Source organism: Bombina bombina, chromosome 4 (assembly GCF_027579735.1).
Source record: "Bombina bombina isolate aBomBom1 chromosome 4, aBomBom1.pri, whole genome shotgun sequence".
Classification (NCBI taxonomy): domain Eukaryota; kingdom Metazoa; phylum Chordata; class Amphibia; order Anura; family Bombinatoridae; genus Bombina; species Bombina bombina.
The window spans coordinates 979623001-979767179 of record NC_069502.1 but is presented as its reverse complement, the minus strand read 5'-3'; positions in this window follow the sequence as shown (position 1 = coordinate 979767179).

The following is a 144179-nucleotide window of genomic DNA, read 5'->3' as shown; positions in this document are numbered from 1 at the left end:
GTGTTGTATTAATTTGTTTTGTAATTTTCCCTATGGTTCTTGCACCCAGACCTGTCTGGAGTTAACTGCTTGTGGCTCTGGGGACAGCACAGCTTCCTGTGAGTGCCAGTTGCACCCAGGGCTGAGCATGTTGCAGGGTCATGGGATGTGTACCCGGTCCGGTATGAGAGTGTAGTTCCCTTCCGTGTTTTGTATATGTCTAGGGTGGTTACATATTCCTGTGCACCCTTCCCTTGTTTTCAGTTTGTTTGGATTTGAAAGCTTGCATTGTGTGGCTGTTTTAGGTTCTCAGGTATTGGAAAGGACCTTGACGTGGTACCTGAGCTTGTCCCATTTGGCCAGATGCGGTGACTAACCTTTCCATTTTTGCTTTTAAATCTTAGCTGAGAGCTTGTAAGTGAGTGCTGGGTTTTCTCTGTGTGTTGTATTAATTTTTTTTGTAATTTTCCCTATGGTTCTTGCACCCAGACCTGTCTGGGGTTAACTGCTTGTGGCTCTGGGGACAGCACAGCTTCCTGTGAGTGCCAGTGACACCCAGGGCTGAGCATGTTGCAGGGTCATGGGATGTGTACCCGGTCCGGTATGAGAGTGCAGTTCCCTTCCGTGTTTTGTATATGTCTAGGGTGGTTACATATTCCTGTGCACCCTTTCCTTGTTTTCAGTTTGTTTGGATTTGAAAGCTTGCATTGTGTGGCTGTTTTAGGGTCTCAGGTATTGGAAAGGACCTTGACGTGGTACCTGAGCTTGTCCCATTTGGCCAGATGCGGTGACTAACCTTTCCATTTTTGCTTTTAAATCTTAGCTAAGAGCTTGTGAGTGCTGGGTTTTCTCTCTGTGTTGTATTAATTTGTTTTGTAATTTTCCCTATGGTTCTTGCACCCAGACCTGTCTGGGGTTAACTGCTTGTGGCTCTGGGGACAGCACAGCTTCCTGTGAGTGCCAGTGGCACCCAGGGCTGAGCATGTTGCAGGGTCATGGGATGTGTACCCAGTCCGGTATGAGAGTGCAGTTCCCTTCCGTGTTTTGTATATGTCTAGGGTGGTTACATATTCCTGTGCACCCTTCCCTTGTTTTCAGTTTGTTTGGATTTGAAAGCTTGCATTGTGTGGCTGTTTTAGGGTCTCAGGTATTGGAAAGGACCTTGACATGGTACCTGAGCTTGTCCCATTTGGCCAGATGCGGTGACTAACCTTTCCATTTTTGCTTTTAAATCTTAGCTAAGAGCTTGTAAGTGAGTGCTGGGTTTTCTCTGTGTGTTGTATTAATTTGTTTTGTAATTTTCCCTATGGTTCTTGCACCCAGACCTGTCTGGGGTTAACTGCTTGTGGCTCTGGGGACAGCACAGCTTCCTGTGAGTGCCAGTGGCACCCAGGGCTGAGCATGTTGCAGGGTCATGGGATGTGTACCCGGTCCGGTATGAGAGTGCAGTTCCCTTCCGTGTTTTGTATATGTCTAGGGTGGTTACATATTCCTATGCACCCTTCCCTTGTTTTCAGTTTGTTTGGATTTGAAAGCTTGCATTGTGTGGCTGTTTTAGGTTCTCAGGTATTGGAAAGGACCTTGACGTGGTACCTGAGCTTGTCCCATGTGGCCAGATGCGGTGACTAACCTTTCCATTTTTGCTTTTAAATCTTAGCTGAGAGCTTGTAAGTGAGTGCTGGGTTTTCTCTGTGTGTTGTATTAATTTTTTTTGTAATTTTCCCTATGGTTCTTGCACCCAGACCTGTCTGGGGTTAACTGCTTGTGGCTCTGGGGACAGCACAGCTTCCTGTGAGTGCCAGTGGCACCCAGGGCTGAGCATGTTGCAGGGTCATGGGATGTGTACCCGGTCCGGTATGAGAGTGCAGTTCCCTTGCGTGTTTTGTATATGTCTAGGGTGGCTAGATATTCCTGTGCACCCTTCCCTTGTTTTCAGTTTGTTTGGATTTGAAAGCTTGCATTGTGTGGCTGTTTTAGGGTCTCAGGTATTGGAAAGGACCTTGACGTGGTACCTGAGCTTGTCCCATTTGGCCAGATGCGGTGACTAACCTTTCCATGTTTGCTTTTAAATCTTAGCTGAGAGCTTGTAAGTGAGTGCTGGGTTTTCTCTGTGTGTTGTATTAATTTGTTTTGTAATTTTCCCTATGGTTCTTGCACCCAGACCTGTCTGGGGTTAACTGCTTGTGGCTCTGGGGACAGCACAGCTTCCTGTGAGTGCCAGTGGCACCCAGGGCTGAGCATGTTGCAGGGTCATGGGATGTGTACCCAGGCCGGTATGAGAGTGCAGTTCCCTTCCGTGTTTTGTATATGTCTAGGGTGGTTACATATTCCTGTGCACCCTTCCCTTGTTTTCAGTTTGTTTGGATTTGAAAGCTTGCATTGTGTGGCTGTTTTAGGGTCTCAGGTATTGGAAAGGACCTTGACATGGTACCTGAGCTTGTCCCATTTGGCCAGATGCGGTGACTAACCTTTCCATTTTTGCTTTTAAATCTTATCTAAGAGCTTGTAAGTGAGTGCTGGGTTTTCTTTGTGTGTTGTATTAATTTGTTTTGTAATTTTCCCTATGGTTCTTGCACCTAGACCTGTCTGGGGTTAACTGCTTGTGGCTCTGGGGACAGCACAGCTTCCTGTGAGTGCCAGTGGCACCCAGGGCTGAGCATGTTGCAGGGTCATGGGATGTGTACCCAGCCCGGTATGAGAGTGCAGTTCCCTTCCGTGTTTTGTATATGTCTAGGGTGGTTACATATTCCTGTGCACCCTTCCCTTGTTTTCAGTTTGTTTGGATTTGAAAGCTTGCATTGTGTGGCTGTTTTAGGGTCTCAGGTATTGGAAAGGACCTTGACATGGTACCTGAGCTTGTCCCATTTGGCCAGATGCGGTGACTAACCTTTCCATTTTTGCTTTTAAATCTTATCTAAGAGCTTGTAAGTGAGTGCTGGGTTTTCTTTGTGTGTTGTATTAATTTGTTTTGTAATTTTCCCTATGGTTCTTGCACCTAGACCTGTCTGGGGTTAATTGCTTGTGGCTCTGGGGACAGCACAGCTTCCTGTGAGTGCCAGTGGCACCCAGGGCTGAGCATGTTGCAGGGTCATAGGATGTGTACCCGGTCCGGTATGAGAGTGCAGTTCCCTTCCGTGTTTTGTATATGTCTAGGGTGGTTACATATTCCTATGCACCCTTCCCTTGTTTTCAGTTTGTTTGGATTTGAAAGCTTGCATTGTGTGGCTGTTTTAGGTTCTCAGGTATTGGAAAGGACCTTGACGTGGTACCTGAGCTTGTCCCATGTGGCCAGATGCGGTGACTAACCTTTCCATTTTTGCTTTTAAATCTTAGCTGAGAGCTTGTAAGTGAGTGCTGGGTTTTCTCTGTGTGTTGTATTAATTTTTTTGTAATTTTCCCTATGGTTCTTGCACCCAGACCTGTCTGGGGTTAACTGCTTGTGGCTCTGGGGACAGCACAGCTTCCTGTGAGTGCCAGTGGCACCCAGGGCTGAGCATGTTGCAGGGTCATGGGATGTGTACCCGGTCCGGTATGAGAGTGCAGTTCCCTTCCGTGTTTTGTATATGTCTAGGGTGGTTACATATTCCTGTGCACCCTTCCCTTGTTTTCAGTTTGTTTGGATTTGAAAGCTTGCATTGTGTGGCTGTTTTAGGGTCTCAGGTATTGGAAAGGACCTTGACGTGGTACCTGAGCTTGTCCCATTTGGCCAGATGCAGTGACTAACCTTTCCATTTTTGCTTTTAAATCTTAGCTGAGAGCTTGTAAGTGAGTGCTGGGTTTTCTCTGTGTGTTGTATTAATTTGTTTTGTAATTTTCCCTATGGTTCTTGCACCCAGACCTGTCTGGGGTTAACTGCTTGTGGCTCTGGGGACAGCACAGCTTCCTGTGAGTGCCAGTGGCACCCAGGGCTAAGCATGTTGCAGGGTCATGGGATGTGTACCCGGTCCGGTATGAGAGTGCAGTTCCCTTCCGTGTTTTGTATATGTCTAGGGTGGTTACATATTCCTGTGCACCCTTTCCTTGTTTTCAGTTTGTTTGGATTTGAAAGCTTGCATTGTGTGGCTGTTTTAGGGTCTCAGGTATTGGAAAGGACCTTGACGTGGTACCTGAGCTTGTCCCATTTGGCCAGATGCAGTGACTAACCTTTCCATTTTTGTTTTTAAATCTTAGCTGAGAGCTTGTAAGTGAGTGCTGGGTTTTCTCTGTGTGTTGTATTAATTTTTTTTGTAATTTTCCCTATGGTTCTTGCACCCAGACCTGTCTGGGGTTAACTGCTTGTGGCTCTGGGGACAGCACAGCTTCCTGTGAGTGCCAGTGGCACCCAGGGCTGAGCATGTTGCAGGGTCATGGGATGTGTACCCGGTCCGGTATGAGAGTGCAGTTCCCTTCCGTGTTTTGTATATGTCTAGGGTGGTTACATATTCCTGTGCACCCTTCCCTTGTTTTCAGTTTGTTTGGATTTGAAAGCTTGCATTGTGTGGCTGTTTTAGGGTCTCAGGTATTGGAAAGGACCTTGACGTGGTACCTGAGCTTGTCCCATTTGGCCAGATGCGGTGACTAACCTTTCCAATTTTGCTTTTAAATCTTAGCTGAGAGCTTGTAAGTGAGTGCTGGGTTTTCTCTGTGTGTTGTATTAATTTGTTTTGTAATTTTCCCTATGGTTCTTGCACCTAGACCTGTCTGGGGTTAATTGCTTGTGGCTCTGGGGACAGCACAGCTTCCTGTGAGTGCCAGTGGCACCCAGGGCTGAGCATGTTGCAGGGTCATGGGATGTGTACCCGGTCCGGTATGAGAGTGCAGTTCCCTTCCGTGTTTTGTATATGTCTAGGGTGGTTACATATTCCTATGCACCCTTCCCTTGTTTTCAGTTTGTTTGGATTTGAAAGCTTGCATTGTGTGGCTGTTTTAGGTTCTCAGGTATTGGAAAGGACCTTGACGTGGTACCTGAGCTTGTCCCATGTGGCCAGATGCGGTGACTAACCTTTCCATTTTTGCTTTTAAATCTTAGCTGAGAGCTTGTAAGTGAGTGCTGGGTTTTCTCTGTGTGTTGTATTAATTTTTTTGTAATTTTCCCTATGGTTCTTGCACCCAGACCTGTCTGGGGTTAACTGCTTGTGGCTCTGGGGACAGCACAGCTTCCTGTGAGTGCCAGTGGCACCCAGGGCTGAGCATGTTGCAGGGTCATGGGATGTGTACCCGGTCCGGTATGAGAGTGCAGTTCCCTTCCGTGTTTTGTATATGTCTAGGGTGGTTACATATTCCTGTGCACCCTTCCCTTGTTTTCAGTTTGTTTGGATTTGAAAGCTTGCATTGTGTGGCTGTTTTAGGGTCTCAGGTATTGGAAAGGACCTTGACGTGGTACCTGAGCTTGTCCCATTTGGCCAGATGCAGTGACTAACCTTTCCATTTTTGCTTTTAAATCTTAGCTGAGAGCTTGTAAGTGAGTGCTGGGTTTTCTCTGTGTGTTGTATTAATTTGTTTTGTAATTTTCCCTATGGTTCTTGCACCCAGACCTGTCTGGGGTTAACTGCTTGTGGCTCTGGGGACAGCACAGCTTCCTGTGAGTGCCAGTGGCACCCAGGGCTGAGCATGTTGCAGGGTCATGGGATGTGTACCCGGTCCGGTATGAGAGTGCAGTTCCCTTCCGTGTTTTGTATATGTCTAGGGTGGTTACATATTCCTGTGCACCCTTTCCTTGTTTTCAGTTTGTTTGGATTTGAAAGCTTGCATTGTGTGGCTGTTTTAGGGTCTCAGGTATTGGAAAGGACCTTGACGTGGTACCTGAGCTTGTCCCATTTGGCCAGATGCAGTGACTAACCTTTCCATTTTTGTTTTTAAATCTTAGCTGAGAGCTTGTAAGTGAGTGCTGGGTTTTCTCTGTGTGTTGTATTAATTTTTTTTGTAATTTTCCCTATGGTTCTTGCACCCAGACCTGTCTGGGGTTAACTGCTTGTGGCTCTGGGGACAGCACAGCTTCCTGTGAGTGCCAGTGGCACCCAGGGCTGAGCATGTTGCAGGGTCATGGGATGTGTACCCGGTCCGGTATGAGAGTGCAGTTCCCTTCCGTGTTTTGTATATGTCTAGGGTGGTTACATATTCCTGTGCACCCTTCCCTTGTTTTCAGTTTGTTTGGATTTGAAAGCTTGCATTGTGTGGCTGTTTTAGGGTCTCAGGTATTGGAAAGGACCTTGACGTGGTACCTGAGCTTGTCCCATTTGGCCAGATGCGGTGACTAACCTTTCCAATTTTGCTTTTAAATCTTAGCTGAGAGCTTGTAAGTGAGTGCTGGGTTTTCTCTGTGTGTTGTATTAATTTGTTTTGTAATTTTCCCTATGGTTCTTGCACCCAGACCTGTCTGGGGTTAACTGCTTGTGGCTCTGGGGACAGCACAGCTTCCTGTGAGTGCCAGTGGCACCCAGGGCTGAGCATGTTGCAGGGTCATGGGATGTGTACCCGGTCCGGTATGAGAGTGCAGTTCCCTTCCGTTTTTTGTATATATATATATATATATATATATACAGTATCTCACAAAAGTGAGTACACCCCTCACATTTTTGTAAATATTTTATTATATCTTTTCATGTGGCAACACTGAAGAAATGACACTTTGCTACAATGTAAAGTAGTGAGTGTATAGCCTGTATAACAGTGTAAATTTGCTGTCCCCTCAAAATAACTCAACACACAGCCATTAATGTCTAAACCGTTGGCAACAAAAGTGAGTACACCCCTAAGTAGAAATGTCCAAATTGGGCCATTTTCCCACCCCAGTGTCATGTGACTCGTTAGTGTTACAAGGTCTCAGGTGTGAATGGGGAGCAGGTGTGTTAAATTTGGTGTTTTCTCTCTCACACTCTCTTATACTGGTCACTGGAAGTTCAACATTGTACCTCATGGCAAAGAACTCTCTGAGGATCTGAAAAAAAGGATTGCTGCTCTACATAAAGATGGCCTAGGCTATAAGAAAGATTGCCAAGACCCTGAAACTGAGCTGCAGCATGGTGGGCAAGACCATACAGCGGTTTCAAAGGACATGTTCCACTCAGAACAGGCTTCGCCATGGTCGAAGTTGAGTGCATGTGCTCAGCATCATATCCAGAGGTTGTCTTTGGAAAATAGACGTATGAGTGCTGCCCGCATTGCTGCAGAGGTTGAAGGGGTGGGGGGGGTTAAGCCTGTCAGTGCTCAGACCATACGCCGCACACTGCATCAAATTGGTCTGCATGGCTGTCATACCAGAAGGAAGCCTCTTCTAAAGATGATGCACAAGAAAGCCTGCAAACATTTTGCTGAAGACAAGCAGACTAAGGACATGGATTACTGGAACCATGTCCTGTGGTCTGATGAGACCAAGATAAACGTATTTGTTTCAGATGGTGTCAAGCGTGTGTGGCGGCAACCAGGTGAGGAGTACAAAGACAAGTGTGTCTTGCCTGCAGTCAAGCATGGTGGTGGGAGTGTCATGCTCTGGGCCTGTATGAGTGCTGCCGACACTGGGGAGCTACAGTTCATAGAGGGATCCATGAATGCCAACATGTACTGTGACATACTGAAGCAGAGCATTTTTTCCTCCCTTCGGAGACTGGGCCGCAGGGCAGTATTCCAACATGATAATCAGCCCAAACACACCTCCAAGACGACCACTGCCTTTCTAAAGAAGCTGAGGGTAAAGGTGATGGACTGGCCAAGCATGTCTCCAGACCTAAACCCTATTGAGTAGACATGTGCGCGGTCGAAAAATTTGTTTTGTTTCGTTTCGAGTAGTTTTTTTTTTTCGTCTCGGTTCGGTCAAATTAATTCGGTATGCGTACTTATTCTTTTCGGTAACATTCGTAATTTAGTTAATTTGTTTTTTCGGATTCATTCGAAACTGCCATTCAAATTTCGGACCGTATCGTAATTTCGGACCGATACGTAATTTCGGTCCAAATTTAATTTCGGTCCGAATAGTAATTTATGAAGTTTTTTTAATTTCGTATACGGTTCGGTTATTTCGGATACATTCGATTTGTTTTTCTAATCAATTAGATATTATTTAATCATATCAAATATTATTCATAAATGAAATGTATTGTATTCCACTTTTAAATGACTGTAATATATTAATAATAAATAAATGTAATATGTCATTTAAACATTATCTTTATAATTATTTAGACTGTGCAGTGTGCAGTGTGTGTGCACTGTGCAGCCAATCAGGCAGCCTGGTTGACAATTATGCTTGCATCACTCCTGCACACTATAGCCACACCCATGTAACTAATATCTGATTCTTATAATTTTTGTGAGTTGAAGAGAGCAGTTTGTTGGAGAGAGAATGTCTTGTAGAGAAATTGGTATTGTTCATGGAGGTGATAGGGACAGTAGAGATAGGGACAGTGTAGCTAGGGAGAGTAATAGAGGTAGTGATAGTGGACGTAGGGATATGGACCGTGGAGCTATGGAGAGTACTAGTAATAATAATAGGGATAGTGATAGAGGTAGGGATAGGCATAGGAGGATTCATCATAGGCTTAGGGACCTTGGTAGTACTAGGGAGAGGGTAGGTAGGGACAAGGAGAGGCATGGTAAGCACACCAGTGCCAAAAAACATTGTAAGAGGAGGAGGCCACTTACAAGTTCCTCTGAGGAGTCTGACTCTAGTGCTGCTGAAGAGCGTGTCACATCACCAAGGCATAGAGGGCCAATGTTTACAGCAGATGAAAATTTGTGTCTAGTGTCTGCTGCTGTGTTTTCGTCAAGTGTTTCCTCCTCGGCCAAGCAAGCGGCATGAAACACTGTTCGTGATGCTCTCTTCGCAGTTGGAGCAGTGGAGCGGACAGCCACCTGTGTCAAGCACCGGTAAGTTTTCAAAACAAAAATTCTTTTATAGTAAAAAACTAACTCTAGTGTGTGTTAGCCTGTGTGTACATACTACACAGGCCAAAATGTGTAAACTAAAGAAATACATTCAATTAATATTATTTTTCATTGTCATGGCATCTTTATTTGAAAAAGCAGGAATGTAAGTCAAGCTTAAAGGGATAGTAAACTCTGAAAATTGATTTCATGATTCTGCTAGGGCATTTATTTTTTAATCAACTTTCTAAATTACTCCTATTTTATTATGAATTTGTCTTTTTTCTCTTGTTATCTTTATTTGAAATTGTAGTTTGATAAGTTAAGGACAGGACAGAGCCTGGCCATTTTTTGTTTTAGTACCCTGGCGAGCTTTTGAGATTGGTGGCAACATTTAACAAACCAATAAGCAAGTGCAACCCAGGTTCTGCACCTAAAAAATGCTCATTCCTGCTTTCAAATAAAGATTCCATGTGAATGAAGAAATAATGACTTACTATTAAATTATATAATAGTTTAAATTTTTATCTCTATCTTTAAATAAAATGTTTGTGTTTACTATTTATTATCCATTTAAGGCCTTTTTTATAATATTTACAGAATTAAAGATGGAAACTTTGCCCAACGAATACCAAATATATTCATTTTTTGGATTGTATATATTTGTCTTCTCATGATTTATAAATAAAGGCAAGGGATAAACTTTAATCAACTTTATGGGGCACAAAGTCAGATTCAAACGTAAAGGGACACTTAACCCAAATTATTTCTTTCATGATTCCGATAGAGCATCAATGTTTTTTTTTTATCAACTTTCTAACGGCTAGATTTAGAGTTGGGCGGTAGCCGTCAAAACCAGCGTTAGAGGCTCCTAACGCTGGTTTTGGGCTACCGCCGGTATTTAGAGTCAGTCATTAAAGGGTCTAACGCTCACTTTCCAGCCGCGACTTTTCCATACCGCAGATCCCCTTACGTCAATTGCATATCCTATCTTTTTAATGGGATCTTTCTAACGCCGGTATTTAGAGTCGTGGCTGGAGTGAGAGTTAGAAATCTAACGACAAAACTCCAGCCGCAGAAAAAAGTCAGTAGTTAAGAGCTTTCTGGGCTAACGCCGGTTCATAAAGCTCTTAACTACTGTGCTCTAAAGTACACTGACACCCATAAACTACCTATGTACCGCTAAACCGAGGTCCCCCCACATCGCCACCACTCTATTAAATTTTTTTAACCCCTAATCTGCCGACCGCACACTGCTGCCACCTACGTTATCCCTATGAACCCCTAATCTGCTGCCCCTAACACCGCCGACCCCTATATTATATTTATTAACCCCTAATATGCTGCCCACAACGTCGCCGCTACCTACCTATACTTATTAACCCCTAATCTGCCGACCGGACCGCGCCGCTATTATAATAAAGTTATTAACCCCTAATCCGCCTCACTCCCGCCTCAATAACCCTATAATAAATAGTATTAACCCCTAATCTGCCCTCCCTAACATTGCCGACACCTAACTTCAAGTATTAACCCCTAATCTGCCGATCGGAGCTCACCGCTACTCTAATAAATTTTTAACCCCTAAAGCTAATTCTAACCCTAACCCAAACACCCCCCTAAGTTAAATATAATTTTATTCTAACAAAATAAATTAACTCTTATTAAATAACTTATTCCTATTTAAAGCTAAATACTTACCTGTAAAATAAACCCTAATATAGCTACAATATAAATTATAATTATATTGTAGCTATTTTAGGATTAATATTTATTTTACAGGCAACTTTGTAATTATTTTAACCAGGTACAATAGCTATTAAATAGTTAATAACTATTTAATAGTTACCTAGTTAAAATAATAACAAAATTACCTGTAAAATAAATCCTAACCTAAGTTACAATTAAACCTAACACTACACTATCAATAAATTAATTAAATAAAATACCTACAATTATCTACAATTAAACCTAACACTACACTATCAATAAATAAATTAAATACAATTCCTACAAATAAATACAATTAAATAAACTAACTAAAGTACAAAAAATAAAAAAGAACTAAGTTACAAAAAATAAAAAAATATTTACAAACATTAGAAAAAAATTACAACAATTTTAAACTAATTACACCTACTCTAAGCCCCCTAATAAAATAACAAAGACCCCCAAAATAAAAAAATGCCCTACCCTATTCTAAATTACAAAAGTTCAAAGCTCTTTTACCTTACCAGCCCTTAAAAGGGCCCTTTGCGGGGCATGCCCCAAAGAATTCAGCTCTTTTGCCTGTAAAAAAAAAACATACAATACCCCCCCCAACATTACAACCCACCACCCACATACACCTAATCTAACCCAAACCCCCCTTAAATAAACCTAACACTAAGCCCCTGAAGATCTTCCTACCTTGTCTTCACCTCGCCGGGTTCACCGATCGGTCCAGAAGAGGGTCCGAAGTCTTGATCCAAGCCCAAGCGGGGGGGGCTGAAAAGTGACGTCCATCCTCGGGCTGAAGTCTGGATCCAAGCGGCGGCTGAAGAAATCCATCATCGGGATGAAGTCGGAAGTCCATCATCGGGATGAAGTCTTCTATCAAGCCGCATCTTCAATCTTCTTTCTTCCGGAGCGGAGCGGAGCCATCTTCTTCTCTTCTTTCCAACCTCTTCAAGCGACGCCTACTAGCCGAATGACGGTTCCTTTAAATGACGTCATCCAAGATGGCGTCCCTCGAATTCCAATTGGCTGATAGGATTCTATCAGCCAATCGGAATTAAGGTAGGAAAATTCTGATTGGCTGATGGAATCAGCCACTCAGAATCAAGTTCAATCCGATTGGCTGATCCAATCAGATTGAGCTCGCATTCTATTGGCTGATCGGAACAGCTCAGGGGCTTAGTGTTAGGTTTATTTAAGGGGGGTTTGGGTTAGATTAGGGGTATGTGGGTGGTGGGTTGTAATGTTGGGGGGGGGGTATTGTATGTTTATTTTTTACAGGCAAAAGAGCTGAATTCTTTGGGGCATGCCCCGCAAAGGGCCCTTTTAAGGGCTGGTAAGGTAAAAGAGCTTTGAACTTTTGTAATTTAGAATAGGGTAGGGCATTTTTTTATTTTGGGGGTCTTTGTTATTTTATTAGGGGGCTTAGAGTAGGTGTAATTAGTTTAAAATTGTTGTAATTTTTTTCTAATGTTTGTAAATATTTTTTTATTTTTTGTAACAGTTCTTTTTTATTTTTTGTACTTTAGTTAGTTTATTTAATTGTATTTATTTGTAGGAATTGTATTTAATTTATTTATTGATAGTGTAGTGTTAGGTTTAATTGTAGATAATTGTAGGTATTTTATTTTATTTTATTTTATTAATGTGCGAGGGGAAATGATACGATGTAGCGTATTATGTCCGCCGCACATCGATAAATGACAGCTGCTTCATAGGCGAGCCTCAGGGGCATGAAGCCCCGTATTGAGCTTGATAAATTAACCCCTTGGTAACTATCTTTATTGGAAAAAGAATGAATGTAAGCCTATGAGCCAGCCCATCCTTGGGTCAGTACCTGGGTAGTGCTTGATGATTGTTGGCTAAATGTTGCCACCAATAAGCAATCGCTATCCAAGATGCTGAACCAAAAATTGTTCCATTTCTTAAGCTTTACAATTACATTCCTTCTTTTTCAAATCAAGCTCCAAGGAGACTGACTAAAGGAAAAAAAATAATAGTATTAAATTTTAAATTTTATTAAAATTCCATGCTCTACCTGAATCGTGAAAGAAAAAAATTGTTTTCAATGTGCCTTTAAATATTCATTTATAAAAAATGTTTTACTTATCAATTTATTATCAAATTCACTTTGAGCAGCGCCGTCCTCATGCTTTTCTTGCGCAGTTTCCTCTACTCTCCACTGCACATTCAGCGTTGGTTGTAATATTTTTTAAGTCCAGGTATGTTTTTCTCATGCTGCAGTCTCACTCTTTCTAGTATGTGCATGACAGCATCAGCCAAACATACCTGTCCTTATAATATAAATATCTTATTGTTAGAGGACCGCTCATGCTGCAGTCTCACTCTCTAGTATGTGCATGACAGCATCAGCCAAACATACCTGTCCTTATAATATAAATATCTTATTGTTAAAGGACCGCTCATGCTGCAGTCTCACTCTCTAGTATGTGCATGACTGCATCAGCCAAACATACCTGTCCTTATAATATAAATATCTTATTGTTAAAGGACCGCTCATGCTGCAGTCTCACTCTCTAGTATGTGCATGACAGCATCAGCTAAACATACCTGTCCTTATAATATAAATATCTTATTGTTAAAGGACCGCTCATGCTGTTTAATAAATAACATAATTAAGAAGTAGCTATAGCTAATAAAAATACAATGCAATTCTAACACTTCATTAAAATGTATATAATTATTTTTATACCAATTATTTGTTTATGGTCACCTGTATATGTGACAGATATCATCCAATCACAGACTATGGGGCATATGTTGTATCAAGCTCCGAATAGAGCTTGATGCCCCGTGTTTCTGGCGAGCCTGCAGGCTCACCAGAAACAGTAGTTATGAAGCAGTGGTCACAAAGACCACTGTTCCATAACCTGTCCGCCTGCTCTGAGCAGGCGGACAAAACTTGCAACAAGTACGATCGGGTTGATTGACACCCTCCTGCTGGCGTCCTATTGTCCGCGAGTATGCAGGGGCTGCGTTGCACCAGCGGCTCTTGTGAGCTGCTTGTGCAATGCTGAATAGGTCGAGCGTATTGCTCGCCGTATTCAGCGAGGTCTGTCGGACCTGATCCGCACTGTCGGATCAGATCCGCCAGACCTTGATAAATATGCCCTATATGTATACCCTGTGAGCTTCTGCACATGCTCAGGAAGTTATTACATAAAAAGACTGTAAATTTATATAAATGAAGTAAATTATTAAATGTATATACTTAAAAGGACATGAATCAATGTTTCTTCCACGATTCATATAGATAATTCAATTTTAATAACTTTCAAAATAACGTATATTATTTGATTATCTTCCTTCTCTTGTTATCATTTGTTGAAATGTTTTTCTAGGCAAGCTTTGGAGCAGCAGAGAAGCTATTTTCTCGCTGTTGATTGGTGGCTGCACAGTGCATATACATATATTTCAATTTTGATTGGCTCATCCAGGTGTTTTGTTAGAAATTATTCATGCATTGCTGCTCCTTCAATAAATGATACCAAGAGAATGAAATAAATTAGAAAATCAAAGTAAATGCAAATTTTTTTTTTAAATGATATCCTCTATCTGAATCAGGCAAAATATTTGGTTTTCTTTTCATGTCCCCTTAACTTTCCAATTATCTGATCTAGCTGATTCAGAATCATAAAACTTTATTTTGACTTTATAGTCCATTTCAATGTATACCAGATAAGCAAACACTGTACTAACTTTAAAAAAAAAATTAAAAATTATTTGTTACATAACTAAATTTTACATGCATATAAAACAACAATAACCTGTGAATTTATATATATATTTATTTATTTATATATATATATATATATATATATATATATATATATATATATATATATATATGTATTTCTATTAATCTATCCATCTCTATAATCTAACTTTTTAAAACTATAAAAATCTGTGGTAAAGGTCAGGCACTGTCAGTCATTTCCAATAGCTCCGCTGGTATTCTTTGGATGTATCAGATGCAAAATCTAAGAAATCCTTATTTTCAAATAAAGTCAGTATAGTTTTTCAATTTTTTTTTTTTTTTTTATTATTTTCTAACCAAAAATATGTTTTTATTTGATTTATAGGTATTATGATTGCAGGGCAATTGTCAAAAAGAAGATGTCATTGATGCACTCCACAAAGAGAGTGCGTTTCAACAGTTGGGAGATGGAGGTGCGGGACAAGCTTCTTGAAGAGTCTGTTGTCACTGGTGACGGAAGCTCAAGTAGGAGAGACAAATCTGTCAGGCAAAAGAGAGCTGGTGAGTAAAATTAAATATATGATTACTTTGATTACTTTGCATGGGTGTGGAAATATAAAAAAAAAAAAAAAGGGAATAAAGTGGAAGACAAGACAATCGATTTATCCTTTAGCTATTACAATTTACTTTTTTTTTTTTGTTGTTTTAAACAAATAAAGAAAGACCCATATTTGTAAGGCAAAAATCATGTATGACGGGAGTTGCATTCTAGGCAGCATACATAGTTACATACACATATGTCATAACTCAATTTCCATCATCCACATACATTTCTTGTGTATGTGAATTGTGTATGTGAAAGATGCAATATGAATGCATCTGGCATAGTTGTATATGACAGAATCAAAATCACACTTTATATAAGGCCGGTGAGGTAGCTCGATTGTCAAAATGCCCTGACTACAAAAGCCTGTTCAAAGATATAAAGGTTCAAATCCCAGCAGGGCCAACTCAGCCCTTAATCCTTCTGATGTCGCTCAAATAACTACCATTAAATTTCTTAATAATAACAACTATAACTATTCACCTGCCGATTTTTTTTAATTTTGAGAGCGAGCGCTGAAAATGCACTTCAAGAGTGAGTCCCACTGTGAGAAAGGCGCTATATAAATACTAGTTATTATATATATATATATATATATATATATATATATCATCCTTCTCCTTCACCATGGCCCTTCTGTTGTGTTCCCCTCACTCCCCTATGCCCCTTCATTTGTTGTTCCTCTATATCCTTTTTCCTCATGTCACCTTTCTTCTCTTTCCCTCCCAAGGCCCTTTTTTTTGTCTTTCCCTTCCTCACCAATACCTGAATTTTATACGCTGTGGCCTTTGCATCCTTTTTTCTGTAATGTGACTTCAAATATTTAAAATATAAAAAATCGACCATCACATTTAAATGCCTATTATGGGCTGCTGACAAGATTTTCTATATATATTTCACTACCTGGCCTGTATAGGTTTTTTTTTAAAATTATGATTCATTCATCACTAATAACTTTTGTTCACTAATACACGTGTTAGACTTACCTGTCTCTTATCCTTGATGTTTTCCAGATCACCGAAAATACTCTGCAGGGCGATCAGCCCCAAGCACGTCTCAGCCTAGTTCTGGCAAGTACCTAAATAAGGAATACAAACATAGGTTTTAGAAAAAAAAATGGATTGAAGATTAGATTTCTACTCCCAGAGTATTACATTCAAATAGTACCCTGTCCCAGTTCCCTAGCCCATCACTAATAACTATTGTTCACTAATACACGTGTTAGACTTACCTGTCTCTTATCCTTGATATTTTCCAGATCACCGAAAATACTCTGCAGGGCGATCAGCCCCAAGCACGCCTCAGCCTAGTTCTGGTGGTAAGTACCTAAATAAAAAACCTAGTACAAACATCGGTTTTAGAAAAAAAAATGGATTGAAGATTAGATATCTACTCCCAGAGTATTACATTCAAAATGTATCCTGTCCCAGTTAACTAGCCCTGTTACCTTTTTCTTGGCAAGTTACTTTCCATGATCAAGTGTTGTGCTTAAAGATATAATGAACCAAACATTTTTCTTTCATGATTTCATACTAGAATCTGCTAGAACAGCAAATTAATCTACTCAATTATTTGATACTCAATTTTTCTTTGTTCTATTATTATCTTTATTTTACAAACCAATAATGTAAGCCTGGTCCTCGTTTATTTTTTTTCTTTCCAAACCATGCATAGCGGCATAGTGCTTGCTTACATTCTTGATTTATAAAATAACAATAATAAGAAGACAACAAAACAAATGTTATGATAGGACTATAAATTTATAATGCTGCTTTATATTTCCTGCTCTTTCAAAATATTGAAAGTCAAATATTTGTTTTATTATCCATTGTATCGCGATTTTCATATAATGACTTTCATCAGCCTGATAATGATTCTGCCGTCCATCGACTTGTTGCGACTATCAGCTGACCATTCTCAGCCAAATGTATGGCACACTATTCACCTTTTCATTAAATAATTTTTTTTTGCTATGCTTTACCATTTAAAAAAAAATTTAATATTCAAAATAAATATTGATGTCTTCACACAAACTTATTATCTATAATTTAGTATACCTTGGCTTGTGCTGATTTTATTCTATATTTAACAGTGTTAGTAACTCGGATTCAGATCCCACCAGTAGCAGCCTCTGGAAGTGGAGAGATGCCCACTACTCCTCCACGTAAGTTATAACAAACTGAAAATATAAACAAACAAGACAGGCAATAATTATCTGGACATTTTATGTAATTAAGCTTTTACTATAGCAAAAATAATCAGCTACAAATGATTAATTACGCAATTTTTCTACAAATAAATTTGTTAATTGAATATAACTTTTATTTAGATTAGACAGAGAGATAAAATCTGTCAATCCTGGATATTAAAATATATTTGAGCGAATAATGTATAATAAAAGTTTGTGGATAGTCTGTTGCTGTCTTTTTCTTAGATATTATGGAAGAAATCTTTTAGCGAGAGTCTTTCTATGTCTGTACAACATGTCCACAAATACATTGGTTTTCATACAACAAAATAACATTTGATTACTGTTTCATCTATTTCAGAACTACGAGGCATGTCTGCAGGTGGAAGCCATAGCAGTCAACTGCATTCACCTGTTATTAGTGTAGAGGAAAGTCCTGTAGTAAATATTGAACAAACATGCTTCTCACCATCGTCATCTGTCAGCGTTGTCCAACCATCAACAGAACATCATGCCCCCATTGTGGATGAGCAGACAGCCCAGAATCAACCACCTCAACTGGAACAAGACAAGCCAACAGAACCGGAAACACAACATCGGTATAGCCGGACAGAAGAATTACTTCTTGAAAATTTACTTGCAACAAAAAAATTGACAAAAGCGGTCAACAATATGAGAAAGGATTTACATAGACACATAGAGAGGGCATTAGCCCGTGTCAACAAAGAACAGAGGCAAGCAATAGATCACATGCACGAATCCATTTTGGATGCAATTTATCTAAATCAACACAATGTTTCATCACATGAAACATAGATAGAAGTTTATTATATTACTTAATTTTATGTCTCAAAATTACTAGCTGTGATACTTATTATTTTACAGAGGTTTCAATTGAAAATTAAATTAAAACCTTCTTTATGAGCACTCCATGCCGGTTTAATAAAAATTATTTAGAAGTACACATGTATTGATAATACTTACCCGTGAACTCCATGTAGCATCCTCTTTTTTAAGGTCTGTCTCCTCCCTCAAAGTCAAGTCTACAGTTTTTCTTTAGTATTCTCTTAAAAATATTAGAAAGAAACAGAATATTTTATTAATAAATGGAAATAAATGATGGAATGTGGATTAAGTGGTAAATTTAAAAGTCACTCACTTGTTTGTGCCTCTGTGCAAAGCATTAAAATTATTATTTTATTAACTTCTTATAAGGAGCAGACTTCCAGATTGACAACACTGTCCTAGAGATTAACCGTATTTTTTTGCGTATGGTAGCAGCTGGCTGATTGTTAAATCTATATTTGTTTGTAGCACTAATATTTTTTCTTAGTGCTCAAAAATATTATTCATAGTTAGAATTCAAAGTTTTTTTTATTAAAAATTAAGACAATAATTTTGGATAACAGTCTCCAAAACTCCCACTAACTAATAAAAAAAAATGTGGCTTAACTCGAACTGTAACTAATGTGTGACAATGCTTACAACAGAAACTTTTCGTGTAACGTGTAAATATGTGTTAACAATTGTAAAATTATGATTAAGGTGCACTTATTAATTATAAACAATTTAAAAAAAATGGATACACTAATACAAATGCTTGAGCAAGCTTGTTTAGGCTAAATCAAGATATAAAAAAAAAAATAATAACAAAAAATATAAAGAAAGTTAATACAAAGTTGAAATTGTAATAAAATCAACCATCACACCCTTGGGAAGTAAAATCGCTGTGACATAGAAAGTAATTTTTTGGTCGCCATTCAATGACAAATCATCACATAACATTTCAATGTTTATTATGAAATATTTAAGGTTGAAGGTCACATGACGTTACCTTCAAATTACTAATATAAATCAAAATAATTGTATTTTTTGGCCTTAGCTTTTAAGTTTAAATTATTTGGAATTTGTTTTACATTTTTGGATGAATACTCTGCTGTAGTGGGAATAAAATATATCTAGCTAACTACAAAATATCATCAAAATAAGAGATCTTTTGCTTTAGGAGCCATGATGATTTGTCATGTAATGACAACCAGCAAAGCCGGATTAGCCTAACGGGATACCAGTAAATGTATTGGTGGGCGGCAGCAGCTATGGCTAGAAAAGCTACAATTTAAAGTGCTGATTAATGGATGTAATTGGGCTTTACAGTGCATATAGCAAGAATATGGGGAAAAAATTAATTAAAAAATAATATACTATAATTCTGAAACTAAATATTGGGGGGAAGGAGTATCCCAGTAATATCACCTTTGAGAAAAATTGAATGTGTGCATTATACTGAGTGAACGGAAAATAGGGCTGTTCGCCCAATTTTCCAGGGATGATTTTAATTCGCAGTCCAGTACTGACTGGCACACTGCACAAGTGGGTCAGCAGGAGATTATATCCACTTTTTAATCAGAATCAAAGCTGAGAGCTGGGTAACCCAGCTTTGGTAGATTTATTTTTAAAAATGTGATCTGCTCCAGGAGCTGGGGGGACAACTGTGAACAATGAGGTGAAAGTGTATTTCCTGTGATTGAAAATACACGTTCACTGTGGACGCTGGTTGGGGGACAGGAAACTAGCTCTTGGGCTACCACAGACAGGACAGGCCACAAATACCTCTTTTCATCCCAAAATGTCAATGGATCTGTACTGGGGGGCAGGGGAGGTTGAGATAGGTAAAGCTTAACCATGTCGGCAGCATTGCTCTCTTTCATCGGGGGATCTCTAATGTCTCCAACCAATGTGCCCAGTGTATCAGCTCAAAAAGTAGCTGCTGTGGTGGGACGAGGACAAGCAGCAGTGCTAGAGCTTTTGGTTTTAGGTGAAAGAGTATCACTATCAGACTCTGTCATCTCTTCATCTTCCTCTACAGGTGACATTTTTTTTTGTCTATCACTCACCCTCTGTATCAATTTGTCCCTCCATGAGGTCAAGCTATTTGTACGGAGTGCTATCTTTCCCTTTACTCTAGGATCACAAAGTGTGGCTAGCATGTAGTCAGGGCTAATGTCGATGCACTCTTTTACGCGCCGAGTCAGTTGCTCCTTCAACCTCCTTACAAGGGCAGCAACATCATCATGAAGATTACCACCAGGCAATACTTCCCTATTAGTAAGGAAATTATCTAATAGGTTCGAGAGGTGAGTAAAGAGGGGAATGACTTGTGCCAGGCTAGCGTTCTCTTGACTTAAATTTTCTGTCACCGCCCGAAAAGGTGTGAGGACTGCCACTACCTGTTCAATCATGGCCCAGTCATCCCTGCCCAGTGGTCTGTCAATGCCAATGGAATGTTTGTATGCCATTGCATGGATTGCCTTTTGCTGTTCTAATATATGCTCCAGCATATCTAATGGGGAGTTCCATCAAGTACTCACATCTTGTTTGAGCCGGTGCTCTGCAAGTCCAAAATTTTTCTGTTCCTGCCTAAGGAGATGGCTATCTTTGACACTATGATGGAAGTGGCCAGCTATTTTTCGGCAACACTCCAAAAGTATTGCCAACCTTCCGGTGTCGTGATCGAGGGCAGCCTTAACAACAAGATGCAGTACATGTTCCGAACAGCATATACCCACAAACCCGCCATCCCGTAGTGCCTTTAGCATATTGGCTGCCGCATCGGTGACAACAAAACCAATTTGTGCCTTTGTCCCTGCCTGCTCTCCTAGCCACTGAGCCACCATATTATTCAGTGCATGTAGGATGTTCTGTGAGGTGTGCTGATGATCCATCACCTCAGCATGCCGGAGAAAGGAGCGGTACCCCTTGGCTACTGCACCAGTCACTAAGTCTGAGGTTTTTGAGCCTGAACTTTTGGCTGATATAACTGGTGGTGAGGTGACACATTTGGCAGCCACCAATGTGCCGTCAAAGACAGGAAGGCATGTTGGCCACTAGGAGCACTCCATAGGTCAGTGGTGAAGTGCACTGACTGTCCAGCAGCCTTTACCAGCTCCTCCTTCAAAACAACAATGCATGATCGGTAAAGTGAGGGAATTACAGATCTACTGAATGTGGTACAAGCAGGAACTTTATAATGGTGTGCAACTGACTCCATAAGTTGTTTAAAGGGGTCGCCTTCCACCATATTAAAAGGAGCCCCTCCAACCGCTATGAGCTGGCCAATGAGGCGTGTAATTTTTCGCAACTGCTGTCTTGACATCCGACTGGAATGAAATACACCAAATTGCTCCATTGTGGGCTGGGTGGATTTCATGGGATGTTGGCTGACACAGATAGCAGCTGCACCAGAAGAGGCATGGCCACCATGCCCCTTGTGATTCCTACTGGTGGTGACTGGGACACTGCTAGTAGTAGTTCCCCTAGTAGTGCAATCTGGAGCAGAGACACCATGTTCTTCCCTTTTTTTTTTTTTTTTTTAAAGTTTTATTATACATAAAATAACAAATACAAACATGTCAGGGCATTCCCGACATCCTGAAAACAAAATAAACAATTCGCCATACAAGGCAATCATCACATTCTTGTTGCAAATATAATTTTCATGCTTCAATTTTGCATACATAGTTACCGTTATATACAATCAACAAAGAAAAAGAGGGCGAGAGAAGGAGAGAGAGAGAGAAAAAAAAAAAAAAAAAAAAAAAAAACACCCCACAACTGGAAAAGAGAGGGGAGGGACCCCCCAGAGTTAATTCAAATTGGGAAATTCCTCTCTAGCAATCGCATTGAGCAATGTTACTGACTCCCGAAAAGGGTATATTAACCGTTTCTGTTCCGTTTCCGGGAAAGCCTGTATAAATCTCTTCCACTTATCAAGGAAGCGTTTTATCTGCGTTTCCGAATTAACTGTCGTATCAAATTGCTCCACTATTAATTGTCCCTTAATTTTGTTAATACATTCTGTTAAACTGGGGGCTTTCATGGACTTCCAATATTTCAGGATTAATGACCTTCCTATTAATATTACTGTATTCACAAATTTAAAATTAATCTGTTGTCTGGGAGTTTGGTACATAAAGATTATATCCTCTTTTTCTAATTTAATCTTTTTCTCGTTAATTCTATTCAACCAGAAATTCAACCTACTCCAAAAATTTTTAATCTTTGGGCAGGACCACAGACAATGGGTCAAATCCGCTAAAGGGAAGCTACATCTAGTACATTTATTTTCGCTATTTTTATCCCATTTGGCTTTTACGGCAGGTGTAATATATACCTTATTTATCACTTTCATATGCGACTCTCTCCAACCTATTGCTAGTGTTGCTTTGTCTACTAAATTGAAACTTTTTTGTAGTCTCATGACTGGCTGTCGCCAGCTTGCTGCTAAAGCCCCTATTCTTGTTGTTTCTTGAGACTTTTTGATTATCTTATACCAAAAGGAAATGGAGTAGTTTCCTTGACTATACATATTCACTACCATATTCATCTTTTCGCCTAAACCCTCTCGTATAGATTCTTTGTTAAAAGTTTCTAGAAAATGCCGTATTTGCAGGTACACGTAAAATTCATTATTTGGGATTCCAAACTCACTTCTTAGATCCTGAAACGTTCTACAAGTTTTAGTGTCCCTGTCTTGCAATTGTTGTATGAAAGTTAGACCCTTCCTCTTCCATCTATGAAAGACTTTTGACTCAATTGCTGGTATAAAATTGGGGTTCCCCACTATAGTCAAATATTTTGAATATTCCGGGCTAGCTCGTAACAATTTCAGCAACTTATGCCATGCGATAATTATATTCTTAACAGTGGATAATTTTTTAACTTTGTCTGGCAACTTCCCTTTGTAATGTAGTAAAGCTTTTAAGCCATATGGGGCCACTAAGAATTCTTCTATGTCATTTGTGGCAACGTAATTTGCCTCTGTTAGCCATTCTAATGCGAATTTGCCTATACATAATAGATTATATAGCTCTATGTCTGGAAAAGATAAACCACCCCCTGTTTTAAATAGTGACAAATTATGTAATGCAATCGCTTTACGTTTGTTGCCCCATAAAAATTTTAAAACATCCCGCTTGAATGATGTTATATCTTTACGATTAATAAATATGGGTAAATTTTGTAGTAGGTACAGGATTTTAGGAAATAGGACCATTTTAATTAAGTTTATTTTACCCGACAAAGTCAGTGGGAAATTGGCCCATCTGGCCATATCCTTAGACAATTTTGCCCAAATTTGAGGGTAATTTAATGCATACCAGTTTTCAGGGTCTCTAGATAATACAATGCCTAGATATTTTAATTTACCATTTGCATTTTTAAATGGCGCATTCTTATAGCCATCTGCTTTTTCTTTTAACCAGAAAATCTCTGATTTATTGATATTTACTTTATAACCTGCAAACTTACCGAATTCATCTAGAATTTGAATTAACAGAGGAATATTTTTTTGAGTATCTCTTAAGAAGACCAGTAAATCATCAGCGTATAATAAAAGCGTAGTTCTTCTCTTCCCTAGCCAAATCCCATCTATTTCCTTTCTCAGTAGTATCGCTAGAGGTTCAATCGCTAAGTTGAATAAATAAGGGGATAACGGACACCCTTGTCTGGTTCCTTTCTGTAAAGTAAAGTTTTGTGTTATATTTCCATTTATCAAGATATTTGCCTGAGGCTCTTTATATATCAATTGTATCAATCTGAGGAAAGAGCCTGTGATTCCAAAATGTCTGTCCAGCAGCCTTTACCAGCTCCTCCTTCAAAACAACAATGCATAATCGGTAAAGTGAGGGAATTACAGATCTACTGAATGTGGTACAAGCAGGAACTTTATAATGGGGTGCAACTGACTCCATAAGTTGTTTAAAGGGGTCGCCTTCCACCATATTAAAAGGAGCCCCTCCAACCGCTATGAGCTGGCCAATGAGGCGTGTAATTTTTCGCAACTGCTGTCTTGACATCCGACTGGAATGAAATACACCAAATTGCTCCATTGTGGGCTGGGTGGATTTCATGGGATGTTGGCTGACACAGATAGCAGCTGCACCAGAAGAGGCATGGCCACCATGCCCCTTGTGATTCCTACTGGTGGTGACTGGGACACTGCTAGTAGTAGTTCCCCTAGTAGTGCTGGCTGGAGCAGAGACACCACTTTCTTCCCTTAACACCACTGGCTTGTGATGGGTGCGAAGGTGTTGGTTCATTCTTGAATTGGTCAGATGCCCCAACACTCTACCCCGGCTGACTTCCCTACCACACAATTTGCATTTGGCTTGGCTACCATCACCAATAGCCTCAAAATGCTCCTACACTTGTGCACGACGGGTACCTTTGCCACTGTGCAGTGAAGAATCTTTTGTGACAGTTTCTTTGGCCGTACATGCTGTAGCAACTTCTTTTGTTTTTGTTATTCGCATGGACTTCTCTCTGTGATGTAACAGGAGGAGGCCTAAACATTGAAGGAATGGTGGGAATGGAGGAGGTTAGTGGCCTACCAGTAGTGGCGGGTGCACTAACTACAATCTGGCTGGGAGACTCAACACAAGCTATTGGAGAGCTCGGTAACACTCGTGGTGACGATGTTGGAGACGGAGAGGAATACAAATCTATAGAATACTGTGAATGCTGGGTAAGTGAATAGTGAATTTGATCATCTGGTTCAAAATTATAAGATGATGCTGATTCGTCCATGTCAGTAAACATGGATTTATCACTAGCGAGATATGTTGGGGAGCCCTCTTCTCCATGGTGACTACTGGTGCCCTCTTCACATATATCAATAGCAGATGGGCTATCAGTAATGTTGGCACTGGCAGTAGCAGTGGTGGTGGCGGCAGTATCAGCATGAGAAATTTTTTCTTCCTCATACTCAAATACTTCACGTTTGGGCTGCTTAAATGAATGTTCACTGGAAAAAGCCTGCATTGGTACTGTTTGGCTTCTACTGTAAAACATTTTAGTTGGCAACACGGTACTAGAACTGGACATAGCAGAGGTGGTGACACAACTGGCACTAGTGATTGTACTAGTTGTTTTGGGGGGAAGCTCTGGAAAATTAAGACGCCGCCGACATGCGGACTGCTTCCTGGTCTCAGAGGAGGACCTATCAACCCTGCTAGAGGATTGTGAACATGAATTTTTACTTACAGCCCTTTGAAATTTAGAGGGTGGACTCAGATGACTACTAGTACTACCGCTAGTGAGTCTACGAGTGCTTTGACTACTGCTGCTGCTAGCTCTGCTTGAACCAATAAAATTTACCTGAGGCTGCTTCATTTGCCTCTCCTTTGTAGTTTCAGGTCTATTGTGATACCTAAATGAGGTTTCACGTGTGGAGGGTGGATGACAAATGTCTGTTTCTGGCAATGAGGATGTGGATTCTGTGGAAGGATTTGACACAGACAATAACAGCACACATGTGTTGTCACTGGTGGTTACTGTGTCACTGCTACTGGTTGTTTGAGGAACATGAGGTGGGGGAGGACTATCCATTATAAATAGTTAGGTAGTTGTCTACTAATTATATATATTTAAAAAATAAAAATTGAAAAATTAAATAATACTAATTATTACTATAGATTTAGCCAATAATAGAGATTGGATAACGTGTCTTCTGATGATGCTGATGTGTTCCAAAAAAAAAAACCTATGCTAAAGGACAAGTGTGCCTGTAATGTAATATAGGAAGACAGCAAAGCAAATAAAGAACTCCGATAAACAAACAAAAAATGTAATTAAATTGTGTGTGGATATCTATCAAAAATGATGAATAGTATACATACACACACACCAAAGAAAATCCTATGCAAAAAGAACAAATGTGCCTGTAATGTAATATAGTTTTACATTTACAGCACAGAAAATAAAGAACTCTGATAAACAAACAAAAAAAAATGTAATTAAATTGTGTGTTGATATCTATCTACAATGATGAATAGTATACATACACAAAAAAAATCCTATGCAAAAAGAACAAATGTGCCTGTAATGTAATATAGGTTACAGCGCAGAAAATAAATTAAACTACAGTTAAACAAACAAAAAAAAATGTAATTAAATGCTGTGTGGGGATATCTATCTACAATGATGAATAGTATACATACACACACACACACAACAAATAATAATTAGATTTATCCACAAAGAAAGAGTAAATAAGGGTGATGTCTGTGTCTTTTGCTGATGTGTTCAAAAATCAAAAAAATCCTATCATCATTCACCAACCTGTGTGCCTGTTATCTAAGTTTAAGACAGCACACACACAGCAATAACTAAATCTCTGTCTTAAACAAAAAAAATGCAGTGAGCTCAGCTCAGCTCATACAGATAGAACTCCAAAAAAGTCACACAAGACAATCAATACAATAGTACACAATTATAACATTTATTTTTAACTAACTACTAACTAACTAGTACTCTAGTTAGAAGTTCAAAATAATAACAATTATTAATGCAAGAACTATATGATAAAGAAATATATATTTGACTGTTGTAAAACTTTCTCCTCTCCCTTGAGTCACAATTTCAGCCAAAAATAATAATATAATAAGCAAAAATATGCAGACCAGTAAATCTCTAGGACACTGTGCCTTCTTCTCTTCTTCTGTAACTGTTCAACTTCACAAGTTCAGGGATTGTCTTCTGCTACAATGCTGACAGAATGCAAGTCTGATAATGTCTGCCTTCTGCTTAACACAACAGCACAGATAAAGCACAGCCCTTGAGGAAAAGCTATAGCACATTGCACTGCGTGTGACAGTAATCCAACCCACAACATTTAAAAAATATAATTATTGGACCAGAAAACTATCACTGTGACAGTAATCCAACCCCCAAAACAAAAGGAATGATCTGATTGGACAAGAAGATATATGACACTCATTTTAATAAACTAATGAATTTGAATTGATTCGTTGTCACTCGTTAGTAGTATACCATGCTAGTCCAAAAACCTAAATAAATATTTTATCTTTTCATTTGTTCAATAAATAATTACATAATCATTCAGATCTCACTTTCTTCTAACTATTTTGTGGTTCTTTGGATTTAATAATGAGATTTATTTTAAGAAATCATTTTAAAACTGCGCCACGCGCACGTCCGAATGAAAATGAATTTATTGGAACGATTCAAATTTTTCAGAACACATGCATTCGGATTAGTAGTCACGTCACGTGTAACTAAAATAAAATCGAACTGCGACATACACATCCGAATGAAAAAGAATACGTCCGAACGATTCGAAGATTTCGGAACAAATGCATTCGGATTAGTAGTCACGTGACGTCACATGTAACTAAAATAAAATAAAAAAATGCGCCACACACATCCGAATGACAACGAATACGTCCGAACAATTCGAAGATTTTGGAGCAAATACATTCGGGTTAGTTTCTTTCGGAAACCATTTCATTCGGATATTTGAATCGGTCCGAAGCTCCGAATTCTACCAAATTCAGACGAATTCTAATTCGGAACGAAACGAATCACACATATCTACTATTGAGCATCTGTGGGGCATCCTCAAACAGAAGATAAGGGAGCGCAAGGTCTCTAACATCCACCAGCTCTGTGATGTCATCATGGAGGAGTGGAAGAGGACTCCAGTGGCAACCTGTGAAACTCTGGTGAACTCCATGCCCAAGAGGGTTTAAGCAGTGCTGGAAAATAATGGTGGCCACACAAAATATTGACACTTTGGGCCCAATTTGGACACTTCCACTTAGGGGTGTACTCACTTTTGTTACCAACGGTTTAGACATTAATGGCTGTGTGTTGAGTTATTTTGAGGGGGCAGCAAATTTACACTGTTATACAGGCTGTACACTCACTACTTTACATTGTAGAAAAGTGTCATTTCTTTAGTTGTGTCACATGAAAAGATATAATAAAATATTTACAAAAATGTGAGGGGTGTATTCACTTTCGTGAGATACTGTATATATATATATATATAAAGCATCAGGATTTGGGACAGCACTCTCTGGATTTTTGCATAAAACATAACCTTTATTGGTTCAACCGTTAAAATCCCAAGACATTTCAGTGCCTAACTGGCACCTTTATCAAATGGCTTGAATGTAAAAGTTAAAAGGAATCCTCCACAGACACCCAAAATGGTGCATCAGCATTTAGCGATGTCGGGCGGACATGGTTCGCTAGATGTTTGCATAAGAGCTCTTCATTATCTAGAGAAATAGTATCCTTTTGGCAATCCAATATATAGGGCTTTAAATGTTTTGAGTCTTGAAAATCAAAAGAAATCTCCATGCTTGGAAGAAATAAAAAAAAAAATTGGCTGACCTTGGAAAAAAGAGCTTCCTCCTGATTCACTATTTGATGAAGTGAATGCTCTGTTTGAAGTATTCAATTCTCTGCAGGGTACAACATCCCTTGTTTTAGCATTTCTTCAAGAATCTGCCCCAAGTTTATTAAAGTTATTTCAGTACTGTGCATCAATTCTTGTCTTAAATTCTAGAATGGAAAGTATTTTTAGTGGCAGGGCTGGACTGGGACCAAAAAAAAAGGCCTGGGCATTTTTGGGGAAAATAGAGCATGCAGTCTCACTGAGGTATCTCATAGACTGCACGCTGTCTGACTGAGGTGTCTCATATACAGCACATGGTCAAACTGAGGTGTCTCATAGACTGTACACTGTCTGGCTGAGGTGTCTCATAGACAGCACATGCTGAGGTGTCTCATAGACAGCACACAGTCTCACTGAGGTGTCTCATAGACAGCATGCAGTCTCACTGAGGTGTCTCATAGACAGCATGCAGTCTCACTGAGGTTTCTAAAAGAGGACACATGGTCACACTGAGGTGTCGCATAGACAGCATGCAGTCTCACTGAGGTGTCTTATAGACAGCACATGGTCACACTGAAAAGTCTCATAGAGAGCACACGGTCTCACTGAGGTGTCTCATAGACAGCACATGGTCACACAGAGGTGTCTCATAGACAGCACACAGTCTCACTGAGGTGTCTCAGGCAGCATTCAGTCTCAGTGAGGTGTCTCAGACCATGTGGTCTCACTGTGGTATCTCAATGACCACACTGTCTCACTGTGGTGTCTCATAGACTATAGTGTATTTTACATAGAATGCACGCTGTCTGACTGAGGTGTCTCATAGACTGCACACTGCCTCATTAAGGTGTCTCATAGACTGCACACTATCTGACTGAGGTGTCTCTAACATAGACTGCATGCTGTCTGGCTGAGGTGTCTCATAGACTGCACACTGCCTGATTAAAGTGTCTCATAGATTGCATACTGTGACTGAGGTGTCTCTTACTCTTACATAGACTGCACACTGTCTGATTGAGGTGTCTCTTACTCTAACATAAACTGCACACTCTCTGAGGTGTCTCTCCCTAGAGCTTGCTGTGACTTTATTTTAAATTTAGCGAAGCGTGATATCAGAAATATTGTGTGCATTACCTGCAGGCTCTTTGATCAACTGGGTCAGGTCGCTGCCTTCAGCTCAACCTCACAGCATCTCTGCATGCAAGGCCCCGGGCGGCCCCCCAAAGCAAGTGCGGGATAGGAATAGTGCCCCGCTTGCGGCCATCATTCATGCAGAATTGACTGCGAGTGTGTGAGGGGAAAAAAGAGCCATGCCCACAGCAGCCAGCTGGCCACTACACTAGTGCGGCCGGGCCACGGGCCATGGGCCGTGTGTCAGTGCCACAGTGATTCAGCCACCTGACCTCACCACCACACAGTGTGTGGCCGCTGGCTGTTATTATATGTTGCAGCCTGAGCCTAACATAATATATTGTCTATATTTGAATACATAATAATTAATAAATAAAATAATGTGGTCTCTGTGGACGGGGCTAAACTACCGTGTGGCCTACCGGCATTTGCCTGGTATGCCCGACGTTCAGTCCGGGCCTGTTTAGTAGCATGAACAATGTGGTCAGATAAACTAAACAGAATGCACGTGGAATCAGTGAGAAGTGTATTAACACAGCCTGCCTTCAAGAATTATGATCTTTGACACCAAGTTGTCAATATAACACTATGACAGTGTGCCACTTATCTGTTGAACAATTTGTTGTTTGCTGTTGTAACCTGTTAATGACATTAATATGTGTTAATATATATATATACTTATATATATATATATATATATATATATATATATATATATATACTGTGTGTATATATATATATATATATATATATATATATATATATATATATATAAAATTCCAATTGGTTTGGTCAAACCAGCTCTAAGAGTACCTGAAATAATCTAAATTCCAAGATAGGATTACCTGTGACTACTAATGTATGAGTCCAGGGTGCACGGTGGAATCAAAAAAATTAAATAATTACTCTAAAGAACAGTAAGAAATACCAGGTAAGAAAGAAAGTCAGAAAATTACTAGGATTCCAAAGCCAGCACTATCCTATTCTAATATAATCTATACTGGGAAAGCATAGCACCAAGGGGATACATAGAACCAAATACACAGCAAAGATTCACAAATGCACATGTCCATTTATAATACAAATATATTTATTGATCACCTACACATAGGAGAAAAGACATACAGATAATACCCTAAATATACATAGAATGTATACATAGAATATTAATTAAAACAGACCTATGGCCATAGGAAAAGACTAAAAGTCTGTATAACTATACCATTTTAGATTCAATATCACTATCGTGAAAATGTCATAATTGAGTATGACATTCCTAAATGGTATAAGGACTACAGACAAATAAGATGAGAGACAGATACAATAGTGTACCTGTACGTCATGTACATTAATAAGCAAATAATGCAATAAGCAGCAAGGTATAAACGACAAAATTAAATGCAATCATAGATGATTACAAACAGTACATGCATGTGAGTTGGTATCAATGCGTAGTTGTTAACCAGTCAGTGTAATCCAAGCATTCTTGCATTAAAGCAGTCTATCATATTGCTCAATGTTAGTTAAGTTGAAAGCAAGCAATATACACATATGCTAGTTGATATGTCATGCGAGCATAGTGAATGCAAAAGAACCAATTGATTAGTATAAGCAGTTCATGCACATGGCGTTAGACTCAGGACACAGTTCAGCAGTCACATATAGCTGTAGGTTGTAAGAAAGCAGTCTTTGCAAATACGGTCATATATATAGCAATGATATACAGGTTCACAGTTATCGGTACTAGGGATAATCCTACTGAAAGATATACTTCCACTAAGGGTCCCTTATACACTCTCACCACCTCCTGGGTTATGTGAAACCAATTCTCTGCGTGACCTCCGTTGCAATAATCGCCACTTCCAATCCGCTTTTTGTGCTGCAGCTGTCTCAATTTCCCTTGAGCCACCCCGAGTGATGTTTGAAAATAAGTTACACGTGTTCCGGTGCGGCTTCTTCATCACATAACAGTCATATATATATATATTAAAAAGAAATCTAAAATTATTTGTGTGCCTTTTTTGTCGGACCACTTACCACGCTTCAACCCCCTTCCCCACTTTCTGAGTTATCTGTTGCCTGTCCAGTATTTTTTTGAAGGACATCTTGCAACCCCATATATACCCCCTAGTGAGACACCCCAATTTTGGAGTAAAAAGTGGCTTTAGATAATTCCACCAGGGAAAAAGGCGAGCATTCATAAATAATCTTGCCAACCCAGAGACCTTTAAATCATCAGGCCCATAGTACTTCAGACACATGCACACTCCTGCACTCACATCCCTGTTTTTCAACAAAAGATACTGAGAGAATGAATAAAATTTGGTAATAGAAATAATTAGAAAGTTATTTAAAATTTAATGCACTGTGAATCACGAAAGGAAAAATGTGGGTTTCATTTCCCTTTAAATATTTTCCATTTATTTTCTGAAACCTTATTTGATACCAAGTTCAAATCTTTGGAAACTATTCCTATCAGAACTCTATCTTGGAACTTGTTGTAATCTATTTGATTCTAGGAGGAGACCCAATTCTCTCAGCATTATAATGAAAACAATATTTTGCTGATCTTTTTTCTTTTGATCTTTAGAATATAAATGATTTGTTTTCACACCTGCGCACAATTAAAATGGAAATCAAACACACACATCAATAAGATCTTCCAACAATGCATAATTTATGAACAGCATAAAACTCTAGCTGATTATGAGTATTATGAATCTTTTTTTGCTGCCAGCTGCACAACCGTTAAATGTGCGCTAGGCAGGTGTCCCTTCAGCCGATAATTGCAGAAAGTCACCGTCGAGCAGAGATGATGCTGTGTATTAGAAATGTAAGGGCGTAAAATTATTTTCTAGTGTTAACAGTGGACTTAGTCCCCAGTGAACGGAATAGGAAAAATATGTCATCAGTGCAACAGCTGTTCCATATTTTTATGTTAGCTTTACAGCAAAAAACATTCATAACTATTGAAAAGTAAACTCTGTTAGTTGTTAAAGAAAACAAAAACTTTACATGTTAAACTATTCCTTAGTGACACATTAAACATTGTAGCTTATCAAACCTGGAACATGTTCTATGCCACAATTATGTTTACTTCTGTAAAATCCTTTGTGAGAGAAAACAGAATACATAAATATGCTCAGAAGACACAGGGTCTCCCATGAAAATTATCTCCATGGCAGATTGACACCATTTTATGGAATTTATAACATCAGTAAATGGTTTCATCTGGTTTAATGTTGTAGGAGGTTTCTCCCAAAAGATCAGATTAAAAATGTTTGAATCATAACATGTCACTTGCGGATGAGATTAGCTAATCATATCATTGTTACGCAATACAAGATTTCCACATTTTAAAATAAATATACTTGACAAAGTTTTAGTAAATAAAATGTGGTTACTCACACATCTAGTTTTTTGTTTTTTGTTTTATTAACATATTTTTCCACTTTCGCATGAGGAGAGAATGCAATAGATCTACATGGGTGTTTTAGACATTTGTAAGACTACATGAGAAAAAAGATGCTATAATATAAGTTGTACCATTGTTGACTAAAAATAATGGAACAGAATTCTTAAAGAGTTTAAAGAAGGACTAAGGGGTTGATCACAATCGTTTAGAAAAATGTATCAAATGCTTTATCTACAAAAAATCCCCGTAGACATTAATGGTGATTTTCTGTTGAAAAATATTAGGATTGTGATTAAACCATCATTTTTTTAACTTATATTTACTATTTAATACAAATCAAGAATAATATTTATTTATTGTTATTTGATAACTAACTGTATATTAAACAATATTGTACTTATGTTCGAAGCACATAGTCAAAAAACCCTAAAGTGATAAATGCCTGTTTATTAATTTAGTTTATTAATTTACCATTTTATTCAGTGGCATATGTATATAATGATACTTCCATTTGTAGGATTCTAACCATTCATTCTACACACATTGGGCTCCATGTAATAAGCAGTGAAAAATGCTTTGGAGCTCATGCAAGCCTGGTTACCCCAATGTAAGAAGCAGCAGTCATGTGACTACAGGCCCTGCTCTCACTTGATTATGGTCAATGCTGTACAAGCAAATGTAATAGAACACGTGGGCAGTGGACAGGCCCCCAAGTCAAGACCCTTGCCCACCCGCAGATTAGTATATGGGGCCATATTATCCTCAACATTTTCTCTTTTGAATGGAAAACCTTGTCATCCAGTCATTGTGCATATCCTACCTCTTCTATTAGGGCCTGTATCCAGGGGCGTATTTCGGTTTTGTGCTGCCCTAGGCACTCAAAATCCTTGCCGCTAACTGTATTAATCAGCTCTGGCTTATGTGCATGAATTTCGCACCTGGCAAACGCCACTCTGTCGAGAGGGGGCGCAGCTTTCTCTAGGAACTTACAAGGATTATAGTTCATCTAATAACAAATGGACAGATACATGCTGAATACTAACACACTCATCTGCTTCCCTGCATAGCATGCATTAATGCTATTTGCTTAAATGTGCTTATTAATACCTTGTCTGCAAAACATGTTATCTATATATGAAGATTGAAATGTCTGGTTTATCTACTTATGTACATATCCTGAGGGCGTGTCTCCATTTGATCACTTAGATCCCATTTCTCTACCTGCCCGACCGCTATACCTCCTGAGTGAGGTGTCGGATGCAGCAGGGTGTAGTTGATCTCTGGTATACACTTCCCCTCTGAATATAATTTCTTCAATGTACAGATTGCAAGGTATGTCTGACTAGCATATCCCGCTTGTAATAAGGCTGTCATCACTTTCTTAGATCCCTTACTACGCTTTACCTGCCCAGCAACTACCTCTTCACAGAGGTGCTGTGTGCAGCCGGGTGTAGGAAGTGTGACAGGCTTTACTGAAGTCAGCTTTGTTTTGTGCTGTATTTATATATTTGGCAACTTGCTCCGCACATCCCCTGACCGGTCAGGTTCTGTCTATTGGACTCGGAAGGTCCCATAGTATTTGTTTCTTTTGGTAAATATTACTGTTGCAAACTGATTTTGTATCTTTACACACGGTGTATTTTGCCTATCCTTGCGGTGCAAGGGTGGAGGCAGGACTCCCAAATGCCATCTCCTTTACTACTAATGTATATAAATTGTGCTAGTAAAATATTGACTATTTTCAAAAGAGTGCTGTTTCCCTGTCTTTTTTCAACCTGGCTATTTTCCAGGATGAGTTCTCTTGTTATATTACACATTACAATATATATATATATATATATATATATATATATATATATATATATATATATATATATATATATATATATATATAATTAAGACATTATTTTGCAAGTCAGGTGATTAAAGTGTTTATATCAGAAAAAATTATCCTTCACTGTTTAATAGTTTGTCAGTAGGTAGTTGTTTAACCTTAAATATCTTCTTTGGTGATTGACAGTTATTTAAGCAAAATATCTGCTTGGATAAATATGTAATGAATATCCAAACTGGCCTTTAAAAGTACTTAAAAAATACAACAGTAGTTATGATAGGTTTAGGAATTGTATCCTAGGGGATAAAGTCACATGATACAATCATAATAAAGTATATACTTGTATTGTTTCTGAATGTATTAAATGCATACAACATATTTTAAGTTGTGTTTTAAGTCACATAGTTGTATAGATTCAGCAATAAATACTTATTCTTTGCATGTATGACAGATAGACAAACAGTAAATGTACAAGTATTTAGTGACTAATCCGTTTAAGTATTTTAATGCCTAATGAAGATGTATTGAAGGGAGAGAAAGGCATATGCTGTGTCACAGTGGTCACGGTGTAGTGCACACTGCACTGTGTAGTCTGTGTGAGTCTCAATCACGCAGTGGAGCCAGGAAGAATACCGCATTCGCTCTCAGTCCAGGCCAGGCAGCGCAAGTGAGCTCCGCCTCCACTGTCACCACGTCATGCACACCCACATACAATCCCATAGGATAGCAATAGCCGGGCCCTGGTTGATTTAGCCACCCAGCCCTGAGTTCAGTAGAGTGGCCCTAGAGACTCAAAATTCTGCTGCCCCTTAAAAATCTGCTGCCCTAGGCACCGGCCTTGTTGGCCTATGCCTTAATACGCCCCTGCCTGTATCTTAGGCACATGTAACACTACTGATGAAAAAAAAATGATATTTGTGTACTATTTGTCTTTTAGTTACATATTCTACATGCAAGATTTAAGAAGTGTGTAGTAAATCCAGTAACAAGACAAGTACTCATCATACATATTTACAGTATCTAGACCTGAAGGTTATTCATATGTTACTGCTGAGCATTATTCATTTGTCTGACTGATACTTTGATAGCCCCGCTCACTTTTTTTCAAACCTGTCCTCAGGCCTCCCCAACAAGCCAGGTTTTCAGGATTACCTTGGATGAGAGCAGGTAAAATAACCATGTTTACTTATCAGCTTATTATATCACCTGTGCTACAGTTCAGATATCAAAATGTGGCCTGTTAGGGAGACCTGGGGACAGGTTTGAAAACCAGCGTTCTAGATTCATGGAGGCATATGGCAAGTACCAAAAATCACACAACCTGTATACTTTTATGAAGTTGTCTAAAAAAGAAAAAGAACGGGCGCTATTGGTAGCTAGGATATAGACTACAATTGTGATATTACTAAATCTTAGAATTTATATAAAAACAAGTTGATAAATATATCTGTTACACAATTGATGTGCATAAAATATATTTCATAATAAGGCCTGTGGCCAAAAATAAATTAAATGACAAGAGTTAAAAAGTCATTTGGTAACTATTAATAGTGCTGAAAGGGACGTCTCCCTTGAATGTATTATATTAGTCCAAACTGTTTGACATATATTAACAGATATCTAGAATCTATAAGGTACCTTACTTTCCTGAATGGTTAGGTTTGTGGCTCTCAAGATGGTCCCAACCGTCTTATAAAGAGGGCAATGTACACAGTCTGAGTACATCAACAAGTTTTTACAAAAATATGTTAGAGTTTTGCCTTCTCTTTTTTAAAGACACCACATATGTGTTACAAATTTTAGAAAATATTGAATGGAAGAAGGAGTATATCTTAGTAAGAAGTGATGTTTTGTCCTGGTACACAAGTATAAAGCATGAATGGGGTTTAAATGCAGTCGAAAAGTATGTGAACAATGACAAACATTTACACAAGGAACAATCAAAATTTATTATGGATAGAATTTCTTTTATATTGAATCAAAAGTATTTTTCATTTAATGGGAATTTTTTTCTGCAAAAAACAGGTACGGCTATGGGCACAAGGTTTGTGCCAAGTTATGCAAAATTATTCATAGGTGCTTGGGAACAGAATTTTATCCAAGACCATGAATTTGGTGTAAACCTCATGCTCTACAAACGCTATATCGATGACATCATAATGGTGTGGAATGGTGACTTAGTGAATCTAGAGCGGTTCTTAATGGACATGAATTAGAACATAGTGGGTCTAAAATTCACCAATGTGATAAGTAAAGAAAAAATCATTTTTCTAGATTTAGAAATTGAAGTAAGTAATGACCTATTGAAAACAAACACCCACTTCAAAACAGTCGATGCAAATAGTCTAATACACTCAGATAGTTGCCATCTGAAAAGATGGAAAAAAAATCTCCCAAAAGGACAATGCCTGAGATTACGTAGGAAATGTTTGAAATCCTGTTAGGTAATATCAGGCAGACTTGCTGGGCTTATGGCTCTTATCTGCCATCAATATCTATGTTTCTATGTTAAAATAGAGGATTATATGGAACAAGCTGATGTTTTAGAAAGGAAATTTTTAGAGAAGGGGTATAAAAAAGATCTAATAATAAAAGCAAAATATTAAGTAGAAACTATAGATAGAAAGGAACTCCTTCAATATAAAGACAAAAAAAATGGGAATCAGATGGGAGTTGACATGATTAATGTATCAATAATAACTAATTATAATGATGACTTCAGGGTACTAATGAAAATAATGCATAAACACTGGCACCTTGTGCAAAATGATCCTGTTATTGGAAATATGATCACACCATATCCAAATATAATCTATAGGGAGCAAAAAAATCTAAAAACAATATTAGCACCTAGTGAGCTAAAGACTGACACAAGAAATAGTAGACAAATAGATTTATCTGGTAATGAGTTAAAATAATTCATTCCATGTTTTGGATGCAAATCATGTCAATATAGCTCCAAGATTAAAGAATACAAATCACAACAAACAGGGAGAACATATAGTATTAATGGAACCATCAGGTGTCAAGGCAAAGGGGTGATTTACATGATACAATGTACATGTAATAAACAGTACATTTGCGAAACCACTAGAACCCTTAGGGAGAGGATCAGGGAAAATTTGTGGACTATTGAGAAAGGCAAAAAAGATACCTACCTATATCAACATTTTTAAGAAAAGCATGCCAATAAACTCACTGATTTTAAGTTCTGGGAAATTAAGAAAATAGAAGTAAGTTCGAGGGGTGGGAATCTAGAGGCAGAACTGTTATAAACAGAAGCTGAAACTATATATACACTACAAACATTACAACCTCAAGGGCTAAATTCAGAACTCAGCCTTCCTATAATTCACAAATATAGACTACGACAATAGTATCAATGTGGGAATCATTATATTTCCCCATAACAGCAACTATTGAACAAGAATATATTTCTATATATAAGTACATGGTTTTAACCAATTGACACACTGTATATATTTATTTTATTATACTTATTATATATTTATGATATTTATCTAATTATCTACGGTATTCATCCAATTGTTTGATATACTAATTCTGATTGTGAGTTGTATATATTGTTGTATTCAAAGTTTTTAGTCTTTGCTATACCCAATATAAAAATCATCTATTTAAAAATCATCTATTTCTTTGTTTTTAGCTACTACCGAATGAATGATGTTGTATTATTATCAATTATACAATATCTCCTTAAATGCATTGAACAAATAACTAAGTGATCCACCTTAAAATAAATGGAGGCGTATGGAAATGCCCAATCACAAACAAGAAAATTCAACAATAGGTGACCTATACACCCTTTAAAAAGGCAAACTGCAATCCATGGAGTAGCTTGATAAAGCCCTTAACAGGTGAAACCTGTAGACATACGCCACAATTAAAGCAGGATATACCCTGAGATGCAAAGCAATACAATTAGCTATACTCCAGCCCCTGTCTTTGACTCTATTGTTTTTTCAGCTTTGGAGGATATGATATCAGGACCAAGGAGTTTTCAGCAACCAAAGTACTTACCAGGGACACGAAAAGACCCGTGATACACGGAATTGGGACACGAAAAGACCCGTGATAAACAGAAATCTCAAATACCACCTTCTACAAAGTTTTTCAGATTACCAACACTACAATAAACATCTCATTAACATTTGGGATTTTCAGCAAAGAGCCTTTCTTCTATCGGCAATAAAGGGAAGCCGCTAACAGCAAACAAGGAGCTTCACATCCAACAGGCCAATCTGTGAGCCAAAGAGAAGTGTGTAACCCAAAGCCAATCGGAAGAGAGGTGTGTCAATCATAAGGATAAACACGCTGCATCTACAGAGCGTGAGGCTGCACTGGAGTGTGTACATTGCCCTCTTTATAAGACAGTTGGGATCATCTTGAGAGCCACAAACCTAATCATTTAGGAAAAATAAGGTACCTTACAGATTCTAGATATCTGTTAATATATGCCAAACAGTTTGAACTAATTGTACAATACATTCATGGGAGACGTCCCTTTCAGCACTATTAATAGTTACCAAAGGACTTTTTTAACTCTTGTCATTTTATTTATTTTTGGTCACAGGCCTTATTACTAAATATATTTTATGCATATCAATTGTGTAACAGCTATATTTATCAACTTGTTTTTATATACATTCTAAGATTTAGTAATATCACATTTATAGTCTATATCCTAGCAACCAATAGTGCCCGTTCTTTTTCTTTTTTAGACAACTTCTTGACATTTGGAACTACTAGGGAGGAGTAGTTATTCTAGAACTTGGCTATAGGATATAGTGTCAGCACTACTTTTAATTAACCTGTATCAGGGGCGTATTTAGGTTTTGTGCTGCCCTAGGCACTCAAAATTCTGCTGCCCCCCTACCACCCCCCACCCCACCCCAGGTTTAAGGCCTTTTTTTAGACATATTTTTGGGGCAGGGTGTAAAAAATTTAAAAAATAATGTCTTTTTAAGTAGATGTTCACCAGGGCTTGCATTCACTCTGGTCTCACACACGCACACACACACATATATATACATATACATATATATATATATATATATATATATATATATATATATATATATATATATATATATATTATTAAGACATTATTTTGCAAGTCAGATGATTAAAGTGTTTATATCAGAAAAAATTATCCTTCACTGTTTAATAGTTTGTCAGTAGGTAGTTGTTTAACCTTAAATATCTTCTTTGGTGATTGACAGTTATTTAAGCAAAATATCTGCTTGGATAAATATGTAATGAATATCCAAACTGGCCTTTAAAAGTACTTAAAAAATACAACAGTAGTTATGATAGGTTTAGGAATTGTATCCTAGGGGATAAAGTCACATGATACAATCATAATAAAGTATATACTTGTATTGTTTCTGAATGTATTAAATGCATACAACATATTTTAAGTTGTGTTTTAAGTCACATAGTTGTATAGATTCAGCAATAAATACTTATTCTTTGCATGTATGACAGATAGACAAACAGTAAATGTACAAGTATTTAGTGACTAATCCGTTTAAGTATTTTAATGCCTAATGAAGATGTATTGAAGGGAGAGAAAGGCATATGCTGTGTCACAGTGGTCACGGTGTAGTGCACACTGCACTGTGTAGTCTGTGTGAGTCTCAATCACGCAGTGGAGCCAGGAAGAATACCGCATTTCCTCTCAGTCCAGGCCAGGCAGCGCAAGTGAGCTCCGCCTCCACTGTCACCACGTCATGCACACCCACATACAATCCCATAGGATAGCAATAGCCGGGCCCTGGTTGATTTAGCCACCCGGCCCTGAGTTCAGTAGAGTGGCCCTAGAGACTCAAAATTCTGCTGCCCCTTAAAAATCTGCTGCCCTAGGCACCGGCCTTGTTGGCCTATGCCTTAATACGCCCCTGACCTGTATACTTTTATGAATTTTCTTTTTGTTTCTAGAGCTTCATGAATTCATAAAACCATCATTTGTATTCTCTTATTTTTTAGTCCCTCCTGACCAATGTAAATAAATTAAAAGCAGTATTCTCCAAAAGAACACAAGAGACAAAAACAGACTCCATGAGGGATATTTATCAAGCTGTTAACCGCAAATATGCAAGAATTCCGCAGCGTAATTGTGGCGAGCCTGATTCGACCCATTTATAAAAAGCCTACAGACTGGCAAAAGTTGAAATTTGTGACGTAACATACGATCCGCCGGTCTCAATACGACACAAATCGATGCTTTCGTCATTACAGATGTTCCGAATACAAATTCGGCACTATCTGACAACTTTTACAAGTTATCAAATTTCTAACAGGTACGCTCGCCACTATTCCGGCCCAGCGTACCTGGTTTTCAATCCACCACCCTGGAGGCCGCGGATGCCATAGGAATCAATGGGAGTCTGAAAGCAGCGAAAGCTCATGTTCGACGCTGCCAGATATCCCATTGATTTCTATGCTAGAATAAAAGTTATGTTTACACCTAACACCCTAACATAAACCCCGAGTCTAAACACCCCTAATCTGCCGCCCCGACATCGCCGCCACCTACATAATGTTATTAACCCCTATCCCGCCGCTCCCGGAGCCCACCACAACTAATTAAATATATTAACCCCTATTATGCCGCTCCCAGAGCCCACCGCAACTAAAAAAATATATTAACCCCTATCCCGCTGCTCCCGGACCCCGCCACAACTAAATAAATATATTAACCCCTATCCCGCCGCTCCCGGACCCCGCCGCAACTGTAATAAAATTATTAACCCCTAAAACCCTGGCCTCCCACATCACTAGCACTAACTAAACCAATTAACCCCTAAACCGCCAGCCCCACACATTGCCATAAACTAAATTAAGCTATTAACCCCTAAACCTAACAACCCGCTAACTTTACATTAAAATTACCTCATCCCTATCTTATAATAAATTTAAACTTACGATTAGAATTAAATTAAACTATATTAAACTATTAATTAACCTACCCTAACTATTAGACTAAAATTACATTAAACTATATTAAACTATTAATTAACCTACCCTAACTATTATACTAAAATTACATTAAACTATATTAAACTATTAATAAAACTACCCTAACTATTATTCTACAATTACATTAAACTATATTAAACTATTAATTAACCTACCCTAACTATTATACTAAAATTACATTAAACTAAAAATTAAATTAACTATATTACATTTCTAAAAACCTAACCCTACTCAAGTTATTTAAATCTACTATTAGAAATTACTAAGTTACAAAAAAATAACAACTAAGTTACACAAAATAAAAAATAATTATCAAATAATTAAACTAATTATACCTAATCTAATAGCCCTATTTAAATATAAAAGCCCCCCCAACATAAAAAAAACCCTAGCCTTCACTAAACTACCAATGGCCCTTAAAAGGGCCTTTTGCGGGGCATTGCCCCAAAGAAATCAGCTCTTTTACCTGTTAAAAAAATACAAATACCCCTCCAACAGTAAAACCCACCACCCACACAACCAACCCCCCAAATAAAAACCTATCTAAAAAAAACCTAAGCTCCCCATTGCCCTGAAAAGGGCATTTCTATGGGCACTGCCCTTAAAAGGGCATTCAGCTCTTTTACTGCTTGCTATTCCAATCAGCCAATAGAATGCGAGCTCAATCCTATTGGCTGATTGGATCAGCCAATAGGATGAAAGTTCAATCCTATTGGCTGATTGCAACAGCCAATAGGATTTTTTCCCCTTTAATTCCGATTGGCTGATAGAATTCTATCAGCCAATCGGAATGTAAGAGACGCCATCTTGGATGACGTCATTTAAAGGAAACTTCATTCTTCAAGAGACGTTGTAAGAAGAGGATGCTCCGCGCCCGATGTCTTGAAGATGGAGCCGTTACGCGCCGGATGGATGAAGATAGAAGATGCCATCTGGATGAAGACTTCTTGGAGTGACGTTGTGTTAGGAGCGCCCCTAGAGGCTGACTGTGAAAGTGACTTAACTTGTAATAAACTAGAATTATATCTTTAGTAAGAATATATTGAAACTTTTAATAGACTAGAATTATATCTTTAATAAGAAAATATATCAAGTGCAATTTTCACTGGTGAAGAGAATTTTTTATATTATAACTTTATGTTGGTGTTCTTAATATTGTATGACGTTACTATAGAGAATACACTTACGGACCCAATGTTCACTCAATGAGAAATAATGTAATACGAGGGTCTATATAAATAAAATTTAATGTTTAACAAATAAAAAGAATGACACAAATTGACATTTCAATATAAATTATAAAATTTAGACACCGGTGTCACTATCAATAAAATATACTATATAAGTAACTTTCCATAAAAACATTGATACAATTTGTCTGATGATAGAGGTATTTCATTAATGTTGCTAATGGCAGCCACGTTTACATGTATAAAGATACAATAAGATACTGGGGATTAGTTTTCAATCTCAATCAGTACATTCTGATATACGGTGTAATCATGAGCAATATATCAGTCCATTATTTTCCTTTAGCGTGTGTATAATGGATATAGAAAAGTTCAGGGTTTGGGTAAAATGATATTTCTGGTATGGTTTGTTTGTATTCCAAATAGTTGTTATATTGTGATTTTAATATGTACTCACTGTTGGTTCTTCGGCTTCAGTGCGCGCACTGATCATACTCTACATGGATTGGATAAAACTGGACACAGCCAAACAGACTGTAAATAGACCAGTCGGTAGAAGCATCAAGTGAAACAAAGTAGCTTCTAAGAACTGTGAGTAAGCATACACTATTACCAGCTCTGAAGCCGAAGAACCAACAGTGAGTACATATTAAAATCACAATATAGCAACTATTTGGAATACAAACAAACCATACCAGAAATATCATTTTACCCAAACCCTGAACTTTTCTATATCCATTATACACACGCTAAAGGAAAATAATGGACTGATATATTGCTCATGATTACACCGTATATCAAAATGTACTGATTGAGATTGAAAACTAATCCCCAGTATCTTATTGTATCTTTATACATGTAAACGTGGCTGCCATTAGCAACATTAATGAAATACCTCTATCATCAGACAAATTGTATCAATGTTTTTATGGAAAGTTACTTATATAGTATATTTTATTGATAGTGACACCGGTGTCTAAATTTTATAATTTATATTGAAATGTCAATTTGTGTCATTCTTTTTATTTGTTAAACATTAAATTTTATTTATATAGACCCTCGCATTACATTATTTCTCATTGAGTGAACATTGGGTCCTTAAGTGTATTCTCTATAGTAACGTCATACAATATTAAGAACACCAACATAAAGTTATAATATAAAAAATTCTCTTCACCAGTGAAAATTGCACTTGATATATTTTCTTATTAAAGATATAATTCTAGTCTATTAAAAGTTTTAATATATTCTTACTAAAGATATAATTCTAGTTTATTACAAGTTAAGCCACTTTCACAGTCAGCCTCTAGGGGCGCTCCTAACACAACGTCACTCCAATACACCTCTTCATTCTAATTTGTGAGGAATTAGAAACGTTAGGAAGCCAGCACTGCCATTCCAAGTATTAGTGTACAACCACTCACACATGGATGAAGACTTCTGCCCGCTTGGATGAAGACTTTGGCCCGCTTGGATGAAGACTTCTGCCGGCTTCGATGAGGACTTCTGCCGCTTGGATGAGGATGAATGTCCGGTCTTCAAAAACTGTAAGTGGATCTTCGGGGGTTAGTGTTAGGTTTTTCAAGGGTTTATTGGGTGGGATTTAATTTTAGGTTAGGGACTTTGGGCAGTAAAAGAGCTGAATGCCCTTTTAAGGGCAATGCCCATACAAATGCTCTTTTCAGGGCAATGGGGAGCTTAGGTTTTTTAGATAGGTTTTTATTTGGGGGGTTGGTTGTGTGCGTGGTGGGTTTTACTGTTTGGGGGGGTATTTGTATTTTTTTTTAACAGGTAAAAGAGCTGATTTCTTTGGGGCAATGCCCCGCAAAAGGCCCTTTTAAGGGCCATTGGTAGTTTAGTGTAGGCTAGGGGTTTTTTTTTATTTTGGGGGGGCTTTTTAATTTTGATAGGGCTATTTGATTAGGTGTAATTAGTTTAAATATTTGATCATTTATTTTTTATTTTGTGTAACTTAGTTATTTTTTTGTAACTTAGTAATTTTTAATAGTAGATTTAAATAACTTGAGTAGGGTTAGGTTTTTATAAATGTAATATAGTTAATTTAATTTTTAGTTTAATGTAATTTTAGTATAATAGGGTAGATTAATTATTAGTTTAATATAGTTTAATGTAATTTTAGTCTAATAGTTAGGGTAGGTTAATTAATAGTTTAATATAGTTTATTTTAATTCTAAAGGTAATTTGAAATTTATTATAAGATAGGGATGAGGTAATTATAATGTAAAGTTAGCGGGTTGTTAGGTTTAGGGGTTAATAGCTTAATTTAGTTTATGGCGATGTGGGGGGCTGGCGGTTTAGGGGTTAATCGGTTTAGTTAGTGGTAGTGATGTGGGAGGCCAGGGGTTTAGGGATTAATACATTTATTTAGTTGCGGAGGGGTCCGGGAGCGGCGGGATAGGGGTTAATAACTTTTTTAGAGTTGCTGTGGGCTCCCGGAGTGGAGGGATAGGGGTTAATAACTTTATTAGAGTTGCAGTGGGCTCCGGGAGCAGAGGGATAGGAGTTAATAACTTTATTAGAGTTGCGGTGGGCTCCAGTAGCAGCGGGATAGGGGTTAATAATTTTATTTTGTTACGGCGGGGACAGGGAGCGGCGGGATAGGGGTTAAACATTTTAGTAGTATAGTGGCGGTGTTTAGTGACAGGGTATATATAAACTTGGGAAAAAGCCGAATAGCAGCGAGATCGATGACTGTTAGTTAACAACAGTCCGCTGCTCATCGCCCCATTGGTGCGCGGCTTTTTGACAGCTTTTTTATAAATAAGGAGAGCGTATTCAGGTCCGCGGCCGCAATGTTAGGCGATGTTAGGTGAGCATATAGGTGCCGTCAAATGCAGCTTAGTTGACGGCTTGATAATTCGGCCTCCATGACTAAGCCGCACCAACCATTTCTTGCCAAGGGGAATAAATCAATTAACTTCTATTATTTCTCTCCTCAAGATAGAGACACAGCTTGAATGAAAATATAGCTAAAAAAGGCTTTTTTCCCTCACAGGATTTGAACTCCATTACATCCTTACTGTCATTTTTTTTTGTGTAAATAATTTTTATTAACAATTTTTCATATACAATATCAGCATGAGTAAACACACAATGGACACACGGGCCTCTATTTATGAAAGGTCTTGCGGACCTGATCCGACAGTGCGGATCAGGTCCACAAGACCTCGCTGAATGCAGAGAGCAATAAGCTCTTCGTATTCAGCATTGCAACGCCGTCCCCTGCTGACTCGGGGCCAATTGGCCGCCAGCAGGGAGGTGTCAATCAACCCGATCATACTCGATCAGGTTGATTTCCAGCAATGTCTGTCCGCCTGCTCAGAGCAGACGGACAGGTTATGGAGCAGCGGTCTTTGTGAACGCTGCTTCATAACTGCTGTTCCTGGCGAGTCTGAAGACTCGTCAGAAACACAGGCCGTCAAGCTCCTTTCGGAGCTTGATAGATAAGCCCCATTGAGTACAAGAAAATAAAGGTAGTCAGAAATTGCAGTACACCGTATGTTCACAGTGATTAACATTGTTTAGGTATAGAGGGAGAAATCAAAATCAAATAAATAAAGTAAATGTTGACCCATAATGCCTTGGTATATAAGAAAGAAAAGAGAATAAAGGGGGGTAGAATAGAAAAGGGTAAGGTGTAAGAGCCTCTTTGCACATGGCTTATTTATTACTGTGGACATCCATACTGTTAAGGGTATACATCAATATAATCTTCAACGCTAATAGTTGAGAGATCTGCGAAACCAAATTGAAGAAGAATATTTCTCCATATTAACCTGTTCTTTGTTCCCAAATAAAAAAGACATCTAGTATAAAGTCTTTTTTACCCACAAAACAATAGTGTCTTTTTTCTAAGGACAAGATATGGTTTAGCTCGGCTTCCCATTGTTGGAAAGTGGGGGGATGCTGCTGTTTCCAGAGTCTAGGTATAAGGAGTTTAGCACATGTGAGCATTAATTGTAGTCATTTTTTGCGGTATATACACCTCACACTGGGCACTTGGTTTAGTAGAATCATAGGGGCTGAGAGGGTAAGCTGTGTATTCAATGTGAGATTAACACAACGCTCTAACTGAGACCAAAATGCCGCCAACTTGGGGCAAGACCACCATATATGAGAGAGTGTACCAATCTCACCACTACGTCTCCAACAGCTAGAGTTAGCTCCTGGAAATATTTCATGTAATCTCTGGGGGGTAAGATACCAGCGTGAGAGGATTTTATAATTTAGTTCAGCTAGGGCCAGGGAGATAGAAGAAGAGTGTGTCAGGCGAAAACTTTGTTTCCAGATATCGTTCGGGATCTGAGTCCGTAACTCCAGTTCCCACCTGGTGATGTAAGTAGGTGTTATATAAGGGGAAGAGCCCCTGAGAATCTTATATGTGATGGAGAGGTGTGCTTTATGAATATCAAGGTTAAGGCATAGTTTTTCAAAGGGATTAAGTGGACGAAGGCAGTCATTTCTGTGTGGGCAGTCATGTATAGCTTGTCATATTTGGAAATAGGAGAACCAACTATGAAATGGAGGTCCTAACGTGTCCCTCATAATTAGTCTATCTTTCACCTGGGATGAATCTGTTAGAAGGAATATAGGTAGGTTTTTATACAACTCATATTCTATTCCGCATTTAAACTGACACTGATTAAAAAATAGGGAATTATTCAATAATGGGGTATAGGCGAGATTGGGGTAGAGAGAGTGTTAGGACGTTGAATGAGCGTGTCCCAGATAGCGAGTGTCGCTCTGATGCAAGCATTTTGTGTAGCTAATGGGGGTCTATGAGACTTAGGGGTCCAACAGAGATCCCTCATGGAGCGCTGATTAAGTAGGATGGCTTCAATTTGGATCCATATTTTAAATGGGAAATTGTGGTTCCATGCTACTATTTGTGCAAGGTGTGCTGCCTTATAGTACAGTGTTAAGTTGGGTACATTCAGTCCTCCCTCCTCCTTACTCAAATAGAGAGTGTGATAGGACACTCTAGGTTTTTTGTAGGCCCAGATAAAAGATTCCAGCATTCGTTGCTGGGTGTGTAGGTAGTGATTTGGCACTGGGATAGGGAGTGCCTGAAATAAATATAGATATTTAGGGATGACCATCATTTTGATCGTATTAATTTGGCCTATCCAAGATAGTTGGCCCTGTTTATGCCAAGAGTGTAGTAAAGAAAAGACACTAGATTGGAGATTCAGGTAATTCTCATGATACAAATCTCTGGGATCCTTTGAAATGGTCAGCCCCAAATACCTAAGAGAATTTGAGATAGTGAAGGGAGTATTATGTAAAAGGAAGTCCATGTCTTTGGAATTTACATGAATAGGGATAATACCCGATTTCTCCATATTTATGGAGTAGTTGAAGAACTGTCTATATGTCTCTAGCACTTGTATTAGAGCCGGAATGGAAGTCGATGGTGATTGTAGTGTAAAAATTATATCGTCCACAAAAAGGAGACACTTTTGCGAGATATTTCCAAATAAAGTTCTGGCAATAGCCAGGTCATTTCTAATCTGAATTGCCAGTATCTCTACTGTAATGACAAACAACAAGGGATAAAGTGGACAACCCTGTCGGGTACCATTCGATATTGGGAAAGATTGGGAAACCGTGTTATTGACTTTGACCGTAACGCGGGGATTGTTATATAAGGCTTGCATTCTGGTTATGAATTTGTTTGAGAGACCAAATTTTGACAGGGCCGACCACATGAACTGCCAATCAACCCTGTCAAAGGCCTTCTCATCGTCGGTGGAAAGAAGGACAAGGGGGCTCTTGTTGTCATATGAGGTTTGCAGTGTATGGAGTACTCTAGTGGTATTATCTTTGGCCTCTCGGCCTTTAATGAATCCAACCTGGTCTGGATGGATGATCTTCGGTAGAACGAGGTATAGACGGTTTGCTAATATCTTAGCATAAATCTTAATGTCAACGTTTATCAATGATATCGGTCTATAATTACTGACTATATCCTTTGGTCTATCAGGTTTGGGAATTACTGTGATCATAGCGTCTAAAAGAGGTTGGAAAAATGAGAGGCCCTGGTCTATGGACTGAAATAAGTCGTGCAAATGGGGCTAATATTGCCTATAAGTAATTAATAGAATTTAGCAGTAAGGCCAACCGGTCCAGGAGATTTGACTACAGGCAGGGATTTTATTGTATCTATTATTTCTTGAAGCGTTATTGGGGTATCTAAAGTGCTTAAGTCATTGCCCTGAATCATAGGGACAATAACAGAGTCAAGATATGACTGCATTCTATCACGTCTCTCTTGGGCATTTATATTTGGAAGGTTATATAACGAGGAATAATATGAAACAAAACTATTGGCTATATCTTCATTTTTGGTGTGAACTGTCCCAGTATGATGTTTAATGGATTAGGTATAGGAATTTAGCCTTTGTTTCTTTAGAGATCTAGCTAGCATGCGTCCTGCTTTATTAGATTCAGCAAAAAAATTAGCTTTAGAGGTCAAAGCAGGCATATGCGCATTTTCAGTGAGAAATTTATTGAGATTGTCTCTAGCTTCCTTTAACTCAGCTAATTTATGTGGGGATTGTGGATCTTGTTTGTGTGAACGTTCTATAGCAGAAAGGGTGCTGGTTAAAGAATTGAACATGGCAGATCTTTGCTTGTTGAGTTTCGCTGTGAGTTGTATAATAATTCCCCTAATGTAGCACTTATAAGTTTCCCAATTATTTATAGCAGTAGTGTCAGAGGATATGTTAAATTTAAAATATTCATCTGTGTATTTGAGTAGCTGGTCAAGAATATCACTATCCGTAAGAATATGTTCGTTTAGTCTCCAATTCAGTCTATGGGGCATATGTATCAAGCTCCGAATGGAGCAGGCTCGCCAGAAACAGCAGTTATGAAGCAGCGGTCACAAAGACCGCTGCTCCATAACCTGTCTGCCTGCTCTGAGCAGGCGGACAGACATCGCCAGAAATCAACCCGATCGAGTACGATCGGGTTGATTGACACCCCCCTTGCTGGCGGCCTATTGGCCGCGAGTCTGCAGGGGGTGGCGTTGCACCAGGAGCTCTTGTGAGCTGCTGGTGCAATGCTCAATACGGCGAGCGTATTGCTCACCGTATTCAGCGAGGTCTGTCGGACCTGATCCTCACTGTCGGATCAGGTCCGACAGACCTTCATAACTAGAGGCCCTTGTTTGGGTTTAGTTGACCATTTAAAGGTGGATTTTACCAAGCTATGATCTGACCAGGATGTATGTGAAATCTTTGAATCAATTAAGTTTGTGAGGAATGTCTGGTCACAGAAGATATAGTCGAGTCTCGAATAAGAGTGCTGCGGGTGAGAGAAAAACGTGTAGTCTTTAGTGGATATGTGGACAGTTCTCCACGTGTCAAATAAAGTAAGTGATTGTAGTTATTATCATTATTACTTCTGAACTGTGTACTTCTAAGGTAAGAGTTACCCGTTGATTTATCAAGGGCTGGATTTAGTGTGAAATTGCTATGATCAGACCCTTGGCTATATCAAGGAGTTTATTAGTGACTTTGCAGAAGAAAGAAGGAGTGAGTTTCACTGGGGCATAAATGTTTTCCAATGTAATGGGCTTCCCGTAGTAAAGACCCACTAGGATCAGGATCCTTCCTTCTGTGTCAGAGAATTTTTGTAACAGCTCAAATGGGGCATTACGCTTAAATAAGGTACAAACACCATTATGTCTGGTTGGGCCCTTACTGTCATTTTGAGTCTTTTCTTTGGATGTGCTGCTGGACTATTGTTTTTTTGGTCTTGCTTGAATCTGATCAAGCTTCTATTTGCTTCTCTTACTGAATGATGTGTTACATGTCATCACTCATCTGTTTGTTATTGATGGGGACTTCCTGTGCAAGACTCCAGATTGTGATACTACTCTTAGGTATTCTTCTAAAAATCTGCTTTTGTTCTAGTACAAAAAACTATTTAGCCTCACTCTCTATTTACCTACTAACTCTGAATATGAAATCTTGATACCTGAGCTTGGATCGCAGAAAGTATACCAAAAGAATGTACGCAAATCACATACATATTCTCATAAACCATCCACCATTTAACTCCTAAGGGAACTCTATTACAGTACCTATCTAGTTGTACTTCAAAGAAGGTGTCCTTTCATAGAGACATGGCATGATTAATACCTCAAAGGTGAATTAATATGAAGAGAGATTTATGTAAATCTGAAGGAAATATGGAAAGATGCCCAACTTACAGGTTGTGTGACAACTTTAGGATTCAAGAACCCACTGGTGAGTCCTAAATTTGTTTGGTAGCTTTCTAAATGACCACCTTTTAAAGACTTGAAAAATGGATTTCCCCTGTGTTTCTGTCTCACAACTACAAAGCTAACAAGGCTGTTTCATTATTCTTTTCATTTTCTCTAACTTATTTTTCCAGTTTCCTTTTTTGTATATGTGAGTGGATTATTTTAAAAAGGGTGTGTTTTGTTCAATTATTTGAATTTGTTTTGTAATGTTTGTAACACTTTTTTTTTTTTTTTTGCCAGTATCCTACGCAGTAAAGCTCAATCTGTGTAGGCAGAAGTAAGTGGGTGAAGTGGTTTTATTGTTTTCAATGGAGCAGAACTTGTAACGATGGGCAGTTATAAATCTTTAGGAATCTCGTCATTTCCCAGCAGTGAAATTGTAGTGAGTTTTCCAGCAAGATATTGGTTTCATAAATACATTTTATTTAGTTTAGCCTCTTGCTCTAGTAATTTTCAAGATTTAATTCCACTATCACAAGGTCCATTGTGTTGTTGCTTCTACAATTGTTAAAGTTTTCAGTTTTATTTTGCGTCAATCTCAGAGCTGAATAAGAAATACTTTGGATATTGTCAAAAAGCATAAGACGCCATGACCGACAAATCATTTTTGTGTGTTTTTATTGAATATACCTTGCATATTCATGCAAGTTTGCTACTGTATATTGGGCTAGATTATAAGTGGAGCATAAAAATGTTAGCGCTATTGAGAGCTAGCACTCCTATTCTTGTGCTCATACTACAAGTTGAAAGTAAAATGTTTGAGGGTGAACATTTTCTTCTAATTCAAGAACAAAGGTATTAAAGTATTTCTATGAATAGATAATATAGTGCAGTGGTTGCAAATTGCATTGCAAATTAGCTGCAGGCAAAAAAATCTTGGTCTTACATAGAAATGTATTAATAAATAGGTGCACTGCTCATAAGAATGTCTTACATTCAAAAATCAAAACAATCAATACATTGCTGCTTTCCAGCGCTACTCCCTATTTGACTGTTCACTTCAAACAATACTTTGCTCTCGACGCACTGTGTTGAGGAAAACGTACACGTCTCTCTTCATCTGCTGCACCTTTCTGCCAATCCCTTCACTGGCTTCCTCTTGACTCCAGGATTAAACACAAAATCCTCACTCTGACATACAAAGCCCTCAACTGCACTGCTCCCCCCTATATTTCAGACCTTGGCATCTACTTATCAAAGCGTCAACTGAAAATACGCCCGAATTCCGCATCATACTTGTCGCGAGATTGAATCACCGTAGTTATCAAAGCCTTAAGATCGCAAGAATTAGAAATTTGTGACGTAACATACAATCCGACGGTCTCAATTCGACGCAGATCGATGAGAATAGAAAACCTCTGGAATTCTCGTGTAATTCTGTGTATTCGCCGTGGTATTCGACACAATTTGAAGCTTTTCAAAAGTTATAAAAAAATGAACACTTATTCGACGCTGCGTATGTAGTTTTCAATCCGCCGCCTTAGAGGTCACGGATGCTATAGTAGTCAATGGGAATCGGAAAACTGAAATCTTATGTTCGATGTTGCTATAGTGAAGCATATCACCTAATAAAACTCAATGTAAAGCATTATTAAATATGTATACCCTTAAAAAAGAATGCAAATATATTATTGATCTACATTTAATACATTATTAGATATAGGGATAAAAAAGTGCTTTGGATGGATTATGCTCCAACTTTGTCTCTCTTTAAAAATCAGGGATTACATATTTTGTACACAGTTTTGCACTTGACTTGTTGCAATAATAGATATACAGAGACAACAAAAGAACTACGTAACAGGCTCAATAAGCAGATAGCTCCCACTATTGTAAATTAAATATTTTATTTCCTATCCCTTTCAAATAGCGATAGATTTGAAATAAATACATATGATACTCTGATTACGTTATATTTGCAACTTATATGTGTGTGTATATACATACTAAAATATGTATATACAATTTTAAAAATAACTCTAATTCCCTCTCCATTTTGCTAAGAATATGTCGCTACTTGCTATCTTTAAAAGTCAATTTAAACAAAAAAAAAATACAATATCTATATACAATAATGTGCTGACAAGAAATGTGCTATGTTCGTGGACTGTACTGAAACGATATAAATAAAGTTGGGAAAAGCCTGAATAGCTGCGACATCGGTGACTGTTAGTTAACACCAGTCCTATCCTCTTCGCACCGTACTTGACGCGCGTGTTTTTGACTTTGCTTTTATTATTATGGAGAGCGTATTGTGATCCACGGCCGCGATGTGTAGCGAAGTTTGGCGAATGTATTGACGCCCACGAATGCACCATAGTTGACGCTTTGATAAGTAGATGCCCTTGTCTCCAGATACTCTCCCTCCCGTCCCCTTCGCTCTGCTCACGATCTCCTACTCTCCTCTCCTGTTATTTCCTCACATTCCCGTTTACAGGACTTCTCCAGACTGGCCCCCATCTTGTGGAACTCCCTGCCTCACTCCACAAGACTCTCCCCTAGTTTTAACAGCTTCAAGCACTCCCTAAAGACTCTACTATTCAGGGATGCATACAATCAACACTAACCTTTCCTAACTCCATTGTTTTCCCCTTGAACCCCTTAGAATGTAAGCTTATGAGCACAGCTGTTTGCAGATCGCCTTCATAAGAGCCGCCTACAACAGCTCAACTCTCGGCAGGGCCCTCTACCCATTTGATGCCTATAAATGTTATCCTGTACACCAACTATGTTTATAGTGCTGCAGAATCTGTTGGCGCTCTACAAATACCTGTTAATAATAATAATAATAATAATAACTTACACAGTGCAGCCAGAGCACAGCTCTGTTTGAAAAGAATAGTCTAATGTGGAACAGCACAACAAAGTTAAAGCACTAACAATTCCTGCTTGTGTCCCATTGTCATCTCAGATTACAGCATGTTCTTCCTTTGGGGAATAGATATTTTGGAGTTCCCACCAGCCCACAAACAAATTGGCAAATGAAGGGGAAAACTTTGCCCCCATTGCTGTGCCGCACTATTGGAGAAAATATTCTCTATTAAACATAAAATAGTTATGGTACAGTAGGAACTACAATGTCTCACATAAAAAAAATGTTTACCTTAGTAGGAAAATTAATTTCTCTATCCAAAAAACCTTTACAGTTTTAATGCCTAAATTATTTGGAATAGCTGTGTATAGGGATGGAGCTTGAGGGCTCGTGTTTCCGGCGCTGCTCCATAACCTGTCCGTCTGCTCTGAGCAGGCGGACAGACATCGCCACAATTCAACCCGATCTAGTATGATCGGGTTGATTGACACCCCCTTGCTGGCGGCCGATTGGCTGCGAATCTGCAGGGGGGCGGCGTTGCACCAGCAGCTCACAAGAGCTGCTGGTGCAATGCTAAATACGGAGAGCGTATTGCTCTCTGCATTCACGCTGTATAATAGTTAAATGAAAGATACAAAAAGTTTTAAAAAGAATACAATTCAGTTAAAATAGTATGTAGCAACTGTTTGCATTGCTATGCCCTTAAAGGGATATGAAACCTAAAATGTATCTTTTGTGACTTAGTCAATGTATACAATTTTAAAAAAAAGTTTCCACTTTACTTGTATTATTAAATTTGCTTCAAGGTATTCTTTGTTGAAGAGATGACTAGATAGGTAGCGTGCTGTGTTGGGCTCTTGCAAATGTAAACGATTCTTGTAAAACTGCTGGCATATTGTACTGCAGACATGTGCACGCTCCTGAGCTTACCTCCATACTGTTCAACAAAGGATACAAAAAGAAAAGATGATTTGAAAATAAAAGTAAATTGGAAAGCTTTTTTAAAATGGTATGCTCTATCTGAGTCATGAATGAATAATATTGTGTTTCGTATTCTCTAAGTGGAAATGAAAATTAATGCTGACAGAGCATATTATTTTGAACAACTTTCTAATTCTCCAAATCTCCAATTTACCTCTGTTTTCAAATTTACTTGTTCTCTTGTTATCCTTTATTGACAAGCATACCTAGGTAGAGCCAGGACTATGCACATTTCCTGTGCACTATAGGTTAGCAGTGTTTGCAGCAATGATTGTTACAATGTTGTACATTGCTGCAAACACTTCTGACCTCTAGTACTTAATAGTGCATAACATAGTTAAATATTGTTGCAAACACTGCTACCATATAGGGCTCAGGACACTTGCATGCTCCTGACGTATCTAAGTATGCTCTGCAGCAAATCATAGCAAGGAGATCAACGTAAATTTGGTAATAGAAATAAACTAGAAAATATTTAAAAATCATAATTCAGAAAGGGCATGCAAAGCTTAATTTTGGTTTTCATGTCCCTTTAAATGAACATTGTACTCACAAGATTACATGAAAGAGCTGCAGTTTAACATGTCCTGATTGGATCAGTGGCAAGTTCACGGACCAGCAGTGCACGGTGGGTCCCGAGCAAAACATCTACTCTGTGTTTAACACACAGTAGACCAGGGTCGATAGTCAAAAAAAATGACATGCTCTAACGGATTATAGCATGTAATTTTCGACTATAATGGCCCTTTAAAATTGACGTGAACAGGAAGTGTATGATTGTGTACAACAGAGACTCTGCTGCTCACTAACAGGACAACTTCCACTGAAAAAAAAGTTGATTTATTCTTCAAAGGAATGTTCATTAAAAAAATGGATTGCAATACCTTTTTGAAATACTACATTTTAGATTGAAAATAGTTGTTTTTTTTTGAGTATCATGTCTCTTTAAAAAATACTGAACGCATTTCATTAACTGCCTTGATTGCAAAAGTACTAGCATAGAAAACCTCAGGCATTATTGTGTTTGACTTTCAAAGAGGGATATGGGTGTTCTTTTAATAAGGTCACAAACAAAAGTTGAACATCTGATTAATAATTTCCACTAGCATTGCCAAATAATAGTTTACTGGAATGATATTTATAACTGGAAATTATTTGACTTTATTATAAGAATGAGAATACATAAAGGTTTAAAAAAAAACATTTAACAAGATATTTATTAAAAAAAAAATATCTTGAAAATGTTCACACATGTAACATACATAATCATCATATTTCAATGATCATAACAAGTTAGAACAGCCATCCAAACAATGTACTTTCCTGTGGCTATTTCGTATAAATACAAAAATACAGCACATGCTAAACTAATCCATATAAATTATACTGCACATCTGTGAAGAGACCCGTTTGCAACATTAAAGGGACATTAAACCCAAAATATTACTTTCATGATTCAAATAGAGAATACAATTTTAAACAACCTTTAAATCTACCTCTATTATCTATTTTGCTTTATTCTTTAGATATCCTTTGTTAAAGAAATAGCAATGCCTCCACTCAGCAGCTACTGAGCCTATCTAGATATGCTTTTCAACAAAGGAAATCAAAAGAATGAAGCAAATTAGATAATAGAAGTAAATTAGAAAGCTGTTTCTAAATCCTGAAAGAAAAAAAATGGGTTTTATGTTCCTTTAAAGTGACATTAAAATAAACATTTAATATCCTTGTAAAATATTTAATAAAGGAAAATAAAACACCATTACAATATACATTTATTATTTATTCTGCCTGCTTTTGCTGTAAAATACCTCTAAAAAGTTTGCTTTTATGCCTCCATTTTACTCAATCCCTTGATGGCCAGATGTTGCCATGTGATGTCATCTTGCGCGAGGTCCTCAAATTCCAATCCGGATCTTGGGGACACCGCCACACTGCATCTGGGGAAGAAAACTGATGTATAACAGGAAAAAAAAGGTGAAATATAGGTGTAATTGCAAATAAGGCCGAACGATTTAAAACTTCTCTACCACAAGGGTATGAAAAAGGATTAAACATATTAAAGATTTACTACAATTCTATGCAGTGATTGGTCAGCTTAGATTCCAAGCTCATTTACATCTGCCCCTGATTGGTCACAACAAAAGAACCAAGGAACATGAATTCTACCAGGCTTTTCAAGACGTCTGGTAGATACCTGGTAAATTGTGCTAGTAAAGTAAACATTATTTTGCAGTGTTATAATTAATTACTGATATATGCTATGAGTTGATGTTCCATTATCATGTATACAAACCTCACAACATTTGTGGCTGGGTATCATGGACTCAAGAGGTTGATGGGCACCCGTCACCATGTTGTTGTAGTTAGAGCTGAGTTGGGTGGAGTGGGGTTATAGGTGGTTATTGGGCAGGATTTTGGTTGTGTTTGGGTGGTCAGTGGGTGTGTCTAGGCCATTTGTGGGCGTGTTTGGGTGCTCCGTGGATGAGCTAAGGGAAATTCTGCAAATAGGGACATATGACGGTCTCGGAGGGACAGTGGGACAGGGTGAAAAATAAGTGACTGTCCCTAGGGACAGTTTGGAGATCTGTGTATAGTTTAAACAATAATGTAATTCAATCTAGACCTGTATTACTAAAGCACAGTGCTACAGAATTAGCTAAAACCAGAAAATCCCAGATGGCTTCTTTGGGGATTATGTGTTAATATCGCTACATCTGCAATCTGCTTTTATCACCATGGCCACATGTGACATGTCGAAATTCTTCCACAAAAACACTCAACTTTAATCACAGATCATGTGCACATGCTGCCAAAAAGAAAATTAGTAACAATAAGACCAAAATATAAATACTACAGCATATTCTCTCACTTTCAAAACAATGATTTGGACACTTGTTTTGGAACACAAATACATTAACCCTAGATGATCCTTCCAGCATATTATATACCCTTTGAGAAAAACATGATAAATATGATTAAAGGGGCATTAACACTTTTATATATGCATCAGAAATTAATTACTGTATTACAAACAGATCTGCATGCAAAATAGCATTTTAAAAATCTCACAGTTTCCAAAATTTGCTGTGTTTTGTAGTCTAAGGACACATTGATAAGCATCTTGAGTGTTGTAGCCAGTTAGGGACAGAGATCATGCACATATCAAACAACCACTGTGCAGCATGCAGGTTTCTGAATTCTATGCAATACATTCCAGCCTATTTAGGGGCAGTTTACAAGTGGTGCGTTAACAGTTACGTGCAAGCGAAAAGGACTTTACGGAAATATGTATTTATGAATAAATAGAACATATTCTTCTATGTGAAATATTCATATTTTCATTTTGAGTTAGTGCACTTTGAAATATGCAATCGTGTTTGCGCGAGTACGGTGCTTGGCTTTTTGCACACATCAGGTTAGCGTGCAAACAAAAAGTATTTACTTTCAACTAGTTAAATACTGCCCCACTTGAAATCTGGTCTTTAATGGGAGGGGGCTAGAATTTTCAGATGTAAATGAAAGGCAAGCAAACTCAATAAAGAAAATTAATTCTTTTTATTCTTTTTTTTTTTTACTATGCATAACTAGCCATTTTAAGGTAAATTTAGATTGCAACTTTAAGGGCCATAATAGTTGAAATATTAAATACTCTAATTTCATATGAATATCGACCCTGCACTACTGTGTGTTTAACCCCTGTAAAGGGGTTCCACTCAGGACCAGCAGTGCTCCGCAGTTCCAGTTCCCAAGTGGCATTTCTACACAGTAGCGTAGGGTCAATAGTAGTAAAATTACATGCTCTAATGAATTAGAGCATGTAATGTTTCGACAATTATGGCCCTTTAACATTTCTCAAGGTTAGTGGTTTCATTTGTTTCTTATATAATACATATACAACTAGATTACAAGTTTTACGTTCGTGTTTTAACACTGAAAAAAATGTAATTTCAGCGTTAAAACAGCACCGCAGTCATTACAAGTCTTATCGGTATACCGCAAGCCTTTCAGGCTGCAATGCAATGTCAGTCCTACACACGTAAAAATTACGTTTTCTCATAGGACTTCCATAGCGCCGGTATTACAAGTTTTGCGGTGAGGCTAAAAAGCTTGCGTTGCAGCCTATAACGACAAGATCTGTTTCGCAATCTGAGAGCAGTAGTTATGAGTTTTACGCAACAAAACTGTTACATAAAACTCTTAATTAAACTGTCACAAAGTACACTAACACCCATAAACTACCTATTAACCCATAAACCGAGGCCCTCCCACATCACAAATACAATATTAAACTTATTAACCCCTAATCTGCCACTGCCAACATCGCCGCCACTAATAAATTTTATTAACCCCTATTCCGCCATTTCCCAACATCGTTGCCCCTATAATAAAGTTATTAACCCCTAAACCGCCGCCCTCCAGCTTTGCAGAAACTATTTAAATATAATTAACCCCTAATCTGCCGCCCGCCCACATCGCCCCCACTATACTAAAGTTATTAACCCCTAATTTTGCCGCCACTATAATAAACCTAATAACCCCTAAACCGCAAGCCCCCCACAACGAAATATACTAAATAAACCTATTAACCCCTAATCCGAAAGCCCCCATATCGCAATAAACTAATTTAAACTAGTAGCCCCTAAACGCCCCCCCTAACTTTATATTAAAATTACAATTTCCATATCTTAAATTTAATTAAAACTCTTACCTGTCAAATTAAAAAACTAAGTTTAAACTAACAATTAAACTAATATCACTATTACACTAAAATTAAACTAACTACCAATTAAATTACTTATTAAAAAAATCCTAACACTGCTATAAAAATTACAAAATATCTAATTACAAAAATTTAAAAAGCCTAAATTACAAAAAATAACAAACACTAAATTACAAATTTTTTTTATCAAAAATAAAAAAGAATTACACCTAACCTAATAACCCTATAAAATAAAAAAGCCCACCCAAAATAAAAAAACCTAGCCTACAATAAACTACCAATAGCCCTTAAAAGGGCCTTTTGTAGGGCATTGCCCTAAGTTAAACAGCTTTTTTACCTGTAAAAAAAATAATACAAAGACACCCCCAACAGTAAAACCCACCACTCAAAATAAAAAACCTAGCTCTAACAAAAAAAATTAACAAAAACCTAAGATGCCCATTGCCCTGAAAAGGGCATTTAGCTCTTTTGCATTGCCCTGAAATTTATTTATTCAAATCAGCCAATAGGATTTCAGTAGCTCTCATCCTATTGGCTGATTTGAATTTTCAAAATCAAATCAGCCAATAGGAATGCAAGGGACGCCATTTTGAATCGCGTACCTTGCACTGAAGGTTCAGTGTACGGCGGCGACCGTATGAAGAGGATGTTTCGTGCCGGATGTCTTCAGGATGGACCCGCTTCGCGCCGCCAGGATGAATATAGAAGATGCCGTCTAGATGAAGATGGAGCCGCCTGGATGAAGATGGAGCCGCTGGAATGAAGATCCTTCAAGTGGGACTTCAACAACTGTAAGTGGATCTTCGGGGGTTAGTGCTAGGATTTTGAAAGGTTTTTTGGGTGGGTTTTTTTTTTAGTTTAGGTTTGGGCTATTTGTAAATGAACTAAATGCCCTTTTCAGGGCAATACAAAAGAGCTAAATACCCTTTTAAGGGCAATGCCCATACAAATGCCCTTTTCAGGGCAATGGTTAGCTTAGGTTTTTGTTAGATAGTTTTTTTTATTTTGTGGGTTTGGCGGGTTGGGGATTTGTAATGTTAGTGGGACTTTGTATTTTTTTTTTCCGGTAAAAGAGCTGTTTAACTTAGGGCAATGCCCTACAAAAGTTCCTTTTAAGGGCTATTGGTAGTTTATTATAGATTAGGTTTTTTATTTTGGGGTGGGTTTTTAAATGGGTATTAGAATAGGAATACTTTTTTATTTTTGATAATTCCTTTGTTATATTGTGTAAAAAAAAATTTGTTTTGGGGTGGGTTTTTATTTTTAGATTAGGGGTTGGGCATTTCATAAAAGAGCTGAATGCCCTTTTAAGGGCAGGAAAAAGAGCCAGATGCTCTTTTAAGGGCAATGCCCATACAAATGCCCTTTGCAATGGGTAGATTAGGTTTTGGGAGTGGGGGTTTGTATACTGTTAGGGGGTGTTTGTTTTGTTTTGTAGAAAAGGAGCTGTTAACTTTAGGGCAATGCCCTACAAAAGGTCCGTTGGTAGTTTATTATAGATTAGGCTTTTTTATTTTGGGGTGGATTTTTTATTATTATTATTTAAAAGGGTACTAGAATAGGAATCATTTTTATTATTTTGGATAATTTCCTTTGTTATTTTTTGTAATGGTAGGTTTTTTTATTTTTTGTAATTTTAGTGTTTTTAATTTTTTGTAATGGTAGTTTTAATTTTTGTAATGTTAGGTTTTAGTGTAAAGCAGCTTATGTTTTATTTCACAGGTAAGTTTGTATTTATTTTAACATGGTAGTTATTAAATAGTTAATAACTATTTACTAACTAGTCTACCTAGTTAAAATAAATGCAAACTTACCTGTGAAATAAAAATAAAACCTAAGCTAGCTACAATATAACTATTTGTTATATTGTAGCTACCTTAGGTTTTATTTCACAGGTTAGTATGTATTTAGTTTTAAATAGGTAGTTAGTTAATAATTGTAACTTTAATGTAGCTCTATTTTAATTATGTTAAAGTTAGGGGGTGTTAGGGTTATGGTTACTTTAGGGTTAGGTTTACGGTTAGGTTTAGGGGTTAATAGTTTAATTTAGGTTGTTGCGATGTGGGGGGCTGGTGGGTTTAGGGGTTAATAGATTTATTTAGTGGTAGTGATGTGGGAGGTCAGAGGTTTATGGGTTAATAGCTTTATTTAGTTGCAGCGATGTCAGGGTGCGGAGGAATAGGGGTTAGTAACTTTATTTAGGTGACGGCGATATCAGGAGCGGCAGATTAGGGGTTAATAACATTAAGTAGGTGTCAGCGATGTCGGGGTGGGCGGCAGATTAGGGGTGTTTAGATGTGAGGTTTATGTTAGGGTGTTTAAACATATTTTTTTTTTACCCCATAGACATCAATGGGGCTGCGTTACAGAGCTTTTTATTCCGCACTTTCTCCCCATTATGTCTATGTATGGGGAAAGTGTGCATGAGCACGTCAAAACAGCGCTTAAATTGTGTGCGGTATGGATCTCAACGCAACCATATCGCACGCACAAGGCAGCTGTTTGAAAACTTGTAATGGCTGCGCTATAGGGGGTGAAATAACGCAACTTTTGTTGCATTCGTTAAATTCCCTATAGCGCGCATAACTTGTAATCTAGCTGATATTGTATTAAAGTAAAGGGTTCCAAAACAAAGTATTTTTATTGCTAGGGCCAGTCATTTTAAAATTATGGCCATTGTTGATAGTGTAAAAACAGAATTTATACTTACTGATAAATGTATTTCCTTTGTGCTGATGAGAGTCCATAGCTTCATAGGAGGAGGTCAATAACCCTCACAGAGCTTAAGCTCCTCCCAACTCCTCTCCCTCTCCAGGTTGTTAGTGGACTTTGAGAAGAGAGATTATAGATTTCAGAGGTGCTCTACTATCAAGAGTTTATTATTTTTTCATATGATTTGTGAGCTCAGACATAACTTGGGACCCAGTACCCCAAGGCAACTTCACTCCAAGAAGATTTAAGAAGACTCTGAGTGAAACAGTGATGAGGATTACCTTTGTTATGTGCTTTCCAGAACCCTAGTTATATAGAGAAATACAGCTTTGGTATGACTGATATTTCTATTAGGTTGCAGGGTGTTTTAGGATTAATGGTAACTGCTCTAGTTCCAAGTGAAGACAAACTTGGTTACAACATTAAAAGTACATTAAACACTTCCTTCTTTTGTATTAAACAAAACTGTTCTTTGTCCCACGTTTCCTAGGAGGGCAAAAAGCACATTTTGAAACTTGCAAATGCTGCAAATTAAATAGCTGGTTTAGTGAATATGAAGCATTTTGAAAACAGGTTACAGATTTTGCTTTTTGGCCTCTCAAGGGAGCTTCAGCATAGTTCTTACAAAAAAGCAAGAGATGCTTAATATACCTTTACTAGTACTTTGTAAATTTCTTTTTTTTTTTCTTTTGTGGAAGATAACATTTCTAAAATGTATTATGGTATTTTTTTATATAATTGTATATGCGGCTTAATTCTACTGTCCTTGTCCTTATCAAACAATGAGAACTTCAGAATTACAAAATGTGTGACTAGGGTCAATTAAAACTTCAAAAAATGTTACCTAACCTTTCTTGCATTTTTGTATGGTTAAATATGTTGACAGAGCTTAAGGCATTGCTTATAATAGAGTATATTTTACCTCAGAAAGGGCTTGTTTTCAATGAGTAGTTAAAAATGGAGCCGTAAGCTACAGAATTTGCCGAAAGCTAAAAGTAGTTTACGTCTCCATTTTAGTACTAGGTTTCCATTTCAATATTTTGTGCAGTCGGGTCTAGTTTCCATTGAGGTGGTAAAGTATGGAAACTGGTGGTAAAAATGTTTATCTTCATTAAAGCCTATGGAGAATGTTTATGTTACTGTGAGGTTATCTCAAACTTAATTGACTTTAGATTCTGGAACTCTTAGTTTGGTAACATTTAACTGAGGTGTATCACTTTAAGCGGATTAGACTTGCTTGCAGTTATTCAACTAAGTATGGAAATGATACTTTGTAAGAAAAGCAACAAAAGATACTTGCGGTTCAGTTTGGTTAATCCGCCCTCCGGTCAGCTGAAAATGATAGCCGTTACTCCTGAACGGTACTTGCAAACAAAGCAGGGAGAGAGTATTGAGAAGTGAGCTGATCTGTGCGGCAATCTCCGGTCTGATGCTTTGAGGCTCTGTAAGCTGAATTAGCTGCAGCAGAGGAAGAAGTGGCAGTTTGTAGCTGCTGCTCCAGATTCAGTGTTGATTCAGCACAAGTAATAGTGCAGGTGAGAAAGGTTTAGTGGAAATTAGGAAACTGTAGCGAAAAATTCACACTGACTTCCTTTTCTGAAAACTGGCAAATAAATTCAGTAGTAGGTGAAAAAAGGTTAACAAGTCCACTTCCACTGAGAATAGATATAAACTTTTATTTGTAATCCAAATAGAGGCTTGCAATAGGAAGACAAGCTGGGCTCAGGTAAAGGGTAGTTTACACTACAAAATACTAAGCAAGGGAGCCACAGGAAATGGTGGGAACGTATAACCTAGGCAACCAATGAGAAAGTTCCTATGCAAATCCCTGCTTAAAGCACAGTAACCCTGACAGTTACCATCAGTTTTCAAACTTTATCACCTCAATGGAAACTAGCCCCGACTGCACAAAATATTAATTAATACTGTATTAATATTTTAATAGGAACTAAACTCCAACTAATCCAATTACCTGGGCCAGCACTAAATATTACATATAACAATAAATTTATAAAGTGAAACACTTGCATTGTTTGTAAACTTTAATATCTCAATGGGAACTTAGCCTCAAGAAGCTTATTTTTCCTCTTTTACACCTAGTTCAGTATGTCGTAATGTTTAAGACTTATTAAGGGCTTCCGACAGTGTTTTACCTGTTTGTGTGTTCAATGGATGCCGGGTTTAATTTTGCGCTTTCAGCTTTAATTTTCTATGGGAAGCGTAATTTCTTTTTCATCAGCCGGACCCCAGCTGCCAGTAAAATTGGAAAATGTGCCAACGGGAAAACTGTTGATAAGCATAATGGCTTCCAAACACTATTTTTTCATTTTGACAACTTGCAAAACCAATTGCAGCTCAAAGGAAATAATCCCCTTTTCTCTGCCAATGTTCTTTGTGAATTGAAAATGTGCTATTAATTGTGTATTATGGGCTAGTAATCCTATTCCACAGTTTGGATGTGGTAGAGAATTGCAGGTGGGGGTCCATCACCATGCTGTTTGTAGTTAGAGCTGTGTTGGGTGGGAGTGGGGTTATAGGTGGTTATTGGGCAGGATTTTGGGTGTGATTGGGTGGTCAGTGGGGTGTGTCTAGGCCATTTGTGGGCATGTTTGGGTGCTCCATGGATTATCTAAGGGAAATGTCTGCAAATAGGGACATATGACGTCTCAGAGGGACTGTGGGGACAGGGCTCAGAATAAATTAGGGACAGTTTGGAGATCTGTGTATAGTTTAAACAATAATGTAATACAATCTTGACCCTTATGACTATAGCACAGTGCTACAGAATTAGCTAAAACCTGAAAATCCCAGATGGCTTCTATGGGGATTACGTATTAATATTGCTACATCTGCAATTGCTTTTATCACCATGGCCACATGTGACATGTCAAAATTCCTCCACAAAAACACTCAACTTTAATCACAGATCATGAGCACATGCTGCCAAAAAAGAAAATTAGTAACAATAAGAACCAAAATATAAATAACTACAGTTTATTCCATTCACTTTCCAACAATGATTTGGACACTTGTTTTGGAACACAAATACATTAACCCCAGATGGTCCTTCCAACATATTATATACCTTTTGAGTAAGACATGATAAATATGATTAAAAGGGCATTAACACTAGTTTTATATATGCATCAGAAATGAATTACTGTATTACAATCAGATCTGCATGCAAAATTAGCATTTTAAAAAATCCCACAGTTTGTAAAATGTGCTGTGTTTTGTAGTCTAAGGACACATTGAATAAGCGTCTTGAGTGTTGTGTTATTCCTTTGTTGTAGCCAGTTAGGGACAGAGATCATGCACATTTCCAACAACCACTGTGCAGCTCAGCAGGTTTCTAAATTCTTGCAATACATTCCAGCCTATTTAGGGCCAGATTACAAGTGGCCGTTAACAGTTACGTGCAAGCGAAAAGGGGTTTACCAAAATATGTATTTATGAATTAAATAGAACATATTCTTTTATGTGAAGAAACATTGGAATGTGAAATATTCATATTTTCAGTTTGAGGTTAGCGCACTTCAGAATATGCAATCGTGTTTGCGCAAGTACGTGCTTGGGTTTTTTTGCGGCATCAGGTTAGTGTGCAAGCGAAAACTGTTTACTTTTATATTACTTAAATACTGCCCCCACTTGAAATCTGGCTCTTAATGGAGGGAGCTAAACTTTTCAGATGTAAATAAAGGCAAGCAAACTCAAAAAAAAAATTAATTCTTTTTTTCTTTTATTTTTTTTACTATGCATAACCTAGCTATTTTAAGGTAAATTTAGTTTAACTTTAAGGGCTATAATAGTCAGAAAATTACATACTCTAATTTCATATGAATATCGACCCTGCACTACTGTGTGTTTAACCGCTGTAAAGGGGTTCTGCTCAGGACCAGCAGTGCTCCGCAGTTCCCAAGTGGCATTTCTACCAGTAGCGGTAGGGTCAATGACACTCTCTAAAATGACACGCCTCTAATGAATTAGAGCATGTAATTACATGCTCTATCTGAATTATGAACGAAAATATTTGGGTTTACTATCCCTTTAAGGTTAGTGGTTTTATTTGTTTTATATATAATACATATATTGTATAAAATAAAGGGATTCCCACAATTCCTAGGAGGGCAAAAAGCACATTTTGAAACTTGCAAATACTGCAAATTGAATATGAAGCATTTTGAAAAGCATAGGTTACAGATTTTGCTTTTTGGCCTCTCAAGGAGAGCTTGAGCATAGTTCTTACAAAAAAGCAAGAGATGCTTAATACAGTGATTTCAACCAGTGTCCGCGTCACACTAGTGTGCCATGAGAGATCCTCAGGTGTGCCGCGGCAGACTGACAACAGTGTGACACTTTTTTTTAAATTTTGCTTGTTTTTTTATTCTGGGCCGTTTTTTTATTTTGAGTGAGATGATGACTGAGGGTAAACGGCACAGCGGCTAGCTCGCCTCCCCGACCCGTGTTCACACTTGTAAGGAACCCCCCACCCACCACAAACACGTGTCTAGTTCCGGCTCTACATGCAGCACCACGCGACACTTCAATCCCCACCATGCATGCTGGGCGCAGCTTTGCTCCTCCTCCAGAACAGTACCAGCCAGGTCACGTCACTCACTCAAGAAACATGACCGGAGGACTGGAGACTCACTGGAGAGGAAGAGGGAGGAGCCAGCCAGCCGGTGCTGTGTGGACTCGGAGTGTGTGCAGAACTAGCGTGGGGGAAGGAGCAGCACCGGCTGTTACAGTCTGGCAGTGGCACAGAAAGAATGTCCGTGTGATGAAGTCAGAAGATAGGGAAGGTCTGAATCTGGGCAGTGGGGTTTCAGGAGTGTCAGTGTGTAATAAGGTAAAAAAAAACTCAAAATTTACTGACTGTTACTGAAATTTACTGTACCAACATTATATCATGTTGTTTGTAATTTGTGTGTGCAGTGCAAGTTGACTGCAGGTCAAATCATATCCTGAAAAAAACATAGCCAAGCACCTCCATTATGATTACTGTTTCAGGAGTGTAATGTTCAAAAAAAGTCCTCAAATTTACTGTTACCGCCTTTATATCTTCTTTCTTGGTAATTTTGGTGTGCAAGTTGATTGCTGGTCAAATATCACTAAAAAGTGATAACCAAGCTATGCACCTCTAGACTTTTACATAAGTTTACTAGAGTTTCAGGAGGGAAACGTTTTTCAAAAGAAGAAAAACAGAGTTTTTTGTTTTTTTTTTACTAGAGTTCAGGAGGGAAATGTTTTTAAGATACCAAGAGAAGAAATAGGTCAATAGAATTAAGTAAATTAGTTTATATATGTAGTGTATCTGCTGTCTGAATTGTTTTGTTGTCATGTATGTGTGTGTGTATGCATGTATGTGGTGTATGTATGCATTTGTATATGTGTGTAGTGTTTGTGTGTATATGTATATGTGCATGTATGTATGTATGTGTGTGTGTATGTCAAGGTATATGTAAGGTTAATAAATATATATTTTATCATATGTTTTAAGATTAATAAATGTATATACATATTTTTGATCATGTGTTTGACTGGTCAGGTGAGGGATGATTCAATTAATCTTAACATGGACTCCTCCCACATTCAGTGTGCAAAAAGTGAAGAGGGCATCCAAGTGAGAACAACAGAGCATTTGATTTAATTAAAATTTAACAACAATTTCAGGAAACCATATGTGTGATTGCGCTGGGAATGTGAGATAAAATCTATTACCCCTCACAACGTGCCGTAGAGTCTGACTCAGGCGACACATCTTGTGAGAAAGTAACTCTGTGCATTTCAAATGCAAATAACCATGCTATGTGGGTGGGGCAGTGAAGACCTTAGGAAACAAAGACAAATGCTATGGTGTGAACTTAAAATTAGTGAAAGCAGTGTGGGTTAAAGAATTAACATTTACAACCCCTGTATAACACAGATAAAATAAATACATTTTTGCAAATGGAACAATACTAGTTTCATATGTGGTTTGGAATAATTCAAATAATCCCCATATATGTATATATATGGGACGGAGACATTTTATATTAAATGAATGATTGCTATGTTGAGTAATAACTACATCAAATACATATGAATGCTTGGATCATTTCTTATAATTATTTCTATTTTTATTGCAGACAACCATTGGTCATGGGCATCAATCTATGCACTTAGAAAGAGGTGCACTGAATACCTCAGCCTCTGTGTTTTTAAGAATATGAATTAGATATTTGTGGACCAATAAAGAAATAATTAATGACACTTATTATTTTATTTCAGGTGAACCATGGGCAAAGTTCCTGCGTGCAAGAATTGTGGGAGACATAGAGCATACTATATTATATGAAAACATATTAGATGTATAAATGCCATTAATTTCAGAAACAGGATACATTATTTTAATATAATATACTGTGTTTCATATCAAATGATCAGAAAAATTCATAAGATATTACTTATCCAAAACAAATATTGTGAGTAGTTGTTGCAGTAAATTATGATAAAATGAATAACCATTTCATAGAAATACTGAATTAAGTTGTTAAAATGTTTAAGAAATGGTATTGCATGTATTGCTCTGTTATGCTGTCTGCTGCCACCTAGTGTTATGATGCGAAATTGCAAGCCATGAGATGATTGGTTGTTGCAAGGATGCATATCCTTGGCAACATACATTCCCAAAATGACCAATCCATGTTCAGTTGCAAAGGGCCAATCTGAAACAGACTTCCATGGGGCGTTTCCAATACTCACCAATGATGGATAATGATCAAAAAAGGGGAGGGGTAAGATCAGATGATTTAACCCAAGCATAGAGACTGAGAAGGAGGCTGCATGCTAATCCTGGAAGGAATAAACTACCGTGGTTATTATTAAAGCACACACCTACTCTTGGACTCCATATGTAATATCCTCAATTTTGAAACTCTGAGGTGAAATTGAATCTGTTTGAGAAACATTGGAAACTAGATATCGATTGGTTTATTTGGTAAAGTATTAAAATTACATGTGATGTTTTAGAATAAGTTATATGCATAGTCACTACAGTTAAATTACAATTGGAAGATTGGAGAGAGCAAATTGTGTTTTTAAATTGTATTGCATAACCTTAAATGGCTCATAGCTTGCCTATTTGTATGCAAACATTTAAAGTAAACATTTACTATTGCTGTATGTAGCAGAGTTAAGGAAATAGTTTACATTTCAAGTTAGCATTTCATAGCCTAAGTATTGTTAAACTAATCCCAATCTTAAATTGTTTATCTATGCAAATATATATAATAATTCAGAAGTGTATATTGTATTATTGTTTAAATTTGTATCTGGTAGACTAAGTAACTTATCTGTGCAAGTTCTGATGTTTTTAAATTAATACTGCATTAGGATAAATTGCAGTTAAATAGCATAATATATAATAATTTTGGATGTTAAAAGTTAAAGGTTTTAGTTCCATTGTGTTAACTGAATGAAAGGCTATTTGTAAATAAGGCTGATTTGTGAAGGTACATTTTTCTTTGTAAGAAAGGATAGCATATCTTAATAGTCGGCTTTAACGTATATAATATTGTTTCATATTCTGGTATTGCAAATATATTTCAAAATGTTAATGGATATTAACTAAATAAAAGAATTCAGGGTATTTATATTAATTGTATGGTTTTCTAGTAATACATGTTGGTTTAAGGGTTTCTATTTTAAGGATAATTATTAAATATATTGTGTTATAACCCTGCCATAAGCTGATATATTATTTGGAGAGCACTACTTAGATTTTCATAAATATACTGACAGTATATATGTGAGTGTATGTATGTGTGTATATATGCATATGTGTGTGTGTGTATATATTATATATATATATATATATATATATATATATATATATATATATATATATATATATATATATATATATATATATACAGTGCTCAACATATAATCTTGTGCTCCACAGATAACACTTTTCCCAGTGCACATGAGAAGGGGGGGAACACCTTTTCCCAGTGCTGGGGTTTCCCTCTTTCAAAATTTGAAATATTGGGAGGTATGTGACAGGGCTCATCAGGCATCATTTACAACCATGACATATTGACATTTATTCACAGACAAACCATTATGATTGTTGTGTGAATGAACGTCAATATGTCATGTATAGTTTGTAGGAGGCATGGCATGTCAGCACAGTACAGTGTGTGTGTGTATGTGTATATATATATATATATATATCTATATATAATATATATATATATATATATATATATATATATATGCTGTATTAGACTACAATGTGTGATTTTGTAAAATTTTGGGATGGTGGTGAGCCGCAGGATTTTTTAATGTAAAAAAAGTGTGCCACGGCAAACAAAGGTTGAAAATCACTGGCTTAATACAACTTTACTACTACTTTGTAAATTTCTTTTTCTTTGACTTTTTTTGTGGAAGATAAATTTATAAAATGTATTATGGTATTTTTTTATATAATTGTATGTGCGGCTTGATTCTACTGTCCTTGTCCTTATCAATCAATGAGAATAAATACTTCAGAACTAGGGTCAATTAAAACTTCAAAAAATGTTATCATAAGTTTTCAAACTTTATCACCTCAATGGAAACTAGCCCCTACTGCACAAAATATTAATTAATATTAATATTTAATAGGAACATAACTCCAACTAATCCAATACCTGGGCCAGCACTAAATATTACATATAACAATACATTTATAAAGTGAAACACTTGCATTGTTTGTAAACTTTAATATCTCAATGGGAACTTAGCCTCAAGAAGCTTATTTTTCCTCTTTTACACCTAGTTCAGTATGTCGTAATGCTTAAGACTTTATCAAGGGCTTCCGACAGTGTTTTACCTATTTGTGCGTTCAATGCAAACCAGGTTTAATTTTGCGCTTTTTGGCTTTAATTTTCTATGGGGGCGCCGTAATTTATTTTCATCAGTAGGACCCCAGCTGCCAGTAATAATGGAAAACGTGCCAACGGAAACTGTTGATAGGCATAATGGCTTCAAACAGTCGTTTTTTTTCATTTTGACAACTTGTGAAACCCAATTGCAGCTCAGAGGATATAATCCCTAATTCTGCAATGTTCTTGGTGTATTATGGGCTAGTAATCCATTCCACAGTTGATGTGGCAGAGAATTCCAGGTGAGGTTTTCGTCACAAGGTAAAGTTCTCTAACCTACAGCTAATAAATCACAATTAGCACATATTAAATAGTGTCTGCTGGGGTTGTTAGAGAGAACCTGTGAGAGACAGAAATATCCAGATCCTCAGCTGCTGTCTAGAGGTTCTAGCCCTGTAAATGTGATATTTTTTGTAATTCTGTAGGTGTTGTGGAACAGCCACTTGACTTAAGCTTTATTATGTTTAGTAAGCACTATAGAGCAATGATTTGTATTGTTTTGTTTATGTTAAAACTGTATTCCTTCAAATTGTCTGTAAATAAACATTTATCTGCTATAAAAGACTGTGGGCTAGAATATAAGTGGCGTGCTAATGTTTGCATGTGTGCGTGGTATTGAAATATCGCACCTGCATTAACTTGCGCTGATATTGAAAGTAAACGCAACTGAAGTCCTTGCTTTAAGGGTTAGGCCTAAATTAATCTACTATCTGATGTAATTTATACATATAAATATAATATATATATATATACATACACACACACACAGTATATATATGATTCAGATAGGGCATGAAATTTTAAACAACTTTTATCATAAAATTTGCTTTGTTCTCTTGGTATTCTTAGTTGAAGACTAAAACTAGGTAGAGTCATATGCTAATTTATAAGCCCTTGAAGGCCGCCTCTCATCTGAATGCAATTGACAGTTTTTCACAGCTAGAGGGCATTAGTTTGTGTGTGTCAAATAGATAACATTGTGCTCACACCCATGAAGGTATATAAGAGTCAGTACTAATTGCCTGAAATGCAAGTCTGTCAAAAGATCTGAGATAAGGAGGCAGTCCGCAGAAGCTTGGATAATGCGGTCACAATATATGAAGTCCTAAAGTTAGCGTGCATCGAGTTTTGCTCGCATGCTAACGTTTTACTTTAGACTGTAATACTCGCGCTAAACCCAACTGTGTCAAAAGCTTACTTTTAGCGACTTGTAATCTGGCCCTATATCTTGTAGGACTGTTTCCAGGGAGGAAGGGATCTGTTGATGAACAGAGGGGTTTATATTATACTAGAGACATTTCTTGTAAAAACAATCAGTTTGTGATGCTGGATGACCCTGTAAGAGACTCAAAAGTGACTATTTCTGCAAGAGTCTGGGCGTATAGCTAAGAACTGTCCTAATGATGTTAAACCAATGGAGTGTAATTTGGGTTATAACTTAAAAAAAAAAGTTGTGGAGAGAGGGATTGGGTGAAGCCCTGCACTATGGAACATGTCAAAGGGAGAGGGAAGTATCGGGGAGCCTATGCTGCATCGTAAAAATATAGGGGAGGGAGACCCTAAACAAGGAAACAATAGTTTTGAAGGGAGAGGGACCCACTTGATCATTATAAGCATGGGGGGAAGGGTGACCAAATACATATACGGGGGGAGGTAGAGGGGATCCCTTAAAAAAAAAAAATATATATATATATATATATCAAATATGTTTCTTGGCAGGGGGCATACATAGCAACACAAGGAACCGGTAAAAGTCGTTCACTGATATCGGTTATTGCAGTGGTCACATGTGCTGCTAAAATATAACAAAAATAAAAAAAAAATTCTGATATATATATATATTATATATATTTATATTGTCAGGGTACAGGTAAATAACACACATATATATATATATATATATATATATATATATATTTATATATATACACTAATTATATATATATACACTAACATATATATATATCAAAAGTCCAAATAGCATATAGCCCAGCACTCCAACCAGGTGGGGCAGCCACAACCTGGGTGCAATCCTTATGAGAGATAGTTAGAGAACAGTGTGGAAGAAGGGCACTCTCAGGGTTTGTATAGAGAAAAATATTTTCTTATTCTTAGAACATTAATACATGGTCGACGTTTCAGCCCTCAGTTGGGCCTTCATCAGGACAGGTATTATCTGAAAGACAAACATATAAACAAATACTAGAAACATAGAATGATAGAAACAATACGCAACAAGACACAAACTACCTATATCACCATCACCAATAAAATTAAAAAACAGACTGTGCAGTCTGTAATGGGAATAATCCAACCTTCAACAAAGGATACCCTAAGAACAAACCAAGGGCATGCAGGAAAATACAAACATCTTCAAGGAATTGTAGCTTCAACTACCTGTTAAATGATCCACTGTGAGCTGTGTACACATCTTACACAGCTATGTGCCCATGCTGTGTTTGAATCCACAAATTCTAGACAATGAAAGTGGCCAGGCAGAGACAAATGACATTCAGATTAGATAAATATTTGCTGAGATTGATAAATATTGCAAATAGATATATGAATGTTTAACATTTCTAACAATTATTTCTTTCATTTCAGGCATCTAGCAAGTACATAGATAATTGGCAATTCAAATAATATCCTATGTGTTTTATACACTTAAAAAAAGAAACATACAGATATGAAATATTAATCTGTATGGGATAATAATCCAATGTAGATATAATTGTGTGATAGCCACCTATATTTGCTGATCTCAAAGCATGTATGTGATATTGAGTGAATGGCTGAAGAAAGAAATTGAATCCAGGATGAAGATATTATAATCCTTAAATTGTTTCAAAGAAAATATGGTTTAAATGCATTTTATACATTTTAAGTGAAATACATTCACATGTGGTTTTACAATAATCAGGAAAAATGATACTGTGTGACCCATGTGTATTTGAACATGTAACTTATTAATATAAAGAAATTATATTTTAAATGAACATTTTTAAAGAAATGTTTTTACTGTATAGAAACAATTAAAATGAACTGTTTGCCTGTCTGCTGCCCCCGGTGTTGCGATGCGAGAATTACAGCCAAAAGATTTGACTGTTAAAAATGCGTTTCCCTAAGCAACCATGCATTTCTAGGGATCCAATGAGATGTTCAGTTTTAAAGGGCCTCCCAAACCAATTCACCAATGATGTTACATAACAAAAAGGGGTGGGGTTATATGACATGATTTAACCCCAAGCATAGAGAGAAAAAAGGGCTAACTTTGGCTAACTTTTGCTAAGAACTTTTGCTGCAAAAACTTTGGCTGCTATGCCCCGACCTCATCGCTACTTATCAATGGGGAGATTTCACTATATAACTTGCTGAAATATTCATAAAAGATTTTAATAATGTCAGGATTATTAGCGACTCTTCCCGTGCTAACTCTAATAGCTGTTATACGATTGCGATGAGTTGCTTTAGTTAGTCTGGCTAAGAATTTAGCAGATCTACCTGCAAAACCGCTGTATAGCGCTTTTTGTCTTTGCATCTCCAATGTAGCCTTCTGATGAATAAATATATCTCGTACCGCCTTGGCGTTTGTATATTTCTGTCATTTAACACTGGATCTATCTGCCAAATACGCTTTATACACATTCTTTAAATGGTTAGACATCTGAGACTCCTGCTGTCTGAGTCTTCTCTTAAGTTTGCACATATACACTTTAATCTTCCCTCTAATTACAGCTTTGACAGCTTCCCAATGTACCTCAGGCTTGTCTTTATAGGTTTTATTAAAATTCTCATATTCTCTCCATTGCTCAATCAACCAATTTTGAAAATTATGATTGTTCAGGAAAAAATAGTCTGGTTATGCGCCATTTGTATCCGAGGGGTATTGAGCCTTAATGTAATCACGGCATGATCTGAGATTAATATATCTCCATTATCTGCTTTCCAATCTAAACCAATCATACTCTCAGAAATTTTAAAAAAATCTATCCTGGATAAGGCTTGCTGACCTTTCGATAAGCATGTATAAGATCTTAAGTCCGGGTATTGTGCACGCCAAATGTCTATTACCCCTAGTTGGGAACAACATTTCTGGAAGATACGTATCTTCCTGTCCCGCATAGGACCAGGGGCTTTATTGGCTCTATCAAGGATAGGATCCGCAACTAAATTAAAGTCCCCCGCAACTATAAGGTTTCGGACAGTAAATTTATGCATCCCAAAATACCTTATCAACTTTGTTTGGTCCATATATATTACAAAGTATATATGGTATTTTATTGCATGTAATTTCTACAATTAGAAAGCGCCCTTCTGGATCTATCAAAGAAGACTCTATTTGGTAATCTAGGTACTTATTGAAGAGAATAGCCACTCCTCTCTTTCGGGGCATTATAAGGGGCAGCAATTACTTCACCTACCCAGTTAGTTTGAGTTCATGCTTTCAGGTGACTTCAGATGTGTCTCCTGCAAAAAGGCTAAGTCAAGTTTTAATTTTGCAAGATGTTTAATTATGGCTTTCCTTTTTATAGGAGAGTTTATGCCCCCTATGTTCCAGGAAGCAAAGTTAAGAGAGGCAGACATCTTTCATAAATTCTAATCTACCTACTAATTCCAGTCTTACATCAATATTAACCCCATGAGAGACGGCCACCGGGCGGGGGGAGGAGGACGAGAGCAAGGAGAGAGGGAGAAAAAAAAAAAAAACGAACCATATTAAGTCATAAAATTTAATAAAAACAGCATAATCCATTCTTAAAACAAAACATAATATCTTATGTTAAATGCTACACATTCAAGAAATGCCCATTTCTTTACATAAAGCTATTGATTCATTACTGTTATTTACTGTGTAAGCAATTCCATCCTTAGAGATTAAAAGTTTAGCCGGATAAACCAGTCTGACACTACATTCCGCTTTCAAGAATTTAACAAAGAATGGTGACATCTCTCTTCTTTTAGCCATGGTCTCAGAAGAAAAATCTTGAAAAATCAGAATTTTGTGTGAATCAATATTAAGTGAGTTAAGTTTCCTATAATGCTGCAGAAATAATACCTTATCTTGATAATTCACAAATTTAAAAATGATGAGCCTTGGCTTGTTTATAGTATTATTTTCTCTAAGTATCCCCATTCTGTGTGCTCTCTCAATCTGGAATGGCATAGGAGGAGGGGGATCAGGAGTGCCTGAGGCAGAGTGACAGAGACAAAATGCAATAAGTCTTGAAATTGGACAATTTCCGGTAGGCCAATAACTCTCAGATTGTTACATTGCGACCTGTCCTCAAGGTCCTCTACTCGGGTTTGTAGCTGAGAGATGGCCTTACCTTGCTCAGATGACAAAGAGTCAAAGAGATTTACTCTGTCCTCTAGGTCAGACACTCTTGTCTCCACCTCCTCCATTCTAGCTGTAAATTGCCTGATCTCACTAGTCAAGTTAGATATCTCTGATTTAATTTCTTGTTTTACTACCTCCAATTGCGGTGCAATCAATTTAGCTACTTCTGCAGCAAATTCTGACATGTCGTTACAACCAAAATTAGAAGCTCGGCACTCGAGAGGTATCAAGGGGTACTTCTATATTCTTCTCATTCCCTCTTTTATCTTTGTATTTAGGTGGCATGTTAGGTGAAGCACCTTTTTGTGAATTTATAAACCTATCCATTCACCTCCGTGCCAAAGTGATTTTTATCTTACAAACTTTTTATCTTACAAACATCCTTCTTATATGTGTATATATATATGTGTATATATATATATATATATATATATATATATATATATATATATATATATATATATATATATATATATATATATATACAAATCTAACTATATAAAACCTGACCAAATCCCCCCCGGGGGGTTATATGTGTGTATAGAAAAGAAAAAACTTTAAAAAAATCCAGTGATTAAGGGTTAAATTCAGCCAAGTATTTTGTGAAAAAAGACGATATTGTGTGTCAAAAAGAACAACAAAATAAAAAATAAAAAAAGTGTCTCTCACAGTGAAGGCTTAAAAAAGCAAAAAAAAAAACTTAAATTTATATATTTATCCTCTTCCAGTTGATTAATCCCTACTATTGGGCTTCAGCCAAACAAAAAAGAAATACAAAAAAAGAATACAATTCAATAAAACTTTGCCCTTAAGACAAGGATGCTTAATTTAACTTTATATATTTGAAGTACCTAATCTCTGCTAGAATTCTATGCAGAAAAACCTCTGGATTTTAACTAATACCTCCTCATCAGAGACGTGATACTAAGAGGGCTTTCTGGATATTCAGCAAGTCTATGTGCGATTTTATCAGAATGGAACTTCAATTTCTCGCAACACACCACAAATTCAAATTGATTAGACCATTAACACTGAACCAGAATTTGTAGCTTGGTCCCCGGCACTTCAGAAACCGGTTTAGAGTCAGACTCAAAACAAGATCAGGAGAAAGATCAGCAAGACCAAGCTCACCAGAAGGGAACTGGGGCGCAGGAAGGTCTGAAGCTTGGAGAGGATCAGTTTCCGGCAGCAGCAGCTCATAGTACACCTTTAAAAAGTCAAAAGAACACAGAAAAAAACTGGGAAAAAGAAGCAGCAAAACAACAAGAATATCAGCAACTTGAAGACGACAAAATCAAAGATCATTTTCAAGCAAACTCTCCAAATCTCCTCTCAAATCTGCAAAACGATCCAAAAACATGCAGGCAAAAGTGACACTACTTGATGGGGTTGAATATACCTGTGATGTGGAGATAAAAGAACTGTGCTGACATCCCTTTAAAGTGGTTAATCTTCTGCTGGAAGGGTGTATACAGGATTTGAAGAAAGAGCAGGAGGCTGAAAGCAGAAAGGGGTCTGGATTGCCTTTTCCCAAGTGGATAATCGATTTTCTGTGTCTTATCTATACCTCATAATGTTCAGGTTATAACATGTGAGTGTTCATTTGTCACTGCATCATAATATATAAGAAATATCTTGACATACTACACCAGGAGGTCTTTTTTTTGCTGTGCGCCCTTCCCTCTTCTGTTCTAGAGATATATATATATATATATACTGTATATATATATATATATATATATATATATATATATATATAAAGGTTTCATGGGTGAATAAAAAAACAAAGGCTTTATTTCTGTTTAAATGATAGTGATTGCACAAGATTGGGGGGTCTGCACAAGCGATTGCAGAGTGAACCTGCCTGGGAACCTTGGCAAACAGCATGTTAATAATGAGTGCCCTAGTAGAATATAATATGTATTTGTATGCCAAAGATTAGTTAAGTGGGTTTTTTCACCCAAAATAAGCTAATCATTAACAGCGTTAAGAGATTATTAAAAATTCCTTTTTTCAACACTTTAAGGGACAGTCTACACCAGCATTGTTATTGTTTTAAAGATAGATAATCCCTTTATTACCCATTCCCTTAGTTTTGCATAACCAACAGTAATATTTATATACTTTTTACCTCTGTGATTATCTTGTATCTAAGCCTCTGCAAACTGCCCCTTTATTTCAGTTCTTTTGACAGACTTGCATTTTAGCCAATCAGTGCTGGCTCTCAGGTAACTTCACGTGCATGAGCACAGTGTTATCTATATGAAACACATGAACTAACACTTTCTAGTGGTGAAAAACTGTTAAATTGCATTCTGAAAAGAGGCTGCCTTCAAGGTCTAAGAAATCAGCATATGAACCTCCTAGGTTTAGCTTTCAACTAAGAATACAAAGAGAACAAAGCAAAATTGGTGATAAAAGTAAATTTGAAAATTGTTTAAAATTACATGCCCTATCTGAATGATGAAATTTTATTTTGGACTAGACTGTCCCTTTAACTACTACAAAAAATGTTAATCAGTTAATTTAAAAGGTTTCAAAATGTCCACGAAAAAGTAACCTGTTTAAGGAAGCTTTTTCAAGATTTCTCTGTTACAAAGGGCACAGTTACTTATTTACTGCTGCTCAAGTACACTTGTGACTCTTTAATACAAACCCTTTTTTAGGGACTTGACTGCTTGTTATAGAGTTTTGTAACCATTATTCACAATCCTAGGTTACTTTATGCCTTTATCCCCTAGTTCAAAAACTAATATTGCCCAGTTCTGTTTTAGAAGATTTGAGCACAGCCATACAAGCTGAACTGCATTTGAAATATATATTTTGTCATCTGCCAAGTTCATGTTTGCTATTATTAGAGAAATTGCCTGAGAACTGGAAGGTCATTGCTCGCTGAAATCCCTTCTTTCAAAAGACCTACTCTTTATTTTGACAGTTTCCCCTATACACCAAGCAGTTTCAAGTTATCACTGGTAAAACAGCTCTATCTTGTGGCCAAACTATGCACTATTTCATTTTTGAATCTATTACAACTGGACCAGCATACCTTTATCTTTCAAAACTGTTTTATTTTTAAGGCCACCTTATTTATCCCAGTTTTGTAATGAAGTAATATCAATTAATAAAGCATTTATCTTAGATTACACTATCCTGCTGTGCGCTCACTGATTTATGATCTGCATGACTAAAATAGCCTGCAAAAGAAAGTAACTATAAGATGTTGCTAAGTAACAGTACAAACATTCTACAAAGAACCCTTTCTTTAGAAAGTAATGAAGCATTCTGGTATTGAGAATATAAAAGTGGAGAATAGAAAGTTGACAGGGGATATAAATTCTTACGGCTAGATTTAGAGTTCTGCGTTAGCCGTCAAAAGCAGCGTTAAAGGGTCCTAACGCTGGTTTTGGCCGGCCACTGGTATTTAGAGTCGTGTAGGTAAGGGTCTAACGCTCACATTCCAGCCGCGACTTTTCCATATCGCAGATCCCCTTACGTCAATTGCGTATCCTATCTTTTCAATGGGATCTTCCTAATGCTGGTATTTAGAGTCTTGGCTGAAGTGAGCAGTAGACCCTCTACCGACAAGACTCCAGCCGCAGAAAAAAGTCAGTAGTTAAGAACTTTCTGGGCTAACGCTGGTTTATAAAGCTCTTAACTACTGTGCTCTAAAGTACACTAACACCCATAAACTACCTATGTACCCCTAAACCGAGGTCCCCCCACATCGCCGCCACTATAGTAAATATTTTTAACCTCTAATCTGCCGACCGCACACCGCCGCCACCTACATTATCCCTATGAACCCCTAATCTGCTGCCCCTAACATCGCCGACCCCTATATTATATTTATTAACCCCTAATCTGCACCCCCCCAACATCGCCGCTACCGTACCTACACTTATTAACCCCAAATCTGCCGATCGGACCTCTCCGCTACTCTAATAAAGTTATTAACCCCTAAACCGCCGCACTCCCGCCTCGCAAACCCTATAATAAATAGTATTAACCCCTAATCTGCCCATCCCTAACATCGCCGCCACTTAACTTCAAGTATTAACCCCTAATCTGCCGACCGGACCTCACCGCTACTGTAATAAATGTATTAACCCCTAAAGCTAAGTCTAACCCTAACCCTAACACCCCCTAAATTAAATATAATTTTAATCTAACGAAATAAATTAAATATTATTAACTAAAGTATTCCTATTTAAAGCTAAATACTTACCTGTAAAATAAACCCTAATATAGCTACAATATAATGAATAATTATATTGTAGCTATTTTAAGATTTATATTTATTTTACAGGCAACTTTGTATTTATTTTAACTAGGCACAATAGCTATTAAATAGTTATTTACTATTTAATAGCTACATAGTTAAAATAATTACAAAATTACCTGTACAATAAAACCTAACCTAAGTTACAATTAAACCTAATACTACACTATCAATAAATAAATTAAATCAATTACCTACAATTAAATAAACTAAACTAAATTACAAAAAAAAACACTAAATTACAAAACATAAAAAAATTACAAGAATTTTAAGCTAATTACACCTACTCAAAGCCCCCTAATAAAAAAACAAAGCCCCCCAAAATAATAAAGGTCCCTACCCTATTCTAAATTAAAAAGTAATCAGCTCTTTTACCTTAAAAGGGCTTTTTGCGAGGCATGCCCCAAAGTAAACAGCTCTTTTGCCTGTAAAAAAAATCACAATACCACCCCCCAACATTACAACCCACCACCCACATACCCCTACTCTAACCCAAACCCCCCTTAAATAAACCTAACACTACCCCCCTGAAGATCTCCCTACCTTGAGTCGTGTTCACCCAGCCGGGCACCGATGGACTAAAAGAGGACATCCAGAGAAGTCTTCATCCTATCCGGGCAGAAGAGGACATACAGACCGGCAGACATCTTCATCGAAGCGGCATCTTCTATCTTCATCCATCCGACGAGGAGCGGCTCCATCTTCAAGACCTCCGGCGCGGAACATCCTCTTCCTTCCGACGACTACTGATGAATGAAGGTTCCTTTAACTGACGTCATCCAAGATGGCGTCCCTCGAATTCCGATTGGCTTATAGGATTCTATCAGCCAATCAGAATTAAGGTAGGAAAAATCTGATTGGCTGATTGAATCAGCCAATCAGATTCAAGTTCAATCGGATTGGCTGATCCAATCAGCCAATCAGATTGAGCTTGCATTCTATTGGCTGTTCCGATCAGGGGTTAATACTATTTATTATAGGGTTTGCGAGGCGGGAGTGCGGCGGTTTAGGGGTTAATAACTTTATTAGAGTAGCGGCGAGGTCCGGTCGGCAGATTAGGGGTTAATAAGTGTAAGTAAGGTAGCGGCGACGTTGGGGGGGGGGGCAGATTAGGGGTTAATAAATATAGGGTCGGCGATGTTAGGGGCAGCAGATTAGGGGTACATAGGTATAATGTAGGTTGCGGCATTGTACGGAGCGGCAGATAAGGGGTTAATAGTATAATGCAGGTGTCAGCGATAGCGGGGGCGGCAGATTAGGGGTTAATAAGTGTAAGGTTAGGGGTGTTTAGACTCGGGGTTCATGTTAGGGTGTTAGGTGCAGACTTAGAAAGTGTTTCCCCATAGGAAACAATGGGGCTGCGTTAGGAGCTGAACACTGCTTTTTTGCAGGTGTTAGGTTTTTTTCAGCCCAAACTGCCCCATTGTTTCCTATGGGGGAATCGTGCACAAGCACGTTTTAGCTGCTTACCGCTACCATAAACAGCGCTGGTATTGAGGGTTGAAGTGGCGGTACATTATGAACGCACCCTTTTTGGAGCCTAACCCAGCCCCTCAGACAACTCTAAATACCAGCGTTGTCTTAAGGGTGCGTTGGGAAAAAAAGCGGCGTTAGCTACGCGGGTCTTTACCGACAAAACACTAAATCTAGCCGTAAGTGTGCACAAATACACATAAACCTAATTTCACTATATTTTAATTTGCATTTGCTAATAGTTTAGTACACATTACTCGTCTGTTAAATAACTGTACTGTGAATTTTTAGCAAACTTCACCTGTATACAACTGAAGAGATAAATCAGTGAGACTTGCAGGTGTAAAATAATTAGAAAATATATGAGGTCTGCAAGAGAACTTCAGACACACCAGGGATCTCTTCTGTCTAGCCAAGGGTACTGCTTTGTGCCTCCCAATTCCTGAAACTATGAGGCATATTAGACATAGAAAAACATAGTGTGCAATGCTCTTTTTAAAAAAATATATATATTTTGTCTCACCATAGACAATAGTTTTAGCCAGAGCTGAATTATAAAGACTTGAGGGGTAATACACATTCCCATGATCTAGACTCTAGGGAATCTATAAGACACCTTAGGGTCTTGATCTCCATACACTTATCTAAGCAAATCTTCACACTTTGTTTAGTAAAATACATAAATAATTACTAAATTGATTTTGGAAGGTAAGCCTGCAACCTAAAATGACATACCTGTTTTTCTGGCTTCCTGTACCTTCATATATAATTCTTCATTTTCGGGGACTGTTTTAACAACATATCTGTAAAGGGTGCAAACCCAAAATTGCAAGGATCTCCTACAAAACCTACAGTTTGGAGAAATATCTTCATGCTACATGCTTACGCACTATAAAGCAGACAAGCTAGTACACAGATGGCAACTAGAGCCACATGGGTACCTGTAAGAGGCGCCAAGTAAGAAGGAAGCTAAAAGTACCAAATATAATATGTACAGAGGGTCATAAAATATGGGAGGAGCCAAAAGAAGAGTATAAACAAAGTGCAATTGACTCCAATAGTCACAAGCATAGACACATGTATATCTAAAAAAATCAGAACATATGTGGCTAGGTAGTTTGGATAATACAAACTAGCATACAGTAAAAGATCGCAAACTAGCATACAGTATAAAAGGTCATAAACCAAACACATAAGCTAGTTAGCATACAATACACACATCTATACATGTGAACAGAAGAATCAAGTGGAAAGTCCAAAAATGACTAATCAGATAAAGAAGTCCTGCCAATATGATTTCATGCAATCTCAAAACACAGATCCAAAGGTGGAGGCAGCTCCTCTAGAGTGTCACGCCACAACACAGGATATGATGATCTAGAACAGAGAAGATAGAGGGCTCCACATGGTGCAGATCAGACTAATCCAAAAAAGATGATAGTAGATATTAAGAATCTTACTCACGTGGTATAAAGTACTAATGTGCAGTATAAGTGGTCCGGAACCAACTGGTCGTCTGGTAGACCCAATGGTAAAACAATCAACAGATGGAGTCCTCGTCCCACCAGGGGGAGTCCAGAGATCCCAGGAACGGATGAAGGTCAGGTAGGATCAATGGTAAAGTAGTCAGCAGATGGAATCCTAGTCCCACCAGGGGGAGTCCAGAGATCCCAGGAACAAATGGAAGGAATGATACTTTCTAATAATGGTTAGGCAGCAAAATGAGAGTGAAAAGATTTATTAAAAAAGTTTAAAAACAACAGCAACGTGTTTCTCAGTGTCACATATAGCCTATAGCCTGATGAAACAGTGCTGTGACACTGAGAAATGCGTTGCTGTTGTTTTTAAACTTTTTTAATAAATCTTTTCACTCTCATTTTGCTGCCTAACCATTATTGGAAAGTATCATTCCTTCCATTTGTTCCTGGGATCTCTGGGCTCCCCCTGGTGGGACTAGGATTCCATCTGCTGACTACTTTACCATTGAGCCTACCGGACCTTCATCCATTCCTGGGATCTCTGGACTCCCCCTGGTGGGATGAGGACTCCATCTATTGATTGTTTTACCATTGGGTCTACCGGATGACCGGTTGGTTCCGGACCGCTTATACTGCACATTAGTGCTTTATACCACGTGAGTAAGATTGTTAATATCTATTATCACCTTTTGTGGATTAGTCTGATCTGCACCATGTGGCGCCCTCTATCTTCTCTGTTCTAGAGCACTATAAAGCAGCTATTTTGTTGCACATGAGGTCCTAGATTATGTTTTCCGTGCAAGTGATATGGGGTATTATGCAACTCTTTTACCACACTTATTATGAGTTGATGCAATCAAATTTAACACGTCAGGATAGCGCGACTTAAGAGCTCTGGTTAACTGTTACCAAAGACAAAAAAGTTGTACAAAACACATCAAAAATACATTTAACAGTACAGTAACACTCATAATAACACTGTATGATAAAAATTTGCAAAAAGAAAAAAACAATTGCATTAAAAAGTCATAAGGGCTTATATATGTATTCTATGTGAAGAACATTGGAATATGAAATTTTCATAATTCGTTTCAGTTTAGCACACTTGAATAAATGTCGGGTTAGCGCGTGAGTATGAGTGTTAGTTTTTTTGCAGTCTCCAATGAAGATTATGGGAGAATACATTAACACGTCCACTTTTGCTCACATCAGGGTTTCGCTCACATGATTTTTACTTTCAACTCCTAATACGAGTGAGCACAAAAAGCCTTCATGTAGTGAGGATTAACACACGAGCGGGAGCATTAAATAGTGCTCTACTCGAAATCTAGCCCTATATTTCAATAATCTAAAAAATGCCAAGTTGTAAAAAAACATCAGAGAGCTTGCATCCAATTTGATCCTCATCCAGGTAATTAGATTTATATCTGGTATTATCAACCATCTATTAAAATAATGAACACCATACTTAATTCTAAATCTTATCAAGACAGTGGAAAGAAAGATTGTATCCTCGGTGCTGGCTGATACATATTGACTCCCAAGACTCCTACACCTTGCGTTTTTTAGACTTCGAAGTATACGTTTCCACTATCTAGTAACATGACCGTAATAACACCTACACTGAACTAAATAATTCGGAGTCACTGAATAGCACTATATTTAAAATGATAGAACATCATTAGCTTCAATTTAAAAATCTAATAATGGAGTCAATTACAGGCTTATAGAAAAACGCAACTGATTTATCTTCAAAAATCCCCATAGACTTTAATGGTTATTTTATAAAGGATTGGAACTATTGTTGCTTAAAGGACCATTAAACTTGACAATTCAACAACGTATTATGAGGCCCATTTATTAAGCTCCGTATGGAGCTTGAAGGGCCGTGTTTCTGGCGAGTCTTCAGACTCTCCAGAAACAGCAGTTATGAAGCAGCGGTCTAAAGACCGCTGCTCCATAACCCTGTCCGCCTGCTCTGATGAGGCGGACAGGAATCACCGCAATTCAACCCGATTGAATACGATCGGGTTGATTGACACCTCCCTGCTGGCAGCTTATTGGCCGCGAGTCAGCAGGGGGCGGCGTTGCACCAGCAGCTCTTGTGAGCTGCTGGTGCAATGCTGAATACGGAGAGTGTATTGCTCTCCGCATTCAGCGAGGTCTTGCGGACCTGATCCGCATTGTCGGATCAGGTCTACAAGATTTATGATAAATAGGCCTCAAAATGTTTCATTATTGCAAGTGAAAAATGATTACATTATTCAATCATTATTTATTTTGCTGTCTTTTTCTGTAAAATACATCTAAAAATGTCGCTGCAACCTACCTACACTTCTTAACCCCTAATCTGCCGCCCACAACGTCGCCGCCACTAAAATAAAGTTATTAACCCCTAAACCGCCATACTCCCGCATCGCAAACATTAGTTAAATATTATTAAAACTAAATACTTACCTATAAAATAAACCCTAAGCTAGCTACAATATAACTAATAGTTACATTGTAGCTAGCTTAGGGTTTATTTTTAATTTACAGGCAAGTTTGTATTTATTTTAACTAGGTACAATAGTTATTAAATAGTTATTAACTATTTAATAACTACCTAGTTAAAATAAATACCAAAGAATTCTATCAGCCAATCGGAATTGAAGGGACGCCATCTTGGATGACATCACTTAAAGGTACCGTCATTTAGTGTCGTCGAAAGGAAGAGGATGTCTTGAAGATGGACCCGCTCCACTCCGGATGGATGAAGATAGAAGATAGAAGATGCCGTCTGGATGAAGACTTCTGCCCATCTGGAGGACCACTTCTGCCCGGATAGAATGAAGACTTCTGGCTGTCTGGAGGACCACTTCTGCACGGTTGGGTGAAGACGTCTCAAGGTAGGGTGATCTTCAAGGGGTTAGTGTTAGGTTTTATTAAGGGGGGATTGGGTAGGTTCTAGAGTAGGGTTGGGTGTGTGGGTGGTGGGTTTTAATGTTGGGGGGGTATTGTATTTTTTTTACAGGTAAAAGAGCTGATTACTTTGGGGCAATGCCCCGCAAAAAGCCCTTTTAAGGGCTATTTGTAATTTAGTATAGTATTTTTTATTTTGGGGGGCTTTTTTATTTTATTAGGGGGATTAGATTAGGTGTAATTAGTTTAAAAAATTGTAATTATTTTATTATTTTCTGTAATTTAGTGTTTGTTTTTTTCCGTAATTTAGATAATTGTATTTAATTGTATTTAATTGTAGTTAGTTTAGGGAATTAATTTAATTATAGTGTAGTGTTATGTGTAATTGTAACTTAGGTTTATTTTTATTTTACAGGTAAATTTGTCTTTATTTTAGCTAGGTAGCTATTAAATAGTTAATAACTATTTAATAATTATTGTACCTAGTTAAAATAAATACAAAGTTGCCTGTAAAATAAAAATAAACCCTAAGCTAGATACAATGTAACTATTAGTTATACAGTGTATTGTAGCTAGCTTAGGGTTTATTTTATAGGTAAGTATATAGTTTAAAATAGGAATAATTTAGGTAATTAAAGTTATTTTATTTAGATTATTTTAAATTATATTTAAGTTAGGGGGTGTTAGGGTTAGGGTTAGACTTAGGTTTAGGGGTTAATATATATTTATTATAGTGGCGGTGACGATGGCGGTGGCAGATTAGGGGTTAATAAGTGTAGTTAGGTGGCGGCGATGTTAGGGACGGCAGATTAGGGGTTAATACAATTTAACTAGTGTTTGCGAGGCGGGAGTGCGGCTGTTTAGGGGTTAATATATTTATTAAAGTGGTGGCGATGTCCGGTCGGCAGATTAGGGGTTAAAATTTTTATTTAAGTGTTTGCGATGTGCGGGGGGGACTCGGTTTAGGGGTAATTAGGTAGTTTATGGGTGTTAGTGTACTTTTTAGCACTTTAGTTAAGAGTTTTATGCTACAGCGTTAGCCCATAAAACTCTTAACTACTGACTTTTAAATGCGGTATCAGTCTTGACAGGAGAGGCTGTACCTTTCACTTTTTCCAAGACTCGTAATACCGGCATTAGGAAAATCCCATTTAAAAGATAGGATACGCAATTGACGTAAGTGGATTTGTGGTATGTTCGAGTCGCGGAAAAAAGTGAGCGATACACCTGTACCTGCCAGACTCCTAATACCAGTGTTAGGAAAAAGGCAGCGTTGGGACCTCTCAACGCTGCTTTTTAAGGCTAACGCAAAACTCGTAATCTAGGTGAGAGTTTGTGCTATAACTGAAAATTGGTTTGTGATTGGTTAGCAAGGGTTCTTTTGTTATTGTGGACATGGAAAACAGTGAAATTAATCAACATAAAACTATACTCCTTTGAAAAAATAAAGCTGCAGTTTTCATTGCAAAATTATTCTCAGATATGAAGGTTCAAAATCATGTAGTTTACAATTGGTGTTTAGTGGAACTTTAAAACAAAAAAGTAGTTATAGGCATCTGCATAGAGTGTATGGTGACACATGTTAACCAAGAAATGCAATGAGACAAAAATAATCAAATTCATTTTCTTTCGGCTAAATTTACGAGTTGTGCGCTAGGGTAAAAAAGCAACGTTAAGAGGTCCTAACGCTGCTTTTTTACGCCCGCTGGTATTACGAGTCTTGAAGGTTTAGGTGTACCGCACACTTCTTTGGCCTTACCGCAAAACAACTTACGTAAACTTTGTATAGTCTTTTTTTCTATGGGACTTCCATAGTGCCGGAATTATGAGTCTGTCCCGGGAGGCCAAAAAGTGAGCGGTACACCCTACCCTGTCAAGAGTCCTAACACATTTAAAAGTCAGTAGTGATGAGTTTTATGATACAACGCCGTAGCATAAAACTCATAACTAAAGTGCTAAAAAGTACACTAACACCCAAAAACTACCTATTAACCCCTAAACCGAGGCCCTCCCGCATTGCAAACACTAAAATAAAAATTTCAACCCCTAATCTGCCGCTCCTGACACCACCGCCACCTACATTATATGTATGAACCCCTAATCTGCTGACCCCAACATCGCCGACACCTACATTATATTTATAAACCCCTAATCTGCCGCCCCCAATGTCACCGCCACCTACCTACACTTATTAACCCCTAATCTGCCCCCCCAACGTCGCCGCCACTATAATAAACATATTAACCCCTAAACCGCCACACTCCCGCCTCACAAACATTAGTTAAATATTATTAACCCCTAATCTGCCGCCACCTACCTACATTTATTAACCCCTAATCTGCCGCCCCCAATGTCGCCGCCACTATATTAAAGTTATTAACCATTAAACCTAAGTCTGACCCTAAACCTAACACCCCCTAACTTAAATATAATTAAATAAATCTAAATAAATATTACTATAATTAACTGAATTATTCCTCTTTAAAACTAAATAGCTAAATAGCTAAACTAAAATAGCTACAATATAACTAATAGTTACATTGTAGCTAGCTAAGGATTTATTTTTATTTTACAGGCAAGTTTGTATTTATTTTAACTAGGTAGAATAGTTATTAAATAGTTATTAACTATTTAATAACTACCTAGTTAAAATAAAGACAAATTTACCTGTAAAATAAAACCTAACCTAAGTTACACTAACACCTAACACTACACTATAATTAAATAAATTAACTAAATTAAATACAATTACCTACATTAAATTAGCTAAAGTACAGAAAATAATAAACAAATTACAGAAATTTAAACTAATTACACCTAATCTAATAGCCCTATTAAAATAAAAAAGCCCCCCAAAATAAAAAAAAACCTAGCCTAAACTAAACTACCAATAGCCCTTAAAAGGGCCTTTTGCGGGGCATTGCCCCAAAGTAATCAGCTCTTTTACCTGTAAAAAATATACAAACAACCCCCCCAACAGTAAAACCCACCACCTACACAACCAACCCCCCAAATAAAATACTAGCTAAAATAATCTAAGCTCCCCATTGCCCTGAAAAGGGAATTTGGATGGGCATTGCCCTTAAAAGGGCAGTTAGCTCTTTTGCCGCCCAAACCCTAATCTAAAAAATAAAACCCACCCAATAAACCCTTAAAAAAACCTAACCCCCTGAAGATCGACTTACCGGGAGACGTCTTCATCCAAGTCGGGCGAAGTGGTCCTCCAGACAGGCAGAAGTCTTCATCCAAGCCGGGCAGAAGTGGTCCTCCAGACGGGCATCTTCTATCTTCATCCATCCGGCGCGGAGTGGGTCCATCTTCAAGACATCCGACGCAGAGCATTCTCTTCATCCGACGACTAAAACAGAATGAAGGTACCTTTAAGTGACGTCATCCAAGATGGCATCCCTTAGATTCTGAATGGCTGATAGAATTCTATCAGCCAATCGGAATTAAGGTAGAAAAAATCCTATTGGCTGATAGAATGCAAGCTCAATCCTATTGGCTGATTGCATCAGTCAATAGGATGTTTTCTACCTTAATTCCGATTGGCTGATGGAATTCTATCGGCCAATCGGAATCTAAGGGACGCCATCTTGGATGATGTCACTTAAAGGTACCTTCATTCTGTTTTAGTCGTCGGATGAAGAGGATGCTCCACGACGGATGTCTTGAAGATGGACCCGCTCCATGCCGGATGGATGAAGATAGACGATGCCGTCTGGATGAAGACTTCTGCCTGTCTGGAGGACCACTTCTGCTTGGCTTGGATGAAGACTTCTGCCCGTCTGGAGGACCACTTCGCCCAGCTTGGATGAAGACGTCTCCCGGTAAGTCAATCTTCAGGGGGTTAGTGTTAGGTTTTTTAAGGGTGTATTGGGTGGGTTTTATTTTTTGGATTAGGGTTTGGGCGGCAAAAGAGCTAACTGCACTTTTAAGGGCAATGCCCATCCAAATGCCCTTTTCAGGGCAATGGGGAGCTTAGGTTTTTTTAGATAGTATTTTATTTGGGGGGTTGGTTGTGTGTTTTACTGTTGGGGGGGTTGTTTGTATTTTTTTTACAGGTAAAAGAGCTGATTACTTTGGGGCAATGCCCCGCAAAAGGCCCTTTTAAGGGCTATTGGTAGTTTAGTTTAGGCTAGGGTTTTTTTTATTTTGGGGAGGCTTTTTTATTTTAATAGGGCTATTAGATTAGGAGTAATTAGTTTAAATTTCTGTAATTTGTTTATTATTTTATGTAATTTAGTGTTTGTTTTTTTCTGTACTTTAGCTAATTTAATTTAATGTAGGTAATTGTATTTAATTTAGTTAATTTATTTAATTATAGTGTAGTGTTAGGTGTTAGTGTAACTTAGGTTAAGTTTTATTTTACAGGTACATTTGTCTTTATTTTAACTAGGTAGTTATTAAATAGTTAATAACTATTTAATAACTATTGTACCTAGTTAAAATAAATACAAAGTTGCCTGTAAAATAAAAATAAACCCTAAGCTAGCTACAATGTAACTAATAGTATTCTATCCGGGCAGAAGAGGTCCTCCAGATGGGCAGCAGTCTTCATCCAGGCGGCATCTTCTATCTTCTATCTTCATGCATCCGGAGTGGAGCGGGTCCATCTTCAAGACATCCGACGCGGAGCATCCTCTTCCTTTCGACGACTAACACTAAATGACGGTACCTTTAAGTGATGTCATCCAAGATGGCGTCCCTTCAATTCCGATTGGCTGATAGAATTCTATGGTATTTATTTTAACTAGGTAGTTATTAAATAGTTAATAACTATTTAATAACTATTGTACCTAGTTAAAATAAATACAAACTTGCCTGTAAAATAAAAATAAATCCTAAACTAGCTACAATGTAACTATTAGTTATATTGTAGCTATCTTAGGGTTTATTTTACAGGTAAGTATTTAGTTTTAAATAATTTAGTTAATGATAGTAATATTTATTTAGATTTATTTAAATTATATTTAAGTTAGGGGGTGTTAGGTTTAGGGTTAGACTTAGGTTTAGGGGTTAATAACTTTAATATAGTGGCGGCGACATTGGGGGTGGCAGATTAGGGGTTAATAAATGTAGGTAGGTGGCGGCGATGTTAGGGCCGGCAGATTAGGGGTTAATAATATTTCACTAAAGTTTGCGAAGCTGGAGTGCGACGGTTTAGGGGTTAATATGTTTATTATAGTGGCGGCGACATTGGGGACGGCAGATTAGGGGTTAATAAGTGTAGGTAGGTGGCGGCGACATTGAGGCGGCAGATTAGGGGTTGATATATATAATGTAGGTATCGGCGATGTTGGGGTCAGCAGATTAGGGGTTCATAAGTATAATGTAGGTGGCGGCGGGATCCGGAGCGGCAGATTAGGGGTTAATAATTATTATGTAGGTGTCGGCGGATTAGGGGTTAATAAGTGTAAGATTAGGGGTGTTTAGACTCAGGGTTCATGTTAGGTTGTTAGGTGTAGACATATTTTTTATTTCCCCAAATGGAATCAATGGGGCTGCGTTAAGGAGCTTTACGCTGCTTTTTTGCAGGTGTTAGACTTTTTTTCAGCCGGCTCACCACGTTGATTCTTATGGGGAAATTGTGCACAAGCACGTACGACCAGTTCACCGCTGACTTAAGCAGTGCTGGTATTGGAGTGCGGTAATGAGCAAAATTTTGCTCAATGCTCACTTCTTGTCTTTTAACGACAGGTTTCTGAAAACTCGTAATACCAGCGCTGCAGGTAAGTGAGCGGTGAGTGTAAACTGCTCATTAGCACCGCACAGTCTCTAACGCAAAACTCGTAATCTGGGCCTTTGTTCTTTGCTTGTAATTATTAATATATTAATGATTTTAAAATGTTTTAATTGTATGTATGTATATATAATACGTATGTTTTCAGTAAATATAAGGCCTATAAATGTATATTTTCTCTCAGTCTGCTCATCTTTACCAGTTTTAAAAATCACAATTAAAAAACAAATGTGACCACAAACCACCATTTTAAGATTAATTAATGCCATTATTTAGTTAAAATTAAAAAAATGCAGGGGATTTCTGGTGGGCGGTTCTCTAAGACTGCAACAAGATTCTTCAGCTGTGAAGGAAACCTCCAATGAGTTTTATCCTTAGCCGTCATCTTATCTACCTTTCCCTTGGCAGTTAAGCTGTCCGTGAATCTTTAGCGGATAGAAGTATATAGATCTCCTCTACCCCAAATAGCATTTTGTTTAAATATACAGTATAAAAACAAAATGTACTCTTACCTGATAAATTCCTTTCTTTCTTGGTCGAGCCGTCATTGAGCTGAGAAATGCGTTGCATGTTTTTAAACAGATCAGCTGTATACTGATGTTCTATTAAAGTTTTTAGCACTTTTATCAAGTTGCATCGTAATTGTTTGTGGAAAGTGACTGCTGGATTTTTCCTGATTGTCAGTGGCCCGATCTTAGAGACTGTTGTATCTAAGGAGGAATTCACTTGGAATTCCCCTGGAAGTTTTTGCTGGGTGCATCAGCCAGCTGATGGCTGAGACATCCAGCCTGCCTATTTGTTCTATCAATCTACAGTATAAAGTGCCATCTTACTTGTGAGTGACCCATTTGGGATTTTTTTTATCTGTTTCATAAATCACATCAGTCTACACCATGAGGCACTGTTTTGTTTTTACCTAACCTGAACCAAGATATTGTCCATAAGGATCTACCGCTACTCCCTCTGCCCGAACAACAGAAAGGAGAGCTCCCAGAACATTTGTAAAAATCCTTGGGTAAGTAGCTAGGACAAAAGGCAGTGCAGTGAATTGGTAATGCCTTTCTAAAAAAAGCAAAGCATAAAAACTGATGATGATCTCAATTAATTGGAATATTCAGATACACATATTTCAGGTTTACAGTAGTCATGAACTGTCCCTAAAGCCCCAAAGGAAGAATTGACCTAATGGTCTCCATCCTGAAAGATCGTACTCTTAGAAACCTTTTTAGTGTCTTGAGATACAATATTGGTCTGAAGGTTCCTTCTTACTTTCGACCAATGAATAGATTTTGAAAAAAAAACTTTTCCCTGCTCTGTTGATAGGACAAGGACAATGACCCTAGTGTTCTCCAAATCATTCAAGCAAAGCAGAAAAGCTCTTCTTTTCTCCAGTCTTTTGGAAATGTGAGACAGAATGGAGGCCGAGATCTCAATCCGATCCTGTAACCCTGGGTAACAATTTCCAAAACCCAAGGGTCCTGAACGGACCAAGCCCAAGTCTCTAAAAAAAGGCTTAGAGGCATATTTAACAAATGTCTGTCGGACCTGATCCGACAGTGTGGATCAGGTCCGACAGACATCACTGAATGCGGAGAGCAAAAAGCTCTCTGTATTCAGCATTGTACCAGCAGCTCACAAGAGCTGCTGGTGCAACGCCACCCCCTGCAGACTCGCGGCCAATGGGCTGCCAGCAGGGGGTGTCAATCAACCCGATCATACTCGATCGGGTTGAATTCCGGCGATTCCTGTCTGCCTGCTCAGAGTAGGCGGACAAGGTTATGGAGCAGCAGCCTATCTATCAAGCTCCATTCGGAGCTTGATAGATAGGCCCCTTAGTCTGCCCCCTACCAGAGTGAAGTCCAGATTAGGGGCCGCACCTACATGCAGACTTGGAGTCAGTGGCTGCTTTCTTGGGCTGCTTGGACTTGTTTCAAACTAAATTTGAGTGCAAGGTAGCTTTGGATGGTTCGTTGTTCTGTGAAGATGACACTCTTATTTTTGTTCTTGCAAAATTAACAAAAACATCCACCAGATCTACCCTTAGGTATGGACTTTTTGTCCTGAGGCAAGAAAGCCCCTTGCCTCCTGTCACACTAGAAATTATCGAATCCAAACCCGGGCCAAAAAGATTCTTTCCTTTAAAAGCTAAGGACAGCAGGCGAGTTTTGGATACCATATCAGCAGACCATTACTTCAGCCAAAGCGGGAACCTGGATGGAATATCCTAGACTGTGTTCTTGGCATTAATGCAACTGATCTGAACAATTGCATCACAAATGAAGGGATTCACTGTTTTTAAATACGTTCTTGAATATTCTCCAGGGAATAATACGTTCTTGAATATTCTCCAGGGAATAATACGTTCTTGAATATTCTCCAGGGAATATTCAACTGAAACCAAATCAGACAGTGAATCACACTGGAATACAGCTGCACCAGCAACTGCGGCAATGCTTACGGCTGGCTGAAAAAGCAATCTCCCTTGGAGTAATGCCTTTCTCAGGTAACCCTCATGCTTCCTGTCCATAAGAACCTTGAAGGACTTACTGTCCTTAAAAGGTATGGTGGTCCTCCTAGGTAAAGCAGAGATAGAACAGTCTACCTTAGAAATAGTAGCCCAGAGCTCCAAATTAGATTTAATTAAAGGAAAAATGTTCTTGAACATCAGGGAAGGAGAAAACGATACACCAGGTTAATCCCATTCCTTTTTAATGTTATTCGACACCAATGATGGGCCCAAAAAAACCTCTGGTTTCAGTTATTTTGAAAGACTTGCATTTTAGCCAATCAGTACCCTCTCATAAGCAACTCCACTCTAGCTGTGAAAAACTGTCAAATGCATTAATATTAGAGGCGGCCTTCAAGGGCTTAGAAATTAGCATATGAGCCTATCTAGGTTTAGCTTTCAAATAAGTATACCAAGAGCAAATTTGATGATAAAAGTGAAGTGGAAAGTTTAAAATTGCATGCCCTATGTGAATCATGCAAGTTTAATTTTGACTAGATTGGCCCTTTAAGAGTGTACCCGTTAATTTTTAATATTGACACATACACCAATAGTAAGGTACACCTTACTTACATACAGTTGTGCAATTCTGGTCTCTCTATACATTTTGCAAATACCACTTATATACAGTTTTTTTTATTTCTTATTACTAATTTAGAGATTATATATGGGGTTGTTTTTTTTTCTGTTTTTTTTTGCTCCCCACCTTCATGTCATGGAAAAAAAAACTTCTATAGATTATCTTATTCTGTGCATAAGGTTTGACTAACTGGTGTCATTATCTCATAGGCTATATTATTTTTACGGAATCTTTCATATTGTAGCAGCATATTTCTACAAGTGCAACATGATGCAATCTGAGTTCTAAACAGCTACTGTTGTTCACTTTAGTTTGGATTATTTTATAGTCTTTATCTATCTATCTATCTATCTATATATATATATATCAGAAGAGAGAGAACAGCACTCTTGAGATAGAACAAAAGCTAGAATAACTTCCATGCCTGTTCATTTTTATTGCAACTCAGGGTGCACGTTCTTTTAGCACACTATGCCCCTTCACAGAGAAAAAATATCCTGTAGCATATCATTCTGACCCTGCCCAGTGACAGTCCAGCGCCGAAATACCAGGCAATTCCTCTCTGAACAAGAGAAACAACAACAACAACCCCAGATGATCGTTTTGGCCTTCTGTGGGCCTCGTCAGTGAGGTGCAGTTGTATCTCTCTAAGGGCATGCGTGCATGGAGTCCACGTCTGGTTTCCCCATTACTCTTAGGGAGACACAAGAGTAATTTGCATAAGTATCAGAAGAGAGAGAACAGCACTCCTGAGATAGAACAAAAGCTAAAATAACTTCCATGCCTGTTCATTTTTATTGCAACTCAGGGTGCACGTTCTTTTAGCACACTATGCCCTTTCACAGAGAAAAAATATCTTGTAGCATATCAGTCTGATCCTGCCCAATGACAGTTCAGCACCGAAATACCAGGCAATTCCTCTCTAAACAAGAGAAACAACAACCCCGGACGATCGTTTCGGCCTTCTGTGGGCCTCCTCAGTGAGGTACAGTTGTATCCCTCCAAGGGCATGTGTGCAAGGAGTCCACGTCTGGTTTCCCCATTACTCTTAGGGAGACCCAAGAGTAATTTGCATAAGTATCAGAAGAGAGAGAATTTTTATCTCCCTAAGAGTAATAGGGAAACCAGACGTGCACACATGCTCTTAGAGAGATACAACTGCACCTCACTGACAAGGCCCACAGAAGGCCAAAACGATTGTCTGGTGTTGTTGTTTCTCTTGTTCAGAGAGGAATTGCCTGGTATTTCGATGCTGGGCTGTTATTGGGCAGGGTCAGACTGATATGCTACAGGATATTTTTTCTCTGTGAAGGGGCATAGTGTGCTAAAAGAACGCGCACCCTGAGTTGCAATCAAAATGAACAGGCATGGAAGTTATTCTAGCTTTTGTTCTATCTCAGGTGTGCTGTTCTCTTTTTTCTGATATATATATCTAAGGGGGGTCAAAAAGGGGGGGGGGTTATGAGGATACCTATATCTCAAAAATCAAAGATGTTACAGACATGAAAATTGGTATTTAGATTACGAGAATTAACGAAAACTCAAGAAGTTCATATCAGCGAGTGTGCAACCCGAATGGGCACACACGTGAGGGCACATGTCGTTGCGAGTGGTCGGCTTTTTCGCAATTTTCTACAAATAACAAAATTCACGCGAGCGAAGCCACGGGTAACAGCTAGTTATAATAATAAATCCCTAACAATTTGGGTACATCATTTATGGATCATTTTACACCTGGTTCAAAATCTTTATTATCATTACTCATATGCAACTACTATCAGAATGTTTTCTACTTTAGAATGTAATATGTCATTGTATATGATCCAAGATCTTTTTTCACCCTGCGTGGCAAGATAACTCAAATAATGCTTCAGTATATGATTTTATAAACAAAAAATGTTGCCTTCCTCAGCATGTTCATTCTCTATTCATGCTAACTGACAACTGACTAGCTACCTCTAAGTAGGATTGCTTACTATGTCTTAAGACAAAAAAAAGCCCTGTAAGAGGGAGAAACGCGTTGATGAAAGTTACAGCTGCCTTACACTTCATATTTTGTCTACAAGGACTTTAATTCTTTATTGGAGTGAAAGATTTTTCAGCTACCCATGGAGAACACGAGGACTACATTGTGAAGGGCCATGTGCTTAAGTTAAAGCCGGTTTCAAGTCACACATCAAAGTCCGTTCACTATAAGATCTACAAAAGAAATCTGGATATACTGTGACCCTGCGTGCGATCCTGCACTAAGAGCGGGGTTCACCATCTACAATATAGCGGCCGCTATAGTTCATCTGTCAAGTTATCCTGGCCAATAGGATTTCCCTACAGAGACGACGCCTCCCGATCAGTGACGTCACGGGATACGCATACGCCTCACGGAGGTGATTCTTAATACACGGACGGTACACCTAAAGGTAAAAACGGGTTTGCATTTACCCGGCTTTGGTTCTCTTTTGAAATCATCTGAGGACTTTAGTTTTGATGCCGACTTCCTCTACATAATACTGAGACAAGGTTTATATTGGCAACAGTAGTATTTATTTTAATTCTGTGTTTTTTATACATCGGAGACGTCTGATTCTTACATTTTCTATGTTTTTTAATTTTTTCATTTTTTTGCAGGACATGTACTTCTATGATTGTTTGTTTTAATTATATTTGCAAAGCAAGTAAATTTATCTTATTTTATCTCAATTCGTTTGCATAGCAATCATTTTAATTTGTTCTCAATTTAGCACCTTTAGCTTTTATTAGCGCTTCTCCTTTTTTTCATTCTTCACCATACCTAGGTGCTTCTGTCACGCACTGTCCTTTGAGCGCGCACATACCCACGCATGCACACTGTTTACATAAGTCTACCTGTGCATATTAGACATCTCTCAAACATGGGAATCCTCAACTAGGTCACGGATCTTGCGATCGTGTGACCGCTGTTTTGGCAGAGACAGAGAGAGACTCAGCATCAGTTTTACGGCAGGCAGAAGGGCAAACAATACTTCGGATTTCTGGTAAGGATGCTTGGATAACAAATACCTTCGTTGAAATACTTGTTATTTTTGCTAAGGATAAGAAAACGATGTTCTTCACTCGTCTAGACAAACAAGCATTTTAGGCTAATATAACATTGTAAAAATTCATGATATTAATTGAGCGTGCATGCATTAGTAATTTGCAACAATTGCGCATGCGCCCAGGAGGGCGTAAAATATGCTAATTTGAAGACTATAGTGGGAGTGATATCCGTCATTTTGGACAGCCTTTAAATATGGGCTGTCGTTTCATAAATCAGAGGTGACAAAAAATGTATATTTTAAAATATTCTGACAGCTTTGTTTTAAAAAAAATGTAAGTGTAATATGTTTATTTCATTCTGCTTATATCATTAGTGTACTTAAAGGGATATTCCAGCCAAAATTGGTGTATTTCGGTATTGAACAGAAGCAATTTTGTAATATACATGCATTAGCAAAAATACTTCTGATAAAAACTATAGCTGTTTCAAAAGTGTATTTAAGTATGCACTGTGCACCAGCATTTTAAACACAACACTTGTTCGGAGAGCCTAAGGTGCTCGTACTATCTGGCAATGACTCAATGTGTTAATTGCTGACATTATACAAGCCCCAGTGATGATCTGAGCAGCTGCATTATTAAAAATGTGGGTGCAGTGAAAATATCTAGCTATGCTTCACATGCACATGCAGAGAAATGTTAACACTAAAACAGTGATAACTCTTAATAGAAGCATTTTTGCCAATACATGTATATTGCAAATAAATGCACTAAATCTATGTTAATTTAAATTTTGTCTGGAATGTCCCTTTAAAACGTTTGCATCAGTTGCAGACAGTTGATCATTTTTACTATGAAATCACTTGGCAGGAATACAGACATGAAACCAATATTCAAATGGTGGGACCTCACCTTTTTAATTGAAGGGTCTTATGATATATTTCTATGTTAAGGTTGTAAAAAAGACCCATTTGAAATCACCAGAACCCCAAAATAGAACCAGTGGTGTGAGGTATTTCAGATTGTTTTGACAACCACCTCCCTGGCAGCTGGATGAACAAAGAACTGCTGCTTTCTAATAAAGGGTTTCAAGTTAGTCTATATTTTTTGGGAGCAGCAAAGGTGTTAATACACCCCCTGATATTGTTCCTTATGCCTATGATTCTGTCAGGTGATAACAATTGTATGAGAACCTTCATTTAAAAAATTGTTAATTCCCTTTTCATGTAAGAGCTGCTGTGTATATGTGTACACTGTATACTGTGTGTATTGGATAGGGTTTCTTTTAGAACCTCTGAGCTCCATACAATAAATACATAACGTAGGTGACTACCATTAAATAAATCATCTACTAATGAAAAGGGTTTAAACCCCTTAATTAGAAAGAGGCTCCCTTCTGTTCAACCAGGGGTCTTATGTGCCTCTTTGTTTTATGGAAAGGAATAAGTGCTCTAAAAAGGCCCCCTCCCCTTTCTCAGAAACTACACAGGTGCCTAATTGGTTATCACCCTTCATTTAAAAGAGGCATGATATCCATCTAACTAAATCAAAGGTAGTGATAAGGGCTTTGAATGGTCATCAGCTTATTTCAATGGAGATAAATGACCACCTAATTTGAAAGAGGGTAGTATCCTCTTTAAAATTTGGCATTACTTATACATCTAGCACAAAATAGGAAGAAGGTTAAGGCTCCATTGGTGCCCTTTCATAGGATAAGCAGAATTATAATACTGCCCTATTAGTCTTTTGTCATTATTATAGCAATCAGCAGCATCTTACAGGAAGAGGCCACGTAAGTGGTCTGGGGGCTGAAATATGGTCTATTAAAGCCACTCTTCAATCACAGCATCACTAACAAAGAAATCCCTGCTACATGTATTTGTTGTTCCCTATGAAATAATCACATATGCACATGATGGTGTCCCACTACAACTGGCATTGGGGAAAGAGACTACAGCCTTCTTTGCTGGCTTCAGTGTAAAGGTTTTCCCATATCCAGTACAAAAGGGGGTCCACCAGGAGGAGGACAGAAGGTCATTCTTCGACTGAGCATAGTTAGGAGGCTGAGCACCACTTAAATACCCACATCAGAATGTTTGTTTGTGATTACAAATTACATTTGTGTAAAAGTGTTAATTTGAAAATTAAATGTAATTATATGAAATTGTTACTTGCTCCGTGCTACACATTCCTATGTTCTTCACTTAAAAGAAACTAATAATTTTATGTTTACATAGATATTTATATATATATATATATATTTTTGTAAAATATATATATATATATTTTTGTAAAATATATATCTATACATATATACTTAGATCTATCTATATATATATGCATATTGGGTTCTACGAAGAGAGAAGCGCTCTACCAGGAACGAACAACAGCTCATTAGCTAGTTCTATGGCGATTTACCACCTGGAAGCAGCCTCTTTTAGACCAGTGTGCTTTCCTAAAGTATATCAGTCTGATCCCGCCATGCAAGGTCAGTCCAGCCCCGAAATACCAGGCAATTCTCCTCTGCACAAGGAACATGACAACCCCAGACGATCGTTTCCGCCTCCTATGGGCCTCTTCAGTGAGGTGCAGCCACATTCCTCTAGGCACACTGGGCAGGGAGTCCACGTCTGGTTTCCCCCATCACCCATAGGGAGGCCTCCCAAGGGTGAGTTATAGTTTGCATATTGGGTTCTCCGAAGAGAGAAGCGCTCTACCAGGAACGAACAAAAGCTCATTAGCTAGTTCTATGGCGATTTACCACCCGGAAGCAGCCTCTTTTAGACCAGTGTGCTTTTAACAGAGGAAAACTTTCCTGAAGTATATCAGTCTGATCCCGCCATGCAAGGTCAGTCCAGCCCCAAAATACCAGGCAATTCTCCTCTGAACAAGGAACATGACAACCCCAGACGATCGTTTCCGCCTCCTATGGGCCTCTTCAGTGAGGTGCAGCCACATTCCTCTAGGGACACTGGGCAGGGAGTCCACGTCTGGTTTCCCCCATCACCCATAGGGAGGCCTCCCAAGGGTGAGTTATAGCTTGCATATTGGGTTCTCCGAAGAGAGAAGCGCTCTACCAGGAACGAACAAAAGCTCATTAGCTAGTTCTATGGCGATTTACCACCCGGAAGCAGCCTCTTTTAGACCAGTGTGCTTTTAACAGAGGAAACTTTCCTGAAGTATATCAGTCTGATCCCGCCATGCAAGGTCAGTCCAGCCCCGAAATACCAGGCAATTCTCCTCTGAACAAGGAACATGACAACCCCAGACGATCATTTTGGCCTCCTATGGGCCTCGTCAGTGAGGTGCAGCCACATTCTTCTAGGCACACTGTGCAGGGAGTCCACATCTGGTTTCCCCCATCACCCATAGGGAGACCTCCCAAGGGTGATTTATAATTTGCATATTGGGTTCTCCAAAGAGAGAAGCGCTCTACCAGGAACGAACAAAAGCTCATTAGCTAGTTCTATGGCGATTTACCACCCAGAAGCAGCCTCTTTCAGACCAGGGTGCTTTTCACAGAGGAAAACTTTCCTGAAGTATATCAGTCTGATCCCGCCATGCAAGGTCAGTCCAGCCCCGAAATACCAGGCAATTCTCCTCTGAACAAGGAACATGACAACCCCAGACGATCGTTTTGGCCTCCTAAGTGAGGTGCAGCCACATTCCTCTAGGCACACTGGGCAGGGAGTCCACGTCTGGTTTCCCCCAGCACCCATAGGGAGACCTCCCAAGGGTGATTTATAATTTGCATTTTGGGTTCTCCGAAGAAAGAAGCGCTCTACCAGGAACGAACAACAGCTCATTAGCTAGTTCTATGGTGATTTACCACCCGGAAGCAGCTTCTTTTAGACCAGTGTGCTTTTCACAGAGGAAAACTTTCCTGAAGTATATCAGTCTGATCCTGCCGTGTAACAAACCAGGAACAAACAACAGCTCATTAGCTAGTTCTATGGCGATTTACCACCCTGAAGCAGCCTCTTTTAGACCAGTGTGCTTTTCACAGAGGAAAACTTTCCTTAAGTATATCAGTCTGATCCCGCCATGCAAGGTCAGTCCAGCTTCTGGCTGGTAAGTTGCCATAGAACTAGCTAATGAGCTGTTGTTCGTTCCTGGTAGAGCGCTTCTCTCTTTGTATGCAAATTAATATGACCCTGGGGAAGTCTCCCTATGAGTGATGGGGGAAACCAGACGTGGACTCCTGGCCCAGTGTGCTTAGAGGAATGTGGCTGCATCTCACTGATGAGGCCGAAGCGATCATCTGGGGTTGTCATGTTCCTTGTTCAGAGGAGAATTGCCTGGTATTTTGGGGCTGGACTGACCTTACTTGGTGGGATCAGACTGATATACTTAAGGAAAGTTTTCCTTTGTGAAAAGCACACTGGTCTAAAAGAGGCTGCTTCCGGGTGGTAAATCGCCATAGAACTAGTTAATGAGCTGTTGTTCGTTCCTGGTAGAGCGCTTCTCTCTTTGTATGCAAATTAATATGACCCTGGGGAAGTCTCCCTATGGGTGATGGGGAAACCAGACGTGGACTCCTTGCCCAGTGTGCTTAGAGGAATGTGGCTGCACCTCACTGACGAGGCCGAAGCGATCATCTGGGGTTGTCATGTTCCTTGTTCAGAGGAGAATTGCCTGGTATTTTGGGGCTGGACTGACCTTACTTGGCGGGATCAGACTAATATACTTAAGGAAAGTTTTCCTTTGTGAAAAGCACACTGGTCTAAAAGAGGCTGCTTCCGGGTGGTAAATCGCTATAGAACTAGCTAATGAGCTGTTGTTCATTCCTGGTAGAGCGCTTCTCTCTTTGTATGTGCAATACCAGGACTCTATTAAGAATTGGGAATTAGGTTCAAGTTCCACTCAGTCTCACAAAATAGCGGAATTAATAAAATAATCCCTGTTCTGCTCATAGGCTGAGGGCCCAAAAGGGAATAGCAGCAATGTGTTGCAGAGATTGCAAACTGTCTCTTTAAATATTGGTGCTTTGAGCTGTAACCACTCCAAATAGCAAGGTATAACAAACACTCCCAGTGTAGCAAAGTTATCAACAGACAGGATAAAATAAATCAATCACACTCAATATTGCAGATTATTTGTATCCCAGTTAATATGGATATCAGAAACAATGGTGCAGTCTCTTTATAAACAGATGCAGCAAGTTCAGGATTAATTACAGGAATATCTAGAGAATGCAGGCAATATATAAATCAAGTCTTGCAAGGCAAATGTGCAGGGTTTTAGAGAACAAGTTTAAAGTAATCTCACCCCAGGAGTTGCAGTCCGTTTGGCAGCTACAGTGTGATGAGAGACAGAGAGAAGTGCTTGCAGACTGAGTCAGGAAGTGCTGGAGAGCAGCAGGAGGTGCCAGTAAGGAAGGTAAGACTTACAATTCCAGCAGGGTATCCAGGAATATGCCTGTGAAAGGAGAGGTAAAGATTACCTTAACAGAAGCTCTTACTTCAGACTGCCAGGGCAGAGAGAGCTTAATGCTGCAGCAGTAGTTGTTTTCCAGGTTACAGCTGACAAAGGAGAGATAGTAAATTAAGTGGAGGCTTAGCTGAACTACTTAGACAGTAGTTAATGTGATCCAGGTATCAGAAGACAATAATAAGCAAAGAGAGGTTGGGGGAGGAGACTTTTATAGGGTTCAGATACAGGATTTAAAGGGATACACATGACAGTATGCTATATAAATATATATATATATATATATGTATATATATATATATAGCTAGATTACAAATGTAGCAATATTTAGCACTTCCAGTCGAGCATAAACACTGCTAGAAGTAATCTTTTTGCATGCCGGTTAGCGCGTATAATACAGGTTGAAAGTAAAAGTTTTGCACATGAGCGAAACCCAAAGCCCGCTAACTTCAGTACTTTTTCTCCACATAGACCTCACCGGAGAGCGTAGAAGAATAAAATGAAGAATTAGTGTACTCCTGTTGGGCTTGCACACATAAACCCCTAGAGGAGTACATTCTTCATGTACGCTAACCCTACATGAGTTATATTAAGGTGCGTTATGTATTTATTAAATATAGAAAAATACTAATAATTATTAAAAATAATTATTATGGATATACTAAAATATTTTTAAAAATACATAGAATATATATATATTTATTTATATTACAGTATCTATAATAATTGTAATTAATATTTTTCAATATTTCATATTTTATATTTCAATTATGTACCTTGAGATAAATAATTCTTCTTATGCGCAAACCCAACACCACATTAGACCTAAAGCGTGAAACCCAAAGTGCATATTTTACGTTCCTATGTTCTTCACATTAAAGAAATTTCATTTTTATTTTTAAATATATATTTCTATATGTATCTGATAATGTTAATGTAAAATATATATCTGTACCTATATATCTATATGAATAGATATATAGGAATAGGTATAGATCGAAATATTTATTAAAATAAAAATAGCATTTTCCTGTATGTGAAAGCATTGTAATGTTAAATATTTACAGTAAATACACAGTAAAACACATTAGCCCTTTCCAGTCAAATACATGGCCATATGCCATATACCTTTGAACCCTATTACTTTATTAAAATTTATATGAATAATTTTTGTCAGATAGTGTTTATGTGAGTGTAACAGTATATTTTAATGTATTTATGTTGTTTAGTGCACAGTATAACACATTATTAAATATTATTATAGAATTATTATTTAGACATACATACTGTATATGTGTATATATATATATATATATATATATATATATTATAACCCGTTGTCGTAAAATAAATGGCCAAATACCATATACCTTTGAACCCTTATAACTTTTTTTTAATATTCATATGAATATTTTTTTTATCAGATAGAGTTTAAATGAGTGCAACAGTATGTTTTGACGTATTTATGTTGTGTTCAGGGTAACATTTTTTTAGCCCTAACCTTTAAAAATAAAAACATAGTTTTTACTTACCGGATAAATGAATTTCTTTTATGGTTTTAAGAGTCCATAATCCATTACTCCTGGGAATTGCTCTTCTCTACTACTAGGAGGAGGCAAAGATTCCCAAACAATAAGAGCCTTATAAAACCCCTCCCACCTCACATATTCCTCGGTCTAACGTATAGCCAAGCAAAGTGAGGTAAGAAAAAATAATAAGAGCTATAAAAGGAGCAGGGAAAAAGATGTGCTAATGATAAAATGAACAATAAAAAACATAGGGTGGGGACTCGTGGACTCTCACCACCATGAAAGAAAGAAATGTATCAAGTAAGCATAAATTATGTTTTCTTTCATACAGGTGGTTAGAGTCCAAGATCCATTACTCTTGCAAACTAATGCCCAAGCTGTGGAGTCCACGAGTAAAAACATAAAGGGAGGGATTTAAAAACATTTTTTTTCACTGAGAAATTATATCCACAACCCCAATATTTTTTGAATTCACTTAAAATAAATCAAACAGGAAAAAAAACTGAGACAACTCCCTGAAGAACCTTCCTACCAAAGGCTGCAGAGGAAGCAAAAACATCAAAATTGTAGAATTTTGTAAAAGTATGCAAAGAAGACAATGGGGTAGATTTACCAATGTTTGTCCGACATAATACACTGTAGCGTATCATGTCCGACAGACATCACTGAATGCCGACACCATATGCTGTCAGCATTTATCATTGCATAAGCAGTTCACCAAAACTGCTTGTGCAATGCCGCCCCCTGCAGATTTGAGCCAATTGGTCGCTAGTAGGGGGTGTCAATCAGCCCAATCATATAGGATCATGGGGATTGAAGACCGCAGCCTCAGAGGCAGCGGACAAGTTAGGGAGCAGCGATCTTTAGTGGCCCTTGTTAAATCTACCCTCAAGTAGCTGCCTTGCAAATCTGGTCAACTGAATCCTCATTCTTGAAGGCCCAAGAAGTTGCAACTGACCTAGTAGAATGAGCAGTAATCCGCTGCGGTGGAGGCTGACCTGCCTCCAAGTAAGCCTTATGAATCAAAAGGTTCAACCAAGAGGCCAAAGAAACAGCAGAGACTTGCTGACCTTTTCTAGTAAACTAGAAGTTTGTCTAAAGTCCTTAGTAGCATCAATGAAATATTTAAATGATCTATCAACGTCCAAAGTATGCAAAGATCTCTCTAAAGCATTCTTGGGATTAGGACACAAGGAAGGAATAACAATCTCTCTGCTATGTTATCTGAAGAAACAACCTTAGGAAAAAAGTCAAAACTAGTCAGTAAAACTGCCTTATCTTGATGATAATATAAGGAGGATCAAAAGAAAGAGCAAGTGATACAGAAACTCTTCTAGCCAAAAGAAATAACACTTTCCAAGAAAGCAGTTTAATATCCATAGTTTCAAAAGGAAGAGCATACAAACCCCCTAACACCAAGGTAAGATTCCATGGAGGAGAAATTGGCTTGTTTACAGGTTTGATACAAATCAAAGCCTGAAACAAACCATGAATATCAGGAAGATTAGCAATCTTCCTATGGAACAAAACTGAAAGAGCAGAAATCCACCCCTTCAGAGAACTGTCAGATAGGCCCTTATTCAGACCATCCTGTAAGAACTGTAAAATCCTAAAAATTCTGAAACAATGGCAAGATAATCATTGTGACAAAACCAATCTCGCCATTGTACATTGGAGGGCCTGTTATGGAACATTCTTTGGGCTGGAGGTACATGGGCTTAAGGATACCCAGAGACTGCATGGAAATATGGAATGTTATATGCTGGACACCCCATGTACTTTCATAACTCTGTCTTATGTCTATGTCACCCTGTATCCATAAATACAGGATGGGTACAGGGTGTGAGTGCCCCTTGTGGGAGCAATTGTGACTCTATAAGCCAAGTGGGCATAAAAGACTTTATAGCTAATAAGAACTGTTCCTATATTCAGTAATAAGATGTATTCTATGTATGTTTCAGATCTGATTGTGTCTCAGGAGTCTGTCTGGGTAAACTGATTGTGTCCTTGTGTGATTATGTTAACTAGACTGCCCAACATCAGATTGTCTGAGTAAACGTTCTTCCCTAGTTAATTAACTTAATATGTTAATCTGTTTTACCTGTGAATAGACAAGCCAAATGTGTTTAAGTTGTTATCTGCCTAAGTAAAGTATTTAAGTAATATAATTCTATTGTATCATGTCAAGGGCGCTTCTCCCTTTTATCTAATGTACAACATTCTTTCAACCCCCATCTGAGGGGGGGTCAAAAACCTGTATAAATCTGTGTGCTGCCTTCAAATAAAGTTGTCATTCTGTTTTAAACCTGAAACTGGCTGGGTTGTGAATTGCTGATTCCCTATGCAGGACGTTGTTCATCTGGTATTAACCCTTGGTACACAGTTGGTACCGTAACATTGGTGGCAGCGACGGAATGAACCTTATCGCCCAGAAGAGCAACTACACAAGCCAGTAACCTCAGGAAGAGGGGGATTATTACAATACTGACTAAGATGGAAAAGAGAAAAGTAAATTTTGCAGCTTTTAAAAACTTCCTGGAAACAGAAGGAGAGATTGATGGGTACCTTGCGGATTTTGAGAGGCAATGTGCACTACACAAGGTACCCGCAGAGGACTGGGTCACGATATTATCTGGAAAATTATCCGGCCGGGCCAGAGAGGCTTTTCGGGCCATTCCAGATGAGGAAGTCAGGGATTATAATACTGTAAAAGAGGCTCTGCTCTCCAGGTATGCGGTTACACCGGAGGCATACCGGAGGCGGTTCAGGGACACTGTTAAATTAGCTGGAGATTCCTACCTTGAGTGGGCATGTAAGGTGCACCGCACAGCAGCTCACTGGATAGCGGGGTGCCAAGCCATATCTGGGGAAGAGGTGCTGCAGCTATTCCTGTTGGAACATTGCTTCGACAAGTTACCCGCAGGAGTTCGAGAGTGGGTTCGGGACCGTAAACCCTCCACCCTGCAGGAAGCGGCTCGCTTGGCAGATGAGTATACGGATGCCCGCAAACTGGACACTGCTACCACTAAGCCCCCTGCTAGAGTGGAGTACAGACCCCCAGTCACCCCAGCAGCTGCCAGTTACCAAACCCCGGCGCACCGCTATACCACACGGCCTCCGGCCACGAACTACCCTCAGAGAGCCCTGTTCAATTTGCGGTGCTACTCACAACCTATTCGGTGCTTTAGATGTAAGCAACTAGGGCACAAAAGACCAGAGTGTCCCCTAAATGCAGCGAACCAAGCGCAGTCCTGGAGAAGACCCGCCGGCGGAATCCCACGTAATCCTCAGCCTACGGCCCGCTACATAGAGGCGCAAGAATGCTGGAGCATCCTACATGAGGCAGACCTTGTGCAAGCTGCCCATCGGAATAACCGGCAACTGGTTAAAGTGAATGGGAAGAAGGTCAGTGGTCTACGGGATACTGGTGCTACCATGACCTTGCTTCAAAAGAACTTGGTGTCTGAGAAACAGTACACGGGAGACACTGTGGCTGTGAGGTTAGCAGGGGGCGATGTGTTCAGCCTACCTGTTGCCAGGGTACATTTGGATTGGGGAGTGGGCGCTAGACCTGTGAATGTGGGGGTCAAGAAGGACTTACCTGCTGATGTTCTTCTTGGAAATGACTTGGCCCCCCTTGTTTCTGCCTACGCTCCTATGGGTCCCGCTGATGTTAACTCTGTGACTACCCGTGCCCAGATCCATGCAGCAGAGACTGACCCACCTGCTGCTAAGCCCCAGGACGATGAGCTCAGTAAATCTCTATCCGCTATTGATATGTGGAGGTCCCGTTACAATGCGCTGATGAAGGAGAAGAAGAGCGCAGAGGAAAAAGCACGTTTAGAACGTGAATCTCTGCTACACAAGCTGCACCGACAGACTGCAGAAAACACCAGCTTGAGAGTGGGACATGAAACCTTAAAGACAAACTTAGCGACACTTGAGGAGAAGCTGACGCTGGCTCATAGTGAGGTGCAGCAACTCAAGGGCACCCTATGTCAGTATGAAGGGATTGTGGATACCTATAAAGAGCAGGTACAGAAAACTCGTAAAGAAGCTGATGGGATTTTGAAGGACTGTTTGGCCCTGGTCTGGGCACTGAGGAATTTGAACCCTTGGTTGTATGGACAGGAATTCTCTCTCATAACGGGAATCCAGATGGATTGTCCCAGCAAACTGACATGCCTACCAGGCGCTCTGGTGGTATATGGCACATTATATACCCTGGACAGCCGAGCATGACAAACCAGAGGGAGAGGAGTTTGATGGTCCTGGCTTGTTATGGGAGTCCTTTGCAGAGCCTGACTTTGGGAGCCCAGACTCCATTCCCCAGCGGCAGGCTGCGTTACAAGGGGTAGGGACAGTTGGTCCTGTCCCCCAGCAACACGGCTGTTTAGCCAAAGGGGAGACGAATGGTCTCCCCCTCCAGCAGTACAGCTAGGTATCCAAAGGGGAGACAGTCGGTCTCCCCCTCCAGCAACCAGGCTCCCACCAGGCTACTTCCATGGTAGTGCTGGCACCCGGGCAGAGTACAGCTGGTCTCTGCCCACCTTGCAACCCACCAATTCAGCGTACCAGTCCCCCACACAGCTGTGGTGAGGTACCTGGACATGGACAAGTTTTCCCCGTACTCAGGTGTAGTAACCATTTATTGTGGGTGGGCTGTACTACTAATTGTGTTTTATGGGTGGGTTGCTGGACTAACCAGGGCACTGACCGGCAGGAGGTCAGATACCCTGTTAGTCTGTTTGGAAAAGGGGAGAGATGTGACAAAACCAATCTCGCCATTGTACATTGGAGGGCCTGTTATGGAACATTCTTTGGGCTGGAGGTACATGGGCTTAAGGATACCCAGAGACTGCATGGAAATATGGAATGTTATATGCTGGACACCCCATGTACTTTCATAACTCTGTCTTATGTCTATGTCACCCTGTATCCATAAATACAGGATGGGTACAGGGTGTGAGTGCCCCTTGTGGGAGCAATTGTGACTCTATAAGCCAAGTGGGCATAAAAGACTTTATAGCTAATAAGAACTGTTCCTATATTCAGTAATAAGATGTATTCTATGTATGTTTCAGATCTGATTGTGTCTCAGGAGTCTGTCTGGGTAAACTGATTGTGTCCTTGTGTGATTATGTTAACTAGACTGCCCAACATCAGATTGTCTGAGTAAACGTTCTTCCCTAGTTAATTAACTTAATATGTTAATCTGTTTTACCTGTGAATAGACAAGCCAAATGTGTTTAAGTTGTTATCTGCCTAAGTAAAGTATTTAAGTAATATAATTCTATTGTATCATGTCAAGGGCGCTTCTCCCTTTTATCTAATGTACAACATTCTTTCAACCCCCATCTGAGGGGGGGTCAAAAACCTGTATAAATCTGTGTGCTGCCTTCAAATAAAGTTGTCATTCTGTTTTAAACCTGAAACTGGCTGGGTTGTGAATTGCTGATTCCCTATGCAGGACGTTGTTCATCTGGTATTAACCCTTGGTACACAGTTGGTACCGTAACAATCATTATCTACACACCAAGAAATAAAGGCCATCCAGACCTTATGATAGATTTTCATAATTACAGTCTTATGAGCCTGAATTAAGGTTTCAATCACAGAATCAGAGAAACCTTTATGTGTTCAATTTTCATGCCATCATGTTCAGAGGCTTGAGATCTTTAAGGAAAATGGACCTTGAGGCAGATGGTCTGACTGCAGAGGTCACATGAGCAATAGAGATAGCTGGCTTAAGCAAATGTAAAAAGGTCCTTATATAAAAAGACTCCAATTTTCTATCTAAAGGGTCTTTAAAAGAAGTACTGACTTCTAAAGGAATAGTGGTAAGTTTAGCCAGAGTGGAAAAGGCCCCATTCACCTTGGGAACATTTTTTCACAAATCAACATTAGCAGTAGGTAAAGGATATACGTTTTTAAACCTTGCAGGAGGAGTAAATGAATTACCTGGCTTAGACCATTCCCTAGAAATCATGTCAGAGACTGTATCAGGAATAGGGAAAACTTCCAGGAGAACATTGTTAAAAATGGAATATAAATGATTACAATGCTTATCATCAGAAATTTTCGGATCTTTAACCCGTAAAGTAATTAATATTGTCTGAATTGATGGGATTGTGAATGCTGAAAAGTACAGACAGGTTTTAATTCATCATGCCATTCTTTATGGAAAATGCCTTATTGGGAATGGTTTTATTTTTTAGCATAATAACGATCCCAATCACACTGCTAATGCAGTGAAATCATATCGATAGAGAAAAACAGCTGATAAAACACTGACAGTCATGGAATCCAAATGGAGTCCAGTTATGAATATTATAGAGGCAGTTTGAGATCAGCTGGACAGAACAAAAAATAAAAGACAACCTAAACCTAAAAAAGAACTCTAGGAAGCTGAAAGAAGCCTGGTATAATATACCAGAAGATTACTTCAGAAAACTTTACGATAGTCTTCCCAAAAGAGTTCAAGATGTGCTTAGTGCCAAAGGAGGTCACACTAAATACTGACTTTTGCATGAAGAAGCCATTTTATTCTGAAAATTTTTAGGAAATATATAATTATTTATTTGCAGCCATAAATGTATGCATGGCCCTCAAGGGTTCTAACATACAGATCTGCAGCCCCCATATGTTATGAAATTGGCTATCACCAAGCTAATATTAAGAGAGATATAAAGAGTAAAGGTGATTTTTATGCAGAAATACCTCCAGGCTATGACAAAGCAGAGTTATTTTATTCTCACAGTGCTGGCCCCTTATATGCAACAGAGAGCAATTTATTTTAAAATTATGAACTTGCAGGACATTTTTAGGCCCGTATTACATCCAATACAAGATAAATCGAATTTTTAAACCTGTAACAAAAACAAAAAAATAGTTATAAATTCTATAATATTAAGTATTGCTTTTTTAAATCTAGGTTATTTATGGTGCAGAATAAAATGAGGCTCCAACGTGATACAGAAGAGTTTATTTTTGTAAAGTGTAAATAAGTCTTACGCCTTCCATATTTATTGTTAGCATCATACTGATCCCAAGGTGTAAATTGTATCTCAGTAGAGGGTCCCATCACATTATCCTGTGACTAACTGTGTTGCTTGATGTACTTTATTTGTTTTAGACATTGTGACACCTTTTTTAATCTGATAATTTAAAAAAATCAGTATTATTAAAATGAAAATTGAATCTATTAGAAAACAGATAGTTAAAACTCAATTCTTGGTAAGATATTAAAGGCATTTTTGTTGTTTTTCAAAAGGAATAAAAAAAACCTTGAGATATTGTTCTGCTTTAAAGGGACATTAAACACTTTAATGTCCGCCAGTCATCGCTGAATGCCGACAGCATACTCTGTCTGCATTTAACAATGCATAAGCAGTTCTGGTGAACTGCTTGTGCAATGCTGTCCCCTGCAGATTCGCGGTCAATCGGCAGCTAGCAGGGGGTGTCAATCAACCCGATCGTACACGATCGGGCGGATTGCAGACCACAGCCTCAAAGGAGGCGTATGAGTTAAGAGGCAGCGGTCTTAAGACCGCTGCTTCTTAAAGGGACATGAAACCCAAAAAATTTCTTTCATGATTCAGATAGAGAATACAATTTTAAACAACTTTATAATTTACTTCTATTATCTAATCTGTTTAATTTGCTTAGTATCATTTTTTTAAGGAGCAGCAATGCACTAATGGTTTCTAACTGAAAACATGGGTGAGCCAATCACAATCAATATATATATATGCAACCACCAATCAACAGCTAGAACCTAGGTTATCTGCTGCCCCTGAGCTTGCCTAGATAAACCTTTCAGCAAATGATAACAAGAGAGAAGCAAATTAAGTAATAGAAGTAAATTGGAAAGTTGTTTACAATTGTATTCTTTAACTCCTGTTTCCAGCGAGCCTGAAAGGGACAATCTACACCACAATTTTTATTGTTTAAAAATATAGATAATCTTTTTATTAAAAATTCCCAATTTTTGCATAACCAACACAGTTATATTAATATATGCTTTACCTCTGTGATTACCTTGTATCTAAGCCTCTGCAAACTGCCCCCTTATCTTAGTGCTTTTGACAGACATGCAGTTTAGCCAATCAGTGCAGACTCCTAAATAACTCCATGGGGCCTAATGAGTACGATCGGGTTGATTGACACCCCCTGCTCACAAGAGCTGCTGGTGCAATGCTGAATACGGAAAGCGTATTGCTCTCCGCATTCAGCAATGTCTGTCGGACCTGATCCGCACTGTCGGATCAGGTCCGACAGACATTTAATAAATATGCCTCCATGTGAATGAGCACAATGTTATCTATATGACACACATGAACTAGTACTGTCAACGGTTTAGAAATCAGTTTGAGCCTACCTAAGTTTAGCTTTTCAAAAATACCACCAAGGGAACAAAGCAAATTTGATGATAGAAGTAAATTGTAAAGCTGTTTAAAATTGCATGCCCTATCTGAATCATGAAAGTTTAATTTTGACTAGACTGTCCCTTGAAGGCTTGCGTGGAAACAGGGCATCACACATAGGCAGCCTTGCGCTGAATATATAAGTACCGTAACTGCCTAGAAGTATTAACAAACATCCCCCCACCGTAATAACTAATAAAATCTATTAACCCCTAATCCACCGACCCCCATATCACCAAGTACCTATCAACACTACTAACCCCTAATCCGCCATTCCCCCACAACACAATCTATGTATTAAAACTATTAACCCCTAATCTGCCACCCAACAATGCAATATACCTAATTCAAATATTAACCCTTAATCCGCCATCCCCCCACAACGCAAAGTATTAATCTAATCACTAAGCCCCCTAACCTAACACCCCCTAAATTAATCCCAATTACATAAAATAAAAAAAGACTACCTTACTAATAAATTAATTAAAAATTAAAAAAAAAATTAAAAAAATAACATTAAATTAAAATAAAAAAATTGAATATTACAAAAAATAAAATAATCTAAAATCAAAGAAAAAAATAAACAAAATTATCCAAAATAATTTTTTTAAACCTAATCTAATACTCCTATAAAATAAAAAAGCCCCCCAAAATAAAAAATACCCCCTAATCTAGCACTAAACTACCAATAGCCCTTAAAAGGGCCTTTTGTAGGCAATTGCCCTAAAGCGATCATCTCTTTTACCTAAATAAAATACCAATTACCCTCTAAAAGTAAACACCCCCACCCAACCCCCCCAAAATAAAAAACCTAAGTCTAAAAAACCTAAGCTACCCATTCCCCCTAAAGGGGCATTTGTATTAGCATTGTCCTTAAAAGGGCAATCAGCTCTTTTGCTGCCCATTAAAATAAAAAATCCCTAATCTAAAAAAAAAACCATCCCAAAAAAATTAAAAAATAATAGCGGAGAAGGTCTTCCAGGTGGCGACATCTTAATCTAGTGCAGGGACATCTTTTATCTCCATCCGGAGTGAAGGCAGCGCGGAGCAGGAACTGCAGCTGCGCAGACATCCAGCGTGAAGATTAAATGCAAGGTACCCGTTTTATATTTGGGGTACCTTGCATTCCTATTGGCTGAAATGTTTAAATCAGCCAATAGGATGAGAGCTACTGAAATCCTATTGGCAGATTTGGACTTTTTTATTTTAATGGGCAATGCCTATACAAATGCCCACTTAGGGGCAATGGTTAGCTTCATTTTTTTCACTTTTAGGGGGTAATTTCTACTTTTTTTTAGGTAAAAGAGCTGATCGCTTTAGGGCAATGCCCTACAAAAGGCCCTTTTAAGGGCTATTGGTAGTTTAGTGTTAGATTAGGGGGTGGTTTTTTTTGGGTTGGCTTTTTTATTTTTTAGGGGTATTAGATTAGGGTTTTTTGTTGTTGTTTTTTTTTTTATTGAGGTTCAGGTATATATACAAGGCAAATGAAAATATAGTATATCTGATGTATTGACATGCATAGTGTATAATAAACCACTCTATACAGATTCAACAAAAACAAAAAAAAGACAGAGAAAAAAGACAATACAGGTAAGGCTTCACCTATACAAACAAAAATTTCTCTGAGTTGAAACACTGTTTTCCCCGGATGTACACTAGAAATGTAACCTCTATTTTACTTTTATAAGATGAACACCCCTCAACAAACGTTCAAGGCCTCTCTTCAGCCTAATTTATTGCATAAATGCAGAATCAATATTCTTGTAGTTCAAATGATAAATATTCAAGATTTTTAGTGTTTTCAGGTAAACTTATGCTTAGACAAATTTATAACCTTAGTTGTGTTCAAAAAATAGAAGAGGAGAATTTTACCCCAATTATCAAAAATATAAAAATAAGAGGGTATTTTCTAGAGGTAGAGAGATATATAAAGAACCAATATACTGTTACTAAAGCGGTATTTGCAAGATAAACCGCGCAGTTAGTCTCCGAACAACTTTAAGGGTTTAAAGTGAGGGCACAGCCACAATCTATGGCCCAGATTACGAGTTTTGCGTTAAAGGCTGTGCGGTGCTAACAAGCAGTTTTCCCTCACTGCTCACTTACCTGCAGTGCTGGTACTACGAGTTTTCAGAAACCCATCGTTAAAAGACAAGAAGTTAACGTTGAGCAAAATTTTGCTCATTACCGCACTCCTATACCAGCGCTGCTTAAGTCAGCGGTGAGCTGGTCGGACGTGCTTGTGCACGATTTCCTCATAGGAATCAACGGAGGGAGCCGGCTGAAAAAAAGTCTAACACCTGCAAAAAAGCAGCGTAAAACTCCTTAACGCAGCCCCATTGATTCCTATGGGGTAATAAAATTTATGTCTACACCTAACACCCTAACATGAACCCCGAGTCTAAACACCCCTAATCTTACACTTATTAACCTCTAATATGCCGCCCCCGACCTCGCCGACACCTGCATTATATTATTAACCCCTAATCTGCAGCTCCGGACACCGCCGCCACCTACATTATACTTATGAACCCCTAATCTGCTGCCCTTAACATCGCCGACACCTACATTATATTTATTAACCCCTAATCTGCCACCCCCAATGTCGCCGCAATCTACCTACATTTATTAACCCCTAATCTGCCGCCACCCCAACGTCGCCGCCACTATAATAAACATATTAACCCCTAAACCGCCGCACTCCCGCATCGCAAACATTAGTTAAATATTATTAACCCCTAATCTTCCGTCCCTAACATCGCCGCCATCTACCTACATTTATGAACCCCTAATCTGCCGCCCCCAATGTCACTGCCACTATATTAAAGTAATTAACCCCTAAATCTAAGTCTAACCCTAAACCTAACACCGACTAACGTAAATATAATTTAAATAAATCTAAATAAAAATATGCCTATCATTAACTAAATAATTCCTATTTAAAGCTAAATAACTTACCTGTAAAATAAACCCTAAGCTAATAGTTACATTGTAGCTATCTTAGGGTTTATTTTTATTTTACAGGCAAATTTGTATTTATTTTAACTAGGTAGAATAGTTATTAACTACTTAATAACTACCTAGCTAAAATAAATACAAAAGTACCTGTAAAATAAAACCTTACCTAAGTTACACTAACACCTAACACTACACTATAATTAAATAAATTAACTAAATTAAATACAATTACCTAAATTAAACTAAATTAAATTAGCTAAAGTACAAAAAACCCCACTAAATTACAGAAAATAATAAACAAATTACAGATATTTAAACTAATTACACCTAATCTAATAGCCCTATTAAAATAAAAAAGCCCCCCCAAAATAAAAAAACATAATTTATGTAAGAACTTACCTAATAAATTCATTTCTTTCATATTAGCAAGAGTCCATGAGCTAGTGACGTATGGGATATACATTCCTACCAGGAGGGGCAAAGTTTCCCAAACCTTAAAATGCCTATAAATACACCCCTCACCACACCCACAATTCAGTTTAACGAATAGCCAAGAAGTGGGGTGATAAGAAAAAAGTGCGAAAGCATATAAAATAAGGAATTGGAATAATTGTGCTTTATACAAAAAAATTATAACCACCACAAAAAAGGGCGGGCCTCATGGACTCTTGCTAATATGAAAGAAATGAATTTATCAGGTAAGTTCTTACATAAATTATGTTTTCTTTCATGTAATTAGCAAGAGTCCATGAGCTAGTGACGTATGGGATAATGACTACCCAAGATGTGGATCTTTCCACGCAAGAGTCATTAGAGAGGGAGGGATAAAATAAAGACAGCCAATTCCTGCTGAAAATAATCCACACCCAAAATAAAGTTTAATGAAAAACATAAACAGAAGATTCAAACTGAAACCACTGCCTGAAGTACTTTTCTACCAAAAACTGCTTCCGAAGAAGAAAACACATCAAAATGGTAGAATTTAGTAAAAGTATGCAAAGAGGACCAAGTTGCTGCTTTGCAAATCTGATCAACCGAAGCTTCATTCCTAAACGCCCAGGAAGTAGAAACTGACCTAGTAGAATGAGCTGTAATCCTTCGAGGCGAAATTTTACCTGACTCGACAAAGGCATGATGAAATAAAGATTTCAACCAAGATGCCAAAGAAATGGCAGAAGCTTTCTGGCCTTTTCTAGAACCGGAAAAGATGACAAATAGACTAGAAGTCTTTCGGAAAGACTTAGTAGCTTCAACATAATAATACAAAGCTCTAACAGCATCCAAGAATGCAATGATTTCTCCTTAGAATTCATAGGATTAGGACACAATGAAGGAACCACAATTTCTCTACTAATGTTGTTAGAATTCACAACCTTAGGTAAATAATTCAAAAGAAGTTTGCAGCACCGCCTTATCCTGATGAAAAATCAGAAAAGGAGACTCACAAGAAAGAGCAGATAATTCAGAGACTCTTCTGGTAGAAGAGATGGCCAAAAGAAACAAAACTTTCCAAGAAAGTAATTTAATGACCAAATAATACATGGGTTCAAAAGGAGGAGCTTGAAGAGCCCCCAGAACCAAATTCAAACTCCAAGGAGGAGAAATTGACTTAAAGACAGGTTTTATACGAACCAAAGCTTGTACAAAACAATGAATATCAGGAAGATTAGCAAACTTTCTGTGAAAAAGAACAGAAAGAGCAGAGATTTGTCCATTCAAGGAACTTGCGGACAAACCGTTATCTAAACCATCCTGAAGAAACTGTAAAATTCTCAGTATTCAAAAAGAATGCCAAGAAAAAAGATGAGAAAGACACTAAGAAATATAAGTCTTCCAGACTCTATAATATATCTCTCTAGATACAGATTTACGAGCCTGTCACATAGTATTAATCACAGAGTCAGAGAAACCTCTTTGACCAAGAATCAAGCGTTCAAACTCCATACCTTAAAATTTAAGGATTTGAGATCCTGATGGAAGAAAGGACCTTGCGACAGAAAGTCTCGTCTTAACGGAAGAGTCCACAGCTGGCAAGAGGCCATCCGGACAAGATCCGCATACCAAAACCTGTGAGGCCATGCTGGAGCTACCAGCAGGACAAACGAGCATTCCTGTAGAATCTTGGAGAATACTTTTGGAAGAATAACTAGAGGCGGAAAGATATAGGCAGGATGATACTTCCAAGGAAGCGATAATGCATCCACTGCCTCCGCCCGAGGATCCCGGGATCTGGACAGATACCAGGGAAGTTTCTTGTTTAGATGAGAAGCCATCAGATCTATTTCTGGGAGTTCCCACATTTGAACAATCTGAAGAAATACCTCTGGGTGAAGAGACCATTCGCCCGGATGCAACGTTTGGTGACTGAGATAATCCGCTTCCCAATTGTCTATACCTGGGATATGAACCGCAGAGATTAGACAGGAGCTGGATTCCGCCCAAACCAAAATTCGAGATACTTCTTTCATAGCCAGAGGACTGTGAGTCCCTCCTTGATGATTGATGTATGCCACAGTTGTGACATTGTCTATCTGAAAACAAATGAACAACTCTCTCTTCAGAAGAGGCCAAGACTGAAGAGCTCTGAAAATTGCACGGAGTTCCAAATATTGATCGGTAATCTCACCTCCTGAGATTCCCAAACCCCTTGTGCCGTCAGAGACCCCCACACAGCTCCCCAGCCTGTAAGACTTGCATCTGTTGAGATTATAGTCCAGGTCGGAAGAACAAAGAAGCCCCCTGAACTAAACGATGGTGATCTGTACACCACGTCAGAGAGTGTCGTATAATCGGTTTAAAGATATTAATTGAGATATCTTTGTGTAATCCCTGCACCATTGGTTCAGCATACAGAGCTGAAGAGGTCGCATGTGAAAACGAGCAAAGAAGATCGCATCCGATGCGGCAGTCCTAAGACTTAAAATTTCCATGCATAAGGCTACCAAAGGGAATGATTGTGACTGAAGGTTTTGACAAGCTGATATCAATGTTAAACTTCTCTTGTCTGACAAGGACAGAGTCATAGACACTGAATCTATCTGGAAACCTAAAAAGGTTACCTTGTCTGAGGAATCAATGAACTTTTGGGTAAATTGATCCTCCAACCATGATCTTGAAGAAACAACACAAGTCGATTCGTATGAGATTCTGCGAAAATGTGAAGACTGAGCAAGTACCAAGATATCGTCCAAATAAGGAAATACCAAAACCCTGTTTTCTGGAGCTGATGCTAGGCCAAACGGTAGAGCCACAAAACTGGTAATGCTTGTCTAAAAAGAGAATCTCAGAAACTAAAAGTGATCTGGATGAATCGGAATATGCAGATATGCATCCTGTAAATCTATTGTAGACATATAATGCCCTTGCTAAACAAAAGGCAGGATAGTCCTACAGTTACCATCTTGAATGTTGGTATCCTTACATAACAATTCAATATTGATAGATCCGGAACTGGTCTGAAGGAATTGACCTTCTTTGGTACAATGAAGAGATAGAATAAAACCCCAGCCCCTGTTCCAGAACTGGAACTGGCATAAATACTCCAGCCAACTCTAGATCTGAAACACATTTCAGAAATGCTGAGCCTTTGCTGTGTTTACTGGGACACGGAAAAGAAAAAAATCTCTTTGCAGGAGGCCTTAACTTGAAGCCAATTCTGTACCTTTCTGAAACAATGTTCTGAAACCAGAGATTGTGAACGGAATTGATCCAAATTTCTTTGAAGAAAACGTAATATGCCCCATACCAGCTGAGCTGGAATGAGGGCCGCACCTTCATGGGTACTTAGGAGCTGGCTTTAGGTTTCTATAAGGCTTGGATATATTCCAAACTGGAAATGGTTTCCAAACTGATACCGCTCCTGAGGATGAAGGATCAGGCTTTTGTTCCTTGTTGTGAGGAAAGGAACGAAAACGATTAGACCTAAATTTACCTTAGATTTTTTATCCTTTGGTAAAAAAGTTCCCTTCCCTCCAGTAACAGTTGAGATAATAGAATCCAACTGAGAACCGAATAATTTATTACCCTGGAAAGAAAGGGAAAGCAAAGTTGACTTAGAAGACATATCAGCATTCCAAGTTTTAAGCCATAAAGCTTTTCTAGCTAAAATAGCTAGAGACATATACATGACATCAACTCTAATGATATCAAAAGATGGTATCACAAATAAAATTATTAGCATGTTATAGAATAATAATAATGCTATAAAATTATGATCTGTTACTTGTTGCGCTAAAGCTTCTAACCAAAAAGTTGAAGCTGCAGCAACATCCGCTAAAAATATAGCAGGTCTAAGAAGATTACCTGAACATAAGTAAGCTTTTCTTAGAAAGGATTCAATTTTCCCATCTAAAGGATCCTTAAATGAAGTACTATCTGCCATAGGAATAGTAGTACGTTTAGCAGGAGTAGAGACAGCCCCATTAACCTTAGGGATTTTGTCCCAAAAAACTCTAATCTGTCAGATGGCACAGGATATAATTGCTTAAACGTTTTAGAAGGAGTAAATGAATTACCCAAATTATTCCATTCCCTGGAAATTACTTCAGAAATAGCATCAGGGAGAGAAAACACTTCTGGAATAACTACAGGAGATTTAAAAACCTTATTTAAACGTTTAGATTTAGTATCAAGAGGACCAGAATCCTCTATTTCTAATGCAATTAATACTTCTTTAAGTAAAGAACGAATAAATTCCATCTTGAACAAATATAAAGATTTATGAGCATCAACCTCTGAGACAGAAACCTCTGAACCAGAAGAACCATTATCAGTATCAGAATGATGATGTTCATTTAAAAATTCATCTGAAAAAAGAGAAGTTTTAAAAGACTTTTATGTATACTAGAAGGAGAAATAACAGACATAGCCTTCTTAATGGATTTAAAAAATAAAATCTCTTATGTTATCAGGAACACTCTGAAAATTAGATGTTGACGGAACAGCAACAGGTAATGTAACAGTACTAAAGGAAATTTTATCTGCATTAATAAGTTTGTCATGACATGCAATACAAACAACAGCTGGAGAAACAGATACCAAAAGTTTATAGCAGATACACTTAGCTTGGTAGCTCCAGCACCGGGCAGCGATTTTCCTGAAGTATCTTCTGACTCAGTTGCAACGTGGAACATCTTGCAATATGTAATAGAAAAAACAACATATAAAGCAAAATTGATCAAATTCCTTAAATGACAGTTTCAGGAATGGGAAAAAAATGCCAGTGAACAAGCTTCTAGCAACCAGAAGCAATAAATAATGAGACTTAAATAATGTGGAGACAAAAATGACGCCCATATTTTTTAGCGCCAAATAAGACGCCCACATTATTTGGCGCCTAAATGCTTTTGGCGCCAAAAATGACGCCACATCCGGAACGCCGACACTTTTGACGCAAAAAAACGTCAAAAAATGACGCAACTTCCGGCGACACGTATGACGCCGGAAACAGAAAAAAAATTTGCGCCAAAAAAGTCCGCGCCAAGAATGACGCAATAAAATGAAGCATTTTCAGCCCCCGCGAGCCTAACAGCCCACAGGGAAAAAGTCAAAAAATTTTAAGGTAAGAAAAAATGAATGATTCAAATGCATTATCCCAAGTATGAAACTGACTGTCTGAAAATAAGGAATGTTAAACATCCTGAGTCAAGGCAAATAAATGTTTGAATACATATATTTAGAACTTTATAAAAAAGTGCCTAACCATAGCTTAGAGTGTCACAAAAAATAAGCTTACTTACCTACCCCAGGACACTCATCTACATGTTGTAGAAAGCCAAACCAGTACTGAAACGAAAATCAGCAGAGGTAATGGTATATATATAAGAGTATATCATCGATCTGAAAAGGGAGGTAAGAGATGAATCTCTACGACCGATAACAGAGAACCTATGAAATAGACCCCGTAGAAGGAGATCATTGCATTCAAATAGGCAATACTCTCCTCACATCCCTCTGACATTCACTGCACGCTGAGAGGAAAACCGGGCTCCAACCTGCTGCGGAGCGCATATCAACGTAGAATCTAGCACAAACTTACTTCACCACCTCCATATGAGGCAAAGTTTGTAAATCTGAATTGTGGGTGTGGTGAGGGGTGTATTTATAGGCATTTTAAGGTTTGGGAAACTTTGCCCCTCCTGGTAGGAATGTATATCCCATATGTCACTAGCTCATGGACTCTTGCTAATTACATGAAAGAAAAAACCCTAGTCTAAACTAAACTACCAATAGCCCTTAAAAGGGCCTTTTGCGGGGCATTGCCCCAAAGTAATCAGCTCTTTTACCTGTAAAACAAAATACAAACAACCCCCCAACAGTAAAACCCACCACTCATACAACCAACCCCCCAAATAAAAGCCTAACTAAAAAAAACTATGCTCCCCATCGCACTGAAAAGGGCATTTGGATGGGCATTGCCCTTAAAAGAGCAGTTAGCTAGGTAGAATAGTTATTAACTACTTAATAACTACCTAGCTAAAATAAATACAAAAATACCTGTAAAATAAAACCTTACCTAAGTTACACTAACACCTAACACTACACTATAATTAAATAAATTAACTAAATTAAATACAATTACCTAAATTAAATTAAATTAGCTAAAGTACAAAAAAACACTAAATTACAGAAAATAATAAACAAATTACAGATATTTAAACTAATTACACCTAATCTAATAGCCCTATTAAAATAAAAAAGCCCCCCCAAAATAAAAAAAACCCTAGTCTAAACTAAACTACCAATAGCCCTTAAAAGGGCCTTTTGCGGGGCATTGCCCCAAAGTAATCAGCTCTTTTACCTGTAAAACAAAATACAAACAACCCCCCAACAGTAAAACCCACCACCCATACAACCAACCCCCCAAATAAAAGCCTAACTAAAAAACCTAAGCTCCCCATTGCACTGAAAAGGGCATTTGGATGGGCATTGCCCTTAAAAGAGCAGTTAGCTCTTTTGCAGGCCCAAAGTCCCTAACCTAAAAATAAAACCCACCCAATGCACCCTTAAAAAAACCTAACACTAACCCCCTGAAGATCGACTTACCAGGAGAAGTCTTCATCCAAGCCGGGCGAGGTGGTCCTCCAGACGGGCAGAAGTCTTCATCCAGACGGCATCTTCTATCTTCATCCATCCGGCGCGGAGCAGGTCCATCTTCAAGACATCCGACACGGAGCATCCTCTTCATCCGACGACAAAAGCTGAATGAAGGTACCTTTAAGTGACGTCATCCAAGATGGCGTCCCTTAGATTCCGATTGGCTGATAGAATTCTATCAGCCAATCAGAATTAAGGTAGAAAAAATCCTATTGGCTGATGCAATCAGCCAATAGGATTGAAGTTCAATCCTATTGGCGGATCCAATCAGCCAATAGGATTGAGCTCAAATTCTATTGGCTGTTCCAATCAGAATCTAAGTGACGCCATCTTGGATGGCGTCACTTAAAGGTACCTTCATTCAGCTTTAGTCGTCGGATGAAGAGGATGCTCAGTGTCGGATGTCTTGAAGATGGACCCACTCCGCGCCGGATGGATGAAGATAGAAGATGCCGTCTGGATGAAGACTTCTGGAGGACCACTTCGCCCGGCTTGGATGAAGACTTCTCTCGGCTTCGTTGAGGACTTCCGCCCGGCTTGGATGAAGACTTCTCCCGGTAAGTCGATCTTCAGGGGGTTAGTGTTAGGTTTTTTTAAGGGTATATTGGGTGGGTTTTATTTTTAGGTTAGGGACTTTGGGCCTGCAAAAGAGCTAACTGCCCTTTTAAGGGCAATGCCCATCCAAATGCCCTTTTCAGGGCAACGGGGAGCTTAGGTTTTTTTAGTTAGGCTTTTATTTGGGGGGTTGGTTGTTTGGGTGGTGGGTTTTACTGTTTAGGGGGTTGTTTGTATTTATTTTTACATGTAAAAGAGCTGATTACTTTGGGACAATGCCCCGCAAAAGGCCCTTTAAAGGGCTATTGGTAGTTTAGTTTAGGCTAGGGTTTTTTTTATTTTGGGGGGCTTTTTTATTTTAATAGGGCTATTAGATTAGGTGTAATTAGTTTAAATATCTGTAATTTGTTTATTATTTTCTGTAATTTAGTGTTTGTTTTTATACTTTAGCTAATTTAATTTAATTTAGGTATTTGTATTTAATTTAGTTAATTTATTTAATTATAGTGTAGTGTTAGGTGTTAGTGTAACTTAGGTTAGGTTATATTTTACAGGTACTTTTGTATTTAGTTTAGCTAGGTAGTTATTAAATAGTTAATAACTATTTAATAACTATTCTACCTAGTTAAAATAAATACAAACTTGCCTGTAAAATAAAAAATAAACCCTAAGATAGCTACAATGTAACTACGTATTAGTTATATTGTAGCTAGTTTAGGGTTTATTTTACAGGCAAGTATTTAGTTTTAAATAGGAATTATTTAGTTAATGATAGGAATATTTATTTAGATTTATTTAATTTATATTTAAGTTAGTGGGTGTTAGGTTTAGGGTTAGACTTAGATTTAGAGGTTAATAAATTTAATATAGTGGCGGTGACGTTGGGGGCGGCAGATTAGGGGTTCATAAATGTAGGTATGTGGCGGCGATGTTAGGGACGGAAGATTAGGGGTTAATAATATTTAACTAATGTTTGCGAGGCAGGAGTGCTGCGGTTTAGGGGTTAATATGTTTATTATAGTGGCGGCGACGTTGGGGGCGGCAGATTAGGGGTTCATAAATGTAGGTATGTGGCGGCGATGTTAGGGACGGAAGATTAGGGGTTAATAATATTTAACTAATGTTTGCGAGGCAGGAGTGCTGCGGTTTAGGGGTTAATATGTTTATTATAGTGGCGGCGACGTTGGAGGTGGCAGATTAGGGGTTAAAAAGTGTAGGTAGGTTGCGGCGACATTGGGGGCTGCAGATTAGGGGTTAATAAATATAATGTAGGTGTCGGCGATGTTGAGGGCAGCAGATTAGGGGTTCATAAGTATAATGTAGGTGGCGGCGGTGTCCGGAGCGGCAGATTAGGGGTTAATAATTTTATTATAGTATTTGTGATGCGGGAGGGCCTCGGTTTAGGGGTTAATAGGTAGTTTATGGGTGTTAGTGTACTTTTTAGCACTTTAGTTATGAGTTTTATGTTATGGCGTTGTACCATAAAGTTCATAACTACTGACTTTTAAATGCGTTAGGACTCTTGACAGGGTAGGGTGTACCGCTCACTTTTTGGCCTCTCAGGACAGACTCGTAATACCGGTGCTATGGAAGTCCCATAGAAAAAAGTCTTTACGAAGTTTACGTAAGTCATTTTGTGATAAGGCCAAAGAAGTGTGCAGTGACCCTAAACCTTCAAGACTCGTAATACCAGCGGCCGTAAAAGAGCAGCACTAGGACCACTTAACGCTGCTTTTTTACCTTAATGCACAACTCGTAATCTAGCCGTAAGAAAGGAAGAAAATCAATTAGACACTATAAAATAAGTATGCCACTGAATATAGTGAACACTAAATGCTGCCTTGGCCGCTGGCAACACAGTTGCACCAAATGAATGACCTATGGCAATTAGAGTGTTAAAAATAGCTTCCTAAGGGTATCTGAGAAAATATGATTGCTTAACTGAGGGATCCCTTGTTATGAAAGCTATAAATAAATTTCTAAAGTAAAATTCACACATATGCATATAAATCAGATAGTATTATAAGATCTATTAGAATTTGCCTGGTGCAAACTAAAGCACATAAAAAATATGACTGCACAGTATTTTATCTAAACTGCTAGGGGGGAAACAAAGCACCTAAACATAATAAACTATAGTGGGAGTTGGTCTAAATTATATATAAATGTGCAAACAATGCACTACAGCAATCAGTAATGAACAGGTAACAGGGTAACCTCAATAAGCTTACTTAACTTGGTACAGTAATCAATCAATACCCATTTTAAGTTGCAGAAATCGTCCCATAGCATATTAACCAAAGACAAATCTTGTTTGGAGTTGCCTAGACATCAGGGAAGGCTGTATGGCAAAAAATGCATAGACATTGTTATGGAGAGGTGTAAATATGTAACAGTATGCAGTCTGTTGGTTACCCTGTCCAGTTAGCGTAATGACCTGTCAGCCCCTCAGGGTATCCATTAAAGGTAAGCCTCCAGAATCCCACTTCAAAGTCAGTGGATGCACATAGCGGTGATAACTGGGTTGCTGAGCGGATGGTAGTTCGTACCGAGCCGAAAGCCAGAAATATCTTGAGTGCAGAGCATAACCACCTCCCAGGATCTTCACTGATTTGAGAACAATGGATGTCTGGGTCAACACGAGAAATGGTAGGTAAGTGATAAGGAGACCGTGCCAAATCTGAGTTGCTGGTTCGCTGCTCTGCAATTTAGATTGCAATTCCCCAACCACTGAGTCACTCTGAGATCCCGGGGCGCCACCCTTCCCAAACTCCACCGCAACATAGTCAAGAGAGATAGTATGCGCAGAAGTCTGGGCGTCCTCTTGATTGAATGTTCCGCACAGTGTCTCTGCAAGTGCAGCATTATGTCTGTCGAGCAGGCAGTGCAACTCTTCAATAATTGACAAATAGGTCACCATAATTGTTGTGCAGGCTTGTCGGTGTTGATATGCCCTGGGCAAGGGAAGAGTTCTTTGTCTGATTATTGTATAAGGGTTTGAATGCTGTCCATTCAAGCATAATCACACTCACTGAAGTAGGTAAGGAAACAGTAGGAGAATAACTTTCAAAGTTGTAACAGGGCCTGAAGGAATATTTCGAAAGCGCTGCATCATTATTCCAAGATGGCACCTGCCGAACCTCACAAACTGCGCAAGGACAGACCGGGATCCAAAAGTGAGCTGGAAAAGCGGTCCTGATTGGGAGCATAATGAGCAAAGACAGTTGCTCTATCATTATGGTCAGTTATCCCTCATGATTCGATGAAATTAAAATAGATTTGCTTCTTGCCGATGAGGAGCATCTCAAACATGCGACCACTCCATAGACAGCTGGCTCCGTCCCCATTAGATTAGGTTTAAAAAAATTATTTTGGATAATTTCGTTTATTTTTTTCTGTAATTTTAGACTTTTATTTTTTGTAATATTAGATTTTTTAATTTTTAATTCATTTATTTGCAAGATAGTCTTTTTTATTTTATGTAAATGAAGTTAATTTAGAGAGTGTTAGGTTAGGGGGCTTAGTGATTAGAGTTGTTTGCGTTGTAGAGTTCTTTGCGTTGTAGGGGGATGGTGGTTTAGGGGTTAATTAGGTATATTGCGTTTTGGGGGTTGTCGGTTTAGGGGTTAATAGGTTAATTAGGTAAATTGCATTTTGGGGGGTTGGCAGATTAGGGGTTAATAGTGTTAATAGGTAGATTGCTTTGTGGGGGTTGTCCCATTTGGGGTTAATAGTGTTAATAGGTAGATTGCGTTGTGGGGGTTGGCGGATTAGTGGTTAATAGTGCTAATAGGTAGATCGCATTGTGGGGGTTGGCAGATTAGGGGTTAATAGTGTAATTACTTTGCAATGTGAGGGGATGGCGGATTAGGGGTTAATACATTTATTTGGTATATTGCATTGTGGGGGATGGCAGTTTAGGGGTTAATAACTTTTATTATTAGTTGCAATGTGGGGGATGGTGAAAATAGAGGTTTTGATGGGTCAGGTTTATTTTTGGGAGGTGGGTTAGACTTTTACAGACGATGTAACATTTGTTTGTTTTAAACTTATGTGCTGGCAGATCTTAAACTGCCGTAAGTCACTGGAGACTCCAGAAATGTTTATTTCCGTAGATTTCTAAACATCACCAGTTTATCTAACTTACAGCAGTTTATGATCTGACGGCGCAGTATATGTGATTCACCTAATATGCGAGGTGAACTTAAGGGCGAAGCTGGTTTCAGCAGTTGCACTGAAGCTTGCGCCTGTCAGGGAACATCACTTATTTGTGTTGCACACTTTACCTATGTACTTATTTTACATTATCTATAATGTTATGCACTGATGTATTTTTTCTGCACTCCATTCGTAATATCATTTCTTCTAAGACACTTGTAATATCAGTTACATTTGCAAATTTCAGTTGCTGATCTGTCTGTGTCTGAACAGGAAATAAGGTACTTTTTTCAAAGCCAAACAAACCCAGGTGCTTCTTGTAAGCTAAAACCGCAAATGTCACAGAGCAGCACCCACCTACATTATTTCCTGTAGCTGCAAAATATACATGTTTCTGTCTGTACTTTTTTCATATATTATTTTCTATTATGATATGTTAGGCTGTATGCCAAATAAGGCCATTAGGAAATATATTACTGTATTTTGCTTAGCCAATAAGATGATGTTACGCACCAGAGATGCCTACGTGTATCCATGTCTATATATTGTGCTTTTGGTCCCAGAATAAACGGAACATTTGCTAATGATAACCTGCCTGTGTGTGTTATTTTGGTAATTGTTTCCTGGACGTCCGAGAAGGTCACTGCTTTTCTCCAAGACTCATCTTCCAATATTGCCCCGGGATAATTCCTAACAGTCTGGTGATCAGAAGTGGGATCGATCAATCGGGAGCCTTCAACAGGGTGAGTAATTTTGTCTATATATTGTGACTTGATTTCTGTGCCCTGTAGAAGGCCCATTAAGATCGATATCCAGTTATTTGGGGAATTTTTTTGTCTTTGGTAGAACCCGGGTGGGTAAAAAGTGTCTAGGGAGACCTCCGCGGAATTTAAGGTTTAGGTTTAAGGTTTAATTTGGCCCTCTGTAGTCTTGGTTGAGACCAGTACCTTATTGCTGCTATTTATGTTTTGTCTTGTCATTGCAACTCTATTATAAGTACATATACGCAGGTGTAAGACGCACCGTTTACCGTGTCGAAAGTCACCGCCTAATGATACACGGATAAACGATAGCACGGTGACACCTGTATAGAATGTGCACTTTTGCTTCATATTGTAATTGTTCTGTTATTTGAGTCATATGTATCATGAAATTATTTGTCTTATATGTTGTGTACTACTCATATTGTATACTGTTTGTATTTTAATATTGCGATTCTATTATGAGGACATAGACACAACTCGTGTCATGTGTTTACTATCGCTCACCATTTCTTATTGTATTTTCATTGTATATTTCATTGCTGCTATTTTATTATAAGGACATAAGGTTCATCTTGTGTCTACTATTGCATGAGTTAGTGGAGACAACAACTGACTTTAAGTACTAAGATACTCCGTCCTGGATAGCAGTTTTGAAGACTACATGTAACAGTGTATGAAACAGCTGTTGTTGGTGATGGACTAGTCGGAACTTGCCTCCATTAGACACTAAATCCTTTTGATTGTGTGTGTGTGTGTGTGTAAAGCTATTACTGGTCAGGGGTCATGGGGACCGGTCAAAGTAAACAAAGCCAAACTGAGGGAGAAACACTTAAACAATTTGTGGCTAGACAGGAGGATGTAGGGTGGGCAATTGTCATCCCATTTTTAGATGACGTCACTGGATGGACAGAGTATATAGACCCAAGAAATGCATTTCCTAGGGGCGGTTGTAATTGTAAATTTCATAAAGACATGTTAAGAGGTTTATGTTTGGGAAATGAAAAAGCATTTGATTTGCATACAGGAGATCCCGATTGGGATATGCAATACATGAGACAAGCTGCTGAGTATTGGTTAAAATATTGTGACGGATATAAATCCAGTGGTAATAATAGACACAGTAAAATAGATAAATCTAAACTTTCTAGAATTATTTTACGTCCTCCTCCAATAGTTTATTCGAAAAATGTCCCAGATACAATAGCCACTGCCCCTATGGCTGTGCCACCGCCATATGCGGGAATATATCCAAGTGTTACTAATTATAATGACGATGATTTAATTGTGGCTTACAATACAACCAGAACACGTCCACCCCCTCCACTTCATGGAGATGTACAGGGGGCTGAGGCACCTGATGACGTAAGTGTCCAGGAGCCTCATAGAATTGAGCCTACAAGAGAAGTACCAAATTTTGTAGTTACATCTAGTGGCCGTGTTAGTACTCGCCCAAGGAGATATAGTGACTCCGACTACCGCCCACGTCCGAATGTAACTTTGCCAGTCCATGGAATTCACACTCCCGAGTCTCCGGACGTCTCTGTCCGCAATGAGACCAAACAACAATTAATGCCTTGGGCACCACAACCTATTCAAAAACATGAAGATGCAAATTGGGCAGACCCCTGCTGCATCTCTGGCACCAGTGCCATAAGTACTATGCCATATTTAATTGCTGGGGACCAAATGATTATCAAACCCCTCACGGCAGGTGAATTAAGTGATATTACCAGGGACTGCCCCGACCCTTTAAGACAACCTGCCGCCTGTATCCTTCACCTTAAACAATATTTACAGGGAGCCATGTATACACAAACTGACATTAAAATGATAATTGATAAATTGTATAATTATTACGAAAATGATGAATGGGATTGGACTAAAGTTCCTACAATACATACCAATGACACAAGTACCTCAGTCAGCTCATATGGTTTAGCAAACCCAGTGACTAGGGCAACCATGTGGACAGAATTAGAAACTGAAATAAAACGCTGTAGTAAGACACAGCAATCTATGAGTGCAGTTTTAGCATGCAAGCAAAAACCTGGCGAGGCAATTTTAGACTTTGCTAAAAGATTTTTTAAATGTTGGGCAGAGGAAGGAGGCTTATCCTCCGGGGATGGAATGGCTGTATTAAAGAATCAGACTATGTTAGGGTGTATGACACCAACAGACAGTCTTTTGTTAAAACAACTCATACCCGATTGGCCCAAAATGACCTCAAAGGAATTATTATCAGCTATTGAGTCCCGTCATGCTGCAGTATGTTTTGATAAAAGTGTTAAGGGTGCATATGTTCAGGTTCATGATAACACACTTCCACGCCATAGGCAAAGGGGGGGTAGAGTTAACCAAGAACATAGACGCAACATGTGTTTTAATTGTGGGGAAACAGGGCACTGGAAAAATGAATGTCCCCATCCGCCCCGTAAGGGCAGGGATAACTTTTATCCTAGGGACAACCGCCGATCACACTCATACTCACCACCCAGACGTGACAACCGACCTCCACAACACAGAATACAATGGCCATAGGGCTGCCCGGAGGGAGGCACCCTACTCTTACCCAAGGTTACATCGTATTATAATCGTGAGCCCTTCGTTACTCTTAACATAGAGGGCTCTGAATTACAATTCCTCGTAGATACGGGAGCGACTTGCTCCACTATCTTGGGCGAATTATACGATGGACCCTTGCAAGAGTCTAATCCCTCTGTGGGAATCACAGGTGTGCCAATTCCTACCTTCCGCACTCCACTCCTCACAGTTCAAATACCCGACTCTCCCAAAACTTTGTCCCACTCGTTTCACATTATCCGGGGTTGCCCCTTTAGTCTCCTTGGTCGAGACTTGATGGGTAAACTGGGAATAATGATGACAATATCACGGAACGGTGGCATGACGGTCGACTTTGACCTCAGTGAATCAGGCGAATCGCCCGAGGAATCACTGTCGGAGATGGCCATGTTGAGCAATCAGATATATCAGGTTACTGACCATGTCCGTAACCTGCCTCCAACCACAGATTTTGACACTCTCTTTGACAGCGTTCCCCCTACCCTATGGTCAACGGGACCATAAGATATGGGGACCATCGACTGCACCCCATATAGGGCAACGTTGCGTGAAGACTGCTCCCCAGTTTTCATCAAACAATACCCTATTAGTGACGACAAGCTGGAGGGCATAGGCCCCATGATTAAGGTATTTCTGGAGAAAGGTATTCTGAAGCATACCATCTCCCCGTATAACACGCCCATTAACCCCTTGCCTAAGCCGGCGGGCGGTTACCGTTTTATTCAAGACCTAAGGGCCGTGAATATATTAATTATACCTCTCCCACCCTTAGTCCCGGATGTGACCGCACTACTTACGGCCATTTCACACAATGCAGAATTTTTTTCTACCATTGATTTGGCTAATGCTTTCTTCTCTGTACCCGTTGATGTGGACACTCAGCAGTTGTTCGCTTTCATGTACAGAGGGATTCAAATGACGTGGTCAAAGATGCCCCAAGGATTGAGTAAAAGCCCTCTCTAAACTGCCAAAGCCTGCCACTCCCAAAGAAATGCTGACCTTTCTTGGGATAATAAACTATTGTCGACAGTGGATACCAGACTGCTCCCACTACGACTCAATCCTCCGCACCGTTTGCCACAGTGACTCTCCACCCACAATTCACTGGACAGAGACTCTGACCCATGCATACAATGAACTTGCCAGGTCCATCACCACTTCCCCTGCCCTCGGCCTACCTGACTACACAAAGCCTTTTCATTTGTACGCAAGGGAAAATTGTAAAACCATGGTGGCTGTCTGTGCCCAAGAGCATGGTAGTAACTCTTTCCGTCCTGTAGCTTTTTTATCTAAAAAGCTGCCCATTCCTGTGCAGGGTATGTCTTCATGCCTGCGATCCCTCGCAGCATGTGCCATGGCCGTTGAGATGTGCGAACCTATCACACTGGGACATTCACTTGTTTTACATACCTCCCATCAGGTTTTGCACCTCCTTAACAATCTGCAAACACAACACATGACTGCCCAGAGACTTAGTGGTTATGAAATACTGCTTACCAGTACTTCTGAGTTAACCATTAAGTACTGTGCAACTAACTCAGGCCCTGCGTCTATTCTCAAGGCCTTGTTATCCTCTGACGTACCACAATCTGACCTCCCCCTTCACGACTGCATTGCACTCATTCACTCCAGCACAACACCACGCCCTGACCTCCGGGACACCCCTATTCCGGGGGTCCCTGACGTCTTTGTGGATGGCTCATGTCGCCGCCCAGATGACCACACATACCTTGCAGGATATGCAGTGGTCCAGCTTCCCGACATTGTTATTGAATCTTCCTGTGTCATGCATAATTCGGCTCAGGCAGCTGAATTAATAGCTCTCACTCGAGCCTGTGAACTTTTTGCTGATGCCTCCGTAAATATCTATACCGACTCCAGATATGCCTTTGGAGTGGTACATGATTTCGGCATGATTTGGAAACAAAGAGGTTTCAAGTCTGCCGACGGTAAAAGCATCAGTCACACCACACTTATCACAGAACTCTTACAAGCCATCCTGCTCCCAAAAGAAATAGCTGTCATACACTGCCGAGCACATACTAACCTTAACAATCCTATTGCTAGGGGTAATGCATTAGCTGACACAGTAGCCAAACAAGCAGCTAAGATCTCTCCATTGCAAGACAGTGTTTATCCTATGCTTGTGGCACCCTCTCTGGTCGACGATGTACTCACATCGTCACTACAGCAGTTTGCCACTGTCACTGATATCAAATACTGGGTCTCTCAGAAGCTCGAATTAAACCCTCAAGGGTTTTATTCGAAAGAGGGGAAAGGTGGGACAATCATTGGTATCCCTGAAACTAGTGCACCCATTTTTATTTCACAAGCCCATGGTGTCAGTCACCTGAGTATCCATAACACTCTACAGTTAATCAAACCTTACTTCTGCATACAAAATCTACAGTTACATGTACAATCTTACATTAACCATTGCATCACTTGTCTGCAAACCAAACACAACAATAAACCTGCAAAACATGACCACCTAACACCACCATCCGCACCTTTCACTCACCTGCAGATAGATTTCACACACATACCTAAAACAGGAACCAAACAGTTTTACCTGCTGGTCATAGTTGACCAATTTTCTTGCTGGCCTGAGGCCTTTCCTACCACTAGGGAAGACGCAAAAACAGTAGTGAAACACCTTTGCACTGATGTCATTCCCAGATTTGGTTGCCCCCTGCAGATTAACTCAGACAATGGCCCAGCTTTTGTTAGTAAGGTATTGCAGGAATTGGTAGCTCACTTACAGATAAAATGGAAGTTTCACATACCATATCACCCCCAGAGCTCAGGGGTGGTAGAAAGGATGAACCGGACCATTAAGGAAAAACTCCTTAAGGCCACGGGAGGGAATTGGGTCAAATGGCAGGATCATTTACCTGCAGTCTTAGCTGAGGTATGGATGTCCCCCAGCAAATCCACTCAGCTGTCTCCTTTTGAGATTTTGATGGGTAGACCGTTCCCCAGCCCTTGGGTCAGGAACCCACACATAGTCACTGGTGATTTAGATTTAATCAGGGAACGATATGTACATGAATTAATCTCTGTTTTGAATGGCAACTATGGTGATGTGGCCTCTCGTTTTCCTCTTCCCTCACAGGAACCAACCCACAGCTTCAAGGTCGGAGACACAGTGTGCATCAGACAGCTGAATAAAGCAAAGAAGGGAGGCTTCCCATACGGTCCACCTACCGAAGTTGTGGCCATCACTCGTACTGCCATCCTCACAGCCCAGGAGCCCATCTGGATCCACGCATCTAGGGTAAAGCTCTGTCCAAAGAGGGGTGAAGCTGGCTGTCTAGTCCCTTCTGAAACATCTGTACCACCAGTCCAGGACGTCTCAGAAAACAGTTGTACCTAAAGAGGGGTAAAGTGTTCATAAAGTCCCTTCTGTAACACCTGTAGCATTCTCGACTGCCAATCCAAAGAGGGGTGAAGTTGGTCACACAGTCCCTTCTGTAACATCTATATCCACAGCACGTACCTGCAACAACATGATCGCCACTCAAGGGTCCCACTACTTGGTGTACTGCTACCTTCTCTCCTCCTTGCTCTTGATTGCAATACCCGGATGGATAATAGCCTCCTGCTATTATGAGACACCGGACGAACAATATGGTACTGCCTCTGCTTGTAATTACTTCATCACTCCCCCTGACTCACCCCCGAAACAAAACACAACCAAGAACTCAACAACCCTGCCAACACTACATGTTCCAGCCCTCCGTAGAGCCCGAAGGTCAGCAGACCGGACCCCTTTCAGGGTGATCGAGCACCTACCCTCAAAAATGGCCATTACACAAACCACATCACCACGCTATACAACCTTTTGGTACAATTCTTCAAATCTCCATGTTGCCACTTATGCCTTTGACTATTGTGACATTATTCCATGCCCCGGGGATGTATCAACACAGTGTACCATTTACCACGATATCCCTTCCAGGTCAGTCTATATGTGTATAGGGGAGAATGATGATAGGAGTAAGGATTGTAAATACTGGAATGCTGATGGGTGGGATGCAGATGCAGGCCTTAGATGGGGAACTATTATATTAACCGAGAAAGATAGAAATAGGAGATCCTTAATGGAAAGAATAACCCTTTCTAAGTCCGGAATTTGCCTTTCGGCAGGTAAACCTGGACAGAGTATGAAACTTACCTTGACTATTGAAAACCCCAGTCCAATTGATAGTGGCCCTTATATGCTCTCTTTTTGGGAAAGAGGGGCCTTATCCGAAGATAAGGGTAGTTTCCAGCTTCAAGATATGGTTAATTCCTCTAAATGGAACAAAATTGTCACTAAAATTTATCAAAACCTTGGTCAAAACCTAATTAATACCCAGTCCCCATCTCAGGGCATGATTGCTATGGCTGATCCCTCACCAAGAGATACTATGGCCTTAGAAACAGGTTATTCAGACAAAAACCTTTGGTTAGAATGGATGGCCTTTTCGGCCAAACAATATAATAGATCAAATTGTTATGTTTGTGGTAATGCCCGTCCCCATTTAGGTACTGTCCCCCTTAACATCCCTAGTAACGCTGAGTCCTGCTTTCTCAGCCTGTATACTAATACCATTGTTAATCAGTCAACCTGTATTGCATGGAAGGAAAAATACCCCATTATTACTAAAACCCCACACCTCAGTGAGGGAATTACTATATATCCTGGTAACTACACTTGTTATAGGGGCACAGGAAATGGTAGATTCTTAGGTAACTTTACATCTGGGTACTGTTATAAGTATAGTAACCTCAACACCTATAACCACATTCAGTCGTTAGGTGACATATATTGGATTTGCGGGGATATGAAAATCCGCATTAGGCTAGAGGGACAATGGTCTGGGGAATGTGCTCTAGCAAAAGTTATCATGCCTCTCCACATTTTAGGTGTAGATGACATACACATACACACTCACCGCACCTCCTCTCATCGTACACGGAGACAGACTAAGGCTATCCCAGGTAGTTTTGACCCCCATGTATACATAGACGCTATAGGGGTCCCAAGGGGGGTCCCAGATGAATTTAAGGCCCGTGACCAGGTTAAAGCTGGATTTGAATCCATCTTCCCCATCATAACTGCCAATAAAAATGTAGACTGGATAAACTATATATTTTATAATCAACAACGTTTTGTTAATTATACCAGAGATGCCCTTAAAGGCATTGCTGAACAACTCGGCCCAACCTCTTACATGACATTCCAAAACCGCATGGCCTTAGACATGCTTTTAGCAGAGAAAGGAGGGGTGTGTAAAGTCATTGATGATCAGACTGGTGGGTCGTGCTGTACATTTATACCAGATAATACAGGTCCCACTGGAAAAGTAACGCTTGCTATTAAAAAATTGGAAGAATTATCCATTGAATTAAAGAAAAACTCAGGCATTGATAACCCCTGGGATAAATTCTTCACTGGCTTAGGCTTTCTAGAGTGGCTAAAAAATATTGGTACCTTTATTGTTTTCATTGCTTTGTTTATACTATTCTGTTATTGTTGTTTTAAGATAGTTGTTTTCTGCATTGCTAAACATACACGCCTGCCACCCCCAACCCCTATCTCCCAGTGTGCAGAATACCTACAGGTTCTACCACACCAACCTAATCGAAATCGACAACATCGTCGATACCATCCTGCTAATACCACATACAAAAATGTCCCATTCCACTCCAGACGTTAGTCCAGTAGTAGTCATTGTTATGACTAAAGAGGGGAATTGTCAGGGAACATCACTTATTTGTGTTGCACACTTTACCTATGTACTTATTTTACATTATCTATAATGTTATGCACTGATGTATTTTTTCTGCACTCCATTCGTAATATCATTTCTTCTAAGACACTTGTAATATCAGTTACATTTGCAAATTTCAGTTGCTGATCTGTCTGTGTCTGAACAGGAAATAAGGTACTTTTTTCAAAGCCAAACAAACCCAGGTGCTTCTTGTAAGCTAAAACCGCAAATGTCACAGAGCAGCACCCACCTACATTATTTCCTGTAGCTGCAAAATATACATGTTTCTGTCTGTACTTTTTTCATATATTATTTTCTATTATGATATGTTATGCTGTATGCCAAATAAGGCCATTAGGAAATATATTACTGTATTTTGCTTAGCCAATAAGATGATGTTACGCACCAGAGATGCCTACGTGTATCCATGTCTATATATTGTGCTTTTGGTCCCAGAATAAACGGAACATTTGCTAATGATAACCTGCCTGTGTGTGTTATTTTGGTAATTGTTTCCTGGACGTCCGAGAAGGTCACTGCTTTCCTCCAAGACTCATCTTCCAATATTGCCCCGGGATAATTCCTAACAGCGCCACATATGTAATCTCGCCCCTGATTAGTAGTATCTCTGCACTGGGTAAGGAACTGCCAGTAGCCTTTCAAAACCTATAAACAAAATTTGGGACAACATAGTGACAGCCAGGATTGTTGGAATTCAGTCTCAAATCAGAACAGATCAGTGTTTTCTGGGGCTGTTGAAAGATATTCAAATTCTTTTGATTATTGTCAAACAAAATGTCTAGATGACACATTGCCTGTGGAGTTATGGCATAAAACAGTGAAATGAAAGAATGGCAGCATAAGGCTCTTTAAAGTGAATGATAAACGTTTATGCATATATTTTTATCAGTTCATGTACAATTAATTATGAAAGCATAAAAAGGAGTAATTATCCAAATTGGCTGCTAGGATAAGAGGATAAGATACAACTGGTACAGTGTATATAAATTTAATTTACAGCTGTTGTCACCATGAAGATCCACTTCCCTCCGTCTCATTTGTTTGAGAAATTAATTATAGGAAAGATGACAGCAACAAATGATTTTTCTCTGGCAGTGCAATATTCTGAAACATACTGTATATATTTTCCTCATTTTTTTTTACTTACCTTAATTTAAATGGAAACCATATACATACACACACACGCATGCGCCCACACACACACACACGCATGCGCCCACACACACACACACGCATGCACCCACACACACACACACACACACACACACACACGCATGCAAACACACACACACACACACACACACGCATGCGCCCACACACAGAGTAGGGTCCAAAGCTTTGAGTTTATTATGAAAATGTGTCAAATACTGTAGTCACTTGTTACTTATTATTCAAAAATGCATTATATATCCCTGAGACAAACACATTTTTAATCTTTTTGATAAATCTCTGTCATATTGTCATTTATGTGATTAAGCTCTTCATACATCATTTGTATATACATTTTGAAAATTACTCTGATACTATGAGCTAGATTGCAAGTGGTATGCTATCGTTAACGCGCACAATATTGAAATACCATGCCCCGTTAATTTGCACGTGTATTACAAGTTGAAAGTAGCTGCAACTAAATATGCGCTCCTCAGGTTAGCGCTACTGTAAAGGGCTAAAAAAGAAGTTTCATTCTTCATATTGGGGAAATGTTCTATGTATTTTTAAATAGACATTCTCATCTATACTATAATTGCGTTTGTAATGTCCGTCGCCAGTTGCGCACGCATCCTCAAAAGAATGTTGGCTGCGCGCAGGGTGGTGAAAGAATCCACCAAAGGTGCCACCCTGCCAGTTTTTGGAATCCCCTGGGATGCAGTGAAGGCAAAAGGAGCATTACAAAAAAAAAAAAACGCCCGCATGAAGTATAACAAAAAAAAAAACCTAACCTCCCACACAAAGTATTAACACCTAAACCGCAAACCCACTCGTCGCAAAATAATAAAGTAATTAACCCCTAATCCGCAAATAACCTAACATATTAATCCCTTAACCGTTAACCACCATCACAATTAACCTAATTACCCTATTAACCCCTAAACCACAAAACCCCCACATCGCAATAAACCTAATTACCCTATTAACCCCTAATCTGCAAATAACCTAACATATTAATCCCTTAACCGTCAACCACCATCACAATAAACCTAATTATCCTATTAACCCCTAAACCACAAAATCCCCACATCACAATAAACCTAATTACCCTATTAACCCTTAACCGCAAAACCCCCCCATCGCAATAAACCTAATTACCCTATTAACCCCTAAACCACAAAACCCCCACATCGCAATAAAATTAACTAACCTATAATCCCCTAAACCACAAAACCCCCACATCGCAATAAACCTAATTACCCTATTAACCCCTAAACTGCAAAAACGCCACATCACAATAAACCTAATTAAGCTATTAACCCCTAAACCGCAAAACCCCCACATTGCAATAAACCTAATTACCCTATTAACCCCTTAAACCACCATTACCCACAACGCAAATAACTAATTAAATTCCTAAGCCCCCGAACCTAACACCCCCTAACCTAACACCCCCTAAATTAAACTCAATTGCCTAAATTAAAACTACAAAATTACAATTAAAATTAAAAACCTAACATTACAGAAAATAATAAACAAATTATCAAAAATTAAAAAATTAAACCTAATACCCACGAAAATAAAAAAGCCCCCCCCAAAATAAAAACACCCCCTAATCTAATGCTAAACTACCAATAGCCCTTAAAATGGCATTTTGCAGGGCATTGCCCTAAGTTAAACAGCTCTTTTACAGTTACAAAAAATTCTAAGTCCCCCCTAACAGTAAAACCCACCACCCACCAAACCCCCCAAAATAAATAAACCTAACACTTAAAAACCTAAACTACCCATTGCCCTGAAAAGGGCATTTGTATGTGCATTGCCCTTAAAAGGGCATTTAGCTCTTTTAATAATTGCCCATCCCTAATCTAAATAAAACAAACCCCCAAAATTTAAAAAAAAAAACCGACTTCAGGAACTCAGGGTTCCTGAAGTCCGGCAGAGAAGGTCCTGTTCCAGGCAGTGAAGTCTTCCAAGCGGCGACCTCTTCTTTCTTCTTCCAGGAACAAGCTGGCACAGAGTGGAAGGCAGAGCTGAAAACCGATGACCACGGAGCTGAAGACCGGCGACCCTGGAACGGAAGACCGGTGACCGTGGAGCCATGGAGCGTAGAGGATCCTCTTCGTACGATCTCTGCCGTACACTAAATAGTGAATTCAAGGTACGCGATTAAAGATGGCGTCCCTGAATTCCTATTGGCTGATTTGATTCTTCAAATTCAAATCAGCCAATAGGATGAGAGCTACTGAAATCCTATTGGCTAATTTGAACAGCCAATAGGATTTCAGTAGCTCTCATCCTATTGACTGATTTGAATTTGAAGAATCACATTTTTTTTAGATTAGGGATGGGCAGCAAAAGAGCTGAATGCCCTTTTAAGGGCAATGCCATACAAATGCCCTTTTCAGGGCAATGGATAGTTTAGGTTTTTTAGTGTTAGGTTTTTTATTTTGGAGGGTTTAGTGGGTGGTGGGTTTTACTGTTAGGAGGCACTTTGTTTATTTTTAATGTAAAAGAGCTGATTTCTTTAGGGCAATTCCCTACAAAAAGCCCTTTTAAGGGCTATTGGTAGTTTATTCTTAGATTAGGGGGTGTTTTTATTTTGGGGGGTCTTTTTATTTTCATAGGAATTAGGTTTAATTTTTTAAAGTTTGATAATTTTGTTTTTTATTTTCAGTAATATTCGATTTTTTTATTTTCTGTAGTAATTTTAGCTTAATTTAAACTTAGGTTTATTTTTTTATTTTTTGGGGGTTAGACTTAGGTTTTTTTTAAAAATGTTTTGGATGATGTTTTTTTAAAATGTTTATTTAGATTAGGGTTATGGGCACTTCTTAAAAGTGCTGAATGCCCTTTTAAGGGTAGCAAAAGAGCTGAATGCCCTTTTAAAGGCAATGCCCATACAAATGCCCTTTTCAGGCCAATGTGTACTTAAGTTTTTTTAGTGTTAGGTTTATTTATTTTGGGGGGTTTGTTGGGTGGTGGGTTTTAATGTTAGGGGGGACTTAGAATTTTTTTTAACTGCAAAAGAGAGGTTTAACTTAGGGCAATACTCTACAAAAAGCCCTTTTAAGGGCTATTGGTAGTTTAGCATTAGATTAGGGTGTGTTTTTATTTTAGGGGGATTTTTTATTTTCATAGGGATTAGGTTTAATTTTTTAATTTTTGGGGGTTAGATTTAGGTTTTTTTTTGTTTTGTTTTTTTGGTTGTTTGTTTTTTAGATTAGGGTTATGGGCACTTCTTAAAAGAGCTTAATGCCCTTTTAAGGGCAGCAATAGAGCTGAATGCCCTTTTAAGGGCAATGCCCATACAAATGCCCTTTTCAGGGCAATGGGTACTTAAGGTTTTTTAGCGTTAGGTTTATTTATTTTATGGGGTTTGGTGGGTGGTGGGTTTTACTGTTAGGGGGGACTTAGAATTTTTTGTAACAAAAGAGCTGTTAAACCCTACAAAAAGCCCTTTTAAGGACTATTGGTAGTTAAGCATTAGATTAGGGAATGTTTTTATTTGGGGGGGGCTTTTTTATTTTCATGGGGATTATGTTTAAATTTTTTGTTTTTGATAATTTGTTTATTATTTTCTGTAATGTTAGACTTTTTTATTTTTTGTTATTTTAGTTTAATTAAAACTTAGTTCTTTTTTATTTTTAAAGTAATCAGGTTTTTATTTAAATTTTTGTAGACTGTCCTCTGGGCAGGCTTACCAACTAATATATATATATATATATATATATATATATATATATATATATATATATATATATATATACACACACACACAGTATATATATGAATATATCTATACCTATCTATACTAAGGAAACTTGTGATAAAAGCATTTCTCTCCATTAAAGGGATATGAAACCCAAACATTTTCTTTTGTGATTCAGACAGAGCATACCATTGTTAAAAAAAAGTTTCTAATTTACTTCTATTATCAAATTCCCATGATATTCTGTGTTGAAGAGATACATACATAGGCATCTGGAGCACTATATGGCAGGAAATAGTGCTCTTGCAAATGGATAACATTCTTGCAAAACTGCTGCCGTATAGTGCTCCAGAAATAGACCAGCTTCTAAGTATATATCGCTGTTTTTCAATAAAAGATACCAAGAGAATGAAGAAAAATTGATAATAAAAGGAAATTAGAAAGTTGTTTCAAACTGCATGCACTATCTGAATCATGAAAGAAACATTTTGGGTTTCATATCCCTTTAAAGTCTATCGGCTAGGGTTAAAAAGCAGCGTTGAGAGGTCCCAACGCTGCTTTTTAACGCCCGCTGGTATTACGAGTCTTGCAGGTACAGGTGTACCGCTCACTTTTTTGTTCAGACTCGGAAATACCGCAAATCCACTTACGTCAATTGCGTATTCTATATTTTCAATGGGACTTGCATAGCGCCGGTATTACGAGTCTGACCAAAAGTGAGCGGTAGACCCTCTCCTGTCAAGCCTGGTACCGCATTTTAAAGTCAGTATTTAAGAGTCTTACACTACAACGCCGTAGCATAAAACTCTTAACTAAAGTGCTAAAATGTACACTAACACCCATAAACTACCTATTAACAGCTAAACTGAGCCCCCACATCGCAAACACTAAAATAAAAATTTTAACCGCTAATCTGCCGAACCGGACATCACCGCCACTATAATAAATATATTAACCCCTAAACCCCGCTGCACTCCCGCATCGCAAACACTAGTTAAATATTATTAACCCCTAATCTGCCGACCCTAACATCGCCGACACCTACCTACATTTATTAACCCCTAATTTGTCGCCCCCAACGTCGTTGCCACTATAATAAAGTTATTAACCCCTAAACCTAAGTCTAACCCTAACCCTAACCCCCCTAACTTAAATATAATTTAAATGAATCTAAATAAAATTACTACAATTCACTAAATTATTCCTATTTAAAACTAAATACTTACAGATAAAATAAACCCTAAGATAGCTACAATATAACTAATAGTTACATTGTAGCTATCTTAGGGTTTATTTGTATTTTACAGGCAACTTTGTATTTATTTTAACTAGGTACAATAGTTATTAAATAGTTATTAACTATTTAATAACTACCTAGTTAAAATAAAGACAAATTTACCTGTAAAATAAAACCTAACCTAAGTTACAATTACACCAAACACTACACTATAATTAATTACCTAAACTAAATACAATTAATTACAA